The sequence below is a fragment of the Thamnophis sirtalis genome, unplaced genomic scaffold, assembly GCF_051295495.1.
Source record: "Thamnophis sirtalis isolate CommonGarterSnake01/CBP01778 unplaced genomic scaffold, rThaSir2_p1.2 scaffold_1, whole genome shotgun sequence".
Taxonomy (NCBI): domain Eukaryota; kingdom Metazoa; phylum Chordata; class Lepidosauria; order Squamata; family Natricidae; genus Thamnophis; species Thamnophis sirtalis.
In genome coordinates this window covers 168553536-168677328 of record NW_028261381.1, presented here as the reverse complement: position 1 = coordinate 168677328, position 123793 = coordinate 168553536, and the positions used below count along the sequence as shown (strand labels likewise).

The following is a 123793-nucleotide window of genomic DNA, read 5'->3' as shown; positions in this document are numbered from 1 at the left end:
TTTAATTAAATAAATACATTTACTCTAGCATCCTGACTGATTGGTGCTTCCAGGAAGCCGGAAAAAATAAGAACCCATCCATGCTGCTGATTTATAGATAATGTATTCAATACTAAGTTGCATCTGAAATATGGAAGAGGTACCTTTGCTAAGATAAAAAACACAAGCATTCTTCTGGATACTATCTCTACCCAACCATGGTAATTAAAGGGAAAAGACAAACCAGGACCAGACCAAGAAATGTTGCTGTTTGTTGTTTTACTGATTTCAGGTGTGGCTAGGTAGAAATAGTGTCCAGGTATTTGTCTCCATAAGCTTTACACATTTATTCAGCTGAATAAAGATGGCCCCTCAAAGCAAGAGGAAACCCTGAACACATTTTGATACTCATATTTACCATATTTTCAGACTATAAGATGCACTCCCCCCTCATGGTTGGAAATGTCTGTGCATCTCAAAGAGCAAATGTTGCTGAAGTCCCACCCACCTGCTGGCCCCACCCGCCAGCCTCTGCCTCCCAGCAATTTGCCTCCTTGCAGAAAACAGCAAACAGTCTAGTTAGCTTCAGCACAGCCTGAATTAGCACAAGCAGCTGATTGGCAGTTGGATCTGCCTCCCAGAATACCACTTATCAGCTGTTCTAGGCTGCGGGGATTGCCGCCGCCCATCGCCACTGCCATGTATTGCTGCCTCCACACACCCCATTTTTGGCCTTCACGCACTCCGTTTTCAGGCAGTGGGGATAGGTGGTGGCGGCTATCTTGTTTTCCTCCCCTAAAGATATGTGCGTCTTAGAGTCTAGAGTGTCTTAATAGTCCGAAAAATATGGTACGTGTTTGCTACATTGTCCAGTTCTCCACCCAGAAGCACTGGCACACCCCACCCAGAAAAGCTGGCACACTCCAGATAAGATAAAGAAGTTCAGAAATAGTCATCCACCTCCCCTGGAGGTTTTCCAAGGACACTGAGTATCATCTCAGGGACATTGGGTGTTTCCATGACCTTGAAGGCCTGCAGAGGCAATGATGACATCGGATTTCTCCCTCAAGACTGTCAATAGAAACATTAGATTCCTGGTCAACATTGGTATGGCTATGGCTCACGCAGACATGCACATCTCTATAAACGAAAGCCAACTGGACTGGCAATTGCCTTTAAACAGGCACTAGGACATCATTCTCCAACTATCTGAGGGCAATTGTTAGGCCATTTGATCTGTTCTTTCAAAAACTTTTTTTTTGCTTCTTATTCCACCTATTATGTCTGATGACTGAGGTGACCTGACTTTTCTTCATGATGATGTAGCCCTGGCCCAGCCATATTCAAAGGCAATATATCAAGCAACAGTTCGTGTTTTGTCCAGAACAAGAGTAACAGTTGCTTTTGTGGCTAACTTGTAAGCTTTGCAGGATATCTGTTTATTGTTGGAAGATGTGTGAGATACCAGACAGATTGGGCAGTTTTTACAGGTGAAAATTAAATCAGTGGCTATCATGATTATTTATAAAAAAGCTTGTCTATGGACAAGAGCAAGATAATGAGGATGCATAACACACATGGTAATTTCTTCCATAATTTGGTTAATGGCTTCACTACTAACTGGCTACTAAATGTTGGAGCACATCAGCTTTCCCCAATTTTTCTTAGGAAAGAATTAGGATGATGAAAGATCTTTCCTAGTGTGTAGGACAATTCCATTATTTTCAAACAGTCTTACTTAATTACTTAATTACTAGGCCTTATGGGAGCTAGTAATTTGGAGAGCACCAGATTGGGGAAGATTCTCTTTGTTTTCATTTCAGTGGATACACCACAATCTCAAGCAGGCTATCAGTGAGCTAAGCCTTGCCTTGCCTTCAAGGAACATGGATTACAGCAAGTCCTGAACCCAACCTTCTGTTCAAGTAACAACATCTCAAAGACTGTGAGTCACAAGTCTCAGTGAGAACTTCATGTGGAAACTTGTGAACAGCTGAGTAATTAGTGCTCCAAATAAACTGCCCCTTCACATTTCCAACTGCAAGTTTCAAGGATGCCCTTTAGATGAACAAGACATGATATCCAAAGTGATCCCACCAACATTCATCTCCTATTTCTGTTGACCTAATTAAAATAATCCGCCTTGCGCCAGATAATTAGTTTCTAAAAAAGGCTGTCAATATTAGATAGCCGATTGCTAGCAAGTTGAGGATGCTGTCTGCTCTACTTTTCCAAATGTCCTTTCAATACTTAAAACTTTAGCCTTCTATTACTAGTGATAATGAAACGACAGTGAAAGTGAAGGTAAAGCAAGGAAAGGTCGTGTCACTTTAGATCCAAGGTAAATCCAAGATGTCATGACACTCTCAGAATTTTTATCTGATCATACTTTTGAAAGCTGTAATACCTACAATTTCTCATTGTAGTTGCTAGAATGGCTAGTCTGCCAGAAGAACCAATGTTCAAAGATACTTTCTTCAAGAGATGCTCAGCAGCCTGCCTGCTGAATCTCTGCTTAAAGCATATCTTCTTTCCAATCTGCCTTTGCTTGGAGATGGTAGATGATTCTGCTCTATTTCTGCATTAGGTACCATTAGCTCCCTCGGTTATTCCCAAAACAGAATGTGCTTTCAGAGAAGAGTGCCTGATGCACTCCTGGAAAAATCACTGGTCTGAGTTACTCACTGCCAGTCACCAAATGGACAATTTTACTGCTTTTCAATATCTGGTTTAACTGGCTCAGTTCTTGGAACAAAATCACTGCTTCAAAAAAAGAGATTATTTTTGCATATGTAAAGGCATCACTGTTTCTTCCATTTCAGAGGTTTGCTGCAAATCAGTGATTCATAAATAACTATGAAAAGTGGCTTTTTCAAAGGGCGGATCATTCTTATACATTCTAAAATGAAATCTCAGTTGCAAGAACAGTTGCTAGTTTTAATTAGTCAAGAGTTCTGGAAAGCAATCATTACAATGGCAGAGTGTCCTGTGGACCAATGTAATTCTTGAAGTTTAGCAATAGAAATGGCTTATTTCTTTTCATTTATACAACAATGGAAAATACAGTCCCATCTTTAAAACAAATGGTTGGTCTAGTGTGTACAGAAAATGTTGTTCACAAACATCCTGTAATCCATACGTAATACTTCTCAGTTTTGAATAGCTATACTAATTTTAAGAATTAGAAATGAGGTATTTATAATTTGCAAAATGGAAGTGGCATTCTCCTACAGTGATATGAAAATATGGGAAACAATATGGAGGAAGAATGAGGCTTGATAAAAACTTTTTTTCAAAAGATTTATTTTTCAGAACATTCTGAAACTGGCAGGAAGAAAATGGTGATCCATGAAGAAATCGAACAACACTTAAAAGAAAAAAAGAGAGAGAAAAGGTATTTCTTTACCAACTAGTTTGTGGGATCAAAAAAGTGTTGAACTCCTTCTCTTGGAGCAATCTTGTATTTCATGGTCTTTATCAGGAATTTTGATTTCATCCATCACCAGACAATTTGAAGAATCACAGATTTTAGTGGAGTTAATGCTTGGCTTCATATTTATACTGCAATCTATTTTAGAGGAAGACATCAATGGGCTTGATTTGCCAGTGGAGATAGTAATTGTTTTTGAGGATGAGCTTGTCTGAGTAAGGTCTACTTGCTCCAGACTCATTTCTGGACTTGCTGATTCATCTGCTGATATTTTAGATATAGAGACCCAGGGCAGAGAGATATGGCCTTTGTAAATATTCCAAGAAAGCAAAAGGAAGAAAAGAAGGGCAACGGTGGACCCCACAACTATTAGTATAAACAACAAACTTTGGATTCTTCTGGATGGCGGCTGCCTTGGGTTCTCTGTCTCTGGGCCTGCCAAAGGTTTGCTTTTTGGACCTGCTATTTCAGAACACAACTGGTTTGACAAGTCACACTTAGGGCCGTAGAAAGTTTTCTCTGGCTGGGGCTGAAGGAAATAGATATCGACTGTTACACGAAATGTTCGCCCATTGACTTTTTCAACAGACTGACATTCATAAAGCCCAGTATCAGCAACGGTTACATTAAAGACAACCAGTCCTTTTGTATGGATGAGATATTTAGCCTCTTCTTCCAGCAAGCGGCTCTTGTTAAACATCCAGAGGAGGTTGGCTGTGTTGGACAAAGGTTCACAGTTAAGATGAGGGCTGCTGCCAAGGGTGACAGGGTACCTTCTGATTTTCTTTTCTGAAAAGCAAGAAGGCTTGGTGGTCAGTTTATAGCTTCCTGCCTCATGCGAGGAACTATGCCAACCTTCTTCAATGTCTGTACTAAATGCTCATCATACAATCTGTATCATCATTAATGAAGGGGACATAATATATTGATGTTTTAGATTAGATAATACAGTAAAAAGATACTGCTAAATTATGTTTATGATCCTGCAGAGAGGTATCCCATATGAAGCATCTCCTTACAAGTAAATGCATTTAATTTTATGTAGCACTTGTCAGAGAAAGAATAAAAGAAGTTCTAGCTACCATTTCCCTCTGTATTATGTGCTTTGAAAGCACTGTTTAAAATGTGTTGCATGGTGCTTTGGGTTTTTTAAAAAATTAATGTGTTTTCAGCTTTTTAATATTCGCAATCTGATACCAGCTTCTCTCGGTGACAACAGTACCAGGGATTTTGCTATAAGTCAATGTGCTGATTCTGCTGATGCTCACTCTCGTGTAGGAATTCCCTGGGTTCAGCCCAAGGTTAAAAATGAAGAAGCAGTACTTCAGAGAAAATGATTCCAAAAGGAAAAAGGAGCACGCTTGTCCCTATCTTCAATCGACCCCCCTTCCAAAGTAAATTTATATTCAAAAACAGTGTGCCTTTTTAATCAAATAATATTAAGCTTAGAGAAACAGCATTTTAAACCCACACACATACAAATTGCAAGACTTTCAGTGTGTATCTCTGGGAAAATTGCAGTCATCCTCTGCTGGATTCAAAAGGAGATGAAAGCACTTAGACATGCAGGCAACAACCCTCCCGAGCTTTTCAGTGAATTACTATCCTATATTCAGACCTACCATGGTTGTCTGTACTGCTGTTTTTAACAATGGATAAATGGTTTGATTAGAAGGACTTCCAGTTCCACTGTGTGCTATGAAATTATTGGGATAGGATGGCATAGTGCTCATGAGTGACAAGATAGAAAAATGTAGTTATGATCTTTAAGTTGGAAAGAATTCAGGTCCAATTAAACAGTTCCATGGGTCTGTAGAGAAACATTTATCCATATCTGCACAATAGGGAGAGGGCAAACAGGCCATTATTGTAGTTACTATGGAGAAATACCATATTTGGAGAAGAGAGATTTTGCTGTTACACACCCACCTCTGACATTACTGTTGCCAGGCAAAGTCAAATAGCAAGGTGATCCCAATGCATTAGCATAACTGCAGATCTGCTGTGGCTTGTGTGTGTGCCTGCACATATTCAAGTTATATGAGAATTGGAATGGATATAAACCTGTTGGTTGGGCCCAAAAACACCTTTGTGGATATCCACACTAGCAGCATATCGGCGAAGAGAAAAGGAGGCAAAGACATAGCAGGAATTATTGGGAAATCATCAAGAGAAATTTGAGATGAAATCAAGAGAGCAACTAATAGCAGAGGGATATAGTTTTGCCACTTATAGTTATCAGAAAGATTCACAATGGATAAAAAGGGTTAAGGTAGAGCAAAGTAACATGAAGTTTGAAGTACAATTGTGCACTTACATGATGCAATTACATGTGCATCATACACATGTAATTGCTAAAAAGTATAAATTTTTATTGGAATTTGAAACAGGAAGAACATATTAAAGACTGTATGATGAAGTTGGCTAAGAATTCTGGTTATAACATACAGATGGATCGATGGCAAAAGGGTTGAAATTTACATTATGCTATGACCTTAAAGAGAATGTTTATAAATTAATATACTGTTGGTACATTACACTGACAAATTAACTAAGATGTATAAAGGTATTTCAAATGTATGTTGGAAATGTGAACAACAAAAAGAGACATTCTATCATTCTGGTGTTCATTTAAAAAACTAAAAAAATGATGCTTGTAATCATGGAAGATTATTTCAATATACGCTTATTGCAGCGAGATTATTATATGAACAAAGATGAAAGATTCAACAATATTCACTATGGAGGAATGGTTTGTGAAATTGACAGATCTTGGAGAAATGGATAAATTAACATCTTTAATTAGAGAAAAGACAATATCTACATTTATTGGTGACTGGACACACAATTATGGTGTAAAAATGAAAAAATGAATGTATGATTTTGAAGATTAGACAGGACATTAGAAAAAGAAGAGAATAATGATATAACTAGAAAGAGTTTAAAATACAATTATAACTGCTATGAAGAATATCAGAAGTTTGTATCCTTTTCTTTCTTTTTTATTTTTATTTTATTTTAATGCATTTTTGGCTTTGGCTTTGATTTCTTCTTCTTTTCTTCCTTATTTTATATTGGTTTGCATTAATGTTTTTTTTAAATTTTTAATAAAAATTACAAATAAAAATATGCAAATGATTCCATCTCTTACGCCCTTAAATATATTCACAACACATTTGTTGCATCAGATCACAGTCTGAATACTTGCTTATATCAGAGGCTTTTTTTCTCTTTAAAGTCAGATTACTAGCTTTTCTGTTTCTCCTCTACATTTCATTATTTTAAATTTATATTATAAAAAAAAATATAGGCTGTCCTCATTTATCAACCCCAATTGAGACTATCAACGTGGTTATTCAGCAAAGTTTTTTTTATTTTAGTTTTATTAAACATTTATAGGCCGCCCTTTTCCCTGAGGGGACTCAGGGCGGCTTACAATAATGGGGGAGGGGAGTGCAGGACAAAACACAAAAAGAAAATGTGAGTAAAAATAATTAGCGGTAAAAACACAACATTCATTCAACATTCGGGAGGGGCGAGAGTAAAGTCTTATCCCCAGGCCTGACGGGATAGCCAGATCTTGAGAGCTGTGCGGAAGGCCTGGACGGTGGTGAGGGTGCGGATCTCCACGGGGAGATTGTTCCATAGCGTCGGAGCTGCAACTGAGAAGGCTCTCCTCCGCGTAGTCACCAGTCGGCACTGACTGGCGGATGGAATTCGGAGGAGGCCTACTCTATGCGATCTGATGGGACGGAGGGAGGTAATTGGCAGAAGGCGGTCTCTCAAATAGCCAGATCCACTAAAGTGATTGCAAAGTGAAACCGCGACTATGCTTACGATCTTACAGCTTTTCATTTTTTTACAGAATTGCGAAGATTGTAGATGCAAGGATTGGACAAAATTACTCAGTTATTGTTATAACTGAAAGTTGCTAAATGAGGCAGTTGTTAAACAAGGACTACATGTAATTAAAAGTTTAATTCACCTAATGTTGTCTAAAGAACTTTTCTCTTGCCAATTAATGACATATGACAATCCTTTCTTTTAGTTGCACTCCCAATCTCTTTGTAAAATTTAGAATATTCTGTATTTTTTCTTCAAGCTCATTATATGGCATCCTGACAATGGTTGAATGTACACAGATATATTAAAAAATTGGATAGAGGGCATCTTGATAATATGCCATCTAATGCAAAAAGCATTAGATAGCTGAGTCTGAGAGTGATCAATTTAAATTTTTCACTGTATAATGATATTACATTATAGACATCATTAAAAATTTAAATGGTAGCTTCCAGATCAGCACGGACTAGAGTACTAATAAAGTATTTTTTTAAGGGTAAGCAGGCATGGCATTTGTCAGCAGTGGATCCTATTTAGACACTAAAGGCCCAGAAACTGTCCAAGATTATGGAACTACTACCAATGTGTCCTTTAGCTTTGGGTAAAATTGGTTTAAAGAATGAAATTACCTATACTGCAAAAGAAAGAAATCTGCCCTAAGCAATTGAATTTTGAGTAAATGAGGATGGATTATAGCACCTAAACTTGGAATACTTGTATAGTGCAATTTATCTTATTATATCAACAATTTTATAACTAAACAATAATTGCTGTTTAGAAAATATATGTTGCCTTATTTTTAAAAAAATTCCCCTACCTACTTCAGGACACCTGTTGATATCACCATTCCTGATGCTCTGGATTAGATCTCTTGATAAAAGAAGAAAGAAAGATGACTACTTTATAAAGATATTCAAAAACATCCAAAGTAGACAGAAAACATCCCTTAAAAATCTACTTTCAGCCTTGAAATGCAGAGAAGGAAGTCTGAGAATAGCAGCAATCAGAAACTCTCCTACAAAGAGAAGCTAAGAAGAATTTGCTTCAATGGCATAAACTAGAAAAAAGATGCGATATACTACTTGCATCTGTGGACACTTCTCTGTTTCACCTTACACCTATCCTAGCTTTTCCACTCAGCAACCAATGCCCATCCCATTTCCTTGGCATTTCCTTCTTTCTGCAACTGAAAAGCTACCTTACTGCCTCAAACTCACATACTGGGTTTCAATGTTGAAGCCTCATCATAAACACCAGGTAGGATAACGATTTTGATCCCTCCTCACTGGACAATTGGATAACGAGGGTGGTCACAGCTAGTGCATGCTTGCAATGGCTGCAACAGGGATAACCATGGATACCACCCATGCAACTTTGTCTAAAGGTGATTAATCACTCAACTCAATTATAATTGAGTGTTGATTTGGTGGTGACCAAGGCATAATTAACAGTGAATAAAACTTCCTGACTCAGGAAAACCTGTGCTATACCAGATGGATCTGTGCAAAGACTCTCCTAGCTAGAGCTTCTGTTTTTCTTAAGGATGAGCTGTGAATCTAGGAGAACTCAGATATTACAAACTAGCTCTACATAGGAAAGTATAAATTCAGATATTTTTTTTGGGGGGGGGAGATGAAATATCTCGGGTTTCCCTCTTCAGCATTCATTGTCATCTAAAAAAATAAACTTGTAGTTCCCCTATTCAACATTCTCTCCTACAATAAAACTTTAAAAGGCCTCTTCAGAGAAAAAAAATTGGGATTCAACAGAAACACCACTTCAACTGAAAAAGATGTTAGAATCCTCAGTAGTACAAAGACTGGCTAAAGATTCATCTCCTCTCCATTGCAAGTAGCTCCTCAGTTATCAGCTAGGGAAAAATTACCTACAGGGAGCTATCTTCACTGCTTCCTGAAGGAACACGAACAAGTTCACCAAAAATAGAGGCAGCAAAAACAGACAATGCTGGGCAGTGTCTTTGATTTGTTTTATTCTGTTGCAAGCTGATTCAGACAAAGCTTCAAAGCAAACAAAAGATTAAAAATGTAGAGCAATAATGTACACACTTTAAAATCTGAATCAAGTCTCATTACTTGTTCCATTGATTATATTACTCACTGTGAATGCCCAAGGTGTTTAGCCAGGAGGATACAATTGTGAAGAGAGAGGGACCATGCACAGTAGGGATCCCTTGCCAAGATACAATCAAAGCATTGTTTATACCAGCTGCAAATTGCAACAGGGAGCTGTACTAGCTGGGAAGGAGAACTGGCATACAACAGGCCCTGGAAAGACAGCACTAAACAGTTAACTTTTTCCCTAAATGATATTAAAAACCATTCAAATAGATAGATCCAAAAGTAGACAATGGAATGAAACAGAAGGAAGGGGTATCATGCTGAATAGACCAGGACAATGCTGTACCTTTAGAGAAGCTAGTTTGAGTATCTGTACAGGTTCTGCTGATGGGAACAGCTGTATTTCTTCCAAAATAATAATTTCTCCATGGTGATTGAGAGTTTTATGCAAATAACCCTTATCTATATAAAATAAAACATACAGTTAAACCTTACTTGTTTTATATTTTATAGATGTATTAGAAACACATAACCCAAATTGTATTTCTTTAATATCAGAGCTTAGTTATTTTGTCTGGCTAGTCAATAAATTGGGATAAATCAAACGGGGACAAACTTGTAATTACTGAAATAGCAAAATTCAAACATTCAGGTTGCTCAGATCCTCATAAGAGTATACATAGACGTTAACCCTGCAAGGTATAGTAGTCCAGACAACAAGCACAAAGGTCAGATTGACAAAATAATGTAAGACTGACATTTCCCCCATCCTTCCTTTTTTAGTCTCTGGAAAACTAGAGAGCAGCAGACTAGAACAGTGGTCCCCAACCCCCGGTCCGCGGACCGGTGCCGGGCCGTGGAGTACCTGGCACCGGGCCGCGCAGCGGCCGGGGGCCATGATCGCTGCAGCGGCCGGGGGACATGATCGCTGCAGCGCAAAGGCTCCTGGGCCGTCGCGAACAACGCTTCCCCACCCCTGCGCGCGCTCAGCGGGCCACGGTAAAATTATCAAAGGCTGACTGGTCCGCGGCGATAAAAAGGTTGGGGACCACTGGACTAGAACACCATCTCCATTTCCATGGGCTACCATTTACATGCTGGTTGTCTGTTGCTCTCGTTCCTGTCTCCCGAGGTCATTCCCACATACCATTACAATAGAATCTACTGGAAAATATATTATGGGGAGCAAAAGCTTGATCTATATTTTCTATAAGATATATCACTAAAAAACCAAAAATATGTTATGAGTATGATGTGCTAGTATAGAAGTGGACTAGAGCTGTTATTTGCTTCTCCTTGCTTTAAAACACTCAAAAATGCACCTATCTTGAAAACTGACAAGACAGCATTTAAAACAAATATGTACTATGGAAGCAGCATAGTAAGTGCTTTACCTGTCCCTAGGAAAAAGATATCATATGTGACATTATCCAAGTCAGTGGCTTGGCTTATTATGAGTTGTGTGTACTTGGTACCCCTTTTCAGGAAGACAGGCTGAAGACCAACTGAGTTCACAATACTGTCCATCAAAGGGTGGTCTCGGGCAAACTGGAGGACTTTGTCTGGCAAGTCAAGTGAAGAGGTATACCCCAAGTGTAGAGCAGAAACATCGGCACACTGTAAAATATTGAACAAGTGAGTTAATCAGCTATTACTATTTACCAAGAGGAGATATAGATAAGCAGTTATGTAAGAACTTGATAGCTTAACACATGGTACAGTCTGGGTTCAGTTGAGTTAAATTCAATTATCCAATATAAATTGTAAATTCTTAAATATTTAAAACTGTTTTGTGCTATAATGTCATTCCTCTCAAAGAGTTTTACCCTATACATACTTTGTAAGATTTCTGCTATAGTTTTGATTAAGAAATGGCAGAGTCAAATAAAAAGTACAATAAATCTTCTGACAGCAGCAGCTGTTACTTAAATATGTTAGCCTGCAGGGTGTGAAAAATATTTTGAATTTGAGTTCTAATTCAAAACTCCTTGTCTTGAGACCAAACCATATTCATACTCAACAAGGAAATGCCTATTCAACAGGAAAAATTGAGACTTACAGCCCCAGGGCGAGGAATTGGGACATCTCCCCTGTACATCACCCATTTCATATGAGAATTTTCTAAAGCAACAGGACCTTTGAAGCTTCCTTTCAGAAAATTATCTTGAATAGTCTCCATCTGGAATGCACAAACAGCTGAGATATCCAACTTTCCCCTTAAATAAAACACAAAATAGAATTCTGCAACGGACAGCTTTTTTGAAAGTGGGAAATAATATATTCTAATGCAAAAATGTGGCAAACATTTTCTGGCCCCAATGGAATAATGTGACCATGCTGAAGTTAAAACTGGCCTTTGGTTCCACTTGATATATATTGCCCCAAATGTATCAAAAATAACTGGTATTATCCTTACAGTTAGAAGTATTGCTGCATGTAGAAAAGTGTGGCTAAGCCTGATAACATAGATACTTCAATTTACCGAACTACGAGTAGCAGAGGTCAGTATCTATGGGCCTATCTGGTAAGAACTCATGAAAGATTGCCACTTGAATGTAAGAGGAATAAATGGTAAAGAACATAAAGGAATTGTGTGTTTTTGGTTTCTTAGCTTAAGAAAGCAAACAGTTTGCAAACATCTCTCCATTTTAAAAAATGGTAAATCACTTACTTGATGGCCATACTATTAATCAATCAAATGTTATGACAATATTTAATATGATCAAAGACCTATATCTGTGAACAGCCTGGTCCTTCAGATCTTCCAACCTATTGCTGTTGTAATTAAATCCATTATCTTGCTGCCTGGCCATTCTCCAGTCTGCAAGTATAAACTCAGTGTACACAGTGGTATATTTTGCTCATTCTCCCAGGACCATCCCATTCCTGCCATAGTAAGACAAATTAGCAGGATTTGTGGGAGAAATCATAGAATGGTATGCTTATTTCTTGCTACTTTTGTAAGACCCACCACCCTCATTGAGGCTTAGTATAATGTATCAATCTGGGAACTATGACTTATTTAGTAAGCAAGAATTCAAAATATAACTTTGAACATGTATAACAATCTTGAGATCACTAAAACTTGAATTAAATCATTTATCAATCAGTATTCCCTAACAATATTAGGAAATTAATGCCACAAAAATATTCTCAGCAGAACAATATGGTGGCCATAAGATGATAAAGCAGTTTTTTAAAAAAATTTGGGACCATTGGACTGGTTTAGCTGCTGCAGTAAATTTCCCAGTTAAAGCCTCCTGAATGTTTTATAAGAGTTCACAAGTCTGAGTGATTTTGACCTTCTATTCTTCATGCCAGAGTATAGTGCAAAAATAATTGAATCATTTACCATAACCTGAATCTGTATTTGCCAGTGATTATAGATCTCACCTTAAACTATGTGGTTACCAATATACTTTCAATATACCTGCCCTTTGTGGTTAATTTTAAGAGGAAGATTGATAATATATTGAGATATTATGGAGAAGAACTCTTACCATTGCTGGGTAAAAATCCCATAAATTATGGTTTTCTGCCAGTTTGAATTCTTGACTACGAAGACATCCTGAAGGATATTAAATTGAAATTGCAGTTCAGGAATAGAACAGAGAAGGGTAGATTTTAAAAATGAGGTCCATCTTTTTTTTAATGTTCGCTTTCCACCAAGATCACCCTAGAGAAGGGAAAAATCAAATCCTGTTACAAAACTACTTAGCAAAATGTTCCAAAATGCTATACTTGTATTATTTCATCACTTTATGAAAATAAATCAAGCAGCTTGATAAAAACCACTGAAAAATGTGTGTGATAGATCCAGAAGATGCACCAAAGGAACCATGGACAGAGAAAATAATAAACACAACAGAAAATATTCATAATTGATTTGGAACTGAAATGTCTTGATATTTAATTCACTAAATACTAAACCTGTACAAGGCTCACAAACCTGTACAAAGGACTTATTTAGTGGTGATACGGGTGGCAAAATCTGCTCATTTTTCCGCCCTTATTGCGTCCGCAGAATCTCGCCCGGCCGCTCTGTTTAGGATAACCCACTCCCTCCTGAAGGAGAGGGATGCGAGTGAACCCTTACAGGGAAGAGCTGAGGAATTTGTTCAGTTTCTGTCGGACAAAGTCGCTCAGATTCAGACGGACCTGGACTCCACTTGGACAGTGCCAGCAGAGATGCCGAGGGAGAGCCTTGATCAATCTTTGTGGAGTGAGTTCCAGCCTGCCACTCCTGAGGAAGTGGACAAGGCCATGGGAGCGATGAGTGCCGCCACTTGTCTACTGGACCCGTGTCCCTCCTGGCTGGTTTCGACCAGCAGGGAGGTGACGCGAGGCTGGATCCAGAGGATTGTAAACACCTCTCTTTGGGAGGGGTCTTTCCCGCAACCTTTGAAGGAAGCGGTGGTGAGACCCCTCCTCAAGAAGCCTGCTCTGGACCAGCTGTTTTTAAAAACTACCGTCCAGTCTCCAACCTCCCATTTCTTGGGAAGGTTGTTGAGAAGGTGGTGGCCTCTCAACTCCGACGGACCTTGGATGAAGCGGATTATCTAGATCCCTTTCAGTCTGGTTTCAGGCCTGGTTACTGCACCGAAACCGCTTTGGTCGCACTGACCGATGATCTCTGGTGAACCAGGGATAGAGGACATTCCTCTATCCTGGTGCTTCTTGACCTCTCAGCGGCCTTCGATACCATCGACCATGGTATCCTTCTGCGGCGGCTGGAAGAGGTGGGAGTGGGAGGCACCGTTTTACGATGGTTCTCCTCTTACCTCTCTGGCAGGTCACAGACGGTGTTGGTCGGAGGACAGAGGTCGACCCCTAGGCCCCTTGAATATGGGGTGCCACAGGGTTCGGTCCTGTCCCCCCTTCTATTTAACATCTACATGAAACCGCTGGGTGAGATCATTCGTCAGTACGGGATTAAATACCATCAGTATGCGGACGATACCCAGTTGTATCTGTCCGCCCCGTACCAACTCAGTGAAGCGGTGGAAGTAATGTACCAGTGCCTGGAAGCTGTCAGGGTCTGGATGGGAATGAACAAGCTGGCGCTCAATGCTGACAAGACTGAGTGGCTTTGGATGTTGCCCCTCAAAGACAGTCCAGATATTCCACCTTTAAACCTGGGGGGTGAAATCTTACACCCCTCAGAGAAGGACCGCAACTTGGGTGTTCTTCTGGATCCGCAGCTGACACTAGAACACCATTTGTCAGCTGTGACCAGGGGAGCTTTTGCCCAGGTTCGCCTGGTGCACCAGTTGCGGCCCTATCTGGACCAGGAGGTACTCCAAATGGTCACTCATGCCCTCGTCACCTCAAGACTCGACTACTGTAACACGCTGTACATGGGGCTGCCCTTGAAAAGTGTTCAGAGACTACAATTGGTCCAGAATGCAGCCGCGCAAGTGATACTGGGTACTGGATACTAGATACACCCATGTTACACCTATCCTCCGTGAGCTGCACTGGCTCCCTATTGGTCTCCGAACACGCTTCAAGGTGCTGGTTATTACCTTTAAAGCCCTACATGGCCTAGGACCTGGATATCTCCGTGACCGCCTCCTGCTACATACCTCCCAGCGCCCAATAAGATCGCACAGGGTGGGCCTTCTCCAGATGCCGTCGACTACACAATGTCGTCTGGCGGCTCCTCAGGGGAGAGCCTTCTCTGTAGCTGCCCCGGCCCTATGGAACGATCTACCCCCTGAGATCCGGACCCTCCCTACTCTCTCGGCCTTCCAAAAGTCTGTTAAGACCTGGCTGTTCCAGCAGGCCTAGGGCTGCTGATCTCTGATTGAGCTTCAGCCCCATTAACATCGAGTGTATGTTGTTTCCTTTTTTAATTCACTGTTTTGTATTTTAACTTTTTTAGTATTTGTTTTTAAACTGTTTTTATGTAAGCCGCCTGGAGTCCTCTGGGATTGGGCGGCATACAAATCTATTAAAACTAAACTAAACTAAACTAAACTAACTCACTTCACTTCAGAAAATGAAACTTCCCTTTCTTTAAACCCACTTCTAGGAGCTGGTATGCCATGTCAAAGTAGTAGCCTTCAGCAACCTTTTATGCATATCTGCATTTGCAGAGACAAATTGTTAGCCAAAGCAAAAAGGCCTCCCTGGTGCTTCATTTGGTGCAGGTTTTAGGAGTTTTCTCAATTCTGATCTCAATTCTGTATTGAGGCATTATTCCACCTTTTGAATTAAGCTTGGTGAAACAAAGGAACAACACTTCCACAGCCTTACTAAGCCTTTTTCAGGACTGGGACATCTTGAGTAGGGAAACATTATGCATATGTAAGATCTATAGAATTTTAAGTTCTCTTGATGGTTAACTATCTGAGAGCTAGCTGCCTGTCTTCCTTCTTCTTAATACAGTAGCAAAAAGGAAAAATTGTGTTCTCAAGACCAAGTCAAAATAAAGGTCTCTCTTCCTTAAAGAGATGAACTACAATTTCTTTCTCCTAATTCTGTTTTCTCAATGAAAATATGAACTATTTCCTATCATCCCAATAACTCCACTGATTCCATTTTTCACAGTCTAATAGAGAAGCAAATGAGGAATTCAAACACGCACTTTGCAGAGTTGAGCTACTCGTGATACCCGAAGTTTATCGTAGAACTCAAACTCAGTAGCAGTTTCCGTGAAGAACACATAAATTCTGTCAGAGTCAGAGACTGCTTCATTCTCCTGTATGAGTTCCATATGAATAAAAGTGGGTTCTGGAACACATAAAAATAAGCAAGACTGTAAAGAAAATCCAGCAGATTTTAGAATTTTTGTTGTTGTAATCTGTAGTTTTAGCTAAAGACGGAAGAATGCGAAGAAGCTGTTGCTATTCCATTTTTCTCTTTAAAATAATCAAAATGTCCAGTAAAATATGGGTAGTAATGATTTTATGAATTCAAAAGTTGTAATTTAAGTCTTCAAAAAACATACTGTAATAGTCAAATACATCAAAGTTCAACAGCCTAACACCTAGCTCCTGCATTGGCCAAATATGGCTTTGATTTCCACTTTCCTAGAAATATTTTTTACGTTTTTCCTTATAATGTATCAAATAGCACCCCATTTGGCCTGATTGCTTTTTCCTTCCCATCACTCACCTCTTTATGTACAGTTGGGTGTCTTTATTTAAATCAATACAGAATTTATCAGTAAAGTATAAATTTTCAGCAGATACTGAAACTTGCATGAGTTAAAATGAGGACATGAATTACCTCATGGTGATATTTTAAATCCTGTCCTTTGAGCATAGTTGCTTGAGTCTGTCCATTTTCCAATTTTACTTCTTAAAAATTAGGGCACAGCAAAAATTAACACAGATTAACATAAGGCACCCGGCTATAACATGAAAGATTAATCTTTTATAAGAAGGATAATGTGTTATTACCCAAATTAAATGAGAGCAATTTTGCCCTTTTTAAAATAAAAGAACTGTTTATAGAAACTAATTAAATCGCCTTGCATCTTGTTTCTGTTATTATGTCACAAAAAGAATACGGAATCCTGCTGGCAAGTAAAACTGGTGAAAAATAAGCCTGTCAGTGGATTAAAGAACTTTATTTATGGATTAATTATCTGATTTTGAAGCACTTAATTAAATGAAATAAGTTTACAAATTATAAACTATCAGTGATGGAATCCTTGGGAGAACCTTGATATCATGCTAGAAAGTTATAATTAAATTTAATAAACAAGTATGTCATTTTTCCTAAGAGTAAACGACAAAGACTTGGTGCTACTCTTTTGACAGTTTAGTTTAGGACAGTCAACAAAGCAATTTATATTTCAGATACTATGAAAGAAAATCAGATAGTTTTGATAGGATTTAAAATGCATTAGGGATAATTGAGAGGAGAACTGAGGAAGGAATTCGAGGCAAGGCAGAGAAGAAATGGTGTAAAGTCAGTCCTGGGCTAGAAAGAACTTGAAGGAAAGTCAGGTAGGAATTGAGAATTTAAGTACTATGGAACTAAGTTTAAAAAGGGCTAATAAGAAATGTCCCTGAAGAAATATTATTGTGCTAAAGATCTGGAGAACTATATGTTAGGGAAGATAATCAATATCAAAGATATAAGTAAAAGGTATATCTAAAGGAAACAGGCCAAACCTGGCAGTTTTCCAAAAAGCAAGAATCTAGCAAAGCAAAAAGTGATGGACAAATTATTTCACTAAACATGACAAGAATATTTATGGAAAAAGACTCAACAAAAAGAAACAGAATTACCTTGTAGGGGAGATGGGTGGCATAGAAATTTAATAAATAAATAATAAATTAAATAAGTAAGTAAATAATAAAAATTTGCAAGCAGATAAGATCCCCATGTCTGGAAGTAACTCTTTCACTACTGAAGAAGAGCAAAAAACATCAACAAGTAGGTCTGAGCAGTAAAATGTAATTGTATTGAAGCCTTCCAGAGCAGAGGTGGCTTTCAGCAGATTCTGACCAGTTCTGGAGAACTGGTAGTGGGAATTTTGAGTAGTTCGGAGAATCATTAAATACCACCTCTGACTGGCCCCGCTCCCATCTATTCTCTGCCTCCCGAGTCCCAGCTGATCTAGAGGAAATGGGGATTTGGCAGTAACTTTCCTCTGGAGTGGGGAGGGAATGGAGATTTTACAGTATCCCTCCCCTGCCAAACTCACAAAGTCACACCACAGCCACCAAGCCAGACACAGCTATTCTTTGAAGAGGAGCTGTTCAGATTTCCACTATATCTACTTCTGACCATTAGTCTTAATATTTCTACCTGCTCTCTCTCGACCTCCATGTTTTTCCCACCAAGTCCCCACCTTCTAGGCTGAGTCACTCAGACCTATACCCACATTTATTCACTTGTTCATCCATGGCACTCCGCAAGGTCCCAAAGTCATTCTAGTCCCTCATGGGTCGTCATCACTCTGTCAGCTCCTTTTGCCTTAGAGCTCAGCAGCAACAGCTCATGACCTGAGGAAATCTTACAGTACTCAAGCCCCCCAACCTTCCCACAAGTGTGCAGAGGATTTAAAGTCCCAGAGCAGTACATCAATAGAAAATATCAGGCCGTAGTATAGATGAGGGACCTGTGAACTTGAAACTTGAACAAGAGTCAACAACATGGGCCACTCTCCCAGGCCCAAAAGCAATCAATTTTACTGCCCAAGCCACATGTCCAAGGAGGTGGCAAAGAGTACACACTGCCCCAGAATCTGAGACAGTATTGGGCCTTGCCTGATTACATTTTGTTACCTCGCCACCCCAGCACCTTGCTTTGCCAGTCTTGCTCATCTTGCCCCTGGTATTTGACCTATTTGAACATTACCCCTGGTATGTGACCCATGACAGCTTGTCTGTCAGCACTTCAAGCCTCAAACTTCTTTGCAGCCTTTCTGGTCCCTTGCAACCCTTTGCAATAGAATAGAATAGAATTATTTATTGGCCAAGTGTGATTGGACACACAAGGAATTTGTCTTTGGTGTCTAAGCTCTCAGTGTACATAAAAAGACAAGATACATTCATCAAGAATCATAGCTTCAAAACCTATGTCAAAACTCAGTTGGTTCTGTCCTACTCTGGACAACTGTATTTACAATATATATCCCATGGTACTACTGGCTCCACTGACTCCACTGGTGCTACCAATGTTGTTGAGTCCAGTGCACACAAGTCCAGAGATCCCAAATGCTCTTATAGCTCCTAATCAAAGTCTCAGATGCCTCCATCTCCAGTCTAGAGTTATAGGTATACTGGTTTCCGGCAAACTATTTTTTACTTTAAGAACCTCATATGGTTCCTGCAGCCCTGCCCATTATTATTATTATTATTATTATTCAATTGTATCACAGCGGCCAGTTGTTTCGCCGGATTTGGCGTTGGTTACTAGTCGGGCCCCACCCAGGGGCCTAGGACGTTGTAACGTATTTTCGTAATATGCGTGCAGATCCAAGCAGTGCGGCTTTTTGCATTTGACTGATGGTGATTTTGTCAATTTTTAACTGTTTTAAATGTAATTCCAGTGCTTTTGGAATAGCACCCAGTGTGCCAATTACCACTGGAATTACCACTGCTGGTTTGTGCCATAGTCGTTGAATTTCAATTTTTAAGTCCTGGTATTTTGCGATTTTTTCATGTTCCTTTTCAGCGACCCTGCTATCACCTGGTATTGCGATGTCTATGATTGTGACCTTATTTTTCTCAACCAATGTGATGTCTGGTGTATTATGCGCCAGTATTTTGTCTGTTTGTATGCAAAAATCCCACAAGATCTTGACCATCTGATTTTCGGTGACTTTTTCAGGCTGATGTTCCCACCAGTTTGTTGCTGTTTTAATATTATAATTTTTGCACAAATTCCAATGGATCATTTGTGCTACTGAATTGTGCCGCACTTTATAATCAGTCTGCGTGATTTTTTTTACAGCAGCTGAGGATGTGATCAACAGTTTCATCAGCTTCTTTGCAAAGTCTGCAATTGGCATCATCAGAGGATTTTTCGATTTTGGCCTTAATGGCATTTGTGCGGATAGCTTGTTCTTGCGCAGTCAGGATTAGTGACTCTGTTTCTTTCTTTAATGTACCTGTTGTTAACCATAACCAAGTTTGTTCACTGTCCACTTTATCTTTTATTTTTTCCAGAAATTGGCCATGCAGTGCTTTGCTCTGCCAACTCTCCATTCTTGATTTTATCACATCTTTTCTGTATTCTTGTTTTGTCTGTTGGGCCTTCAGTAGATTTTTGTTCTTTACTTCGATTAATAGATCTTCTTGACTTTCTTTTAAATAATCAGCCAGTGCATGTTTTTCTTCTTCAACTGTTTGCTTCACTTGTAATAATCCTCTGCCACCTGATTTTCGGGGCAGGTACAGTCTATCAGTATCACCACGTGGATGTAAACTGTAGTGCATTGTCATTAGTTTCCTGGTTTTTCAGTCCAAAATGTCCAAATCAGCTTGTGTCCAGTTAACTATACTAGCTGTGTATCTTATAACTGGTATTGCCCAGGTATTTATTTATTATTTTCTGTGAGCCGCCCTGAGTCCCCTCAGGGAAAAGGGCGGCCTACAAATAAAATCAATTCAATTCAATTCAATTCAATTCAATTCAATTTATGGCCTTGATTGTATTTCCACCATTCAATTTAGATTTCAAAATTTTCCTAACTCTGTTATTGTTGTTGTTGTTGTTATTGCTGCTGCTGCTGCTGTTGTTGTTGTTGTTGTTATTATTATTATTATTAAGGAAAATATACAATTGTATCACAGCGGCCAGTTGTTTCGCCGGATTTGGCATTGGTTACTAGTCGGGCCCCACCCAGGGGCCTAGGACGTCGTAACGTATTTTCTTAATATGCGTGCAGATCCAAGCAGTGCGGCTTTTTGCATTTGACTGATGGTGATTTTGTCAATTTTTAACTGTTTTAAATGTAATTCCAGTGCTTTTGGAATAGCACCCAGTGTGCCAATTACCACTGGAATTACCACTGCTGGTTTGTGCCATAGTCGTTGAATTTCGATTTTTAAGTCCTGGTATCTTGCGATTTTTTCATGTTCCTTCTCGGCGACCCTGCTATCACCTGGTATTGCGATGTCTATGATTGTGACCTTATTTTTCTCAACCAGTGTGATGTCTGGTGTATTATGCGCCAGTATTTTGTCGGTTTGTATACGGAAATCCCACAAGATCTTGACCATCTGATTTTCGGTGACTTTTTCAGGCTGATGTTCCCACCAGTTTGTTGCTGTTTTAATATTATAATTTTTGCACAAATTCCAATGGATCATTTGTGCTACTGAATTGTGCCGCAATTTATAATCAGTCTGCGCGATTTTTTTACAGCAGCTGAGTATGTGATCAACAGTTTCATCAGCTTCTTTGCAAAGTCTGCATTTGGCATCATCAGAGGATTTTTCGATTTTGGCCTTAATGGCATTTGTGCGGATAGCTTGTTCTTGCGCAGCCAGGATTAGTGACTCTGTTTCTTTCTTTAATGTACCTGTTGTTAACCATAACCAAGTTTGTTCACTGTCCACTTTATCTTTTATTTTTTCCAGAAATTGGCCATGCAGTGCTTTGTTCTGCCAACTCTCCATTCTTGATTTTATCACATCTTTTCTGTATTCTTGTTTCGTCTGTTGGGCCTTCAGTAGATTTTTGTTCTTTACTTCGATTAATAGATGTTCTTGACTTTCTTTTAAATAATCAGCCAGTGCATGTTTTTCTTCTTCAACTGTTTGCTTCACTTGTAATAATCTTCTGCCACCTGATTTTCGGGGCAGGTACAGTCTATCAGTATCACCACGTGGATGTAAACTGTAGTGCATTGTCATTAGTTTCCTGGTTTTTCGGTCCAAAAGGTCCAAATCAGCTTGTGTCCAGTATTATTATTATTATTATTATTATTATTATTATTATTATTATTATTATTATTATTATTATTATTATGTTAATCTTTGGTGAGATTCACAGTCTTTGGGGCTGGTTGGTAGCTCAACAGCTCGAGTCCTAACCAAGGACCTAGGAACTGTTAAGGTAACGTCGGAGGATATAAGCTGCTCCAAGTAGGGTGGTTTTTTGTAGAGTCAGAATGTTCAAGTCAGGTAAATTTAGAATTTCCAAATAGCGAGGTAGCCCTTTAGGTATTGCTGCAAGGGCTCCAATTACAATTGGGACAATACATGATTATTTATTTTTATTTTTATTATTATTTTGAATAAATATTAAAAACATTGGACATAGAACGACCTTTCTGGTATTGTCATTTCCATGCATATTTTAACAGAACAACAAATACAGTTTCTACTTATTGTACATAGCTACATTAATCTTAACACATCCCTTATCCTCCTTTATATATTTATCTATGTATTATCCAGTTCCAATTTTACAATCCTCAAATATTCTGTTCTGACTCCTTTTCCTCATTTCCAACCATTGATACATTTAGTTCCAAATTTCATAATATTCTGTCTTGTCTCTATTTTTGATTTCCAGTGTCAGTCTGTCCATTTCTGCACAGATCAAAATTTTCTTTATTGTCTCTTTTTTGGTGGGGGCATCTCTGTTTTTCCAATTTTGTGCATATACCAATCTTGCTGCAGTTATCACAGCATTAAATATCTCACCCCTTTACTATATTTTTCTTTTAATATTCCTAATAGTTCTGGATTTAAATCAACCTTTTGATCTAATATCTCTTCCAACCATGTCCTTATCTGATGCCAAAATTTTTTGGCTTTTGTACATAACCTCCACATATGATAAAAAGATCCTAAAGGCAAGTTACATTTCCAACACTGCGGAGATTGATTCTTATTCATTTTTGCTAACCTCGTGGGAGGAAGATGCCACCTATAAAACATTTTGTACAAATTTTCTTTATACAAAGTGGCTATTGTTAGTTTTCTATTTCTTTCCCATAGATCTTGCCATTTGTCCAGTTTGATGTTATAACCAAAGTTCTTGTCCCACGTTACCATAGTTTCCTTCACTTGTTCTTCTGCCCTTCTATATATATATAGAACAGGGACATGCAGTCAGGGGAGGCAAAGCCTCACCACTGTCATCATGAAAAGAAAAAAAATGTAAAAGGCTGAGCTAGTTGCTGCCAGAGTCACAGTGGATGACTCTGCGTAGTGCTTAACTGTTTAAAAAAACGTCTTTAAAAAGTGCCCTCTATAGGAGGAGGCGGGAGAATGAGGTGCCTCTTCTAGTCTGACTTTATGATCACTGGAGCAGAGCTAAGCAAGGGTTAAAAGCTGAAATATTCCTGATGTAATGAGGCACGTCGTTCTCCTGCCTCCTCCTGTAGAGGGCACTTTTTTAGAGGCTTTTTTAAACAGTTAAGCAGAGTCATTCACACGGTGACTCTGGCAGCAACTAGCTCAGCCTGATCTCAGCTCTTGCCTTTTTCCTTTTACATTTTTTTTCTTTTCATGATGGCAGGCAAGAGCAGAGTTGAAATCCTCTCTGAAACAGCTGGAAAAGGTATGTGTGTGGGTCGGAGGAAGGGGGAGGAATTCAAACTTCATCCTCAAGTGTAGATCCCTCCCCAAGTGTAGTTTGATTGCATGCAGAGCTACGTTGCCTTTTCATACATGCACACACACACACACACACACACAGAGAGAGAGAGAGACACACACACCCCTGGATAAAAGTATATAAGCACAGCTTCACTGATTACAAGTTTGAAAAGGCAATGTGGCTCCACCTGCAATCAAAGGCTCGGATCGGAAGGCAGCAGGGGAATAGGGGGGGTGTATGGCAGAGGAGCTGCTTTCAAGCCATTGGAAAATATATCCAATCCAACTTCTGTGTTTGTGTTTGTTTGAGATTGAGTGAGTGAGAGAGGGATCCAACTTCTGTGTGTGTGTGTCTGTCTGTCTGTCTGTCTGTCTGTCTGAGAGAGGGGGAGGGTGGGATAGAGGGAGGAAGAAGGGGGAGGGAGAAGAAAAAGAATGAAAGAAAACTTTTTCGCAAAGGAGAAAAAAAATGTTGTCGCTTTAAATCGGAACTGAGCATGTGGAATTCTGGGAGTTAAAGTTCACAAGTCTAAAAAAAATTGAAACCCCTGTGTCAGTGCCTCACCAGCCATAAACCTCACCGCACGTCACTGATATAGAACTATATAGAGAACTACAAGATATTCTAGGGCAAACACTAATTGAGGTATTTAATGTAGTATTAAGAGAAGCAAAGACATCAGCTTCGTGGGTGGAGGCAAACATCGCACCGATTCCAAATACTGATTTGACATTAATTAAAAATTACAGGCCCAAATCATTGCTAAATTTGGACTATAAAATATTCATGGCAATAATGGCCAAAAGATTAAAGAGGTTTCTTAATGAATTTATTCACGTTGACCAAAATGGTTTCTTACCAAAAAGACAAATAAGAAATAATATGAGGACAATATTGGATGTATTGGAATATTATGAAGTGCATAGTGAAGTACAAGTGGCATTGATATTTCTTTTTTTTTTTTTTAAATATATTTTATTCAATTTTCACATTCCATTTGCAATCATTTATATACAGGGTATTCACTATAAGAAAAGAAAAAAAAAAGAAAAGAAAAAGGGAATAAAACGAACAAATAAAAAGGAAACACAACTCATCATTCACAACCCCACCTAACCCTTCCATCCTCCATACACCCCATCTACCCCCTCCAACTTTCCTTTCTCCCTCTAACACTCCCCTCCTACTTCCCTTTCCCCTCAAACCTTCCTTCTCCCCTTACTCCCCAGACACCCTCCTTACATTCCCCTTACTCCTTACATTCCCCTTACTCCTTCCTTACTCCTCCCTCTTCCTTCCCTCTACCTCCCTCCTTGGTGTATGCCTTTATTCGAGTGTTGTTTGATCTGATAAAGGTAAAATGAACCAAGGAAAAAAAAAAGGGAAAAAAAAAAAAAAAAAGAACCACCGTATATAAATACATTCTTGTTCTTATTAAGGCTATGTTAACACCCCCCCACCCCACCCCCCCACAAATCCCCATCCCTAATCCTCCCGACTTCCCAGGGCCCACACCTGGCGCTACCTTCTGTCTAAAATATCTTGTGTACATATGGATTAAAAAATAAAATAAAAAGTAAAAAAATAATATATCAAAAAAAAAAAACAGAGAAAGAAAAAAGGGGAAAAAAGAAAAAAGAAAAGGAAAAAAAAAAGGGAAACCACTCTTTGTGTTGATCTCAGCCCCCCATCTTTATCTATGTTTAAATAGTATAAATCATTCTATCTATATTTTATTCTCGTCTCTTACTTCTTTGCTATTTACCCCAACCTTCTGTAGGTTCTCCCGTTCCTCTTCCTAAACCTTATGATCCCTTCCGATAAAATTTAAGCAACATGGTTCATGCCATATATTCAAATATAACTTTACAGACAAATAATCAAACTTTCCCTTCTGGTAAAATTTTACACAGGATGAATGATCTTTCTTTACCCCCTTTTCAAACAGTAAATCTAAATAATCTAGCCAAGCTTCCCCTTCTTAGTAAAATTAAGCAGCGTAAATCAGATATTACTTTACACAGAAATCAATTTCTATCTTAAGATAATTCCAACCAACTTCCTCTTCTAATAGGATTTAAATAACGTAATTCATTCCACTTGCGTTTTACCCTTTTCCCTTACTTGTCTGAAGTTTTTCCCTTCAAGTAAAAGTTAAATAGCATGGGTCATTCCACATATTCGAATACTTTCAGCAAGAGTCAGTTAACCTTCTATTTTAAAATAGTCCCTTCTAACAAAGTTTAAACAACATAAATCATTCAGCATTCTTTTTACACATTATCTTAAAATAATCCCAACCGACTTTCTGTTCTAATAAGCTTTAAACAACATAAGTTTTACCCTCATCCCTTGCTTGTCTAATGTTTACCTCAAATAACGTAGTTCATTCCACATGCATTTTACCCTCATCCCTTACTTGTCTGATATTTACCACTATCAAATTTATACTAGCATTTGTTTAAAATGTAATTCAGAGCAATTTCAACCAACTTTCCCTTGATATAAAAATTAAATAACATGGATCATTCCACATATTCAAATAATACTTTCAGCAAGAATCAGTTATCCTTCTATTTTAAAGTAGTCCCTTCTAACAAAGTTTAAACACCCTAAATCATTCCGCATTCTTTTTACACTTATCTTAAGATAATCCCAACCGGCTTTCTGTTCTGATAAACTTTAAACAACGTAAATTTTACCCTCATCCCTTGCTTATCTGATGTTTACCACTATCAAATTTATGCTAACGTTAATTTAAAATCTAGCTCAAAGTAGTTTCACCCAGCTTTCCCTTCTGATAAAAATTAGTCCGCTTTTTCTACCGGGGAGAGGTCTCAAACCCCCATTCAGTCCTCAAGCATTTTGAGATGTCTAAATTCTCGATCTCCGTTTTTCTACTTCTCCGAGGAAGGAGGGGCTACCCCCTCCATCTTGCAACCACATGGCCAGCCGCTCGGCTTCTCCTTCCGCTTGTCTCTCCACTCTTCCAAACGCGTCAGGAAGTCCCGCCTTCAGAATCCTACAATAGAAATCTTGAGCCTCCGAAACAGAGTTAAGACGAAATCTTTGATTCTCAAATGTAACCGTGATACCGGCAGGGGCCTCCCATCTGTATCGAATCTGTTGGCTCCTAAGCTCCTTAGTTAAAAAGGCGTAATCCCTTCTTGCTTTCAGCATCTGAGAAGGAATATCTTTAAAAACAATCAGGTCTTGGCCGTCAACTCGGAGACTGTTATTATGAAACTTTTGCACAATCGCATTTCTAGATTCTTTTGTAGAGAAATGTATAATTATGTCCCTCGGGAGCTGTCGCTGTTCCGCTATCAATGAGTTCTGGCGATAGATTTTCCGAATCTGCCAATCAAAGTTAAGTCCCGGGCTTCCCAGCGCATGGCTGAAGGCTTCAGCAAAGGTCTGTTTCAAATTCTCTTGCTCCTTTTCACGGAATCCTCTGACTCTTATCGCAGATGCCTTCCTATTAAAATTTACCATCATAAGCTGTTTCTCATTGTCTCTAATTTTCTGTTGTAAAATTTCAATATTGGTAGTCAAATTAAAGTTAGCCTTCTCCAGACTTTCCAATTTGTTCTCTATTTCAGCAGAGTAATCTGACAGGGCAGACACAGCTGCAAACGTATTCGCCTTCATTTGATTAACTTTAGATTTTAAATCATCATATAATTCCAATACAAATTCCCTGATTTCTTTCTTAAAAGCGTTAAGCATTTTAAGGAGATATTCCTGTGTTAAAAGTTCCCCAGCAGAAGGCACAGGAGACAAAGGCTGTGTTTCCAATGAAGATTCTTTAAATTCTTTTGTAGCAAGACGCTTCTTTGACTTGGGTGGCATAATAAATAAGCAAGTAAGCAGAGCTTCGCTCCCCTCTATTTCCAAAGAAGAAAAATTTATTTTGTTAAGGAGCAGTCTGCAGGAAGATAACACCGGCTAAGTACATCAATCATCCACGGAGAAAAATCGCCATTTTGAGGTCTATTTAGACAAAGAAGTCTCTAAGACGAATGGTGCTGGTATTTACGATAGTAATGAAAACATAAATCTCACAGGGGTGGGACCCGCCCGTATCAATTCTAGCTTGAAAAAACTTTGTCTTGTCCTGGGGGGGGCTAGCCTGTCTGGGGCTGCCAAAAAAAAAAAGGCAGCTGAGAAGAAATGGCTGGAGATAAAAGCTCCGCTTCGGCCGGATCTAATCTCTTTCCACAGCCATAAAAGAAAAAAGGCTGTGGCTTACGATTAGATCCTAACCTACGGGGCTATCCTCCCTGCCCCTTTTTTAGCCAAAAAGGGGTGCTATCTATGATCTTATTTAGATATACAGACCAGATCTCTGAGGAGCTCGGTGGAGCCCTCCTCGGCAACAGGCCACGCCCCCCGGCGTGGCATTGATATTTCTGAATGTGCAAAAGGCTTTTGATAATGTCAGTTGGGATTTTACATTAAATACCTCAATACCTCAATTAGTGTTTGTCCTAGAGTTTCTTGTAGTTCTCTGTATAGTTCTGATGGCCCATTGGGACCTGGCAATTTATTATTTTTCTGTTTTTACATTGCCTCTATTAATTCTGACATTCTTATTATCTTTGTTCAGCATGTATCTTCTGACACTTTGGATAATTCAGTTTTTATAAAACATTGTAGTACTTTTTCTTCAATATCACATTCATCATCCTTGAATAGTTTCTTGTAGAAATCATGAATTATATTTTTCTTCTCTTCATTTTGAAAGAACATATTTCCCTCCTCATTTTGCAGTTCGTTACTCCACCTTCTTTCTTTCTGTTTTCTTAATTTGTATGATAGCCATCTCCCCAGTTTATTTGCGTTTTCGAAAAAGTTTTGGTTGCTCCATTTTATTTGTTGTGCTCAATCTTCCTTCTCGAGAATGTTCAATTTATGTTTAGTTAGGGCTGTTTGTTGGGATCCTTTTGTAATCCAACCTCTAATTTCTTGAGTCCTCTTCCAAACTGTTCTGTCATTGTTTCTTTTTTAAATTTTCTTTTGCCATGTAAGCAATCACGATGCCTCTCATATAGGTCTTTGGAGTGTCCCAAAGATTTTGTAAATCTGCGTCTTCTTTTTTATTTTCCTAGAAGAACAAGCACTTTTGTTCTTTCATCCTTGATATAAATTCTTCGTGTTTTATGATTGATCTTTTTAAAGTCCAACTCATCGCTTTCCTTTGTCCCCTTAATCTTATTTTAACTGGGTTATGGTCTGCTCAGAGGTTGGTATCTATTTCCACTTCTTCCACTTCTAGTTTTGTCGATATCCAAACCATATCAATTCTGGACCATAATTTGTGTCTGCTCGAATAATATGTGTACTGATTTTCCCCTTGGTTTCTCTCTCTCCAACTATCCTGAATATTCAACTCCTCTACCATTTTAAAAAACGTTTTAGGTAGTGTTCTTCTATTTCCTTTTCTTACTTTGCTACTTTTGTAATCTAACTCTCTATTGACTATTGCATTGAAGTCCTTCATAATACAAATATTACCTTCTATTTTCCCGATAATATTATGCAATTTCCTATAAAATTGTTCTTGTCTCTCATTTGGGATGTAAATTCCTACTAATACGACTCGCTTTTGATTTAATATTACTTCTACAATGAAGATTCTACCCTCATTATATTTATAGATTTGCTTAGCCGGGATCTTCTCATTGATATGTAACACTACCCCTCACTTTTTGTATTGTGTTAGCGATGCAAACATACTTCCCAATTTGGGGTAGGCTAATAATTGTTCATGTTTTTTTATGTGCATCTCCTGCACCACTATTATATCCAAATTCATTTTACTAAGTTTGTTGAATTTTTTTTCCTTGGGGGGGGGGGAGTTCAATCTATTGATATTCAAGGATAGGATCTTAATTTCTTCCTGCATTTCTCTACCTGTATCTAGGTCTTATCGCCCTTGTAGATCTAGTTTCTCTTATTTCTTTTAAGTCTTCCCTCATCATTTCCCATTATTCCTCCTTTCCCACTTTCCATCTCTCTGGTTAGCAGTTCTTTCTCTTCTATGACCGATGGTCTTGGACCTCCTTCTTCTCTTGCTTCTCTCTCCTCTATTTCATCCTCACTGCCAAAGTTCTGTTTATAGAGTTCCTCCGCTTTGTCTATAGTGTCTACTCTGAAACTTTTTTCTTGCCATGAATGCCTCCATCTACAGTCTAGAGTTATAGCTATACTGGTTTCCGATCAACTGTTTTTGACTTTAAGAACCTCATATGGTTCTTGCAGCCCTGCCTTCTCCAAGTACAACTGATTTATCTGATACATTCATTTCAGAGGGAAACATTACGGATTCTCACTGCACAAGTTACATCAAGCAAACTTGAGAAAGATGAATTTTAGTGATAGTTCCTATTTTATAAGAAAGTCCTATCTCCCCACCCACAACATATTGATAACTACCTTCAGTCTATTTTAAGGAGGAGTTGAGATGTAATATTCTGAATGTATTTAAGATTTATTTATTTACAAGACTTACCTATAACCACCCATTTTAAAAAAATCTGGTAAGCTACATAAACAAACAAAAAAGCCAATAAAACCAAAATATGGTGCCTGAACTATCCTTCTCTAATGCACCCAATGAAACCATGGCCACGTTCTAACCTCACCCTATCCCAAAGCTTGATAACTTAATGTAAATTGGCACAATTTAATAATCACGGACCATCATTTGATATTTTACTTTGTTTTTATGTATTGTATATAGATTTGTGTTGTTATTGGCTGTAAAATACCATGCCTCTGGATTCTGGTGATATATCAATATCAGAAATCAATAAATAAAATACTCTGGGTATATTCTAGGGTGTTCTGAGTAAGATTTATAGAGCAATTAGCCAACTTGTGGACCAAGAATGAATGGGGATGGAAGCAGCTCCATTATTTTAATATTTTCTAAAACAGCCCTTACTTCAAAGCTCTCCAACTAAAATCTGCAACAATTCTATTATACAGCTGTTTTTGTCTAAAGACTAGGTTATAATTTTGTAATATTGTCTTGGGATACATTTATCCCTGATAAAATCAGAAAAAAGAATTGTTTCAATAAAAAAATTACTTACTTATTAAGCTACTACTGTAACTCCAGAATGTTCCTTATAATGTTATTTTCTCATCAAGCAATTTTGTCCTATGCTGACAAGTTTAATTGTATGTTAAAAATCTGGTTTGAATCAATTGGTTTCAAAATTTATTTGGCAGGGAAGAAAACCAAGAATAAAACTCAAGGCTATGCAAGACACTAAGGAAAAAGGAGGATTTGGCGTACCAGATTGGGAACTTTATTATACTGCGGCCACTCTAACATGGTTAAAAGAATAGATAATGTTGAGAAATAAAAGATTACTCAAATTGGAAGGTCATGACCTCCAAGCAGGATGGCATGCCTTTGCTATGAAAAAGGATCTGCACACAAATATTTCAATAGACACTACATCAGACAGTCCCTGTTATTAATATGGAACAAAATTAAACACAACCACTATACCAAAACACCCATTTGGCTATCTACGATGGAAGCATACATGCACCCAAATTTAATTAATATGCAAAATATAGTTACATATAAAGAGTTATTGAAAAGACAGGGGGAGATCAAAACTAGATTAGAATTGGCATCACAAGGGGGGCAAGTAGAATGGTGGTCCTACTTACAAATACAATCAAGGTTTGCACAGGATAGGAAGAAGAAAGGTATTGCCAAAGATTACACAATATTAGAGAAACTTTTGATACAGACAGAAAACAGGCTGATCAAAGTGTTGTATAGATTTTTGTTGGAATATAAACTAGAGGAGGAACATGTCAAAGAAACTATGGTCGCCTGGGTGAAAAATTTCAGTTATAATGTGGAATTGGCTAAGTGGGAAAAACTTTGGATACTTAATCAGAAACCAACAATGGCTATGGCATATAAAGAAAATCTTTATAAGATGTTCTACAGATGGCATCTCCCCCTAGCACGGCTCTCCAAAATGTTTAAAAATCTGGCCCCAAATTGTTGGAAGTGTAAAAAAACATCATGCACTTTTTATCATATGTGGTAGACGTGCAATGAGGCAAAAATTATTGGAAAATGATTCAATCATGGTTAGAACAAATCTTGTTTAAACCAGAAATTTTTCTCCTAGGTATAATACCGGAGGGGTTTAAGAAAGATACACTTTATCTAATTATACATATACTATCTGTGGCATGCATAACTTATGCATAATAATGGAAAAAAGAAAATACACCATCAGAGCTAGATATGATCAGAAAAGTGTTGGCCTGTGCGGAAGCAGATAGGCACATCCTTGAACTTAAAAATAAAGGGGAATCAGAATATTTTGAAGTCTGGAACAGATTTTATGATTGGTATAAAACAAGGTGACAAGTCTGGAACAAATGTATATATTGTGATTGGACAGAAGGATAGACAATATATTAAATAGGCTAATAGTTAATGGTTGAGACTAGCTGTATATAATGTGAATGTATAGTCACTTCGACTTCATGGTACTGCATTGTTTTAAATGTAAAAATAATAAAAATATATTTTAAAAAATTGGTTTGTGACAATCTGTGACACAGGCAGTTGAGATCACAGACTAACTTGCAAAAAAGCCCCATTGTACACCATTTTCTTCATTAATTTTGTACAAAATGTCTTACCATTAAGCCATGATGCTTTATATTCTGTCCTTAAAGGATTCCTGAAACTCCGCAGTATAATTGGCTCTGTACCCAAGAAGTTATTTGAAGTGGCTGTATAAAGTGCACCATCTGAGACAAAGCAAATAAAAAGATGTATCTTTTTAGCCCTGCCACAATTTGCAGGAGGAGATGAGTATATTGTGTATGCTATAGCTCAAGGATAAATATAGAAGCAAAAGCATAAAAGACACAAGTTTGAGCCATGTCAAATCTCATATCTGGGTCACTACTACAAATGACATCTTCAGAATGTAATAACATGCATGCAGGTTATGGAAAGGTCCATGATCATCATCAACAATATGATGTTGGACTGGCACTGGGGTCTCACAACTGCTTTTCCTTTAAAATAAAAATAGAAATAGATTAAATATGGTTGTTTAGCATGTAAGTAGCCTAACATTAGTTTGAGTTACAACAATTCTCCACAGAATGATGAACCATGCACAACAATTAAATCTGCTTAATCTTATTTTAATTTAGCAAGTTGAATAAATGTTGCTATAATTCATGGCAAGACATAAAGGAAGTAGAAAAGGAAAACCATGGATAAAGGTTGATATGTGGTATCAAAAACAGAATAGGAATATCATTATAAAATCTACATATCATTAGAAAAACTACACTTTTGTAAGGCAGATCAGGATTATGAGCATTCAATTGCCAGGAACTGAATCTGACTCAATGGTATATAAGCAACCAATACATAATAAATAATATGAACACAAAAAGACATCCTTGCATTAAAAAAGCCATTATTGCAAGTCCAACAGCATAACTTTCATCATCTTAATATGAAAATGTCAACATTGAGGTCTGGCAAAGTCAGTCCCTCCTATTCTATACCAACATCTGTTCCGCCTCACTCGAGCTTACTATTTCTCCTTCTTGCTACTGCTATCTGTTCAACTGTGCTTGAAGGTGACTTGTCACTGACAGGAGCAAGAAAAATGGACTGAAGTCAGAGAATGGAGACAGCTACAATAATGAAGACTATATGGAATTACAATGGAGGTGGGAGGATAGAGTTGAGGGCATTTTGCTTAAAAGCTATGTATAGCCCTTAGCTGAGACTGACACTTTGACTGTTGTCAGCAATTTAGCTTCCATTGCAAACATATGGCTGACAGAATGAAGCAGTGGTCAAACATATCAGCAAATTCCAAAAATAGAAGCAAACAAGCAGCTAAGTTTAAAAGGCTACATTGATTGTCCAATGACAAAAGAAAATGGTTTGAAAAGAGTCTTTGTGTAAAATACCAGCTTCTTCTTTTTTAAAAAAAATTACTTTTTAACCAAAAAGCTGTTGCTTGCAGAATAGGGTAACATTCTTCCCCCCCACTATGACCTTGTACTTAGTTTGAAATCTACAGTATACAGAAAAGAACAAAGGATGTAAGGAGACAAAGTTGAAAAAGAATAAATATGTCATTAGAGTCTTTCAAAAAAATAATAATCCTACATCAGCCAACTATTGAGGAAGAGCTGATATACTGTAAAGGCAGATTGCATATGCAATTAGTTTCCTGATAGCTTTTTCAAACCAGTCTTTTATTCAAAGACTGATAAGCAACATCACATCTGAAATATATTCACTCTAATTTGAGTAATCCGTGCTTGACAACCATGACTAAATGAAAAAGATATCAAGACATTTTGCAGGGCAAGGAGAAAACTTACCAACCATTAAAGAGGCATAACTCAGAGTTGGTTCATATGGACATCTTCCTCTGCTTTCTGTAGCTCTTGTATACAACTTTAATTTCATATTGTCAATTACCTATTTTAAATAATTTCCAGAGAGCAGATGTATTAGTGACAATGTTCATACTTCTTGCTAAATCACAGTTTCCTTATCCATTAAAAGGTAAAGATCCCTTGACTCCATTCAGCTTCCCAGCAGAGCATGAATCTGGATGACTGAAACAGTGCTTTATATGAAACAAAAACTAAGAAGGTTCTATTGAGAAAAAATCTCAAGACTGGAAACCAAAGTCTAGGATGTTCTCCATATTCTGATACTATAAAAATTCTGGTTATCAAAGGGTTGGGTGGAAAAATATAAGTGTCCTAAAGATCAACTGACAGTAGTCCATTTGCCATTTCCGCTAGCTGTCTATTCTAATTTTGCTGCTGATTGGAGTTGTGAAAAAAATCAATTCCTTTGAATCCATGTCCACCCACCTGAGTCAGATTTCTGTTAAATGTCGAGACCCAATATGCTCTATACTAGAACAGAAAGTGAGAATCTGATAATAAAAAAAAGAATAGAAGCCTTACTCATCAGACAATATAACTTAAAGTCTCCTTTGTAAGATTCAGGAGCTAGCTTTGATTATCCTAACATATAATGGCCTGAACAGAGACTGGAAACTAGACAACAATGCTTCATTGTCTAGTTTCTTATCTCAGACAACTAGATTGTATGGGATTCAAAAAAAATGTTACTATAGGATTCCAAAGCATTCCCAAGGCTATGTCATTTTTCATGTGCAATGTACTTCCTATCTTCATATACCAGAGGTTACAATAATGCATTGGAAAACCCATAAAGGTGTTCATATGAAAAGCAAAGGTTAGCCACCCCTGAAGGGAAGTATTTATCAGTATGAAACCAGAATAAGCTTTTGGAAGTATTCTCACTTCTCAAAATTATCTCACTATATACCATCATGAGTCCCTATTGGGTGGCCGGAGATTATAAGGTCATGACTCTTGGCATGCAGAACCTAATAATCCTTTCCAATGTTCGTTTTCTGTTTATCTGATGAAATATGTAGGCAAATGTATACAAATATTTCAAATGTATGATGAAAACATAATTGTAAAGAATGAACATGTCATCTTTGGTGGACTTGTAATAAAACAAAGTAATATTTGGGCCAGATTTATATTTTAATGCAGGGATTTCTTAAAATAAATATAATATTGAAGCTAGAGAGTTTCCTTTTAGGATTACTGGTCAAAGAACTTGTGGTTGTAAATGGAGAGCTACCTGTACTTGCTTTTACAAACTATTGAGATGTGTATTCTACATTACTTATTTCTAGAATTTGTACACTATTTTGTAGCTCCCCCTGTGACTCAGAAAGTAGCTTAAGAAAAATACTGTGAGTAAACAAGAAATTTATTTGTTTCCGTAAGTAAAAGACATAGTGCAATAATTCAAAAAAATATGCCATGAACATACCATGTAACGACAAGCTGGATGAAATGCATTTGTGCCACATATATATAAATTTGTTGCATTTATTTTATGCATAATAAGTATATAATTGTTGCATTCTGCCTGAAAAATATACACAAATGATTAACTTCAGAAGAATTACAGTTATATTCTCAACCTTATAAAACTATTCTGATGTTGAATGTAAGCAGAGACCGGCATTGTAAGATCCCTGGGCAGAAGAACAATGCTTGTCTTCTAGAGAGAACACAGGGTACACTTTTCCAACAAATGCACTGATAAATGGTGCAGTTAAGTAATTTTGGGACACTGGATGAGCAGGAAAATTCTTTACATGATAATGTGTTTTAATTTCTCTCTTCAAAATATATTAAATCACTTCTAATGTAATTTAGACCCTTTTACTAATTCTAGGGAGCAATAAATGTATTTTCTCCAAAGTCTGCCTTGATAAATACTTCCCCTTCAAAGCATATATTAAGCCCTTGCTATTTTACTATTTATAAATTGATTTGGCTTGATTCCAATTCTGGACATGCTGGCCTTTCCCTGAAAAAGCAGGTCCATGACTTAAAGGTTCTGCTAGAATTGCAGCTACTGCTGAAGCAGCAGATGGAGATAATAGCCATAACTATCTTATTCTGGCACTCCCTTCAGGTGCAAGGTGGTCTAGGTTTCTATCAAGTAGTGAGAAGTTAGAATGATGTAGAAATGTTGTAATAAATCAATAACATATAACCATCCTTCTTCCTATACAAGACAATTCAGAGTTTTCCCAATGTTTCCTATATTTCTGTTCAAAAATGTGTTTTTGGAAGAGTTCACAAAGCAGTTTGCAGTGAAGCACAAATAGATGCGTACAGGTAGTCAACTTATGACCAAAATTTATGATAATAAGTGAGAAATTTGTTAAGTGAGATTTGTTACAACTTTTCTTGCCACATTTGTTAAGTGAATCACTGCAGTTGTTAAATTAGTAACCTGGTTGTTAAGTGAATGTGACTTCCCCATTCACTTTACTTGTCAGAAGGTTGCAAAATATTCTCATGTGATCCTGGGATACTACAGTCACCATAAATATGAACCAATTGTCAAGCATTGGAATGTAAATCATGTAACCATGGGGATACTGCAAAGGTCATAAGTGTGGAAAATGGTCATAAGTCACTTTTTTCAGTGCTGTTGTAACTTGGAGCAGTCACTAAACTAACTGTTGTAAATCAAGGACTACTTGTACTTAAAGGGGATCTAAAAATGTGATGATATTCTATTTAATAGTTAATGGTCAGGATAGTCTCCAGACCATGCATATTACTACTTGGATTTGGAGATGGATGGAAAGAAAAAGTTCATAATTCAGTGTATTTGCATTAACAGCCTTAGCTGTTAAAGAGAGTAGTTGAGGGAAAGAAATCCTAACAAAAAAAAAAAAAGCCAACCCAGTTCTAGGCTGCATAAACAGAGGGATAGAATCAAGATCATTTGAAGTATTAATACCACTTTATAAGGCCTTGGTAAGGCCACACTTGGAATACTGCATTCAGTTATGGTCACCACGATGTAGAAAAGATGTGGAGACTCTAGAAAGAGTGCAGAGAAGAGCAACATAGAGGATTAGGGGACTGGAGACTAAAACATATGAAGAACGGTTGCAGGAACCGGGTATGTCTAGTTTAATAGAAAGAAGGACTAGGGGAGACATGATAGCAGTGTTCCAATATCTCAGAGGCTGCCACAAAGAAGAGGGAGTCAAACTATTTTCCAAAGCACCTGAGGGTAGAACAAGAAGCAATGGGTGGAAACTAATCAAGGAGAGAAGCAACTTAGAACTGAGGAGAATTTTCCTGACAGTTAGAACAATTAATCAGTGGAACAGCTTGCCTCCAGAAGTTGTGAATAGCAATAGCAGTTAGACTTATATACTGCTTCATAGGGCTTTCAGCCCTCTCTAAGCAGTTTACAGAGTCAGCATATGCCCCAACACTGGAAGTCTTTAAGATGTTGGATATCCATTTGTCTGAAACAGTATAGGGTTTCCTGCTAGGCAGGGGGTTGGACTAGAAGACCTCCAAGGTCCCTTCCAACTCTACTATTGTATTGTATTATATTTCTCCTAATGAAACAAGGGGATGCGTTTGGGAAAGGTAGTTTGAAGAACAGAACCCCAGCTCAGTAATAGAGCAAAGGGTATACATCAGGGGTGTCAAACTCATGACGACATGTTTTCATCACATGATGTATCGTAAATTTTCCCCTTTGCTAAAAGGGGGTGGGGGTGGCCAGAGCATGACGTATCTGGCCTGTGGGCTATGAGTTTGACATCCCTGGTATACATGAATCAAGTTCTGTTTCTAGCTGTAGTATTCTCATTCAAAGGACTATATGAAAGAAGCCTAAAGAAGAGAAACTTTAGAGAGTTCCCATTGCTAGAACAGAGTTCAGAAATACCATTTAGACTGTCAAGTCCAAAATGTGGCTCTGTGATAATTAAATTAAAACATCTTAGACCAATGACAGTTAAGTTTCTACTGTAACATTTCCAGTGAAAGAGAACCACTGCTTCTGTCGGTAATTGGTCTCACTGCTGAAAGCTTTTGCTCTTAGGAAGTATTTAATTAACTTATTATAAGACTTATGCAGCCTCCTATCTATCATAACCCTTGGCAGCTCACAAAATAACAAAAAACACAACAACTGTCAAACCACAACAAAAGCTCCCTGCACCCATTTCCCCTCCACACAAATACCATACTCACATTCAGCTGTATTCAGCTGCAATTTCACACTATCCCAATGCTTATGGGAAGAACCAGCTTTTCAAGGCCTTATGAAAGGCTTAGAAGACTTACATTTTCTTATGACTACACATTCTTGATTCCTTTGTTTTCTTTCACAAAACATAGCTTCTGGTGCTATGATAATCCCTGTTAGAATTCTAGAGGTTGACGCAACATTTAAGTTAATGCCATTTTCAATGCAGGAATCCAAATTTCAAACACTATTTAATCTAGTGTTGTAGGAAACTGATGAATTTATTACAATTACATCTTGTCGTTTTCAGCAAATCTTGGCAGGATCACTTAATATGTTTAAAACCATATGTTTAATTAGTTAAAAAAGGAAGTTTGACGGTCAAGCTTCCAATGTTTATATGGGTCTAGTCAGAAGTGAAACATTTTGGTGATGTGATGCGTTAGAAAGTCATTTATCCCCAAATTAACAATGTTGAAGCTATTCTTCAATTGACTCCAAAAAGGAAATCTAGAAATGGTTGGGAACAGTTGATTTAGACCAGTTTTTTTAATCACAATTTGTGTGAAGTTCAAATCCCAGATTTTTTTCAGCCATTTTAAAATAGCTGAGGTTGAAAAACACTGGTTTAAACTGTCCATTCCTATCTTCTCAAATGGTCCCACGTTACTGAAGACATTCAAAAATACTAGTAATAGTCAAATACTACTTCAGTAATTGAAGAGCATGTTTTATCAAGCCCCAATGTTTTAAAAAATCCTATTTTTATAGCGCTTTGTAAAGAAATGATAACTAGTGATAGTATTTGACCAAGAATAAAGAAGATTGGATGCTACCATAAGAAACCAACCTCAGCCATGGAGCATAAATGTTTAGTTACCAGTAAAGGAGAAGTAAACCCCAATCAAGAAACTGCCAGAGAGCAAACAGTAAACAGCCCAAGCAAAAAAATCTCTAAGACCACCCCCACCAATGCTCACAGGGTAAGTCACCAGAATATAAACTGACAGCACACAATACTCCTTACTAGCGCTGATGATGTCACCTAGTTTGGATAACGAAACGTCTGCAAGAAAACAAGCAAGCTCAAAGAGCACCAAGGACCCTACATTTTTAGATACAGTACTAAGTGGACAATACAATCTCTTCATTATTAGCTGTTAGTCAAGCCCATCTATTAACCACTACTGAAATGGCACACTAACCCCCACACAACCAAACACTGTTCTTTAATACTGCAATCCAATCAGTTCACTGTTGTTGAAGACAGATTATTTGTCTTGAATTCAAAGAGCATGTATAGCAGACAAAACTAATAGAATATACAAGACTATCAAACAGTCTTATACATTCACTTTCAAAAAAAAGGAGGAACTCCAAACTTCCTCTAACCTAATCCAATCTAATGAAAAAATTGCTCCAAGACTTCAGACACCAACTTCAGTTCATATCTCTTTCTCCTGAGATAACTAGTCTCCAGTAGTCCATAACACAAGAGTATCTGAGAACTAAGAAGAGGGTAATGATGTACAGAGGGAGCACTTGTTTTCTTTTCAGAACTGTAAAATAAGTTTTGAAAGAAACATTCAGCCTTTCCCCCAATGAGGACTATTTAGGGAAGAGAACTACTGGCCTGCAGAAATTAGTCTTTATCTTAAGGCCCAACTTATCAGTCAGGGATAGAAGGGTTGATAACTACCATGTTTCCCCTGAAATAAGCACTTGGCCTTATTCTCAGGAGGTCTCATTATTTTTGAGGTGCAGGAGGCGGCTAGAGTGGTCACCTCATGGCTGCTGCTGTGTTGCAATATTTTTGGGGAGGGTTTATTTTCAGGGGAGGGCTTATTTTAGCGCATGCGTTCAAAAGCCCAATTAAACTTATTATTTGAAGATTCTAAGAAGCCTTGTGTTTTGGGAGGACAACTGTCAAATTTCAAGATTAACAGCTGACTGCAGAAAATTACATCTCAAATAGGAGCTAGAGTTTTCAAAAATTATAGAAAACTTTTAGTTAGATGGGCTCATTGGAAATTCCAGAAACTGAAGATTAGAAATTTCCTGTCAAAGACCACCAGGGATGAGGAAATTGTCTTCAATATGGATATTTTCTTTTATTTAAAGCTATAGATTTAAAGTAGTACTGAAGTGTCAAATAGACAGTTATGCCTTCTAAGGAAATGGAGGTTAAAATAAAATGTACCCCAAGCAGGACATACTATTTGATGTATGGTCTGACCAAGAAAGAATAAAGTAAAATTTTTAATTTTCATGATTTGGAAGCTACATTTTTATTAATGAAATCCAAAGATTTGTCTGCCTTCTTTGCAACTCTGATTTATTATCTGACCTACAATTTGGGTGTGTGTGTGTGTCACATTCCTTTTGGATTTTCTTTGTTATTAAACATTATCAGATCAGATCTTCATGGGGTCCTACTGACTTATACATGGAGTCTGAGTGAACTAATGACACCAATATTTGGTACCTGTTTCATTGACCTTTCTTAATTGATTGAATTTAAATAATTATTTAGTAATTCTATTCCCACTCTGCTGCCTATTTCCAATAGATGTTTTTGGGATAATTATTCTGGTTCTTTTTCCTTGTGTTACACATTTAGAATCATAGGGCTGGAAAGGACCTTGGAGATCTTCTATCATAGTCCAACCCCCTGTCCAAGGCAGGAGTTCCTATACCATCGTGTTCAAATGGTTGCCCAATATTTTCTTGGAAACCTCCAATAATTGAGCACCACAACTGCAGAAGGCAAGCTGTTCCACTGATTCTTTAAATTCAGTTTTATTTTATTCCCTGGGTTATACTGAATCTGCAAGAAACCATTGGGGAAAATTGGCAGGGAAAATAACCTAACCTGTTATCAATACACATGAGATCCATCTCTCCTTTTTAGTTATGCAGATGACAGACACAGTAGACCATTTAATGAATTGTCACCTGAATAAGGAATAAGTTAAGGACTATCGAGCCACTGTCAACTCTTAGTGACCACACAGATGGATTTTTCGCAAGATGATGTGTCTTTCATGTTTTCCAACAGTGTATCCTTTACCATTATAACTGTATCTATCCAGCTTACTGCTTTCCTTCTACCTTTCCCAATGTTAAAGTCTTTTTCAGAGAGATAGATCTTTGCATAATGTGTTTGAAGTAGGATAATTTGAGTGGACAATTCTAGGTTGATTTGTTCAATTAATCATTTGTTTGTTTTCTTGAAGATTCTAAGGAATCTTCTTCAACATCAAATCTCAAAGGAATCAATCTTTTTTTCCACTTCTTTAAAGTATAACTTTCATTTGCATAATATTTTACAGTGAATACCACTGCTTTCACTATTTTGAGTCTATGTTTTCTAGAGATGGTTGTGACTCACATCAATTAAGTGGTTCTTGGTTTCACTATTGTCAATATAAGCATAGATAATGAACTGGAGTGTCTTTTATCAGTTTAAAATGACATATTAGCACTGAATCTGTCTAGATAGGGATAGCCTTACATCAATTATAATTTATCTAATAAATGGATGGGTAATAACAGGTATTAGTTGATATGATCATGGCATGCCAGTGCTTCATTGGTCTTAATATAGCATATCCTCTTCAGAAAAATATAGTATGTCTAGTACATTCATTGCTGTACGTATAACCAATGCCAGACTAAGACATTTCTATTCTTCCAAGAAAGCTAGAGTTTAATAATTTGATTTTGAAAGATAATTTCTTCAATATTTTGAATTCCAGATTTGTAATTTTTTTCTTATGCTTTTATTTTTTACTATTTTAGTCGTTTAAGTAAAATTAAAAAACACAACTGATTTGCCTGTTTTGGAACTACATTAACAAAAGAAAAAAAAAGAAAGGGGTGATGAAAAGAAAATTAAAAGTAAAATAAATTAGCAAAGCTGGACATGTATTGATCAGACAGAAAAGTTAATAATATAAGGAGGGCAAACAGATCTACTTATGTTATTTGTATTTAACAAATTTGTCCTGCATTCTGAAATTAACCTTTCCTTCTTTTTTCATGAAAGCATTAGTTCATGAGCTGCAAACAATAAGACATCTCAATTAGTGACACACATAAAGAGATGTTGTGTCTTTTCATTTTCACATTATATATTTGGTAATGAATTTTCTTCGGACATGTTCTATTTCAAGATGCAGCATAAAATAGGATTTAAAATAAATAAAATAGGAGTTAAAATCATATTGATTCTTATTATGACTTCATTATAAAAAAGTGATATTTTATTTATATATTACATTTATATATAGCAATACAGTTAGAGAAATGCACCAAAGATTAGCCAATGATGCTTTACATTTGCTGGATGAAGTTGGGTATGCAATGCAAAAAGTCGTACAATTTGTGGTTCTGATCTGTTCCCACATAAAGTTTCTAAATAAACAATTTTTCTAAAACTTACAAGACTGCTGAAGGCAGATTCCTTTATATATTGGCCAATCACAGATACTAGTTTGACAGATTGGACTGTCAAACACAGGAAATCAGGAGTCCAGACAGTTTAAATTAACACAGGTTTGTTGCAAGCTTAAACTTTCTACAAGAATCTGAATTACTAACAGTTGAAGCAAATTGGCGAGAGATAAGAATCAATGGAATTCAAGGTCGGCTAGACTTGGGTGCAAAGGGATTTGAAACTGATGATGCATTTGACCCCTCCCTTGGGCTCAAATCTGGTCATCACTTACAAGGACTATTCCCATCAAATCCCCCACTATTTTATTAGCGTTCCCAAATAATTTCTGTTTGAGGTTTCAGGTTTCTTCTCAGTAAATGAAATTGTTAAAATCAATTTAACCCTAGAGTATCCAAAATAAATTGAAGTGAAACCATTTTTAAAAAATTCTATGCACAATACTTTGAAATATATTGTGCATAGAATTTTTAAAAATAGTTTTACTTCAATTTATTCTGTGTGGAATAGTTTGAAATGTTTTACTTCAATTCATTCTGTGTGGATTCTTTTTTTAAATTGTCTTAGACTATTTAAAAAAAGATTCTATCCAAATACAAAATACCAGCTGCAGTTATTCACTTAAGAACTGTGGCAAGAAAGGTGGTATAGTGACCAAAGTTACAATGGCATTGAAAAAAGTGACTGATGACCATTTTTCACACTTAGCGACCATTTTCACACTTAGCGATCGTTGCAGCATCCTCATGGTCATGCGATCAACATTTTGATGTTTGGCAACGGATTCGTATTTATGATGGTTTCAGTGTCCTTGGGTCATATAATCACCTTTTGACAAAGTCAAATGGAGAAACCAGATTCACTTATGTTACTAACTTATCAGCTGCAGTTATTCACTTACGAACTGTGGCAAGAAAGGTGGTATAGTGACCAAAGTTACAATGGCATTGAAAAAAGTGACTGATTACCATTTTTCACACTTAGCTACCATTTTCACACTTAGCAACCGTTGCAGAATCCTCATGGTCACGTGATCAAAATTTTGATGTTTGGCAACAGTTACAATTTATATTTGTAAATTGTAGTTATGTTGAAATAAAAAATATATTACAATACTATTTTTGCGTTGTATGAAAAATTTTGTTGCTCCGTATACATTTTTTAATCAAGCCCCGACCCCCGGTCAAAGGTGTCCCTCTTTACCAATCTGAAAATCTGGTCACCTTAACCACACTCTATCCCAGAATCAATTTAATATTTACACCAAAGCACACCTTGCTTTTTCCTTTGCGAAGACATTGAAGCTTACTATCCTCTGAAGCAAACCAGGATACCTAGGAATCAAAACAGGCAAATGAACATATTAAAATCTTCTATAAATGTGCTGAGCCAATGTTATTGCTTCTAGCCAGTTCCTTCAGTTAGGCATACCCTATGGTATATAGGATGATTAATACATAAAATCCAAGTATTAAGATTTTAGGGCCAGGATATCAGGCCCAATGATCTTAGACTAGAAATGGCTGGAATGAGTATTTTTCTGAGGCAAACCATTTTTTTAATCTATGGTAGTTTTATCTCTCAGCTGTGCCTCTCTGCTCCAATTTCTGTATCAGCCTCTAGTTCTCTTTCTGACAATTGCCAAGAGATGGGAAAGGGGAAAAACAATATCCTATAAACCCAGGAGGGGTGGAGTCTCATGTGGCCATGCTTTTTTCCCCAGTAGTAGTACTGTAGGAGTTCCAGGAGCTCGGGAGATGCATATTGGCAATTGGCAAGAGCCGAGGTGGCGCAGTGGTTAAATGCAGCACTGCAGGCTACTGCTAGATCAGCAGGTCAGCGGTTCAAATCTCACCGGCTCAGGGTTGACTCAGCCTTCCATCCTTCCGAGGTGGGTAAAATGAGGACCCAGATTGTTGGGGGCAATATGCTGACTCTCTGTAAACCGCTTAGAGAGGGCTGAAAGCCCTATGAAGCGGTATATACGTCTACTGCTATTATTGCTATTGCTATTGGCAAGAACAAATAGGTAAGATTATCTTTTTCTGCCTGCTCCTTCATTCCCCCTCAATGAGAGACGGTAGGAGATTTTTGCCAGAAGCCTGAGATAGTAATTTGCAAATAATGAAGGGCCTTAGGTCGAAACCATTTAAAATCAAAACTAAGGAACCAAGCCAAAATCAATAGAAATATAATGCCCAACAAAACAGTTCACCTCTAATTTCCTGTTTGGGCAGAGACAGCTTCATTTTCTGGTATTTTAGCAATAAATGACCAAATAGCAAATGAAACCTTGACAATTACTGCCAGTAAGAGCAGTCATTAGGCTAGATAATCTAGTTAAAAAATAACTTCTCTGTCAGTTACTGAGATGAGCTACATGGTGCTAATTGCATTTTAGAACAGAAATTATAGTGGCAGGGATCAGCCAATGGAAGCAAAAAGAAATGCAAAAAATAGTTTTGATTTTTTTTTGGTGGTTCGCCAGCATTGAATCAGGCTGTGATTATTATAATATAGTCTGTTTGCCAGTCTCTATACTTTCCATGAGTGAGAGATGGCTCTCGTTCACATTGTCTCAGAACCAGATTACTCCTGTTCTTCCCTCTACTAATAAAGATTTTTGATCTTCTCAAAATGAAGAGAAGTCCTTACAGAAGTCGATGAAGAGAAACTAAGAAAGAGTAAGGTTTTTAATCTCCCCAAAAACCTCTGAATAATGTGTGAAAGCCCAAAGAATTGGAACTCAAAGTAACTGAAGCAGAGAAACATATGCTTCAGGTAGAAACACTTAGCCGGGAATAGAATGGATATTCTAAATTCCTGTTTGAAGTGTTGTGCTTAAAGAAAAGTCCTTTGTATCTCTATACAAATTTGAATATTATGTCATTCTTTGTTGGTGAAATGGCAAATCTCTTGTACTTTGCAATACTATTTAGAACTCTCTTCCTTACAAAAAAATTTTTTGGGGGGGGAGTTCCTGCTATAGTAGGGGTGTCAAACTCAAGGTCCAGGGGGTCGGATCCGGCCCACAGGGTGCTTAGATCTGGCCCGCGGGGCCACTGGAAACAATGAAGGTTTAGCTCATGGGGCCTGGCTCACAGGCAGCCCTCCCAAGCTCTGTTTTCAGAGGGTTGCAGAAGGCCGTCACAGCTGAAAATGGAGCTTGGGAGCCTGTTTTCGTTGGAAGAACATTCAGGCCCCCATAGGGCCCCCTGACACAAGTGATGTTGTGCTGGCTATGGCAACCCTGGCCACACACACACACTCCAGCCCTCCCCCCACTGTATCAAACACAATCCTGACATGGCCCTCAATGAAACAGAGTTTGAAATCCCTGCTCTACAGCAATTTATCTTCATCAGCAACAATGCTTATATTTTAATATCTGAAATAACTTTTAGACATTTTTAAAAGTTTTGATTTCCAGTGAGATTGAAGTATTTCCCAGTGATATTAAAAAATCTCCCATCAATCTTGCATGTCCCATCTCTTTGCTTCTTGAATAGAAGCGGTATTATTGTAATTACTTCCAAAAACTTTTAATTACACAAAGTTCAGCACAGGATATGACAGCTCGTTGGCTCTCTCACAAACAGCAGGTTTAGTGGAAAGATGCCAGGAAACTGTTCAATAGAACACAGGTGATAATAGGAACTATCAAAGCAGGAAGTACGACCAGGTATGAATGTTCAGGTTGCGGATCTCCAGTCAGTAACCTAATATCATCAGCTTGGTGCACTTGTGTTGCATCAAGAAGTATGAAATACAGATTGGGAGGAGCCAACGTCGCGACGACACATCGCACGGACCCGACAGTCCGGGTCCGTCGATGAAACTTTTGTCCTTGGACAGTCCGGTAGGACCTAAACCGTCCCAAAGAGACAGTGACAGGGAAGCCAAAGCCTTGCTGGTCACAGGGACATCGCAAAGTCCCTGTTTGACCCAAGGGTAGTGCTTCCAATTGAAGACAAACAGGCAGCCCCTGGGCTGGCATAGTCGGAGACGGCTCCTGAAGGAAGAGACGAAGCAAAAGCGTTCCATCTAGTAAGTTTTTTTTTTCTTTTCTTACTTTCAGAAGATCCGTGTTAAGAAACTTTTTTTCTTAAAAAAAAAAAACTAGTCCTCAAAGTAAGAATAAAGCGGCGAATTTGACACTTATTGGACTGCTACTAGAAGATTTCCTGCTCTAGTTAGTAACGATGTTTTGTGGATTGAAGTAATTGCAACATTTCCTGTCTCCCTGCTTGTAGTCTATGGACTGATCTTTTTTTTTCTATTTTTACCTTTTTACTACCCTAGTTAACTATAATAATAATAGATATGTTAAAGAGAGGAAATGTTAGATGTCCTACTAATTGACTTTTTTTTTCTTAGAATATGTTATAAAGATATGGCTGATTGACTGGAACTGTGGGAAGGGAAAAAAATGCCAGCAGGTGGCTGTGTTTTTGAAATCTTAACTAAATCCCGACTAGAATGAATATATGAGGGTGTTTGTTGTTTTTAAATTGTTTTCTTTATCGTTATGTGTTTTTTCTTATATTTTTTGTAAGCCGCCCTGAGTCCTTCGGGATTGGGCGGCATATAAAAATATTTAATAAATAATAAATAAATAAATAAAAATTGTGGTATGGTGGTAGTAAAATATATAAATTTTTAACATATACAATTTAAACTGAATGGAATATATGTGATTGTGGATAGAATGCACGAAATGTACTTGTGACCAATGGATACGCTTTCTACAAGATGTAATGAAAGATGATGTTTTTCTTTTTGTGTTTTTTTTGTAATAAAACTAATAAAATTTTAAAAAAAGAAGTATGAAATACTGAGTTTTCAACCCAACAATATCAGACTAAATGTCTCATTTGGCTTAAATATTTAGTGGGAAGGCTGGTGTGGAGTGACAGGTGCCAGTCAAGTCCCTTATCCTACTCCCCCACCCTGGAATAGGCCGGGCCTCTTTCAGTCAATATTCCTTTTCAGGATAAAAACCATGGGAGGCACATTTATCTTCTTCTTCTTGTTGCCCCATGATGCACTGTTTCATCAGGCAAGAGTTTTATAGTATACTAGATTCATATTTTCAAGAGGTTCCACTTCTCAGTGACTGAGGATATGCTTTGCACTTTTTAAAATTACACTTTGCTAAAGCTTTCCTACCAATGGGATTAGGAAAGAAAGGTCTCTGATATTACAGGGAATTTCTGTTGGTTAGAGTAGGCACTACCAAATTATTGAAAGTAAACAAAAGTTTTCAGGAGAAAGATACATGAGAATTTTAGAATACTTACTCTGGATATTTCTTTAGAAATGTCATTTAAGTCAAAAACAAGGATATAATCTTTGACTCCAGCATATAAAATATTTGTTTCTTCACTCAGTAAAAGAGTAGAAAAATTGGACAGTCCTTGCTTTTCAAATACCTTTATATTTTCAGCTTTAAAAAAAAAGAAAGGAATGCTTTAAATCTTTGGTGTTGTTAAATATGATCCTGAATACAATCAAATCTTTACGTGGCTTAAAAAAACTGGTTTCTAGTTTCAGTTTCCACATACAGTGGAACCTCTGGTCATAACCGTATTCCGTTCCAGGACTTCGGTTGCAACCTGATTTGGTCATGTCTGGAAATGAGACTGCACATGCACGTACAAAAAAAATGGAACGGAAGGGGAAATTTCCATGGCTGTGTTTAATCATCACCCGAGAATGTGTTTGCGACCAGAGTTGAATATTTTGTGGATTTTTTGGTCAGCACCTGATTTGGTCGTAGTCAGAAGCGTTTGTGACCCGAGGTTCCACTGTATGGACTTCCTTCACAGGCACTTTTAAATGGAAAACTGGCTTATAAATGTACAAAAAGAAAATTGATATCATATACTTTAATTACTGGTATTTTATTGGCCAAATCTCAAAGTTTTGCATAAAAATATAATCTTGAAAGAAGTTCAGCCTTCCTAGTGAGGAAAGTTGGATAAGTCTTTTTATAAAGTTTCAGGAGCTCTTGATATATGCATTATATTATAGTTGGCTCAAAAATCAGTCTAGCCCAGATTTTGATAGGGATAAACCAGATATTTTTGAAAATTCACAAGCTATACATTAATGCAAGATAACTATTCAATTTTTATTTATCGTAAAGAGGCTGCCCTATATGGTTATATTTGGACAAAGCAATTCCACTGAATTTCAATAGCTAATACATAGGAGATGAGAGCCATATTTAATAAGAAATTGTCCTGTTGGACACATATTTCTGTACAGTTTTTAATAATAGATTCAACAAGATGCTTACACTGGTATTTCACTGTTTTTCTTGGTATGATGTTTAGAAGATTGCTTGAATCCTGCTGAATTATTCCACAAAGCATTAGTAGACAAAAAGCAGCTGTAGCGCCCATGGATTTCAACTAGATTGTTGCATTCTATGCACTGAGTTCATGGAATTTCACAGTCCAAAACAGAAACAAACACAGGAACAGTCACTAGTTTGCTCTACAATATTAATTTAAATGTTAAAGTTTTATTTGTTGATCAACTCCTTTATTGGAGGGAGGGAGGGAGGGAGGGAGGGAGGGAAGGGAGGAATCTACTATTTCTAAATTCTAATTCCCAATTCCAACTCATTATCTTTCAGGATTTTACTTTCTCCACCTGAAAATGAATAAATACCCATTTTCTAGAGTAAACCACTCCAAATTCTCTGCCAGTGAACTCTTCCTTCTTCTACTGGTATCTCCAGGCAATTCTACTCTCCTCTCAATTTTTCATATCAGAAAATACACTTCAAATTGGAGGCACTGTGATACCATATTTTCCTCCACTCTGGACACTTCGCAGATATATGGTATAGGACTACCTACTAAAATCATCCTCAGCCAGTATTCAATTACTAACATATATATATTGCTTTCAATTTTTTAACTTTTATATTTATCTTTTTACTGTCTGTAAACCCACCCACCCACCACCCACCTTATAAGTGAGAGAAGCAGCATATAAATTTAATTTAAACATTCCTGTGATATCATGTTCTTAGAGGGATAATAACACTCCCTGAATTGGCACTTGTATTCTTATTTTCTCTTCTTCCTCCACCCTTCCTCTCACTGAATGTCTATGGAGATTCTCACTCCTCCAGGTCATGGTTGTCCCAAAGATGCTTTTTTAAGAGGCAACTGGACGTTCTGTTTTTTGTCTTGTTTTTAAGAAGTTTGGCTTCTCATCCAAGAAGCTTCTTCAGCTCTGACTGGATCCTTCCATTCCCCCCATCCAATCGCCTCTTGAAAAAACACTTTTGGGATTTCCTCTCACCCTTTTCTCTATACTGACCTTAAGTCCTCTCAGACTTCACCCTCCACCTAACTCTCTTCTTTTCCCCTTGTAAGGTCCCCCACCAGTGATTCCTAAATTCACAGTCATTTTACCTACCCAGACTGTATTACTATTCTTCTTCTCTTCCTTCCTAGTTATGACTATAAATAACCATGTTGCTTGTATCTTTAAAATTTATATTGTTTTGCTTCCTAGTATAATTTGATTGCTTATTAGTAACCTATGACTATCACTAAGTGTTGTATCTTATGATTCTTGATGAATGTATTCTATTTTATTTTTCTTTATGTTCAGAGAGCATATACACCAAAGAGATATTCTTTGTGTGTCCAATCACACTTGGCCAATTCTATTCTATATCCTATCCTATCCAGACTTCACTCTCTACCTAACTCTTCTTTTCCCCTGCTAAGGTTCCCCACCAGCCATTCCTTAATTCACCCACCCTCCTATTCCACTTTCCCCGTTTTTCTCCTCTCAGCTTCCTTCCCAAATAGTCTTTTATGACAGGCTTCTCAGGTCAAAAAGCAGCCACGCCTCACAACGTGGATCCCGCCATAATTAACCAAGTCAACGCTCCCTCATACCCTCTAAATGCTTAATGAAATGGGGGACGATTTTTTTGTTATCCCGCCGTTATTACTTTTTAAGTAACTCAAGACGGCAAACGTTCCTCATACTCCTTTCTCCTATTTCCCTCACTGTGGGGCTAGTTGGGCTGACAAGAGAGCGACTGGGCGAAAGTCACCCACCAAGTTTTCATGCTTTTAAGACATCTCCTCTTCATATCCATATGCATCTCAGAGGACACGCACACACAGGCACTTATTTCTTCCCCCTGTCAGAAGCCAATCTCTCAGCCTTCCTCTCCCCGGTTATAGCAACCCCAGAGAACCCCCGCATTTATTTCGCCCCGTCAGGCGCTAACTTTCCCTCAGCGTTCTTCCGCCCGCTCGCTCGCGCAGCGCCCCCACCTCGAAAGAGACCGTTGAGTTTAAATACCTCCGCACGCCCCGCCCCTTTATCTTAGCCACGCCCAGCCAGCGTCCTGTCGGCGTAGGGGAGAAAGGGGGTCTCCCGAAAAACACGTGACCTTCATCCTCTGGGCAATCGAGCCTTTGACTTTATTTTCTTCACGAAGTGGGAACGAGAGTTTTGTTCAAACAGTCACAGTCACAGAGGGACCTTGGAGGTCTTCTAGTCCAGTGGTCTCCAACCTTGGCAACTTTAAGACTTGTGGACTTCAACTCCCAGAGATCCTCAGCCAGCTTTGCTGGCTGAGGAACTCTGGGAGTTGAAGTCCACAGGTCTTAAAGTTGCCAAGGTTGGAGACCACTGTGAATCTAGTCCAACCCCCTGCTCAAACAGGAGACTTTCTACCATTTCAAACAAGCGGCTGTCCAACCCTCTCTCTGTTGCTGTTTAACGACCGCCAGGAGTTTTGAAACCCGGGTCAGGTGGCCCTAACCCATAAAATAACCTAGTTGGCGACTATGAGGAAGTAATAAGTAATGATTTTTTAAAATAATAATAATAACTGGGTTATTTTATTTGAGTGCCCCATTGATGGAGGCTTTTAAAAAGAGGCTGGACGGCCACCTGTCCGAATAGAATAGAATTCTTTATTAGCCAAGTGTGATTGGGCACACAAGGAATTTATCTTTAGTGCATATGCCTCAGTGTATATAAAGAAAAAATAAAATAGAATATATGTATTAAGAACCATAAGATACAACACTTAGTGATAGTCATAGGTTACTAATAAGCGATCAAATTATACTGGGAAACAAAACAATATAAATTTTAAAGATACAAGCAGCATGGTTATAACTAGGAAGGATGAGAAGAATAGTAGTAATACAGCCTTAGTACATAATGACAAATTAGTTATTAAGCAGAGTGATGGCATTCGGGGAAAAACTGTCCTTGTGTCTAGTTGTTCTGGTGTGCACTGATGTGGCGTGTGTGTAGTTCAGTGAAATGGTAGAGAGTCTCCTGCTTGAGCAGGGAGTTGGACTTGAAGACCTCCAAGATCCCTTCTGTGATTTTGTTCATATTCAATAATTGTCAACAGTTCAAAGGCATCCTGCGAGAGATGCTGCAACCAAATGGAAGAAAACCCCTACTGTCCTTTGGGTTCAGTTGTGCAGGTAGTAAAGAATGTGTAGGAATCAATTTATTATTATTTTTAAAAAGAATCATGATTATTTTGGCATAACTCTTGAAATTATATTGTAGAGTACCCAAATGTATTTTCCAGTGCTTCTGGATTAATGGGTAAGATCTGTAAACGCTTGCCTGAAATTTTCCTCTTTTCATTGTTCAGAATGGCATAAATACTGCAGGGTTTTTATTGTATATATAAATTATATCAAAAAGGGAAAAATTATGGAGGGGAAAGAATTCCCTGAGCAAATATTTAAGGAATGTAGGGTTGATAATATTTGCAAAAGGAAATGATGGTGATAATAAGTAAATACACAACTGCAAGTTTGGCATTGTCTCTCTTCAGTTATTTTGGAAAAAGAAACCCTTTGCTGAAACAGACTAAAACTAGATTAAATATCATAGTGTCTTTAGCTTCTAGGTCTTATGTAAAAGACAGTTGTGCCATGGGAAGTACTTTGTTGTTGTGGGCTTCTCTCCAGCAATGTTGCTTCTCAAAGAGCAGGCGGCACATAATCTGTCTGTCTGTCTGTCTGTGTAGCAGTATTAACTCTGGAACGCCTCGAGGAATTTCAACGAACCTGGTACACAGGTGACTTACTCTCTGGAAAAAAAATACTGTGGGAGTAGACACCTCTAATAACCCTTGGGGTGTGTGTTATGTTAAGATACACCCTGTTGTGCCTTAAAATGGCTTCTACTGTACTGCTGTAAAATGGCTTTACAGTGGTGGAGTTGCCATGGTAACGGCTTCACAGTACTCCACAAGGGGGTTCCCTCTAATAAGGGGGAAAATCCAACATTAGAAATTACGTGTGGTCTGGACATTCTTCCCCCTAAATACCCACCAACACCAGGTTATCAGCTAGTCACGAATATATTTTGAGATCTTTGGGCAAATATGCTATTAATGGGGAAAAGCCTTTGGGATTTGTATATTCTTCAGTTTTGAACTGAGGTAAAACAATGTTCTGTAAAGTTCTTTGATGAAGGATATCCAGTTCTCTTGCTTCCCCAAGGTTGAACAAAAGGCCTGTGGGATGATTGAACTATTAAGCTCAAGGAATATTAAAAACACGTGTGGTTGTCAGGTTGAGAGCCTTTCCTCGACACACTTTGGGTTCACTCAGTTCAGTGGTGGGTTGCAGACAGTATGCCCCAGTACTGGCGTACCGGAGCCTGCCCGGAGCACTGGATACTGTTCCGTTATGGTGCTCCGGAGGGCCCACCTGCCTGCCTGAACTCCTTACCGGTCTTTTAAGTCTTCAGTGCTTCTGCCCACGTGGCGCTAAGACACATGCACATGTTGTGCGCGCGCTGCATGTGTCCATGTGGACGCCGCCGGGGCCGTTCCAACCGTACCGGGTGGAACGGAATTCGGAACCCACCACTGACTCAGTTGCACCCACAAATGTACTGGTTGGCCCACAAACTTTGGCAACAAGATTGTCATAATTTAGACATTTCAAAATAGAATCAGTGAAATCACAGCAATGATAGACTAGTTGAACAGTATCTCATCTCTGAATTTCATTTGTTGGGGAACATGAATGGGATGCTGTGCTTATTTGTCCGACTTATATCTTAGCTTTATTTCGATTAACACAAAATCCGGCATATACAGTAGTGCTTCTTGTATTTTCCCTACAACCACTGCCCTGTGAGATGAGTTGGGCTAGAAGAGTGATGGTTCTCAGGGAAAGTATAGAACTAAATGGACCTTTATTATATAGCAGTAGCACTTAAGACTTATATACTACTCCATAAGAGCTTTACAGCACTCTATAGACAGCTTACAATGTTATCATATCGCCCCCAACATCTGGATTTTCATTTTATTGACCTTGGAAGGATGGAAGGTTGAATTAACCTCAAGCCCATCGCGATCAAACTCCAGGCTGTGGGCAGAGTTAGCTTGCAATACTGCATTCTAACCACTGCACCACAAGAGCTCATTACATTTCAACTGCGTTTTGAGGAATTCAGATTCATGTCTCGTTGGACTGCATAGATTGGGCTTTTTGAGGTGAACAACCAAGGCCAGAGTGATGGTTCATCCACATATAATACCTTCTTCTGAGTGTATACAAGTCAAGCAATTATTGATTTTCAACTGTCTGGATATTTGAAAAAGCATCAGCTCTTTGGATTTGAAATGTTTGTTACTTGTCTTTGGTCAAAATATGGTAATATTTATAGAGTCCATCTTGCTCCTATTGATTGAACCCACACAGGTATCTGCCCCTCTTACGCAAAAGAACCCATTGACAGGAAACATTCATTTATTCATTCACTCATTCCCCACCTTTATTATTTTTACAAATAACTGCAGGCTGTGAACATATCCAATACTTCTTCCTCTCCTTCCCCCGCCCCCATGTTCTGAGTTTCCATAGCAGAAGTAACTGAAAGATGTAGAAAGTGAAATCAGTTTTGCAAAATTGTCCACTGACCTGCAAGCGGTTCTGAGGCAGATGAGGAAGATATGCAGGATAGTCCTTAGAACCCACAATTCTAAGACTTACTGTTGTATGTGATAAGCAAGTTCCAGTATTAATCCAGGCAACTCTTAAGGTCCAATATATATATATATATATATTAGCCTAGCTGATAAAGTAGGACAGCCTGTGGCTTAGTGGCTAACATAACTGCCTAATATGTAATACAGCACAGGTTCAAATCCCAGTAAGGGTACGGCTAGCTGATGAGAGCTAAATAGCTTGAAATAGATCTATACTAGTCTCCCTTTATTTATTTACCAGCACAAATGCCACACACACAAACACACACACACACACACACACCTCTCTCTTGGAAAGGTAATTTTGTTCAGAAGATCAAGAAACTAAAGTCAATAATTAAGGGATTTGTTCCACTTTAAATAATCAGAAAAAGGCAGTTGGGTAAAAGAAAGTGGCAATTTCTGTCTTATTTCTTTGATTGGAAGCGCATTGGTTCTAAAACATTGTGTACCTGTACCTCTAGCAACATGCTGCAGTCAGTTCTCATGTGTATCAGATGGCACATATAATGCAGTAGAAGTGCTGGATATTCTGAATTTAAAACACACAAGTGAACACTCTGTTCCAAGGTGACTCCGATTAAGCACATAAATCTTACCTTGTCTCAGCAGGCCTTTCTTAATCTAGGAGAGCAGTATTTCACAGAAAGGCCCAAAACAAGAACATAAAGGCAGTGGTCAGGATAGGAATGTATAACATTTCCATGCTTCTGCTATACGTGCTTGTTTTTACTCTTACAACCCTATTAATCTATATATAGAATAACAGAGTTGGAAGGGATCTTGGAGGTCTTCTAGTCCAACCCCCTGCTTACGCAGGAAACCCTACACCACTTCAGACAAATGGTTATCCAACACCTTCTTAAAAACTTCCAGTGTTGGGGCATTCACAACTTCTGGAGGCAAGTGGTTCCATTGGTTAATTTTTGTAACTGTCAGGAAATTTCTCCTTAGTTCTAAGTTGCTTCTCTCCTTGATTAGTTTCCACCCATTGCTTCTTGTCCTGCCCTCAGGTCCTTTGGAGAATAGACTTGACTCCTCTTCTTTGTGGCAGCCCCTGAAATATTGGAAGACTGCTATCATGTCTCCCCTGGTCCTTCTTTTCATTAAAGTAGACATGCCCAGTTCCTGCAACTGTTCTTCATGTTTCAGCCTCCAGTCCCCTAATCATCTTTGTTGCTCTTCTCTGCACTCTAGAAAGAGTCTCAACATTTTTTTTTATATCGTGGCCACCAAAACTGGATGCAGTATTCCAAGTGTGGCCTTATTAAAGCCTTATAAAGTGGTATTAACATTTCACATGATCTTGATTCTATCCCTGTTTATGCAGCCGAGGATTGTGTTGGCTTTTTTGGCAGCCACTGGGTCATATTTAAATGGTTGTCCACTAGGACTCAAAGATCCCTCTCACAGTTAATACTAGTGAGCGAAGTATCACATATACTTTACCTGTGCATATATGGTCATCATGTTGCAAGAGAAACAAACCAAGCTCCAAGTTCAGATGATCCCCTAAGTCACCTTGAGCCACTTAACATGCTAGTTACCTCCCAAAGACCCATTAGATCACACAGATTAGGCCTCCTCCGGGTTCCGTCTACTAGCCAATGTCATCTGGCCACGACCCGGGGGAGGGCCTTCTCTGTGGCGGCTCCGGCCCTTTGGAACGAGCTCCCCGCAGAGATTCGGACCCTCACCTCTCTCCAGGCCTTCCGAAAAGCCGTTAAAACCTGGCTGTGTCGGCAGGCTTGGGGTCGATGAGTTCCCTTCCCCTCTCGAATCGTGTGGCTGTTGGTTGTTTTTATATGCCCTGTACTTTTGTGTAGTTTTTGTGTTTCCCTTCCCCTCCTTGGGTTTGTGCGCCGCCCTGAGTCCCGCTGGGAATAGGGCGGCATATAAATAAAATGAAACTCGAAAACTCGAAACTAGTTGTATGAGAGATGAATATGCTTAACCACGGTTAGGATTAACCCAGTTGACACCGAGTCACAAATTAACCACCCAGATAACGTAGCGCGTTACTGAGTTTAAGGACCGAGCTGTTCAGGTTATTCACTGCACCCCCAGCCCACTAGACACAATTAGAGCGGCCTCTGGCAGCAGCAGTGATATACGGGTGTACCATGTATGTTTACAAATCTAGTCCTCCAGTGTCATTAATTACTGCACTTAATCATCTGCCTCCTATGCATGGCATTTCTAAGATTGGTTGTGCAAACCGGTTCTCTGAGAAACTTTATGAACTAATCCATCAAAGTAATAAATGTGAGTTTTTTTGAGGAAAGCCACACGAGTGTGAACTACTCAATCTATTTGTTTAGCTACTGTCAATATTAATAGAGCACGTGCTAAGTTCTGAAATAGATATCCAGAAAGAAAGAAAAACTGCAGGATTATATTCCTTCTCTGGTAGAAGGATCTGAGGCATGCTCTTCAAAGACATCCTTAGTACCACACAAGGTCAGATTGGTTTCGTCTAAGAAAACCCACCAGATTCATTTCTTTGCTGCTCTGTCTTCTTAAACAGTAAATGCAACCCACTTTCCACCCCCAAACATACTTTCCCTTCATAAGAAAAGCACTTATTTGCAGTAGGTGTCCCACATTTGTAGAATAAATCAAGAGGCAAGAATGGAAACAAAGCTGTTTTTTTTCTACTGTATTTATTTTTTATTGTAGACCTTGATAAAAAGATTACATGCCATTAAGATAGTTTGAAAAGAAATGTTAAGATCAATCGTTGGCTAACAATTTGCTATTCATTACTGGTCAATACTGATAAGTTTCACAAGAAGAAAGGGAAAAAAATATCTGACTGAGGACTTCAAAAACGCAACATTCCAAACCAAAATTGACACAGAAGAGAGATACACCCTAGTGACGGGAGTGAAAAAGGTTCTTGGATGCTTCTGATCTTCGTATCAGAGAGCCTGGAAAACTAGAATAATAGAAAAGGTAGTGAACTGACACAGATCGAAACTGGATTTTTTTTTAAAACCGTTTTTATTTTTTTGCAAATGCATTCAAGTGTTTTGCTGGTGGATGTTGCCTGCTAAAAAGCAGGTTTGAAAACAAAAAAACAAACAAAAAAACAACAACCACGAAGCTTTGCAAGAAACCCAAATATCCAACATAGGATCGATTGAAAAGGAACACTTTAAAAGCACCAGTGCTGCTGTTGCATCATTTTTGTCCCATATCAAATCTTCATACCAAGGAAGACTGATTAGAAGTGCAATAATCTGGGAAGGTTGGAGGTAAATGCTATCCTCCTTGTTGTCACCCCAAGTAAGAGAGTTCATATTTTAAGATGTTCAAGCGTTCATTATATACTCAGGCAGCTCTGAAGCGAGCTGAAATCAGCAGGGTCAACCTCCATCAAAACTGAGTTCAAAGAAACCATCACTTCCTCTGTCTGGAGATTTATAAAGCCTTCTTCAGTTGATGCCTCCACCCCCCCCCACCCCCCAAGAAATGACAGCTCAGTTTTGGCCCACAAAGGGCACAGAAAAACTGGATTGAGAAAGTGCCCTCCCCCCCGAGTGTAAATTCATCTCAATGGTGTCAAATTCTGAAGTTGAGAGAGAAAATGCTTCTAAGCAACTTGGAAGAATAGGAAAGTTGACCATTAAACAAAACATTGATGGTTTAACCCAATAGAAGTTGCACATCTATAGAGTATTTCAAGCTTCCAGATCAAACTGGTTGTTTTGATAGCAGGCAAACATAGGCAATGATCTGCTAGGTACAGGGAAGAGAAACCAACAGCCCTAAAAATAAAGAGCTAGAACAGAAAAAAGATATCAGGATGGTGTCTAGGCTTCAAGGCAGTGTCCATTTGCTAGGATTGGATCCCAAAAGCCTGAAGGATGGGAATTACTTAGAATTCTTCAAGAATTCAAATGTACTTGCAAATCTTTTGATTCAAGCAATGAAGCATCTGGTTTGTATCAATGGCTTCTGAACATCTTAGAAAGTGATGGAACAGGTCATTAGTTGCTGGCTAGCATGATCTTCAAAGCTTTTATTCTGCGCCATGATTTTATTTGGCATTTCCTGGAGCTCTAAAGTTTGTCTCAAGAAACAGCTAGGAGAATACCAAACAAGGTGCTGCAGTATATGCTATCACAAGTTTTTTTAAAAAAATGAAAACAAGTGTGGGGAATCATGCATATTTCAAACCCCACCCCAAAATGGAATGTGGTGGGAAAAGAAACTCCATGGCTGTGAGAATTGAAATACGAGAAAAAAAAAGGTAATACCAACAAGATGAAGACATCTTCTGGAGACAATCATAGAAAAACTGAAAGACTGGACAAATTTGATGGCAAACATGCTACCTGGAACTTCAGATAATATGAATTAAGAGGTATGATTAATCTGCAAGAATTCTAAATTCAAATAAGGATGCTGTGGATAATCAGTTTTTAAGTTGGATTTTACACATAAAGAGTCTTTACGGTACAAGATGTTATTTGATTAACGTAAGTCTTTGTCATATTTATGGCTGCTTTGGTAGACTTAAGGAAAAAAGAGATGTTATCTTGAGGAGGTACAATTGCACCTTCAACAAACTGTAATCATATTTATTTAACAGGATATAAAATAGGCATGCAAATTCCAAACAGCTTTATCTCCTACAAAGAAGCTTCCTGAGAATATCCAGGCACCATCATGGAAATTAAAAAAAGACAATCTAAGCATGTGAACAAAAGACATTCAGGCTGGCTTAAATACTGCACATATTTGGGAAGGAGGCCTGAGAGACATTGTTGGTAAAAGTTCCCAAAACAAGTTCACGAAATTTATGCTAAGATAAATGGTTTGGTCTGTTGCAGAATTTTTCATTAGCAACTTCCCGGACCCCAGAATTGATGAAAATAGGCAGAATTTGCCAAATGTAATATATACTCCCAGAGGCGATGCATGCCAGGAGTTCATATTAAAAATTGTAAAATTGTCATGTTGACCTTAAAGAAAAAAAAATGAGGAATTTCACCTATTCAGACCAGGTTTAATCCAGTCTACCTTGTTCAAAATACATATTGTGGGCTTCTCCTATTACCGTATTTTTCGTAGTATAAGATGCACCAAGATTTTGAAGAGGCTATTTTTTTGCAAAGGTTTTTGCATTCTGCAGACCTCCCCAAAACAGCCCATTTTTTGCAAAAACTGGCCTTTTTTGTCAAAAAAGGGCATGCATAGCCTTTAGGCAGCTTATAGAGTACTGCTGGGGACTGGAGGGGGGGGAGGGCAAACATGAGCAAAAATATGGCCCATTTTTCGCTCATTTTTGCCTTCCCCAGTCCCTAGGAGCACTCTGGAAGCCTCCTAAAGGCTATGCCCAGCCATTTTTGCAAAGGGGGCGGGGTTTTGGGAGACCAAAGATGCTGTATTCAGTATATAAGACACCCCCAGATTTTCACCCTCTTTTTTGAGGGAAAAAGGTGCATCTTATACTCCGAAAAATATGGTAGGTCCCAACAAGAAGTATTGGCCAAAACTCCTGACCATAACTTACCCCACATGGACATTAGCTAGGTTGATTGAGGTTGCTAGGAATTACAGCTTCAAACATTGGAAGGGGATTTGACTGTGGAGATTGTTATAAATGGCTGCTAAGGCATAGATGACTTTTGATTAAAAGGAGGACTGCTCCTGTTTCTGAAGACCAGGTATCTTCTCTTAGGATACTAAAGGTAAAGATACAGGTTCCTCTCGCACATATGTGCTTGTTGTTCCCAACTCTAGGGGGCGCTGCTCATCTCTGTTTCAAAGCTGAAGAGCCAGCACTGTCGAAAGATGTCTCCGTGGTCATGTGACCGACATGACTAAACACCGAAGGCACACGGAATGCTGTTACCTTCCCACCAAAGGTGGTTCCTATTTGCATTTTTACATGCTTTCGAACTACTAGGTTGGCAGAAGCTGGGGCAAGTAACGGGATCTCACTCCATTACACGGCACTAGGGATTCGAACCGTGGAACTTTCTGATCGACAAGCTCAGCATCTTAGCCACTGAGCCACCGCGTCCCTCTTAGGATACTGGAGATGTTTAATTTGACAGCTTTTTTGCATGCTGGGAGGGAACCGGGAAAGATCCAAAATTGAAATCAATTTCTGGCAATACCGAACAGCAATAAAGGCATCCTAGCCATCAGAATATAATATCAGTAATGTCACTCTGGATTTTCAATAAAGAACCAACAATGTGAACAAGAGAGAATCTCTGTGGATTCTTTTTTTTTTTTTTTACTCTTGCAACAATTTAAAATGAAAACGACTGGCTCCATTTTGCACACCTACCTATTTATTGGCTCTTTTCATATAGTACATCTGGATCATTCTCTGACGGAACGTAGCAAAGGTATCCTCTTTGTTCTTCCCTGCAACACCCAAGCCCTCCCCTGCCGAGGTAGAGCCCCTATAGGAGGCAAAAAAAAAATAAAATTAAATTAAAGTAAATATGGAGATATCTCAATTTCTTACTGTCAGCTCCAATGACAATGTGCAGGATGAACTGGAGGTGGGGGGAGGGGGGGAAGGAACTTAGTTGCAAAGCTTTCAAAAAGATAATCAAATTTGACGACGTTGATCTGTGAGTTATTGGGTGCCTTAAATCAGCTGCGGTGTAAATTTCAGAGGCTTGCAAAAAGTACCTGATCGCCTTCCCAAAGGAACTAAGCTTGCTATGGTTATTCAGAAGACCTGTTGGGGGGCATGAACTTTCACTAGTTAAGCAGTATCCCAGATTGCTAATGTGTAATACTTTGGTTCTCAGAAAAATAATCTCCTGTCCTGCTCTTTCACCCAAGGAGCGGAGCGACGTGAATTAAGATTCTTAAGGAAGGTTTAGCAAAAAGAAGCTAGAGAATCCTCCAGTAAATTTCATGATCAAACAGGGATTAGAAGCTCTTCCTGAGGTCTAAACCAACCGCGTATCTGCTACCAAGCAAACAGAAGAGATCCGTTCTTACAAAAAAAGGAGGAGATGCCACGAAAGCCGGGAAAAGTAATGGCTTTCCCAGCTTGTTTCTATGGGGGTCACTCAGTGGAATCAAAGGTCTTCTACCATTGAAAATAAAATAACTCAAAAGATGTAGTCATCTCTAACAATGATTAGCAGTATGCTCTCTTCATTTGCCTTTTATTCTTCCGGCTTCTCCAAGAAGAGCAGCAAACGCTCTGTTAAGTCTCTGGTGCAAAGTGATTCGCTGAATGCCTGTTTTTATGAAGCAGTATGAACCTCAGAAATATCCACAACCTCAGATATGCAGATGATACCACTCTCGTGACAGAAAGTGAAGAGGAGCTAAAGAGCTTCTTGATGCGGGTGAAGGACGAGAGTGCAAAAGTTGGCTTGAAACTCAACATAAAGAAAACTAAGATCGTAGCATCCAGCCCTCTCAATTTCTGGCAAATAGTTGGGGAAGAAATGGGGGTAGCGATAGATTTTATTTTCCTGGGCTCCGAGATCACCGCAGATGAGGACTGCAGCCAAGAAATTAGAAGATGCTTGCTCCTGGGGAGGAAAGCTATGGCAAATCTAGACAGCATACTAAAAACCCTGCCAACAAAAGTGCGTATAGTCAAGGCTATGATTTTCCCAGTTGCAATGTATGGATGTGAAAGGTGGACTGTAAGGAAGGCTGAGCACCAAAGAATGGAGGCCTTTGAATTATGGTGCTGGAGAAGACTCCTGCAAATCCCTAGGACTGCAAGGGGATCAAACCGGTCAGTCCTGAAGGAGATCAACACTGACTGCTCTTTAGAAGGCCAGATCCTGAAGAGGAAACTCAAATACTTTGGCCACCTAATGAGAAGGAAGGATTCACTGGATAAGAGCTTGATGCTGGGAAAGATTGAGGGCAAAAGAAGAAAGGGACGCCAGAGAATGAGGTAGTTGGATGGACTCACTGAAGCAGTCAGCATGAGCTTAAATGGACTCCAAAGGATGATGGAGGACAGGAAGGCCTGGAGAAATGTTATCCCTGAGGTCATGATGGGTTGAACACAACTTCGCAACTAACAAATGAGTAAAATCAATTTGGAATAGAAGCAGAGAGTGATGCCTTTTTTTAAAAAACTGCCCTGTATAAACTATAAAGAAGGAGAAGAGAAGACCAAAGTAAAATTGGTTGAGATATAAATGTTATATAAAAGGGTTTCCTCAATATCCTTGAGATTAACTTTTCTCTTAGAACAATATTTCCAAATGTGTAGATCATGGTGAAAGAAACAGCGAACTTGTAAAAGATTCGAGTGTTTTATATCAATTATCCTGATATGGAAAAATCATTTGGCTCTGTCATCAAATATAAATCAACCATTTATCTAATAAGGCACCTTCCAACAGGGGGAGCCTATTATAGCTGACAGGAAGTGGGCAGAAAGATGTAGGCGTTGTATTTTCATTAAGAATTCCCAGTGGCATCTTCTGCGCCAAATGTAGAGACTTTAGCAATCCAGAGATATTGTTTAATTATACACTGCCCAATTCCCTCTGTTCCAAAATATGATATAGGTAGTCCTCGACTTACAACAGTTCATTTAGTGACTGTTCGAAGTTACGACTGCACTGGAAAAAGTGACATGACCCTTTTTCACACTTAGGACCACTGCAGCATCCCCAAGGTCCTGTGATTTACATTCAGATGTTTGACAATTGCTTCACATTTACGACGGTTGTGTGTCCCGGAGCCATGTGATCCCCTTTTGCGACCTTCTGACAAGCGGAGTCAATGGGGAAGCCAGATTCACTTCACCACTGTGCTACTAATTTAAGAACTGCGGTGATTCACTTAACAAATGTGCTGAGTGCTATAAAGCCCTGGGATTCTGACCTGTGTCTTACGCATGGTTGGCGGTTGTATAAAGGATCAGTTCACATGGAAGCTGCCTTGATATTTAAGGGACTCGCAGAGTAGGACGACGAAATAGAAAAGCTCAGGCACATGATCTGCCCTTCAGAACGATGGAACAATCGTAGCCCACTTTTTGAGAAACAACTGTGTCAAATTTCATATGGGAAGAGGTAAGCACTGCACAAATCAAAGTGTTGTGGCCGCCACTGAGCTGGCAGCGAACTCGGACGATGTGGAGGTTGGGGAGGAATGTGGGCCAGTCCTGGAGTCTGTGGAAGGTTCGGATGGATGCTCTGCGTGGGAAGCAGAGATAGAGCCAGGGCCATCCAACAGCTGGGGCCTATTACAGATGCACGTATACGCAGAGCTGTCAGGAGAGGAGAACAACTGAGGAACAGGAACTGACTGGGGATGAAAGGCACACGTGGACACTGAATGGTCCCTCCCTGGCTGGGGAATAAATAGAAGCAAAAAGGAAGTGGTGATTGCAGGAGACAACAGTTCGGAAGATTTGTTATTGTGGTTCCTGCCTCAGAGACGGCTTGTCAGGAATTAATGTACAGCTTTGAGACTGGAAGCTCTCAGCGTGGCAATTATCCAAGGAACCGATAAGGTCTGCTACTGCAATTAACCCTTGGAAGGATTATTGCCTGGACTTTTCTGTGTGTGAATGCCATGAATTCACAGTAGCTAAATAAAGAGGGTTTTTTGGTTCTGCTAAGGGTGGATCAGAACACAAAGAGAGATTTCAGATGAACTAATTCTTATCATTATGAGCCTTCTGGTGAGATAGACGATCCGCTGCCTATAGACTGTTCTTCCACTCAGCTCTATCTCCATCCTTGATTCAGTCCAAGGAGATGGGAAATGAACACTTGGAAGCCCCTGATTGATTAGAGCCAAATTCATAACCACCGGTAAAGAGAGCGCGAGAATAAGAAATGGCTCGATCTGGTTTGAATGGGAAAAAACAAAAAGCCAGAGCAGCATAGGAAGATCTGGAATACTTCCAAACCATCTTGAGCAAAGCTGCTCGAAAAAGATGCACTGAAGTAGGTCAGCATCCTAAGGAACAGAAAAAGTGCAGTTGATTCCTTGTGCCATCCTGAGACCACAGCTGCAATGCTGTCCATTTTTTCCTAGACCCCCCCCTAGTGACGAAGAACATGAAAACTGGCGTCATTTAACTAGTGGCTGAGGATCTCTGCTCTAACTTACAATATCGAAATTAATAAAACATTTGCCAATATTTGGGTGGTGGTAATGAATGCGTTGTGGGATCAAATGTCCCAAAGGTGCTTTTTTCAAGAGGCAGCTGGGCTTTTTGGGTTTTCTTTGAAGATGTTTCGCGTTTCATTCAAGAAGCTTCTTCCATTCTAACGAATCCCTCCTTCCATTTTCTCCTCAGGAGCCAAGGTGGCGCAGTGGTTAAATGCAGCACTGCAGGCTACTGCTAGATCAGCAGGTCAGCGGTTCAAATCTCACCGGCTCAGGGTTGACTCAGCCTTCCATCCTTCCGAGGTGGGTAAAATGAGGACCCAGATTGTTGGGGGCAATATGCTGACTCTCTGTAAACCGCTTAGAGAGGCCTGAAAGCCCTATGAAGCGGTATATAAGTCTACTGCTATTGCTATTGCTATTGCTCCTTCCAAATCCTTCCGTTTCCCCACCATCCAGTCAGAGCTTAAGAAGCTTCTTGGATGAGAAGCGAAACGTCTTCAAAGAAAAACAAAGAAAGTCCAGTTGCCTCCTGAAAAAGCACCTTTGGGACAACGGTGACCTGGATGACTGAATATCTCCTTAGACTTGGGATCAAATGGCAACTCAGATGAAAGCAAAGGTATCCAGACTTAAAGCTATTGTGTTCTGTGCCTTGGGGATAATGGTAAATTGGAAAAGGTTCAGCCAGCAGCTATTACTCTTCCTGACTCTTACGTGCTGGAAGATTGCGAAGGTAGGAGACAAAAGGGAAATACAAATAAATGGGAAAATTTTGCCATGGAACAAAACAACCCAACTCCTCTGTCTAGTGCTCAATTATCGCATCATATCATACAATAGCAATACTTTCTTTTACAGAGATTATTCTAGAAGGCACTGAACCCTCTTCCGCTGTTAGCACAAAAAGGAAGACTGTAGGGAAGAGTCAGACATGGTTCAGAAAGTTTTGTCAGTGATCTTGGTGCTGAGGGATCTTGGGGTTACTGTAATCTGAGGGACAGAGTTTGTAAACAACTAGTTTCTGACAACACGCACTGCCTCTTCTGTAGAATATGAGAAAACAGGGAAGGAGATGAATTAAATCTAGCAACGTTGTGCATTCAGAATAGATTACTGCAGTATGGGTGGCTGGGGAATTCTGGGAGTTGAAGTCAACAAGTCTTAAAGTTGTTAAGATTGGAGATGCCCTACTCTACTGTACAGCTGCGGATGCCCTGTTGAACCTACTCAAGTACCACATACCATTACAGGTAGTCCTCAAATTACAACAATTCGTTTAGTGACCGTTCAAGTATTTCACAGTTAAGACTGTTACTGCACCCCCAAAGTCAGTGATCAACATTCAGACACTGGGCAACTGACTCATATTTGTGACGGTTGCAGCATGATTCCCCTTTTGCAAACTTCTGACAAGGAAAGTCAGCGAGGAAGCCTGATTCACTTAACAACAGTGTTCCTAACTTAACAATTGCAGCAATTCACGTAAGTGTGGCAAGAAGGGTTGTAAAATTCACTTAACAAATGTCTCGCTTAACAGCAGCAATTGTGGACCTCAGTCGAGGACTACCTGTACATCCTTAATTCATCCAGCCCAATAATGTCCTGACAGGCTGACAGCAGTTTTTTGGATGTCTTTTCAACCACTCTGATTTTTTTTAAACTGGAATGTAAGAATTCAGACCTGTGTGTGGAAAGCAGAGGCAATCTATGAATGCTCTGATGAGCTTGTGGTCACCTACTTTGTATGGAAAGTCCCTATCTCAATCCTTAGCATTTCCAGAAATGAACTGTAAAGGCCCTGATTAGGAGAAAGCAAGATTTACAGATGTTTAATCACTAGTTGTCCCTGGGTTCTAAATTCAGGCCAAGATTACACCAGAAATTACAGAAATCAAGAGTCCATCATCATCGGGAGGGATACAGGACCTCTCATCTTTCCAATAAACAACTAGGTTAGCTGACCCAATGCTCTAATGTGCCATAAGGCAATTATTTATATTTCAGTTACAAATTCTTGCTATAAAACGGGAAGCTACTGTGGGCTGATATTAAGACTTTGTATGTTGTGAGCAGAAACTACACGGCTCAGGATTAAATTACTATTTTCAAAAGGATTGAAGGTAGGAAGATACTTCTTTCTCAATACCTACCTCAATACCTTCTCAATACCTTTGCCCGTATGACATTGCCGAAAACCGGCCTGTGCATGCACACTGGCCAGCTGGGTGTCAGGCACACATGCGTGCTAGAACCCAGAAGTTTGGCTTTTCCGGAGCGCAGCACCGACGAGCGCACATGCGACCCTTCTGTGTGACCTTTTTGGCACTTGGTGCCGAAAAGATTCGCCATCACTGATCTATAAATTAAAGTTCAGGTCTGTGCTTATGAACTCACGGTCTATGGCCAGGTATGTGAGAGAAATGGCAATAGAACCAGCTATCTGAGTAGGGAGGGAGGGAGTGGCTTGCCCAGGCTAATGACTGAGAAAATGATAAAAACCATCCTGGCACACAAGCAAAATCTCTGGAGAATAGATCAAGGTGGCTAGAAGCCACTGTGGAGCTGAAGGGTCCGGAAGAATCAGAGTCAGATTGCCAAGGATTTATAGATCTTGTTCACAAGGTTAGAAATATATGAGAGCCCTCAGCAGTTAGCATTCATTAGAAGTACATAGATAGCTTGGGAAGGGGGCTCTGGGAGATGGTGGATGTGGTAGATAGGTAAGAATAGGGGTCCTGAATATACTTAGAAAGTGGGAGGTCTTCAGTGCTCTTCGAGCTTCCTTGTTTTCTTACAGACATTACATTACCCAGCTAAGCGACATCATCAGTGATAGAAAGGAGCGAGGTTTGCTTCCATGATATATACTAGTGGCTTGCCCTGTCAGTGTCGGTGGGAGTGGTCTTAAGTGTTTCCTTATTAGGAAATAGATTTCATATATACTAATTTATGTGTCAAAGGTGAGATTGACTGGACAGCAGGAGTGTTTGATGTCCAGCTAGACCTGGAGGAATGCCCCGTACATAGGGGTGGACACTGGCAAGAGGTGCATATGGCAAGGATAGGTAGTAAAATGGGTTCATATTTGCTCTCTGGAAGTGAAATAAATGGGAGTCAGGTTGAAGCAGAGAAGGTACAGCAGTGGCACTGAGTAAGTTAATGCAGAAGAAGGAGAACCTCCACACCAGTGCAGGTCCTTCTAGGCCAGCTGCTTCAGTCCTGGGTGGCTGAATAGTCAATAGTTCCTTGTCTCAAGCTGCTGCCAATTATCATCAGGCCTGTGTGGAATAAGACTTGACATGGAGTTAGATGAATGCACAAATCTGGCACATATTATTGAGATTTAGTTTGGGCACTGTGGGAGCCCTGTTGGACATCGATCCTTTTGGGTTTCAGTAGCGCAGCAGCCGTGATGTACAGCTTGGGAAGGAAGGGTGGACATTACTGTACGCAAAACCATTGCAGTTACTGGGAAATGCGGCCCTGGAGGCAGGCTGTTGCAGATGCCTGTGCATAAAATTAAAAATATCAGCTGGGATACGGTGTCACCACGGGCTCGTCTGAAGTACGGTGGCCCTGACATACATAAGTGGGCACACGCTGGACCCGGTGACTTTGCCGATGTTGACTGACATCCTGGTCACTACTATTGTAGAGTACTGCATGCTCAGGGTGTGGCTACCTTTGAAGACAAAGTGCTGATCGTTATCCATAAAGCCCTCTCTGATGCAACATGGGGATGTGTCAGGAGCTACCTTATCAAACATGATTCTGCCCATCCAACTTGATCATCCAGGACAGTGATGCCGAAAAGGGAGCGCACATGCATGCTCATCTGGGATGCGACCCGGAAGAGGAGCTGCCCAGGGGGCATGCGTGTGCCGGAAAATGCACTTCCGGTTTCTGGCGGGGGCATGTGTGCTGGCCAGCTAGACTTCCGGTTAATGGCTGGGGCAAATGCTCGTGCCAGAAAACGGAAGACCAGTTCTTCCAGTTTCCGGCACTGCCGCAAGCATGCGGGCCAGCTGATCATCGTGCGCGCATGCGGGCCAGAAACCCAGAAGAGGAACGGGCGACGCCACGCATGACAGGAGACTGGGCTCCGCATGCCACTTTGGGCACTCGTGCCATCGGTTCACCACCACGGATCTAGGAGAAATCTGCTGAGGGTGCTACCCCAAGTGTGGTATGAGGCTACATGAATAAGAACCTGAATATTTAACGGGTCTAGCTTTTCTATGTAAACTCTGTTCATTCAGCAAGACCAACCTGGAGGGCTTGCTGCAAAGTCCTGACCCCCAGGTAATCTTGAGAGCAGGGATCCTGAGAGCACCTCTTCCCAGGATCTTATCCCCTCTGAAGTAGACTACTCAAGGAGAGAAAAGTAATACCTTCCCCTGCTAGCATTTTGGAGGTCTACTAAAACTAGATTTTCTGGAGGTCCTTTAGGGTGTGGATGGTCTTCTGAGCATACAGATAATAAATATAGCTCCAAGGTTTGGTGGAGATACCTTGTGAAGTTGATTGGGATGCATTTACTTTTATCATTGTTGTATTTGTGGCCTTGCTTTTTTTTTAAACTGAACTGTTGGATGTTCATTTCTCAGAGTCTTAAAGATTGGCGCAATAGGCACACAGAAATAAATAGGATGGTCTGATGGCAGATATTTTCAGCAATAGCTTCCATACTGCGCAACACACCTCTGTAAGACATATTTGTCCTAAACCCTCATTCCAGAAGGCCATAAGGACTTATTCCAATATATAATTATTGGCCTTTAATAAAATTGAAGATGGCCACTGGCTTAGCGGAATAAGTGTTTTACTAGAAGCAGGATTTTTATTTTCTCCTGTGATTGGGGCGATGTGCAAATATATAAAATAAAGAAACAAGTAAATAAATAATCTTATTTTACATTCAAAGAGCTGTGATTCAGGCAAAATAGACTCTGGCCTATCCTTCTACAGGCACACAAAACAAGCATTTTTGCCGTTGTTATTTTATGTTGGGTTTTATAGTTTAAAATGCTGTTAGAGCCACCCAGAGTAGATCAGAAGATGGGAAGTGATATAAATATTGTAAGTAAGTAAGTAAGTAAGTAAGTAAGTAAGTAAGTAAGTAAGTAAGTAAGTAAATATTTTCTGAGCTGAAATAAATCAATCCCTTTGGAACATTCTTGATGTTACACTGTATAGAACAGGGGTCGGCAACCTTAAACACTCAAAGACCCACAAAGATCCTAACCGAAAGCCCTATCAAATATGGAGGCAATTGGTGACAGGGAGCTGCAGCAGAGGGCTCCAGAGCTGCAAGTTGCTGATCCCTGGTATAGAACAAGGATGCAAAATAAATCTTTGTTTTCTCCTTTTTTGAACTAGGCTACACAAATAGACCCCTGAATTAAGACAATCAAAATTCCCTTTATCCTGAGCTTGGGAGAGAAACTCCAAAGAAGCTTGGAATTTGCTGCATCTTGAGTTTACAAAAGCTATTTAAGAAGCAACGAATGTAAAAGCTTAGAATTAATACTAGGGAATAAGTGGAAACTGTACACTTGGAAAACAGTCTAATCCAAATGCGTGAGTGCTTAAATGCGTCTCTTGCCCCCTTTATACATACACGTCGACGGGTTCCTGGATGCCTTTGCCATGTAACCCAAGGCCACGCCCTTCTTGCCAACCCATTCTTTGAAGTATTTGGAAGCCAATGTTCTTCTCATTTAGTTTCTTATTATAGAATTCCAAGTCCTTTGTTTTCTGTTGCTGACAAATAAAAATAAGATTCAACAGAAGGGAACATAAAAGGAGATGTTAAACACAACCATAAGCAGAGATCTCCCATCTTTGGGAAAGGGGGAAATTGGGACATTTTAAAACCATATGACAGATGGCGAGACAAAATGGCTGATATGATCTTTACATAATCATCAAATGGGCCACCAATGGATGTGGTCCACCCTAAAACATAAACTTACCTAAAGATAAATCTGGAATGATGCTGTCTTTACATCGTTTTCCTTTAGCCTCCCTAGAAACTCACTGTAAAGGTACTCCTCAACTTACGACCAGTCACTTAGCGACCATTCAAATTTACAACTGATCTCTCCAGGGCTACTTATGACCTGGATTCAAAGTTTTGATGGCCCGTCCCTTATGATCATGTGATCACATTTTTGGCGCTCAGCAACAGGCCTGAATTTACAGCCACATGCAAAAGACTTGTGGTCCTCTTACCATGATTGACAATGGGTGTTTTTTTTTTGTTTTTTGTTTGCTGCAAACCAATGTTTACTTTTGATGTCCGGCTGATAGGTGGACTTCTGGGAGTTGGAAGTCCACCTATCTGAAAGTTGCTAAGATTGAGAAAAGCTAAGGGTCCCAGAAATCCTATCCCAAAGAATTGTGTAGAAATGTTTTCCTCCCTTGCGCATTTAAATAGCTCGTGTTTCCTTTGTAAGGAATTTAAACCCAGACATTAGTGCTTTATTTTGCTGATGTTGAAATGTATACTTTTCTTGACCAGGAACTGGCAAAGTGCTGTTTCTGTGCCTCATTTATCAAGGCAAATTGATCAATGAAGTGATCAATGAAAGATCACTAAGAAACTACCTCCCAGGGCTTATGTATCCTGTTTTGCTGAAAATAAGCCCTCCCCAAAAATATTGCAACACAGCAGCAGCCATGAGGTGACCACGCTCGCCGCCTCCTGCACCTCAAAAATAATAAGACCCAAAATAAGGCCAAGTGCTTATTTCGGGGGGGGGGGTCAAAAGAAAACAAGGCCCTGTCTTATTTTGGGGGAAACACGGTAACTAGGAAGAAAGACATTGTGAACTGAAGCTAAACTGGCTCCTTCCATCTCTAGGGATTTTGCTTCACCCACCATCCCTTGTCAGGCAGAAGACACAGCTGCTACTACTAATGTTGACGTGGGGCTGGGAAGTTGATCTGCGATTACAGGAAGCTTTAACTATTCCATGCCAGGGAAACTGCAGGGACACACAAGTACAGGCAGTCCTTGACTTGCGACCGCAATTGAGCCCAAAAGGCCTGTTGTAAGCGAGGACATTTGTTAAATGGGTTTTGCCCCATTTTACGACCTTTCTTGCCACAGTTGTCAAGGGAATCACCGCAGTTGATAAGTTAGTTACCCGGCTGTTAAGTCAATCTGGCTTCTCCACTGATTTTGCTGGTCAGAAGGTCGCAAAAGGGGGACGCAGCAACGGTCGTAAGTATGTATGAACCAGTTGGCAAGCATCTGAATTTTGATCACAGGATCAGAGGGACGCTGCAAAAGTCATAACTATGAAAAACGAGGGTGCTGTGTGATAAGTTGTAAGTGCAAGGACTGGTTGCAAGTCATTTTTTTCATTGCCATTGTAACAGCATTGTGATACAAATAAATGGATTCGCATACGTTAATGGATTCTTAAGTGATGAGTTGGCGTGTCTCATTTAATGGCTGTTCTGATTAGCCAAAGAAATTCTGGTTCCAACTGCAGTCATAAGTCAAGGACTACTTGTATACGAACACATTCCAGCATGCAAATTCTAATTTGTGATCCAATACGGCACTGTGTAGACCAGGGGTGTCCAAACTTGGGAACTTTAAGACTTGTGGACTTCAACTCCCAGAATTCTGTTGCCAGTTGGCTGGGGAATTCTGGGAGTTGAAGTCCACAAGTCTTAAAGTTCCCACGTTTGGACACCCCTGGTGTAGACAGTTGGACTTAAATAAAAGCACAGGTAACAGAGTAGAAACGAAAGTTAAAAAGAAGAATTCTCACCCAATCTTTACGGCATATTCTGTTTTGCATTACTTGGGAGAAAAGTTGTGACATAAAAATCCCAGTCTTAAAAGAGAATCATTTTTGCCTCACCTTTTTATTTTTATACGCAGGATAGCCACGAGGTCGGTCATAAGAGATACGCACCGGATCATGTACTAAAAAGCAAAATTAGAGACCAAATCAATTCTAGGTCAAATAATTATTGTCATGTAATTGCACTTTGGGGTTTTACAGCAGGAATCCATATAGATCAGTACTACTGTGTCCAGAGATTGTTCTGACCGGGGCTTCCCAAGAACATGAAGCAAACTCCTTGTCCTGACGAAAACCCCTTTTTATTAATTTGCTGTGAATTCTGCTCATTCACATCCAGCAAAGTCTTTCAAGGGAGGATTTAAACTCACAGACCTTCTCTGGCTTGGAGAGTTGCCAGGCCGATATCTGCAAAACTTGGCCAGGAGTCTCAGAGTCACGAATCAATTAAACAAACTAATTGCCTCCTGCAAACTTCCCTCCCCTTTTGCTCCTCTTTTATTTCCTCTGGTAGGGGCCATTCATCGTCCACCTGTGGCCTTACTCCCAAGTCGACCCCTGTTCTTTGGTTGTTCCCTTCCTCTGGCAACTCTGTGCATGCACACACTGGGAACAGGCTCCAGCCATTCATCTGCCTCACTGATGTCTGACTCTGAAGGCAGCTGATAACTAGCATACGGCTCTGGCCCCCTCTCTGCCTCCGACACAGAGCGCTCATCAGAGCCTTCCCTAGACTCCAGGACTGGCCCATGTTCCTCCCCAACCTCCTCACTGTCCGAATCTACTGCCAGCTCTGTTGGCCGCTGGCGGGCCACAACAGCAGGAAACAGTTCTCCCTTGTCTCCAGCATCAGAGGCGGATGGCCTCCAAAGAAGGTATATTAGATTAGCCATAGGAAGTGCTGAAGCACTGGATGTCTCAATTTACAATGTAATTGGGGATCCTGTTTTTCATAACTGAAATATAATTCTGCTTTCAGGAACCCTAGGAAGAGGATGGAAGGGGGAGGAGGGGGAAGTTCCCGTCTCAGAAATCTGCTCGCTCAGGTTTCGTATTTGATATCTGCATTCCTTGGACAGGGAAGGGGAGGTTACTGTGGTTATCTGCAAGACTCTGTTGGCCTTAAGCTGTGCTACCCTGCGGAAGAGGCAGTTGAGTGGGCAGCAGAGTGGCATCCCTGCCAGGACTCCTCAATCCAATGGCTGAGATGGCGGAGAACTTCAAACAACCCAGAAAAATGACTGCCACAGCCATCAGAAATTTAACTCAGCCGAGAGTAACACATCTGAGATCACTTACTACAAGGGTGTCAAACTTGATTTCATTGAGAGCCATATCAAGATTGTGTTTGACTTCGGGGAAGGGGCGGGTGGGCGTGGTGCGGGCGTGGCCATCTCAAGGTCATTCATGTCACAGGCACTTGTGGTGGCCAAGTGCTAAGGCAGGACTTCCCTCAGACCCTCCCTCACGCTCATTATAATTGCCCTTCCTTCTTCCTTCTTCCAATGTCGGCTGGCAACCACAAGGAGGAGGGCCTTCTCAGTAGCGGCCCCGACCCTTTGGAACGAGCTCCCCGTAGAGATTCGTACCCTCTCCACCGTCCAGGCCTTCCGCACAGCCTTGAAGAACTGGCTCGCCCGTCAGGCCTGGGGATAAGGACCACTACCCCGCCCGAATGTTGTATGCATGTTGCGTATTATTTTATTATGTGTTGTTGTCGTAGTATTGTATTGTATTGTATTCCCCTCTCCCTGGTTTCTGTGAGCCGCGCTGAGTCCCCCCAGGGAAAAGGGTGGCCTACAAATAAAATCAATTCCAATTCCAATTCCAATTCTTTTTCCTTCCCTCTTCCTTCCTTCCTCCCCCTTTCCTTATTTTTCCTTCCTTGTGCTCTTCCAATCTTCCCTTCTTTTCCTCTGCCTTTCCTCTTTTTCCTTTCTCCTTTCCTGTCCCTTCTTGCATGCTTAAATGCAAAAGGGGAAACATTTCTCCTTTTTTGTTTTGAGTTTGTTTTGATAGCCCTGTCATACACACATGACCCTCCCGAGTTCCATTTTCACTGGCGGAGGCACCGTGGGCCGGTCCTTTGCCGTTTCCAGGGCCAGACCTAAGGACCCCGCTTTGAGTTTGACACCCCTAGACTTACTAGATCTATTTTTCTTCTTGGGGCAGAGGCCACATGATCTGAAAGGGTAGCACGTACTTAGTCTGAGGTGGCTTATATGCAATGTGGACTCCAATAAAGGAGAAAACAGCTAGTCCTCGACTTACGACCACAGCTGAGCCCAACCTTTCTCTTGCTAACCAAAACATTTGTTAAGTGGGTTTTGCCCCATTTTATGACTTTTCTTGCCACAGTTGTTAAATGGATCGCTGCAATTGTTAGCATAGGAACAGAGTGGTTACATGGCTCTGACTTCCCCACTGACTTTGCTTGTCAGAAGGTCGCAAAAGGAGATCAGATGACCCCCTGGGACATTGCAACCGTCATAAATATGAGTCAGCTGCCAAGTGTCTTGAATTTCGATCATGTGATCATGGAGATGCTGCAACAGTTGTTAAGTGTGAAAAGCAGTCATGAGTCAGTTTTTTTAAAATGCCGCTGTAACTTTGAACGGTCACTAAAGGAACTGTTGTAAGTCGAGGACTACCTGTATTTGTAGTTCAGGGTTGGAACGAGGGGCCATTGGTGCTCTCAGAGCTTGGTTGTTTTCTTGCAGGCGTTTCATTACCCAAACTAGCGTCCAATACCAGGGAAATCAGGAAATCTGGGCAGTTTCAAATGTGTATTAAGATTTATTGTGAGCTTAAGAATCTGAACTACTAACGGTCAAGGAAAATTAGAGGGAGAACAGGAAGGAATGCAAGGTGGGCTGAATTTGGCTCTCTCGTGGGTGCAAAGGGACTCATGACTGATGACACTTTTGACCCGTCGCTTGGGCTCAACCCGGTCATCTCCTATAATAAGGATGGCGAACCTGTGGCACACATGCAACAGGTGGCACGCAGAGCCCTCTCTGTGGGCACTCCAGCCATCGCCCGAGCCCAACTCCACCGTGCATGCCTCCCACCGGTCAGCTAATGTTCAGATCTCTGCTGTGCATGCGTAGGGGTGGGGTAGTGCATGCGGGGACGCGTGTGCACATGCATGGGGAGGGGCGCATGCACAGGGGGCACTTGGATTGCATTTTGGGACCTCGCACTGTGCCTCCACGCCCTGTTTTTGCTTCCAGGTTGGTGCAGGAGGCCTGGCACGCCCCATTATGGGCCTAGAAAGCGTCCTGCACCAACCTGGAAGCCAAAAATGGGCGAGGGGGGGGCAGGGCACATCTGTGGGATGGAGAGCATGGGGGGAAGGGTCGTGAACGCATTGCATTATGGGTGGAGGCGCACTTTCAGCACTTGACGACAAAAAGGTTAGCCCTCACTGTCCTATAACCAGGTTACAGCACTAGCACTGATGATGCCACCTAGTTTGGGTAGTGAAATGTCTGCAAGGAAACAACCAGGCTCAGAGAGCAACTGAGAGCAGCCCTTCAACGTGGGCTTCCTGGTGCTACGTCAGCTAAGGTTTTGCAATCATCACAAAATCAATATAATCAACACATACCCCTCAAGTAAGGCTGGATCCACATATTACCAGATTGGCTTAATGGCTACATTTACATGACATGTTGATGATTTTTTAAATGCAGCATTTAAACATATTTTTTTCCGTTCGCTAGTTTTGCAAATCCAGCCTGTTTGGACCGTTGGGTGAATTTAACTGATTGTGTTGACCCAGAGCATGAGTTTGTTCAATTAACTGTGTTGTGCAAAACCTGTCTGAACATAGCACAAAATCACTCAGAACTGCCAACTGCAATTAACTGCACCATTTGCTAGCTGTTTTCCAATGCTTCTGACACCTGTCTGATCTTCAACAAGAGAGATGGAGGCTACGTGCAGCTCTGCAAGACATACATGGAAAAATATGTTTTATCAGCACTGAGGATTAAAGAGAAGGGCACATTTTAGTGCAGAACCGAACAAATGAATCAACAAGTAATACGCTGTTAGAAACCTCACTGTGCAAATTACCTGCCTATTGCACCCATGTCGTAATTAGGAATTCAGTAAGAATTTTCCTCATTCTTCGGCTTGACACCAGCACAGATTGGTACGTTCGCAATGAAATTAGAAAAAATGTAGCTTATGATTTAAAAGAAACTGGGTTTACACACTGAGTAAGCCACAAAACTGGTACCTAAGGCCCAAGTCATTCACAAGGCACCCGTATAAGAGAATATTTGTAGCCCAGGGTTGAATAGTGGCATCCTGAATGATTGCTGAGCTTGACTGTTTTGTTTCAGACGTTTCATTACCCAACTAGGCAACATTGTTGGTGCTAGCAAACTACCCCCACAACTTCCTAGTGTTGCAGCCCGCCAGTAGAGCTGGCAGCAGAGTCAGACAGTAAGGAGGTTGGGGAGGAATATGGACCAGTCCTGTAGGCTGGGGAAGGCTCGGATGAGGGCTCTGCATCAGAGGCAGAGATGAGGCCAAGGCTGTCTGACAGTTCCCAGCTGCCTTCGGAGCTAGGCAGCAGTGAGGCAGTGGAACAGCTGGAGCCAGTGTGTGCATGTGCAGAGCTGCCAGAAAAAAAGAACAGCTAAGAAATCAGGGTGGACTTGGGAGTAAAGCCACAGGTAGATGGTGAATGGCCCCTCCCATAGGAAATAAAAGAGGAGTGAACCTTTGCAGTATATAATTTGTTCGTTCGTTCGTTTCAGGAGTGTGAGGATCTGTGGGTGAATCTCAGAGACTCTGTGCCAAGTCTTTCCCTGCATAGCACCTCATTTGGAAAATATTTACATGGTAGCTTTCCAAGATAGATTAGGTCTGTGGTCATAAATTCACCTTTGAAAGACTATTGACCACGCCTTTGCTGAATGTGAATGAGAGGAAATCACATTCTTCTAATAAAAGGGGTTTTGTCGGGACCAGGAATCTGCTTCATGCCTTTTGGGGAAGCCTAGGTCAGAACACCTAGCACTGGTCATTTTATCTAGCTAATGTCAGGGTTCCAAGTAATAACCCCAGCTGGATAATGACACGTCTGTATGAACCGAGCTCAGAAACCCCACCAAGGACCTCACATGTTTTGCACAATATAGGAGCAAGGTCGAAGACACATAGCCTACACAAAACACTTCCCCAGCTCACCTGTTGGTTCATCTATGAGACACACTCTCTTTGATGCTGGGATCAAGCCCACTTTCAGGGATTTGCTACTCATTCTCTTGCGGCCAAAGTGCGCGGGTGCCTGTGCCAGTGGCTCTGAAAGGCCACTCGCGGCTGTGCTGCTGGTCTGTCCTTCTTCTTCAGCCGACTTTGAATGCTCCCCTTGCATAAGCTCCTCTTCCAACATGGCTTCTTCTGGCTCCTCGGTTGGCCCTCTATCTTCCTCCTCTTCATCTCCCTCTTCAGCTTCCATTTCAGCTTGGGGAGCTTCTTCCTCCTCGTCCTCTTCCTCGTCTTCCTCGTCCTCCTCCAGGTTTCCCCATTCGCTTTCCTTTGGTTCAGACCTTTCATGGAAACCATCACCAGATTCCTTCTCATCACCAAAGCTGATAGAGGGGCATAATTCACGGACTTTCATGCGATAAAACTTGAAGGCAGAACTCTCTGGATCCTGCAGAAATCTGTTGGGTGGTGGTGGTGTTAGAACAGCGTTATTTATTATTACTAGTTCATTTCACTTTTCCTCCAAAAAAACCTGAATGACCCGGGGGGGGGGGGTGTGATGGGTTAGACAAAGCAACCTTCTTCCTCATAGAATTTTCTTCTTAAAAGAACTCTAAGTTAGGTTAGATAAAGCATGTGCCAAATCTGGACTTTGAGGCCCTCGATTCCAATCTGCAGCACCCAGATGGGGTGAAAACCATGCAGCCAAATTTCAGCAAATGGTCTACTGCAAGCTCTTGCCATGTCTACACCAAATTATACAATACATTACAATAGCAGAGTTGGAAGGGACCTTGGAGGTCTTCTAGTCCAACCCCCTGCCTAAGCAGGAAACCCTATACCATTTCAGACAAATGGCTATCCAACATCTTCTTAAAGACTTCCAGTGTTTATGATCAGCTTATGATCAGTTTACTGATCAGCTTGGCTAAGAATTGTTACAGTCTCCTCCCTTGAGTAACTTATGACCCGACAGTTTAAAAATGGATGCCCTCACATCAAAGAGAATTGTATTTAGCAATAGCAATAGCACTTAAGACTTATATACATAGCTTCGTAGTGCATTTACAACTTTCTCTAAGTGGTTTACAGAGTCAGCCTATTGCCCCCAACAATCTGGGCCCTCATTTTACCCACCTTGGAAGGATGGAAGGCTGAGTCAATCTTGAGCCGGTGAGATTTGACCTGCAGCTAGCAGTCAGCTGAAATACCCTGCAGTACTGCACTCTAACCCCTGTGCCATCTCAGCTCTAACTTATTACTTTTGTCTGACAGATAGGGAGCAGAGGTGGCACAGGGGTTATAATGCAGGATTGCAGACTAACTCTGCCCACTGCCAGCAGTTCCATTCTCACCAGCTCAAGCTCGACCCAGCCTTCTATCATCCTTTTGAGGTTGGTAAAAAGGGGACCCAGATTGGTGGGGCCAATATGCTGACTCTGTAAACCGCTTAGAGAGGGCTGTGAAGCACTGTGAAGTGGTATGTAAGTCTAAGTGCTATTGCTATAGTGTGGCGGCAATACAACTGATCAGCAAATTAAACCCCACCTGTACGTTGATCAAATAAGAAATGATCCTAAGCAAACAAGTTGCTTTCCACCTCAGTTCCCCCCTCCCAGTCTGAAAAAAATGAGACAGCTGTCAATCGTTTTGCAAGTGCCTTGCAAGGATTTCCAAAATATAGCAAGTACCTCAGGATTCTCTAAACCAGGGGTTTCCAACCTTGGCAACTTGAAGATTTGTGGACTTCAATTCCCAGAATTGAAGGTGGCACAGTAGTTAAATGCACCACTGCAGGCTACTTCAGCTGACTGCAGTTCTGCAGTTCAAATCTCACCGGCTCAGGGTTGACTCAGCCCTCCATCCTTCGAAGGTGGGTAAAATGAGGACCCGGATTGTTGTTGGGGGCAATATGCTGACTCTGTAAACCGCTTAGACAGGGCTGAAAGCCCTATGAAGCGGTATATAAGTCTAACTGCTATTGCTATTGCTAAGGTTGGAGACCCCTGCTCTAAACTATTATTGAATCATTTCAAAATATTTCTCTTATCCATTTGCACTTTTCATTGACAAGCAAAACTGGGGGGGGGGGGAGAGAAGAGAAGGAATAAACAACAAAGCACTCACAACAGGTCTGGATTATCGGCACTGTTATCAATGCTGAACTGCTCGATTTCCGGCCCAACTTCAGCAACAAATTCAGCCAGCTTCTGAGCGGTTACCATGACTTTAGGGTCCACTGAAAGGCAAGAGAAAGAAACCATTCAGGAAAGGGTTGTTGTTTTTTTGCAAGGAAACAGTACATGTAGAGGCACTGTCAATACAGTCTTATTTTGAATGCCAGCGAAAGGCAACATGAATAAATCCCATTCAAATGTTTTTAATCATTACTCCCCGATATAAAAAATGCCAAAGAATGAGCTTGGGAAAATCTGCATGTAGAACCTTTGCTGTATAAGGATCATATATGCTAAATACAAGTAGCTGGATACCTGTGCTTCGCTATGAAGCCATGTGATTGGGCCAGCCTGCAGGCCAGATGAGTCACAAGCTGGCCATGCCCATATAAGGCAACTGGCAGTTGGAACAGAGTTCCTTTCAGGTGGGGAGAGGGAGTAGAATGTCTAACTCCTTAGCATCGGAGCATGTTAATTACTGTATAAGAAATGCTAATGATCTGGTGATTATTTCAAAAAATCCTTTCTTAGTGAGCACCTAGAAGCCAAGAGGAACATATGTGATAACTTTCAAGTTTGTAGGCTTTATGGTTCTGGAGATTTCTTGATGTAGCGTGAGTGACATTACATACATATACATACATACACACAAACACACAAACACACACACACACACACACACAGGAAAAATTGGAACACCCCACCAGAGGAGGTTGTAATTTGAAAAATTTTAGACTGTGCCAAAATGGTTAGATTAACCTTCAAAATTAAATATGAAGAAGACACAGAATATTATATGATTTTGAATAAATTCCATGAATGGGCAGAAGCGAGAGATAGGAATTAGAGAAAAGTAAGATCATAAATCTTAGCTCTGAAAATAGGAATGTATATAAACATAATTACAATAATCAACCACACTGTAAATATTTTAATGTAAGAAGAAACTTAGCTAAAAGCTTTTTGGTTATATTATTACTTTTTGTTACTATATCATTATTATTGTTATTAGCTTGTATGTCAATGTGTAACACTTTTCATTTTCAGTCTTCTTTATTTATAATTGGTATATACCCTGACAATAAACTGTTTTTCAAAAAAGTGTTTTTGAATAAAATTTATTTTTTTTAAAAAGAACCTTTGCACAGAGTCAGCCATGACTCTTCCTTCATCAGGAGATTGTCCTCTATTATGCACTAGGTGCAAGGTATTGGGAGAGGGGAAAAATCTTTCTTGGCGGCTCAGTGGCTTCCCATATTCACAATATGTGGAGAAATAGGATTCAAATGGTACAAGAATTATGTAAATGTAAATTTCTAAAGAACAGATTAACAATTATGTTGAGATGATTGAGAATGGGAGCCAATTAGAATCTAATGGTTCTAAAAAAAATGTTATGCTAAGTGCACAGCTGCACCAGAAAACGTGGACTGCATTTCTAACAGACACCAAGCTGTGAAGGGGGTTGGTATGCAGTAGCACTGTAGTCTATTTATCACCCAATCAGTCAAACCGTAATCTTAACTACAATCTATTACTATGGCTACCATACCTTCAGCATGTTTTGGCACATCACTCAAACCCTGGTCTAATGTCTGATTGCTTACTGCAGCCAGATGTGTTTGGGACAAAAAAAAGGCAAAAAGCTGAGCTAGTTGAACAGTAACAGAGCAAAAGCTCATCTGCAATTGCGATCTCTACTCCTGCTCTTTTTTGCATCTTCTGTGGGCATGCAGTGGGTTAATCGCAATTATGAAAGTGGAGGAGATTCATCTGTCACTCACTCTATGCCTGGCAACTTCAGCCTGACTGGTTTTGTCTCAATTTCTTCAAGTTGGAAGGAAAAAAAATATGGAGGTACATAACACAATTGTCCTCGACTTATGACTGTAAGTGAGCCTGGAATTATTGTTGTAAATCATTGCAGTTGTTAAGCATTTCACCATGTGACCAGACCTGGTTTTACAACATCGTTTGTGGCAGTCATTAAGGGAATCCATCTTACCCAATGGATTTTTGTGCTGGAAGCTGCCAGTAAACCAGCAAAAAATAGGGGGAAAAAAGTCAGGTGATCACGGGATGCTGCAAAGGTGAGCCAGCTGCCAAGCCCTCAAAACGTGGTCACATGACTGCAACATGAAATCAGGTTGTTAATAGCTTTTGGGGGGAGGGGGAATGACCATTTTCACTTTGAATAGTCACTAATTGACCGGTCACAAGTGAAGGACTATCTGACAGTTCCTGACAGTTAGAACAATTAATCAGTGGAACGACTTGCCTCCAGAAGTTGTGAATGCCCCAACAGAGTTTTTAAGAAGATGTTGGATAGCCATTTGTCTGAAGTGGTGTAAGGTTTCCTGCCTAAGCAGGGGGTTGGACTAGAAGACCTCCAAGGTCCCTTCCAACTCTGTTTATTTTATTCTATCTGTTTACTAGAAGAAAATGTGGGCATAACAGGATCATCTGAAGCAGAGTCAGCTATTCTCTTGAGCACATTTAATCCTGAAAGAAGCTTCGTGACATGGAACAAGTGAGCAAACTCACTGCAAAGTGGCTCAACTGACAGCAGCAGAAAGTGTGAAAATTAATTAGACAATATGACATTAACATTCCTACTTCAAATGAAGGGTGGAGTAACGAATTAAGACATGTTCTGTATAATTGGTTTTGAAGATATAATACTGTGTTTCCCTGAAAATAAGACAGGGTCTTATTTTCGTTTGACCCCCCCCCCCCGAAATAAGCGCTTGGCCTTATTTTCAGGGAGGTTTTATTATTTTTGAAGTGCAGGGGACAATGAGCGTGGTCACCACATGGCTGCTGCTGTGTTGCAATATTTTCGGGGAGGGCTTATTTTAGCGAATGCGCTCAAAAGTCCATTTGGGCTTATTATCCGGGGAGGCCTTATTTCCGGGGAAACAGGGTATTATTTGTGGATGACCAGTTGACAGGAAAAAAAGGTACAGAATGCTGGCGGGCCTTTAGCCACTGCCTTCACTGGTATTTGGCCAGGTAGGCCAGGTTCAGACCTGGCCTACCTGGTGATAGCAATAGCAGTTAGACTTATATACCGCTTCATAGGGCTTTCAGCCCTCTCTAAGCGGTTTACAGAGTCAGCATATTGCCCCCAACAACAATCCGGGTCCTCATTTTACCCACCTCGGAAGGATGGAAGGCTGAGTCAACCCTGAGCCGGTGAGATTTGAACAGCTGAACTGCTGAACTGCAGTCAGCTGAAGTAGCCTGCAGTGCTGCATTTAACCACTGCGCCACCTCGGCTCTGTGATCTGAAAACATTCTTAGTAACTTAAGAACACCGGCAGTTTCACTCTTACATTTAGTACTTCTGGATACTCAACCTTGCTCTTGTGGGTCCCTATTGATTTAAAACACCCTTCTCCCCGCTCCCCCCAAATGAGAAACATTTGGGGTAGTATAATGGAGCGTTAATGGGTTTTGAACATTGTGGATTTTTAATATTGGAGTCACCTATGTGGGAGTTGGGTGGCCATATGAAATTGTTTAATAAATAATAAATAAATCTTGGCTGGCTGGGGGAAGTCTGGGATTTGAAGGTCGCATATCTACAAGTGGCCAACGGTTGAGAAACGCCGGCTGAAATGGTTTGTGGAGTTTCCTAAGAGCATTGCTCCGCTTTGGCTTCACTTACCGTCAGGGAACTGGCTCATCAAAGACGGGGAATTGTCAGAAAGCCTCAGCGAGTCCGTGTTCCTTGAGGCTTCCTCTAGGGACAGCGTCTCTGCCTGGTCACCGTTGGATTGGTCACTCTTGGGACTGGACATGGGTGTGCCAGTTGCCGGCTGTTTCAGCACTGACCCGGCAGATAAGAGCGTCTGGGTCCCAGTGGTGGATCTCTTGGCTCTTCTGGCCCTCGCAGCCCTTTGCAGGATCCCTGGCCTTCTCCTCTGAAAGAGCCTCTTCTTGATCCTTGCTACTTTCCTCCTGTACAAAAGAATCCTCACAGCTTCGGAGATTGGCTCCTCGGAGGTCTTCTTGTCTTTGGTTTCTTCCTTGGCGGTGGACATCAGCCTCTCCGTCTCATCCAGCTTCAGCTTATAATATTTGTATTCAAGGCTTTCCTCCTCCAGGAGAAACCTGGATTATGAGGGGATGGGAAAATAATCAAATAAAGCTGCAAGCTCTTTTCCAAACCCCCCCCCCCCAATTCTTTGGCCTCTCCTTTCTGACCCCTTCCCCTTCTGTTGCAAACCCTTTCCCTCCTTGCTCTCTGCTGTTCCTGCTTCCCCCACTTGTATACAAAAAGAACACTCTCGCCTGTCCTCCAAAGGCTCATCTAGCAATAGCCCTTAGACTTATATACTGCTTTATGCTGCTTTACAGCCCCCTCTAAGCGGTTTATAGAGTCAGCCTATTGCCCCCAACAATCTGGCTCCTCATTTCACCCACCTCGGAAGGATGGAAGGCTGAGTCAACCTCGAACCTGGTGAGATTCAAACTGCTGGCAGTCAACAGTGAGTTAATTTGCAATACTGCATTCTAACCACTGTGCCACCATGGTTTTTTCATCTAAGCCAGGGGTGTCAAACTCAAGGCGTGTGGGCTGGATCCATGGGGCCGGACTGAAAACAACAAAGACCGGCTTGCAGCCCTCTACCATTGAAAATGGGGTGCAGGGGCGGAAGGAAGGAAGGAAGGAGGGTAGGAAGAAGGAAGATTATAATGAGAGTGAAGGAGGGTTCCTCAGCCATGGCCACTCCCCAGCCCTCTGAGATCAAACACAACCCTGATGCAGCCCTCAATGAAATTGAGTTTGACACCCCTGATCTAAGGGGAGGGCCCTCATAATGAAGCATGGATTCCTGGCTATCTCAAAACTGTGGAGTCCTTGGTGCTCTCTGAGCTGGATTGTTTTCTTACAGATGTTTTATAACTAACTAGGTAACACCAACAGCTACCTAGCACAAAAGTAGCTGAGATACCATGAGAACAAATCGGTTCTATCTAAAGCCTACAGGGAGTGTCCCATTCTTTGCAAGGCACATGGGTATGAATAAAACCTATTTTGCGGTAGCCCCTGTTTTATGGAGCTCCCTCTCCTTGGAGAGATCAGTGGCTCCAATTCTTCTTACGTTTCAAAAACAGTATGTCACAATTCTAGTCAGAATTTGTAACTTCTCCAAGGAGAAATTTGCCACTTGAGACAGAGAACAACTACTAGGATCTGTAGACACATCAACTAACCTTCCCCAAGATGACACTTTGTTTTAGAAATCACCCTTGGTGAGCAGGGACTTCATCTCCCTGAAGCCGGTTTCCTTAACAGTGCAGGCAGCACCCAGAGTAAGACTACTAGACTTAAGAAGAGAAACAACCTATGCGCAACATGCTAACCCATACTGTGTAAAAAGCCACCAGTTGTGGCTTAGCATTTGGCTGAATTCAGGTGACTAGTGAGCAGCCATTAATCCTTCAAAAAATGCTATCAGATGCAGACAGGGCCACAAAGCAGTGTTCATTCTTCAACAATGACTTCATTGTTCCCAAACTGCAGCATTTTCATTGGACGACTAAAAAAATTACTGTTTCTCAACCCTTGGCCAACTCTTAAGATTTATGTACTTCACATTCTATAATTCCCCAGTCAGCAAGTTGAAAACCATGGTTCTAGCTCTATTTATTTGTTTATTTAAGCATACGCACATATCAGCGGGTTCCTGAATAGAACAGGATACCTTAAACCAGCCATTTATTTTCTAACTTACCTTGTAGAATAGTATTTCTCAACCGTGTCAACTTGAAGATGTGTGGACTTCAACTCCCAGAATTCCCCAGCCAGCAAATGCTGGCTGGGGAATTCTGGGAGTTGAAGTCCACACATCTTCAAGTTGACACGGTTGAGAAACACTGTTGTAGAATATCACATAGACATGATAAAACAGGAGCTAGACATTGCCTCCAAGCACTTTGAAGGGTCCAAACATAAGAAACAAGCAAGATAAATACCAATACTCCGGGTTGTGTTTCAGTTCGGCCTTCTCTTTCCCTGTTAACATGCCAGAGGCCATCGTGTTCACTAGCTTTTCAATCGTCTCAACGACTTTCCTATCAGCACGCTGTGGGGCTATGCAAACAAAAAAACAAGTTTCAAACAAAGGGGGGGGGAGAAAGAAGTAGTCACAATAACGATTTAAAATGGCAATTTGACGTCTTCCTGCTAATAAAATGTACTCATTGCGATTATCAACAGTAAGTGAGCAAGACTGTTTTTATGTATTCCATTTAATTCTGTATCATAAGAATGTGTGGGTTATGAGTGCGCAGAAGAGTTTGACTTTGTGTCACAGGTCATAGCTTCAATATATATAATGCTTACCATTTGTACTTAAAGGTAAAGGTTCCCCTCACACATGCCTGCTAGTCATTCCGGACTCTAGGGGGCAGTGCTCATCTCCCTTTCAAAGCCAAAGAGCCAGCGCTGTACGAAGACATCTCCGTGGTCATGTGGCCGGCATGACTAAATGCCGAAGGCGCAAGGAACGCTATTTTACCTTCCCACCAAAGGTGGCCCCTATTTTTCTACTTGCATTTTTTACATCCTTTCGAACTACTAGGTTGGCAGAAGCTGGGACAAGTAACGGGAGCTCACTCCGTTACACGGTACGAGGGATTAGAAACTGCCAACGTTTACGATCGACAAGCTCAGCATCTTAGCCATGGAGCCACTGTCCTCACTTACTCACAGAGACTCAAAAAACCTTACTTAGAATGTTCCCTGACTAATCTTTTTAGTCTTTAAAAAAAAAAAAAAGCTATTTATACATTCTTCAGTACAGACTCCTGGATAGCAAAGTATTACATTTAGCAAGCAAGTTAAGAGAAATCTCCATGTAATTGTATTTTGAACTGCCCCCCTCTTGCGGGGGGGGGGGGATATTCCTTAACAATATGCTCATTTTGTCACATCATTTTCTAGATGTCCCCTCATGTTTACTCAGCTGACCTATTTCCCAGTACACAGTGGTAGTATATTTCTGAGGTTTCCTGAGATGATCTGAGTTTTAATTTCCACTCATTCCGAGATAGGCTTTGTTCCTCAACCTAGTGTATTTCACAGAGATAAAATGAAAAGCAGGACATCGTTCCTAATTGCTCATATACTAAAAAGATCTCCATACGCTTAATTTTAAGTGTGATTTACGTGACATTCCACTCACCCTGAGCTGGAGGACTGGCAGCTGGTCTCTTTAACTGCATCTTGCAGCCACTTTTCTCCAACCAACTTTGCAAGGTTTCTATATATTCTTTCCCAAACAAGGCAGAGGTATCAAAATTGGGAAATAAGGTAGGAGGAGGGGCCGAATCCTGGACGCTGAGGGCCTCCAGGATTTTTTCCTGCCTGAAAGCAGAGGCCAGAGCGAAGGTTTGCCCCAGGAGGGCCAAGGATTTTCGGCACAGGGACATCGTCGTCTGAAAAGCGGTGGCCATCTTCCCTGAGTTACTGAAGCTGTTAGTTTTGATTCTGAGCTCATAGGCATTGCAGGCCATCAGCAGAGGCGTAGTACTCCTGAGCAGGTAGTCCTGGAGCCGCATCATATACCGGTCGAAAGGCTTAATGACCTCAAAGAAACAATTCTTTGTCACCATCACCCTTTTCTCCAACAGCAGATTCAGAAACTGGCTGTCCACTTTAGGGGTTCTCAGAGCCGGGTGCTGCAGCATCTTGACGCTGTTCATACAGAAATCTTGGTGCTCGGTTTTCAGCAAGCACTTAAATGACGCCAGCATTTTGGCGCAGGTCTCCGTCTCCAATGTGAAGAGCAAACGGAAAAGTTCAGAATACTCCGGGTCTCTCTTAATTTCATTGAACCCAGCCCATTTGATGATTTCAACCCCAAAATTTGCAAAAATATCTGAAGAATCTAGAAGTTCCAAGTCTGGCTCTTTGATCCGGGCGTACCCTGTAGGTTTCAGAGTTGCCTCTGGCAGTAGTAGTCCCTTTGGAGAGGCCAGGGCCGGCCTTTGGCTTTGTTGGAGGTGAGGGGAAGGTATCATTCTCAGCTTGCTGAGACCCAGAGGATTTAACAGAAGATCATCTGCTGGGGACAAAGCTTTAGTGGCCCATTTCTTGAGATGAGCAGCCAACTCTTCCTTACTTCTGACCAGGCCTCCAGTGGCCATCCCACGTTTCCCTTGGAGACCTCTTCCCCTCCCAGCATTCAAAGCGGAGCTGAATTCTCCGGCAGTCTCGAGACTCTGCTCCAGATCATAACTCTGACTATATGCAGTCCTGTAATTCTCTTCCAGAAGCCGTGCTGATCTGAAGTCGCCCAACAGCTCTGACGAATCGTAGTCCGTCTCGCGGCGCCTGGAAGGATCTTGAATAGCAGTGTGGCTATACTTCCGTTCCCGTGAGGCAGCGTTGTCATAGTCCCGATCTCGGGAAGATGGGCCAGCAAAATCTCTTTCCACGGCAGAGGAATTTCCATAGTCTTGTTCGTATGAAGATAGCTGGCTGAAGTCCTGATTCCCTGAAGAGAGTTTGGTGCTGCTTTTGGAAAAGTAATCCTTCTCCTCTGGGACATGGCTGCTGGACCTATAGGAAGGCAGCGAATATTCGCTTCTAGTGTCTTTCCTCCAGTCACTCCGCATGAACTTCCCACCGTCTTGAAATTTTTCCTCCACCTCGTCGTACTGGGTACGTGTGACTGGCCGCGAGTGAACTGCATGAAGAAACAAAAGACAGCCGCTGTTCACAGAGGGACTTAATACAACCACCCTATTTGGAAGAGTTGAAAAAGGATGAGCCACCACATCATGCAACTCTGCATTCTACTGGAACATTAAATATTACCCAAAGAAAGTAAAACCACCTGTTTAGTAAATCAGGATAAGGTAAAGGTTCCCCTCGCACATACGTGCTAGTCATTCCCAACTCTAGGGGGCAGTGCTCATCTCCGTTTCAAAGCCAAAGAGCCAGCGCTATCCGACATGACTAAACACCAAAGGTGCATGAAACGCTATTACCTTCGCACCAAAGGTGGTTCCTATTTTTCTGCTTGCATTTTTTACGTGATTTTGAACTGCTAGGTTGGCAGAAGCTGAGACAAGTAATGGGAGCTCACTCTGTTACGCGGCGCTAGAGATTCGAACCGCCAAATTGCCAACCTTTCTGATTGACAAGCTCAGCGTCTTAGCCACTGAGCCACTGCATCGCTTAAATCAGGATACTTTATGACTAAGCATAAATGTCTGCTCAGATCTATGTCTTCCATAACAGCTGTGGGTGGCTGAAATTGAACATCATTTGTTGTTTTCACTTTCACACATTTCACCAATGAGCCTTTCTGACCAATGGAAAGAGTTATTACATCAAAGTCTCACTGAATTCCATACAGTTACCTGGAGTCACATTCAATTCCTGGGAACCTCAGGGACTATTCCATATAAATTTACTGGCAAAAATATGTGACTTTGTTTGTCACTACTTAAGCTGCCACCTGCTGAAGTCACTGCCTAAATTATCCTTAACTGGTTCCTTGTCTGCTTCTAAATTCTGTGCAAATGTTGGTTTTCTCTCAATGCCTTTCATCACCTCTTCCTCTTTCATACCGTCTAAGAGCAGTGTTTCTCAACCATGGCAACTTTAAGATGCATGGACTTCAACTCCCAAAATTCCCCAGCCAGCATACTGGACCATTCTAGGAGTTGAAATCCACATCTTAAAAGGTTACATTGGTCTAGACTGATTCCCAGTTGTCTAGTTCCATCATCTCATGTTCCCCAAAGTTCTTATATATTAATTTTTTATGCTACCCATCTCCACTACAAGGTGACTCTGGGAGGCTTACAAGTGATAAAACAAGTAAAAATATAATTAAAGTATTAAAACATTAGCAACTACACAGATTAAAATATTATTAAAAACTATACTAAAACTGAAACTAAGGAGCTAAGAGACTGACGGGAACGGGGAAGAGGTCTTCTTACCCACCTTCTTATCCACCTCGGTGCTGTGCGACCCTTGAGGGTCCCAGTCTAACCAACAAAGCTGGTTTTAATACCCTTCTGGAAAGCAAAAAGGAAGGGGGCAGTTCTCACCTCCACTAGTAGGCTGCTCTGCAGGGATGGGGTTCTTATAGGGGTGGTTTGTCAATGCTTTTTTCCTTGAGTGATTTTTAAAAAAAATTCCTATCGAGCCCCATTCTAGCGCTAACCAAGCCCAAGTGCCTTCTCTGATATCTTTTGCATCTGAAATTGCCTCCAAAATACCTCCACGCAATACTTCCCTTACTTCTCAAAATGCATGCTTTCTAAAGAAAAATGTAGGCATGTTTCCCAAATACAAAATAAACCCCAAAACACAACAGATTAGGCCTGTGATGGCGAACCTGTGGCACGCGTGCCAGAGGTGGCACACAGAGCTCTCTCCGTGGGCACCCGCACCATTGCCAGCTACTCTTCTGGTTTCCAGTGCGCTGGTCTTCGTGTGTGCTGGAGCACCAGAAACCCGAAGATCAGCATGCACGCTGGTCAGCTGGTCTTTGCGCATGCTGGAGCGCTGGAAACCCAAAGACCAACTGACCAGTGCTCATGTGCGCCCCGGAAACCTGAAGACTGGTGTATGCGCAGCGGCCACCTGGTTTTCAGGTTCCCGGCGCTCCAGCCTGCACACGCATGTGTATTCCTGTTTGGCCACTCGGTTCCGAAAAGGTTCGCCATCAATGGATTAGGCTATTGCACACATGCTTCCATCTCCGCCTTCTTGTTGTTTCCATGAATGTCTATAAACAGTCTATAAGCCTCTTGAGGTAAGTATCTTTGGAATTTATATTTTCTTGGAGGGGGGGGATTACTTAAAATTAATTAAAATAGGAAACACACTGAGGAAGAGGGTTTTTTAAAAATTATTTTACAGCAGGCTATGTGGAATGGCTTCAAAGGGAGATAACAGATGAAAAGACAGTTCCTTCTTCACAATCCTGATTCAACTTTGGAAACTGACAGCTGGTTTGAAGTTATTTTGTACATATACAACAGCTAAGCAGAGTTTCAGGAAGATTTTTTTTTAAAAAAGGGCAAAAGAACAGCAAGGAAAAGCCACAATCTGAGTTGAGATTGAGTTGCATCTCCAAGACCAATGTAAGTAAGCATCACTATCACATGACAGTGAAACAGTGCTATGTAAAAAATGTAAAAGCAGCAACACTTCATAAGTTTAAAAAAAACACTAATTTCCATTGCTACTGGGGAATAATCATTTCACAAAGCCTTGAAGACATGGTTTTGTCAACAAGGGACATGGGAGTGCGGTGGAGCCAGTGCAGCGGCTGTGCTGATTGTCTTGGTGAATGAGATTATGGCTGTATTATGTAGTTACTATCTTGAATACATTTATAGTTCTTAAATTGTTGACTTTTTTGTTTTTACATTTAGAATACAATACAATACAATACCAGAGTTGAAAGGGACATTGGAGGTCTTCTAGTCCAACCCCCTGCCTAGGCAGGAAACCCTATACTGTTCCAGACAAATGGCTATCCAACATCTTCTTAAAGACTTCCAGTGTTGGGGCATTCAGAACTTCTGGAGGCAAGCTGTTCCACTGATTAATTGTTCTAACTGTCAGGAAATTTCTCCTCAGTTCTCAGTTGCTTCTCTCCTTGATTAGTTTCCACCCATTGCTTCTTGTTCTACCCTCAGGTGCCTTGGAAAATAGTTTGATTCCCTCTTCTTTGTGGCAACCCCTGAGATATTGGAAGACTGCTATCATGTCTCCCCTAGTCCTTCTTTTCATTAAATTAGACATACCCAGTTCCTGCAACCGTTCTTCATATGTTTTAATCTCCAGTCCCCTAATCATCTTTGTTGCTCTTCTCTGCACTCTTTCTAGAGTCTCCACATCTTTTCTACATTGTGGCGACCAAAACTGAATGCAGTATTCCAAGTGTGGCCTTACCAAGGCATTATAAAGTGGTATTAACACTTCACGTGATCTGGATTCTATCCCTCTGTTTATGCAGCCTAGAACTGTGTTGGCTTTTTTGGCAGCTGCTGCACACGGCTGGCTTATATTTAAATGGTTGTCCACTAGGACTCCAATATCCCTTTCACAGTTACTATTGTTGAACAAGGTGCCACCTATACTGTACCTGTGCATTTCGTTTTTGTTGCCTAAATGTAGAACCTTACTCTTTTCACCATTGAATTTCATTTTATTAGATAGTGCCCAATGTTCAAGTTTGTCAAGACCCTTCTGTATCTTTAGCTTATCTTCTGGAGTGTTGGCTATTCCTGCCAGCTTGGTGTCATCTGCAAATTTGATGAGTTCTCCATTTATTCCCTCATCCAAATCATTCATGAAGATGTTGAAAAGTACTGGGCCTAAAACAGAGCCTTGGGGTACTCCTGATTCAACTTTGGAAACTGTCAGCCTCTACTTTGCTGCTGCTTCGGCTGCCATTGAAACGGGGAGGGGGGGCATGGTATTTGGGAGGGGAATACTAATTGTGCTGGAGAAAGATTCTGGAGTTTCTGCTGCCTGTCTTACTGCGTATGCGGAGGAGGTTTCCCGCCAAGGCCAACGGCACCGACATTCCATCTCGATGATGCCTTTCGAAGTTATCTCACACTTGACACTTGTGAGAATTATGATTGGACTGTAACTGGGATGCCAAGGGGAGGGGAATGGGTTATTCTATATATCATTTGCTTTCGCGCCTAAATAATCAGTTTCCGCTTTGCTACGCTTCTAATCATTTATAATTAGTAAAAGTACACTTGATTTCTATCAATGGAGTCTCGTGGTTTTCTTCCCTAATTATTCAATGGAGGAGTGCTGACAGAAACTGAAGCTTCAATAGCTTGAAGCTATTTTGTACTAAGCAGAGTTTCAGGAAGTTTTTTTTTTTAAAAAAGGGCAAAAGAACAGCAAGGAAAAGCCAAAGGAAAAGCCACAATCTGAGTTTGTTTTGTTTATCTTTCTCTCATACACACAATTCTCTCTCTCCCTCTTTCTCTTTCTGTTTGTGTGCGAGTAAGATGGACAGCTTGAATAAATAATGTGCCTATGAAAATGTACAACCAGGAGAAGAGCATGATCACACTTTTACTCAAAGTCTCAAATACGCAGCAATAGTTGATTCTATAAAGATTGGAAAGGTCTACTTCCAATCCTATAAGTCAAAGAACTCTATCAAAGAACTCCAACTATCAGGACTCAGAAGAAGAGCCTTCTCTGCTGCAATGCTCACCCCTTGGAATATCTTACATCTAAGGCAGGGGTGTCAAACTCAAGGCCACGGGGGGTGGATCCGGCCCATGGGGTGCTTAGATCTGGCCTGCGGAGCCTCCCTGGAAACAGCAAAGGACCGACCTGTGGTGCTTCTGACAGCGAAACCACATGCGGCCCTCCCGAGCTCTGTTTTCACTGGCAGAGGGTTGCAGGAGGCCAAGGCAGTCAAAAACGGAGCTCGGCTGACCTGTGCGGAAGCAGGTAGGCTCACTCTTGAACTTAAAAATAAAGGGGAATCAGAATATTTTGAAGTCTGGAACAGATTTTATGATTGGTATAAGACAAGGTGACAAGACTGGAACAAACTGTATATATTGTGATGGGACAGACGGATAGACAATGTCTTAAGTAGGCTAATAGTTAATGGTTGAGACTAGCTGTATATAATGTGAATGTATGGTCACTTCGACTTCACGGTACTGCATTGTTTTAAATGTAAAAACAATAAAAATATTTTTTTTTTAAAAACGGAGCTTGGGAGCCCCCTTTCACTGACAAGCGCTCAGGCTGCCCCAGGTGGTGATGTCAAGCTGGCTACACCCACCCTGGCCACATCCACCCTGACCACACCCACACCAGCTCTCTGAGGTCAAACACAACCCTGATGCGGCTCTCAATAAAATCAAGTTTGATACCCCTGCTCTAAGGTAAAACCTGCCCCCCACCCTCCAATCCTTCCACAAGAGCCTAAAAGACTTGGCTCTGCCAGTTGGCCTGGAGACCAGATGAAGGAATTCTATACTAGAGGTGGCTGATAAACTGATGGCAGACTCCCCCTCCCTCCCCCTTGTGCTCTGCTCGCCACCTGCCCATCTTTTTTGGCTATCGTATCGATGTATTCTAATTGTGTTCCTTTTTCATTATTTATTTTATGGTTCTATTATATTACTTTGGTTCTGTTTCTAACTCCTTTTATTTTCTTCCTTTTTATTATAGTAAGCCGCCTAGAGCAGTCCCACAAGGAGTTAAGCGGTAAATAAATTTAGCAAATAAATAATTTGTACAATCATTGCTACCTCTAAGTTGATGAAGCGCCTCATCGATTGGATCACTTCGGTCCAGATATCGTTTTGCCTTGGCCTGCATGATTGCATCGAAAGACTCCCGTGTCAACCGCTGGGAGGCCATCTTGACTCTGGAACTAAAAGTGAGGAAACTTAAGAATATGCATTCGCCAGTGACATCTCTTTATCTTATAGCTTTCACAAAAGACAGCTCTAAGTAAGATTTCTAAATCATCAATCATTCAAGGCCAGCATCAGGCTTGGAAGCCATTTTTTACAGTGGGCCTCAAGCTGCCACATATTCTACTACTGTGGGAAACTGTGAGAGGGGATTGTCTGGGGCATGAGCGCTGTGTAGTCAAAATGAGATTCTTTCTCAGAAAGTCAAGGTCATCTGGCCTCGGGATCTGGAGGAGCCATACGCTGGGAGGAATCTCTCTGTGGGACAGTGACTTATTGGACCATGTGAGGACATGTGGGTGCTGGTGCTTTCAACTGCGTGCAGAAAACCTGGAAGCTCTCAAGATTCGGGTTTTCCCAGATGTGTCCAGTTGAAAGTTCAAGACCCTGCCCCAGCACCCACATGTCTTCACATGGTCCAATCAGTCACTGCCCCACAAAGAGATTTCTCCCAGCAGTCGGCCCTTCCAGATACCGTTGACTGTCTGAGAAAGAATGCCATTTTGACTACACAGCTCTCATACCTCATACAATCCCCCCTCCCAGTTTTCCACAGTAGTAAAATATATGACAGGCTTGTGGCCAGCTGTAAAAGATGGCTTCCAAGCTTGACATCCAGACTTGCTTAAATTCAGCAGAGCTGTTCTTTTATGTGGGAAGAATCAACCACCTGGAATAAAAAGTAAGAGTTGTAGGAACTCTGGTTTACACTGAATAAACTAGTTTGCTTAGAGCACTATCGAAATTCAGTAATATTGCTCTTGACTGCATCAAGATCATTAGAGGAAGAAAACATGTAGAAAGGCATTTAATTTCCCCCCAAAATCCCAATGCAACCAAATTAATTATTTTCTGACAAGGGTGAAATATATATATATATATATATGTATGTATGTATGTAGGTCTGTAGTTATTCGGGTTTTCTCCCGCGTAAAATTGGAGATGTCTTGGCGACGTTTCGACAAAGTCTCATTCGTCATCTTCAGGCGTGGTGCTTCCAGGAGCAATGTGAGATCTCGGCTGTTTCTTCCTTTTAACTGCCAGTGGGGGTTTGAACTGATTGGGTGGGAGCTTGGCTGTGTCCTGATTGGGTGGAGGTGTGTCCTGATTGGGCGGAGGTGTGTCCTGATTGGGTGGGGGTTTGTGTTTCATGTAAGGATAGGAGGGGTTTAAAGAGGCTAATTGTGCTTTTGCAGTCTGGCTTCTGGTCCTTGGTCGTGCCTCCTCATCAGTGTGGGTTTTTGTCTGCTTTCTTTGTGGATGTTTGGTGGTGATATCCTGTGTGGCTCTTGTGAGTGTGGGCCTGGTGTCATTCATCATGTTAGGGACTCGTTTATCAATAAGGGCAGGCTTCCAAATGGCTGGCAGGCGGGAGGTATCGTCCCGCCTGTTCATGCTGTGTGGGCCTTTTTCTATCTCAAATATATATTTGTTTTCTGAGGTTTTTGCGGGTGTTAGTATGTAGGTCTTTGGTTGTTCGGGTTTTCTCCCGCGTAAAATTGGAAGTGACACTTCCAATTTTACGCGGGAGAAAACCCGAACAACCAAAGACCTACACACACACACACACATTTACATATACATATTTGGGCATACCGCGGGTTGTAACTCAAAATAGATACCTATCACCCTGGCTTAGCTGATAAGGAGTCGAACTCTGTGGCTTAATGGTTAACACATCTGCCTAAGATGCAATACAGCACAGGTTCGAATCCCAGTAAGGGTATGGCTAGCTGATGAGAGCTAAATAGCTTGAAATAGATCTATACTAGTCTCCCTTTATTTATTTATCAGCACAAATACAACATATATGTATGTATGTATGTATGTATGTATGTTTGTTCATATTCCTGACAGAATTGGTTCTGTGTGAAGCCTCAGTTTGTAACCTATCTCGATCATGCTAAATATAATGTCACTGTCCATGATCGATGATGCCATTATATTTAGCATGATCAAGGTGGGTTACAAACTGAGGCTTCTCACAAAACCAATTCTGTCAGGACCATAGCACTACAGGATATTAAACAAGCGTATAAATTCCCCAGAAATCCAAAATAAAATAATAAGCAAGTGATGAGGGTTATATACGGGTACATCCAAACGATGCTCGGTTGGAGGGGAGAAGCATCTGCAATGTAATAGAAAGCTTTCTTTAAAAAGCCATATCCTTAAACATTTCCCACTCAAATAGTGAGGGGGAAAGCATTGGCGGGCACTGAGAAGAACCACAAAGCCAGACAAATGTTAAATATAGGTAGTCCTCAGCTTACAACCACAATTAAGGCCAAAATTTCTGTTGTTAAGTAGACATTTGTTAAGTGAGAGTTCTGCCCGATTTTACAACCTTTCTCGCTACCGTTAAGTGAATCACTGCAATTGATAGTTAGCAAACCGGTTGTTAAGTGACTCCGGCTTCCCCACTTACTTTGCTTGTGAGAAGATCGCAAAAGGGGAATCACATGGCCACAGCAACGGTCATAAATATGAACCAGTTGCCAAGCATCACATTTTGATCTCTCAATCCCTGAGGATGCTGCAAAGGTGGTCCTATTTTCCAGTGCCCTTGTAGCTTCAAACATTCACTAAACGAACAGCTGCAAGACGAGGATTCCCTGTGTATGCTAATTTTCTGCAACCTTTAAGAACAATCAAATTCCCTACAAATAGACCCTAACTTATATACACACACACACGTATGTGTGTATATGTATGTGTGTGTGTATATACAAACACACACACACACCACACACACACACATATGCTGGTCTTGTATTCGGGTCTTTTCCCGTGTAAGATTGAGATTGTCTTGGCAACGTTTTGGCAAGGTCTCACTCGCCATCTTCAGGCTGGGTTTTGGGCTTAAACCTTTACGTACATACATACATATCCTTCCAAACTAGGCAATGAATGAAGGACTTGTAAAAGAGCATTTTCTGAAAAAATCCTCCCAAAAGCAGAGAGAGAAGCAGAAGGCCAGGCTGAGTTTTTGTTTTTAATTTTTCTTGGTTGGTTAGATCATCCTTTAGAAGAAGATATCTATATTTCCTCATCCTTCCAATAAGAAGAAGAAACAAACAACATCTTGCCAGTAGAGCAAAAAGGCAACAAAAGAAGGAGCAGGGGCACAAAAGATCAGCTCCTAATTGATAAAATGATATTAGAAAATTGTAAGAACAGAAAAATGAACTTGGATATGGTCTGGATTGATTACAAAAAGGCATTTGACTCACTGCCACATAGTTGGATCATAAAATGCTTAGAAACAACTGGCATTAGCAAAAATATTACATCCTTTACTGAAAAGGCGATGAAACAATGGAGAACTGAGTTGGCAGTAGGGAATGAGATCTATGGAATGGTTAATATCAAGCGAGGAATTTTCCAGGGTGATTCACTTTCACCTCTTCTCTTCATCATCGCAATGATCCCACTATCAGTAATCTTAAAAAAAAAAATGAAATTAGGCTACCAAACAGCCAAAGAAGCTGAAAAAATTTAGCATTTACTATATATGGATGATTTGAAACTCTATGGAAAGTCAGAAATAGAAATCCAATCATTGACAAACACAGTCCGAGTATTCAGCACCGATATTTCAATGCAGTTTGGCATGGAAAAATGCGCCAATGTATCCATAAAAAGGGGCAAAATCACTGCATGTGAGGGAATTGAAATGCCCAATGGCCAACTAATTAAATGCAACGAAAATAAAGCATACAAATACTTAGACATTCTGCAGTTGGATAACATCAAGCATGGAGAAGTAAAAACTATTGTCAGGCGAGAGTACAACAGAGTTAGGAAAATTTTGAAATCTAAATTGAATGGTGGAAATACAATCAAGGCCATAAATACCTGGGCAATACCAGTTACATTTACATTTAAAACAGTTAAAAATTGACAAAATCACCATCAGTCAAATGCAAAAAGCCACACTGCTTGGATCTGCACGCATATTACGAAAGTACGTTACGATGTCCTAGGCCCCTGGGTGGGGCCCAACTAGTAACCAATGCCAAATCCGGCGAAACAACTGGCTGCTGTGATACAATTGTGATTTTGTCAATTTTTAACTGTTTTAAATGTAATTCCAGTGCTTTTGGAATAGCACCCAGTATGCCAATTACCACTGGAATTACCACTGCTGGTTTGTGCCATAGTCGTTGAACTTCGATTTTTAAGTCCTGGTATTTTGCGATTTTTTCATGTTCCTTCTCGGCGACCCTGCTATTACCTGGTATTGCGATGTCTATGATTGTGACCTTATTTTTCTCAACCAGTGTGATGTCTGGTGTATTATGCGCCAGTATTTTGTCCGTTTGTATACAGAAATCCCACAAGATCTTGACCATCTGATTTTCGGTGACTTTTTCAGGCTGATGTTCCCACCAGTTTGTTGCTGTTTTAATATTATAATTTTTGCACAAATTCCAATGGATCATTTGTGCTACTGAATTGTGCCGCAATTTATAATCAGTCTGCGCGATTTTTTTTACAGCAGCTGAGTATGTGATCAACAGTTTCATCAGCTTCTTTGCAATGTCTGCATTTGGCATCATCAGAGGATTTTTCGATTTTTGCCTTAATGGCATTTGTGCGGATAGCTTATTCTTTCGCAGCCAGGATTAGTGACTCTGTTTCTTTCTTTAATGTACCTGTTGTTAACCATAACCAAGTTTGTTCACTGTCCACTTTATCTTTTATTTTTTCCAGAAATTGGCCATGCAGTGCTTTGTTCTGCCAACTCTCCATTCTTGATTTACCACTTCTTTTCTGTATTCTTGTTTCGTCTGTTGGGCCTTCAGTAGATTTTTGTTCTTTACTTCGATTAATAGATGTTCTTGACTTTCTTTTAAATAATCAGCCAGTGCATGTTTTTCTTCTTCAACTGTTTGCTTCACTTGTAATAATCCTCTGCCACCTGATTTTCGGGGCAGGTACAGTCTATCAGTATCACCACGTGGATGTAAACTGTAGTGCATTGTCATTAGTTTCCTGGTTTTTCGGTCCAAAATGTCCAAATCAGCTTGTAAAACCACCCTACTTGGAACAGCTTATATCCTCCGACCTTACCTTAACAGTTCCTAAGTCCTTGGTTAGGACTGGAGCTGTTGAGCTACCAACCAGCCCCAAAGTCTGTGAACCTCACCAAAGATTAGCCACATAATAATAATAAAGTTATTATTTTAAGAAGATACTTGGTTGATACCTAAGATGCTGGTAGCAACCCGTATCAACCACTAGCACCAGTCAATGGTATTTGTGACACATCTTTAAATGTTTAGTTGATCGAGTTTCATGAATAAAAGAAATAATAATAATAATTTTTCCTTATTGCCAGTGCACAACCTATGCACAATGAAATTGGTTGAGCTCCCTCAGTGTAATCCCCCAATACAACTCACAGTGAAGACAAAAAAGGAGGGGGGGAAATATCCCTAATCCAATATAAAAATAACCCTAATGAAATATAAATGCCTCGGCTTTTTACAATTTAGAATAGCAGAGTTGGAAGGGACCTTGGAGGTCTTCTAGTCCAACCCCCTGCCTAGGCAGGAAACCCTATACCATTTCAGATAATGACTATCCAAAGACTTCCAGTGTTGGGGCATTCACAACTTCTGGAGGCAAGCTGATTAATTGTTCTAACTGTCGGGAAATTTTTCCTTAGTTCTAGGTTGCTTCTCTCCTTGATTAGTTTCCACCCATTGCTTCTTGTTCTACGCTCAGGTCCTTTGAAGAATAGTTTGACTCCCTCTTCTTTGTGGCAACCCCTGAGATATTGGAAGACTGCTATCCTGTCTCCCCTAATCCACCTTTTCATTAAACTAGACATACCCAGTTCCTGCAACCGTTCTTCTTCAAGGCTTCTTGGAAAGGGGGAGGGGGGAAAAATAAGGCCTTTTATCCCATTTCCTCCCCGCTCTTCCCCAAATGCTTCGATTTCGGCTGCTGCTTTGCCGCCCCCCCCCCCGCCCCCCGGCTTACCAAGCGGCGGGGAAGAAGAGAAGCCGCCTCGTCAATCTCTAAAGCATAAAGCAACCTCCATTAACCAGCGGCTGGTTTTTTCTGCGCACGCGCCGAGCGCTTCTCTACCCTCTCGGCGGCCAGGCCGCACGCACCGGAGCTTCTTCCCTGCGGCGTCCGATTTGCACTTTCTGTTTTGCACGCGAAGAAAGCATCGATCAAGGTTTGGTCTAACTCGCCCGGCCCTTTTTCTTTCTTTCTTTAAATAAAAATCCCGTCTTCAATTCAGACGTGACTTGGTGCGCACGCGCGACAAGACAAACTCGTTAAGGGATATGACGTCACGCTATCCAATAACGCTTGCGCAAAAGGCGTCTCGAGCGAGTCACCGCTTTGCGCATGCGCCAAGCACCCACCGGAGGAAAATTTTGCTCCGAGAAATTTCGTGGGTGGGAGAAATAAGATAATCTTTCAAAATAATATCAACTCATCTTCCTCAACCCGTTTTAAAAAAAATGGAGCCGATGTTTTTCAGCGAACAAACAATTATTTCGTCAGTTTAACAACATATCCCATCATATCTGATTTGCAAAAATTCGGACAAACACTAGATGGCAGCAAAGAGATAAGAGATGCTCGCTGCCACTTAAAGTTTCGCCGGGTTTTTTTTTCCTTTTTCTTTTTGCACTTCAGCTCTGAGAGGCTTCCATTAACGTCCGTCCTACCTTCCTTTAAAACCCCTGTGGTGGTGGTGGGAAACGTGCTGGCGTACGTACGCATGCGTGGTTCAAATTCCCCTTTCCCTGCGCTGCCATTGGCGAAGTCGCTTTTTTCCCCCTTGCATCACGTGGCCTACATTGTACGGTGGCGAGCTGCGGCCAAAAAAGAAGAACGCGGCGCCGCAGTTGCTGCTCTTTTTTTCTTTTCATTGTTTTTGCGCACCGCCGGCTTTTGGGTTTTCTGGCAGCAGCGCCGGGCTTGCCGCGAGCGAGGACGAGGGTCGGAGCAGGTAAGCGAGGGTGGAGGGAGGAGGATCCCCCTTTTTTGGGCGGGGGGTCCCTTTGCTATTCCTCCGCCAGGACCCTAAAGAGAAGGAATACCATACGTTTGCAGGCGTGCTTGGGCAGGGTTCTTTATTCTAGTAGGGATGGTTAGAAAGCCACAGGATTAACGTCCAAGGGGAGGAAAGGATGGGATGATGCTGTTTTTGCATGCCCTGGGAGGCGATTTTCCATTTTCTGTGTTATTTCACTTCTTCTTCTTTTTCCCTACCAGCTTCCAGGGCTGCTGACCTTGAGGTACCGTATCACATATATACAGTACAGGTAGTCCTCGACTTACGACCACAATGGAGCACATCCACCACACCCCAAATTCATGTTGCTTGTTGTTGTTAGTTGCGAAGTTGTGTTTGATTCATTGCGACTCCATGGACAACCAGGCCTTCCTGTCCTCTGCCATCCTCTGGGGTCCATTTAAGCTCATGCCTGCTGCTTCAGTGACTCCATCCAGCCACCTCATTCTCTGTTGTCCCCTTCTTCTTTTGCCCTCAATCCTTCCCAGCATGAGGCTCTTCTCCAGTGAGTCCTTCCTTCTTCATTAGATGGCCAAAGTATTTGAGTTTCATCTTCAGGATCTGGCCTTCTAAAGAGCAGTCAGGGTTGATCTCCTCTAGGACTGACCAGTTTGATCGCCTTGCAGTCCAAGGGACTCGCAGGCGTCTTCTCCAGCACCAGAGTTTAAAGGCCTCCATTCTTTGGCGCTCAGCCTTCCTTATGGTCCAACCTTCACAGCCATCCATTGCAACTGGGAAAACCACAGCCTTGACTATACACACTTTTGTTGTCAGGGTGATGTCTCTGCTTTTTAGTATGCTGTCTAGATTTGCCATAGCTTTCCTGCCCAAGAGCAAGCGTCTTTTAATTTCCTGGCTACAGTCCCCATCTGTGGTGATCTTGGAGCCCAGGAAAATAAAATCTGCATTAGATAAATGGAAGTAGATAAAATCTACCTCCATTTCTTCCCCATCTATTTGCCAGGAATTGAAAGGGCTGGATGCCATGATCTTAATTTTCTTAATGTTGAGTTTCAAGCCACCTTTTGCACTCTCCTCCTCTACCCACATCAAGAGGCTCTTTCCTTCCTCTTCAGTTCATGTTGCTTAAAAGTGAGAAATTGGTTGAGTTTTGCCTCATTTTGCGACATTTCTTGTCCTGCTTGTTACGTGAATCACTGCAGTTGTTGAGTTAGAAATGTGGTTGTTAAGTGAATCTGGCTTCCCCATTGACTAGGTCGCAAAAAGGGATGATGTGACACCTCCCTCCCCAGGTCATTGCAACCATCATTAACCATTGTCAAGCATCCAAATGCTAAATCACGTCACTGTGGGGAGGTTGCAACGGTTATAAGTGTGAAAAATGGTCATGAGTCACTTTTTGCAATGCTGTTGTAACTTTGAATGGTCACTAAATGAACTGTAAGTCGAAGGTTACCTGTACATCCCTTTTTATGTTTGAAATCCTAATTCTGCTCCTTCCCATTCCTCCTTATCTTCCCTAACAACCTCAAGAGTCTTCTCTGTTTTGAACCCTCAGCTGAGTCTTAAAGGGGTGGGTGGGGATTGTAGTGTATGTAAACTTCATCATTTGATTCTTGTAAGTCTGTATGGTCAAGGATTAATCAGCCTTGTATGTGAGATTCCTGACAGCTAGCAGTACAATGAAAATAAATCATGGTTAGTTCACCAATGCAAAATTGGATTAGAAAAAAAAAACACTACAGCTATTTAGAAAAATCATGGAGAGAACCTGTGTTGTTAGCTAAAAGACCATACCAACTTGATGGCCCATGATTAGTTTAGGTTTAAAATTTCTTTGGAGGCGATACAAATCTAAATTCTAACAAACAGAAGACCACAAACTTTTATTGCTTAGTAATTATCTTTGGAATCAAATCTTCACTCAGAAAAGTCTTATTTGATAGGAAGGGTCTCCATAGCAATATTAGAAGATGTGATGCTTGCTTTCTGCTAGCAATGCATTACAGAAAAACATTTGCCTGAAAAAGATTACAGAAAAAGATGAACAGCTGGGATGTGTATTTTTGCAGTTTCCCCAGCCATTCTTGCATTTTGTTGTATTTTAAATATTGCAAGGAGCCACATTGGTTTCATTTAATAAACAGAGGGTAATATTTCAAATATGTTGCCCCCATTATTGCAAAGTAGGTATTTTTATGACATTATGACATTCCATAGCATATCTCCAGTTCTAAAGGCTCCCTTTCCCCAACACTCTGCAACAGTCTTTTCTGGAGCTGCAGTCAGTGAGAAGTAAGGTGAACCTGGGCTGATTTGCAAAGCCACAAGATCCAACGTAATACTTATTTTTTAGAATATGTGCTTTTTCATGTTACATTTACTTAATAGCAGAATAACAGAATTGGAAGGGATCTTGAAGGTATTCTAGCCTAACTTCCTGCTCAGGTAGGAAACCGTATTCCATTTCAGAGAAAGGGTCATATAATCTCTTCTTAAAAACTGTATAAAATAAATATCCAGTACACAATGAAGGAGAACTGAGTGCGAACACAACAAGAGCAATTTAAAAAAGTACTGTCAGGGTGGTATATTGATAGTTTGTCATTTAGCTACTATATTCTAATGGATGACCGTGTCTTTCTGAGCCTGTCAGTTGAGCACAGTGAATTTCAGAAGCATTTAATTCCATTCAGGAAGGTGGTTCCCAAATATTTATAAGCAGCTTAATTTACCTGGGTCATCTTTGCAAATAGATAAATGTGGATTGCTATGATCTGTAAAAAAAATAAGCATATATCTTTGGAGCAAATGTCTTATGAGGATTACGGTCTAGCTTATCAGATGCCTGAAATGTCTTGCTATAGGGGTGTGTGTGTGAATGGAAAGTAGAATCATAAAAAGTGAAGTCAGAGAAATGAAATGCGGTAAGGCAGATGATAATAGCTACATTATTAATAGTGGCTATTTGCAAAGGCAGGCGATGGTGGTAATGCTTACATCCTTGTGGGAGGAGATTGTTGTCTGTAGTATTTCCCATCGCTGATAGCAAGAATGCTTCAAAGAATAAAATATGTAATATTGGTTTCTGCGGTATGTGACTGCTCTTCCTTAAAGCATGTATATGCAACAAAATCAGGACAGAAGTCCTTAATTCACAGTATCCATAAATGAAATGCAAATCCAGAAAATGCATGGGGGGGGGTGGTACAGCAAAATTGGAAGCTATTATTGCAAACCATAAAGGACTCGTTTGGTATTTCTTCAGCATCACAGCAAGCAGTATACATTTGAACATCATCCTATTGGATGGATTCCAATTTTTCATTGTAATCCGTAGTATAAACGAATGCCTTTCATTGATTAAGAGCCGAGGTGGCGCAGTGGTTAAATGCAGCACTGCAGGCTACTTCAGCTGACTGCAGTTCTGCAGTTCGGCTGTTCAAATCTCACCGGCTCAGGGTTGACTCAGCCTTCCATCCTTCCGAGGTGGGTAAAATGAGGACCCGGATTGTTGTTGGGGGCAATATGCTGACTCTGTAAACCGCTTAGAGAGGGCTGAAGCGGTATATGAAGCGGTATATAAGTCTAACTGCTATTGCTATTGCTATTGATTGCGTTTAAATCAGGGTTTGTACTGGAATACAGATCATTTAGCGATGCTAGCATGGTCAAGGTTAAGCTATTATTGGGGAGGAAATTTCCAAGATGGTTGTTTTCGCAGGGATAGCCTCCTTGGGCATTCTGCCAAACCACCTTTGGCACAGCTTAGCCTGTTTCTTGCACCTTCTTCTTTTGGGGAGAGGGGGGGGGGAGGCAATTCTGGAGAAAAGCATCTGTGTTTCCGCAAAAGAAAATCCATTCCCTGTTGCCAGAGGTCAGCCTTGAAATTACAGAGGTGCTTTGCTTCTCCTTGCAACAGCTGAGACCAGTGTTCTCTCAAGCATGAGCCTCTGTTCAAATGAAAGATCGGCTGCTCTGGGCTTTCTCCTTCTCAGCCTTTTTTTCCCAGCTGGCAGCTATTAAAGTGCAGCAAACAGAGAAGGTGAGGAACTGGGACTATCTATTCCCAAACTGTTTCCTTTCTAGCTTTTCGTTCTATTATTTAACTTTCAGAAGTGTTTACTTTATATTTCTCTGTCTCCGCCCCCTTTTTACTGCTCTCTTATCTCCCTCCCCACATTGAAAACCAGTGAATAGAGCCTTATTTTTTTTTATTGATCATATGCTGGGCCTTCGCTGATTCCGGAACTGTCTTCTTCAAGTAGAATCGGACTATCCCCGTGATGGTAAACCAATAGCACGCTTGCCCGAAGTGGCACACGAGCCATGTCGCCTGGCACGAACGACGTTGCCCGTTCCTTTTCCGTGTTTCTGGCGTGCATGCACACGCAACGGTCAGTTGGCCCTCGTGCGTGCGGCAGTGCTGGAAACCGGAAGAGCTGGTCTCCTTTTTCTGGCGTGAGCATGTGTTCCGGCCAGCTAATTGGTGCGTGCGCATGCGCAGCAGTAACTGGAAGGCTTGATGGCCACACACATATGCGCTCTGGAAACCGGAAGTTCATTTTCCGGTGTGCACATGCCCCCTGGGCAGCTCCTCTGCCTATCTCCGTGATGATGAACCTATGGCTGGGATGGCGAACCTATGGCACACGTGCCACAGGTGGCACACGGAGCCATTTGTCAGAGCACGTGAGGCGTTGCCCTGTCAGCTGGCCAGCGCGCATGTGCTGAGTTCATCCTTTTTTCAAGCCATTTTTTGCCCTCCCCAGACTCCAGAAGCTTTATAGGAGCCTGGGGAAGGTGAAAACAGCTCCCCCACAGGGGGCCCTCCAGAGGCTTCAGGAGCTTCCCTGAAGCCTCCGGAGCGGCCCTACTGGCAAACCGGAAGTTCAGGGACGTGCCGATTTAAGCCCTCCAGAGCCTTCAGGGGCCTTCCGGAGGCTTTCCTGAAGGCTCTGGAGGACTAAAAGCGGCCCTATAAGCAAACCGGAAGTACTTCCGGTTTGCTCGTAAGGTCCTTTTTTGCCCTCCGGAGGCTTCAGGGAAGTTTTTGAAGCCTCCGGAGGGCCTCGGGGGTGGGGGGGCTGGGGAGGGCAAAAAAAGCATGCAAAAAATGGGTCATGCATGCATGTGCGCTGGGGGGGGTTGCGCATTGCATTATGGGTGCAGCACGCCGGCGCATGACCACCTGCACTCCCCCCCGCTTATGGTACGCAAGCCAAAAAAGGTTCGCCATCACTGACCTATGGCACGTGTGCCCGAAGTGGCACATGAGCCATGTTGCAAGCTTAGAGAGTATCAAGGACCTCTGCTATGTTCCCTTCTGTTGCTCCCAACAGCTGAGCTATGAACCTGTATCTGGATTTCTGTTACTCTAGAGTTGCTAATACCTGCAATAAATATGTTCTGACTTCTAAAAAGTCTGCAAAATAGGGTCATTGCCTTAACTTGTGAGGAATTCCACTTTTTCATTATGATTTGTATGAAAATAAGGTTTGTTTTCTTCCTGCAGCATTGCATGGCCTTGAATTTTTGGCTTTTGGGAGAGAGGGGAGTAACTTTATCCATACTTCTCTTCTCATACTTTCCTGGCTTTATATATATAAAAACGGTGCAGTGTGGGTGTGTTCCAGCATAACTCTGGAATGCCTCGAGCAATTTCAACCAAACTTGGTACACAGATGACTTAATCTCTGGAAACAAATACTGTGGGGGTAAGACACCCCTAATGCCACGCGGTGTGTGTGTTCTTTATAAGATACATCTTGTTGTGCCTCTAAATGGATTCTACCGTACTGCCGTAAAATGACTTCTACTGTACAGCGCAGTGAGTTGCCATGGTAACGGCTTCACTGTACTCCACAAGAGGGCGCCCTCTGGTAAGGGAGAAAATCCAACATTAGAAATTACATTTGGTCCGGGATTATTTTTGAGGACAAATGTATGCATTAGGTTAAATAAATGCCCAGGCGACGCCGGGTTATCAGCTAGTTTACTTTATTATGCCAGGTTTCCTTTTCCTTTTATTAAAATTCCTTTTCCTTCTATATAAAATACCTAGCTAAATTTCTTGTCTGCAGGCCAACATGGCAGCCAAGTGGATTTCCCAAGAGACATTTGATGATGTGGTACAGGAAAATATCGTTGAGTTTGGAATGGATCCAGAAGAGGCAGTGAATGAAGCCATCCAGCAGTTTGAATCTCAAGGTATGGTATGAAGGGATGGGAATATTCACCTACATGAAATGTCATCTTTTTTAGACATCAGCACCTGTGCCAGCAGTCACTTGGGTTCCCAAGAAAATTGGCAATCGGGAAAAAATTCCCCAATATGAAAATGATCTGAATTTTCTTCTAAAAATAAGTATTGTTAAAACAGTCTCAGTATATCAAAATGCTACTGTATGAATACAGTACAGCCATTCCCCAAAATGCTGGAATAATTTGAGCACCATCTTATAAAAGTCATTTGCATTGCCCGTATTACTAATTGATAATACCAAATATCTTAATTGTCAAGAAGTTCCTCAATAAACTTTTTTTTGGTGGACAAGTTTTCCTAATTTTTTGCAAAAAAAAGGGCTTTTGCCCATCATGGTCAGTCTTCAGTACAGCTTTTATCAGATTGGCATGTTGGCTGGCCCTAAAGCAGTGTTTTTCAACCTTTTTTGTGCAAAGGCACACTTTTTTTCATGAAAAAAATCACGAGGCACACCACCATTAGAAAATGTTAAAAAAAATTAACTCTGTGCCTATATTGACTATATATAAAGTAATTTTCCCACGGCACACCTTACACTATGTCACGGCACACTAGTGTGCTGCGGCACAGTGGTTGAAAAACACTGCCCTAAAGGACCTAAAATCCAATGCATTTAGAGGGGAATGGCTCTGTAAATACTCAGACTGATTCTGATTCATCATTTTTATCTCTCCTTTAGGCGTAGATTTAAGTAATATAGTAAAGGCGGTACCCAGTCCCGCTTCAGAGAATGGTCAAGAGCAGAAGCACATGATTTTGCAGGTGAGTGAGATGATGCTCTTCAGGAAAGGGCTAAGGATTGCCCATCAGATCCCACACATAGATGTCATTAGCTCACCTTCCTATTTTCACATAGATCAGGTAGCTCTAGAGCAGTGGCCTTGTCGTTGCATGCTGAAAGTGTGTGTGTGTGTGTGCGTGCGTGTGACAGCACCCATAAAGGAATGCGTGTGCGACACACACCCCCGTGCACCCCGCCCTCCCGCCTTCCCTGTGCATGCATACCGCACATACACACACTTCACACCCTGTTTTGGGCCTAGCAGGCCTCCCTGAAGCCTCCTGGGACCAAAAACAGGCTGTGGGGAAAGGCGCACCACCTACGCCCTGTTTTGGGCCTAGCAGGCCTCCCTGAAGCCTCTTGGGACCAAAAACAGGCCGTGGAGGAAGGCGCACTACCTACGCCCTGTTTTGGGCCTAGCAGGCCTCCCTGAAGCCTCCTGGGACCAAAAACAGGCCGTGGGGGAAGGCGCATCACCTAGGCCCTGTTTTGGGCCTAGCAGGCCTCCCTGAAGCCTCCTGGGACCAAAAACAGGCTGTGGGGAAAGGCGCACCACCTATGCCCTGTTTTGGGCCTAGCAGGCCTCCCTGAAGCCTCCTGGGACCAAAAACAGGCCGTGGAGGAAGGCGCACCACCTACGCCCTGTTTTGGGCCTAGCAGGCCTCCCTGAAGCCTCCTGGGACCAAAAACAGGCCGTGGGGAAAGGCGCATCATCTAGGCCCTGTTTTGGGCCTAGCAGGCCTCCCTGAAGCCTCCTGGGACCAAAAACAGGCTGTGGGGAAAGGCGCACCACCTACGCCCTGTTTTGGGCCTAACAGGCTTCCATAAAGCTTCCTGGGACCAAAAACAGGCCGTGGAGGAAGGCGCACCACCTACGCCCTGTTTTGGGCCTAGCAGGCCTCCCTGAAGCCTCCTGGGACCAAAAACAGGCCGTGGGGGAAGGTGCATCATCTAGGCCCTGTTTTGGGCCTAGCAGGCCTCCCTGAAGCCTCCTGGGGCCAAAAACAGGCCGTGGGGAAAGGTGCATCATCTAGGCCCTGTTTTGGGCCTAGCAGGCCTCCCTGAAGCCTCCTGGGACCAAAAACAGGCCGTGGGGAAAGGTGCATCATCTAGGCCCTGTTTTGGGCCTAGCAGGCCTCCCTGAAGCCTCCTGGGGCCAAAAACAGGCCGTGGGGAAAGGTGCATCATCTAGGCCCTGTTTTGGGCCTAGCAGGCCTCCCTGAAGCCTCCTGGGGCCAAAAACAGGCCGTGGGGAAAGGTGCATCATCTAGGCCCTGTTTTGGGCCTAGCAGGCCTCCCTGAAGCCTCCTGGGACCAAACATGCCCACAGGGGGGCATGCTGCACCACCACCCCGCGCTCCCCCCACATGCGCTCATGACCCCCCCTGCATGTGCACGCGTCTCTCGCATGCTCCCCGCGCATTTTTGCATCTCCCGCAACCCACCCCCCCACCACCACCCCCGCAAATGCACAGCAGAGATCCGAAAATCAGCTGGCTTGTGGGAGACGTGTGCATGCACGGTGGAGCAGAGCTGGGATGATAGCTCATGTGCCCGCAGAGAGGGCTCTGTGTGCCACCTGTGGCACGCCTGCCATAGGTTCGCCATCATGGCGCTAGGGACTATAAACATAGCACTGTGGACACAGGTTTCCCTTCATTTATTGCTTGCTCATTGGAAGCTAAATGCCTGTGGAGATTCTCAGTCATCCAGGTCATGGTTGTCCCAAAGGTGCTTTTTTCAAGAGGAGAACTGGACTTTCTGGGAAAGAAACCAGAGAGTCCAGTTGCCTCTTGAAAAAAGCATCTTTGGGACTCATTAGAAGCTGGATCTTGGTATATAAATTGCCTTAAAATGTAGTAGCTCCCTGAGTTAGCCGCCTTTAACCTGATATTGTATTATGTTGCTTATATATTTATTAAAAGTCACAAGTACCTTTTTTTCAGAGAGACCTCATAAGGTTGTTTGCATAAGATTTAAGCAATAATACCTAAGAGGTTTTTTTTTTTAAATGGCAAATAATGGAATATTTTAAAAGCTGCTTTAGAAATCCTAGGGTGTAAAGAAGAACAGAGGAGCATGGTAGTTAGAAAGCATGCAAAACATGGAGAGAAAAGATGCAAATGAACAGAAGGGACTGAAGCCATCTGTGCATCCTCTAATTCTGGAAAGGACTTTAGATGAGGTTTTCCCCCCCGAATGACTGCAGAATCAAAGAGGAGGAGGATGCAGTGCAGAGAATAAGATGAGATTCCACTCTCTCTCTCCTCCCTCCCCCCTTTGTGCTTCTATAGATATTGGACTGTCTCCAGAAAGCCGTCATCGATGCGGATTCGAGCAAGGTGGATGAATCTTTGGTGAACTTCGCCAGGCAGTGCAGGCAGGAGTTGTCGGTCCGTTACCTGGCTGCCCAGAAAGGTGCCTACCCTGCGGTCCTTGCTGCTTGTCGGCTGGCATCGGAAGAGCGCTGCTCTCTTTTAAAAGCCCTCCAAGCCCTCTCCGCCCTCCTGGATGGCCAGCCTGACCTCCTCGATGTGCCTGGGCAGGAGCTGTTGCTGCGAGTGCTGCAGGAGAGCCGAGATGACGCTGACCTCACTTTGGCTGGCGTCCGTTGCGTCCGATACGCTTGCCTGAAACATGAGCAGAACCGCCAGGATCTTGTGAAAGGGGGCATCCTTGCCCTACTGTCCGAAGCTATAGTCCGGCACGGGGACCGGGCAGACGTGGTCCGGGAGGCCTGTTCAGGGCTCCGCATCATGACCTTTGATGATGACATCCGGGTGCCCTTTGGCCATGCCCATGACCATGCCAAGATGATTGTGGTTGAGCATAACGGCTTGGGAATCCTGATAGAGGCAGCCAAAGGTAAAAACATTCCCTGTTCACATGTTCTCTCTCTCCTCCCTCCCCCTCTTTCTCTCTCTCTCTCTTTCTTTCTTTATGCTCCAGGACAAGGACGTCAATTGCATGATACAGGCCCACTATTTCTCTTTCTGTATGACTTATTTCCCCCACCCTTAATGTTCTGACCAAGGCTTCCCAAGAGCATGAAGCAAACTCCTGGTCCCGACAAAAACCCCTTTTATTAACTGACTGTGAATTCTGCTCATTCACATCCAGCAAAGTCTTTCAAGGGAGGATTTACCGTCATAGACCTTATCTGGCTTGGAGAGCTGCAGAACGTGGCAAGGAGCCTCAGAGAGTCATTAACCAATTAAATGAATGAATTGTCTCCTGCAAGCTCCACTCCCCTTTCGCTCCTCTTTTATTTCCTCTGGGAGGAGCCATTCATCGTCCACCTGTGGCCTTACTCCCAAGTCGACCCCTGTTCTTTAGCTCTTCCCTTCATCTGGCAACTCTGCGCATGCGCACACTGGGAACAGGCTCCAGCTGTTCGTCTGCCTCACTGATGTCTGAATTTGAAGGCATCTGGTAACTGTCAGACGGCCCTGGCCCCCTCTCTGCCTCCGACACAGAGCCCTCATCAGAGCCTTCCCCAGACTCCAGGACTGGCCCCAACCTCCTCACTGTCGGAATCTGCTGCCAGCTCTTCACTTAAATTGCTATAATCTCCAGTTGTTGTGGGAGGAGAAGTGAGGAGGCTGGAAAGTTAAGAGCCCTTGCAGAGATGCAGACCTGAACCCCACCCCACCCCACACTCCTGAAGCCTTTATCTGGCTGCCCCCAAGAGAAGGCAGTCAGTCCAGCTAGATTCTTGTTCAATTGTTAAAATAGGTTAGCACCTAAAATAGGTGATCATCCTATATCATTAAGACATTAAACTGCTTTTTGCAAGTTGCTGAGGGGAGAAAGACACTCCCCCACTGTTTCCCCGAAAATAAGACACCTCTGGATAATAAGTCCAATAGGGCTTTGGAGTCTATGTGTGAATATAACACCACCACCACCCCCGAAAATATTGTAACACAGCAGCAGCCATGAGGTGACCACGCTCTCCGCCTCCTGCACCTCAAAAATAATAAGACCTCCCCGGAAATAAGGCCAAGCGCTTATTTCGGGGGGGGGTGTTAAAAGAAAATAAGACCCTGTCTTATTTTCGGAGAAACACGGTATTATATTAATTTATTTGATTCTTTTTATTAGTTTTATTGCCTTGAGTCTGAATAGGTAGCAATATAAATTCAATAAATAAATACCATTTCCCATTGCTTTACAGCCCTTTCTAAGCAGTTTACAGAGTCAGCCTATTGCCCCCAACAATCTGGGTCCCCATTTGACCCACCTCGGAAGGATGGGAGGCTGAGTCGAGAGTCGAATTGCCAGCAGCCGGCAGTCAGCAGAAGTAGCCTGAAGTACTGCATTCAGATCACTGTACCACCCCAATTCTAGCTTTAGCTTCTGTCTCCATATTGTTTGACCCCACCGTTTATTCATATCATTTCTTTTTAATGATACCACTTGGTTTCACGCAGCGAACACCATGGATGCTAAAAAAGCAGGGTTTTTATTTGTATTTGTTAATGAGCCCTTCGGGGACCCGGATTCTGAAGCCCTTCTCATGCACCGTGCTTTATTGTCACTTCTGTGGTATTGGGACAGCTAAGTCCTCAACGTATGACTGTTCACTCAGTGACTGTGCAGCATTCTGAGCTATTTAGTGACCTGGATTTGAAGTTCGGATGGTCATGACTTTCTCCCCTTTGCAGTCCGTGACTGACCATTGGGCCCTTGGCAACACAACCGCATTTATGGCTGTTGGCAACATCCCCTGCGATCCTGTGAGCATACGTGACAACAGTTTTGCCAATAACTAGCATTTACTTGTGTTTTTTGGCAAAACCTTCCCCAGGGTGAAAACTGTTGGTTTGCTTAACAACTGCAGGATTTGCTTAATGACCACCACTTTGCAACCGTCCACATTTGCTTAAGAACAACTGCAAGAAACATTCTAAACCTGACTGGTCACTTGTCCAGCTCTTTTTATAAAACAGCCACAACTTAAACCACGATGGACATGCTCCATTGTTATCATAAGTTTGAGGGCCTCCCTGTATTACAACAGGCAACCGTACTGATGCTTTGTCTTTTTCTCTCTCTCCTGCTCAGCCTTCACTGATGACTGCAGTGTTTTGAGTGAAATCTGTGCCACTCTGGCACGCTTGTCTGTTCGGAATGAATTTTGCCAGGAGATCATGGACCTCGGAGGCTTAAACTTCATAGTGGCACTGTTGGCAGACTGCATTGACCACCAGGTACTCAGATAGCAATAGCAATAGCAATTAGACTTATATACCGCTTCATAGGGCTTTCAGCCCTCTTTACAGAGTCAGCATATCGCCCCCAACAATAATCCGGGTCCTCATTTTACCCACCTCGGAAGGATGGAAGGCTGAGTCAACCCTGAGCCGGTGAGATTTGAACAGCTGAACTGCAGAACTGCAGTCAGCTGAAGTAGCCTGCAGTGCTGCATTTAACCATTGCGCCACCTCGGCTCTCTTAAATGGCAATAAATACCATGACTGCAACAGATTATTTCATTTCTTTAGCTTAGTATAGTGAACACTATTGGTCAGTGTTGTGGCCCAGCAGGAGCCGTTGGAGCTGCCACCAGACTCCGACAGTGAGGGGCCCGATGAGTCGGCTCTGGAGGAGGTGGAGGACCCTGGACAGGGTTCCGATTCCGAGCAGGGCACAGAGAGGCTGGTTGGCCACCAGGAGGCACCTGAGCCTTGGACCAGTGGGGAGGAGACAAGGGAGAGTGAGCCGGATGCCAGTAGTGAGTTGTTCCTGGATGCACGGCACCAAAGAGCTAATAGGCGTCAGGAACAGTTGCGCAGTTACAGGAGGTAATTGCACTCAGCTGGTGGTCATTAGGCTCCTCTCCAGACTATAAAAAGACTACTTGTGCACACTCCCCTCTTGTAGAAGTCAACGCAGGAACGAATGTCGGAGAACATTGTTATGAGCTTGGCAGGCTGGATTGCTGCCAAGCCTTATCTGTGTTTATTGCTGCCCAATCTTGTTTGTGCCGGTTTGCTGCCAAGGACCTGTCTGTCTGTTAATTAAATGCCGTAACTTATCTTTGGCTCGGAGTGTGTGTTGGTGTGGGACTAGGGGGGTCAGAACAGGTCAGTATAGTAGTTATTCATGTCTTCAAACAGAGGAGGATCCTTCATACCCCGTGTTGCTTAATAAACTCTGCTTACGGTTCAGGAACAAGCAATGTCGTATTTCTCAGGGCTCTTTAACTGTCAGCTATCACCCCCTTCAGCAAGGCTGAAGCTACTTAGATCAGTGGCCACCAATCGGTGGTCTGTGGATCTCTGGTGGTCCGTGAGAAAATGTTGGTGGTCTGCAAAAAAATTGTTTGCATTTTTTATATTGCACTAAATTAGGAGTCCTCAAACTACGGCCCCTGGGCCGGATACGTGCAATGGACATTTGTGTTGCTGCAGAACTTTGGGGTCTTTTTGTGTGGGTCGAAAGGGGGCAGAAATTCCCCCTTGGGTCTGCTTCAGCCTCCTGGTGCGGGGCTTTGGGCAAAGGCTGGAGGGAAGTGCTGCTGGTGGCGAAGAGTCGGAGGGCCTTGTTCCAGTGGGACTGCATTATGGTCTGGAACTGACTGACCATCTCAGCCTGCTGAGTCTCCAGGCGCCAGTACTTGGCCTTGCACTCCCACAGGTCTTCCCTCTGCTTGGAAAGCCTATGTTCGTAGTCCTCAGTGAGATGCTTCTGCTGAGTTTCCTTCTCGGTCAAATCCAATTTGAACTGAGCCATTTGTTTTGCCAACTCTTTCTTGTGGTTGCTGCTTAGCTCCAGCAACTGCTTCCTACTGGGGCCCTAAGGAGCCCAGACAGGCAGGCAGGCGAGGAGTGGCTGGGAGGGGAGGGGCGAGTAGAGGCTGTCGAGGTGCTCCTCGATGAGTGACATCGAGTTGGCCACACCCACCCAGTGACATGACCACCTAGCCACGCCCACTCAGCTGGTCATTAGGCAGATCATATTAATGGTCTGCAGGATTTAAAGTTATGAATTTAGTTGTCCTTGAGGTCCAAAAGGTTGGTGACCCCAACTTAGATAAGTTCACGAGAAAAGCCATGAATCAAGAATGAATAATGCATACTGAACAAAATTTTGCCATAACCAAAAGGATATAATAGCAATAGCGATAATAGCAATAACAGTAGACTTATATACCACTTCATAGGGCTTTCAGCCCTCTCTAAGCGGTTTACAGAGTCAGCATATTGCCCCCAACAACAATCCGGGTCCTCATTTTACCCACCTCGGAAGGATGGAAGGCTGAGTCAACCCTTAGCCGGTGAGATTTGAACCGCTGAACTGCTGATCTAGCAGTCAGCCTGCAGTGCTGCATTTAACCACCGCGCCACCTTGGCTCATATTAGCAACTGTAGTTAATCCCAAAGGTGCTTTTTCAAAAGGCAACTGGACTTTCTTGTTTTTCATTGAAAATGTTTCATTCAAGAAGCTTGTTCACTTCTGAAGAACAGAACTAAAGAAGCTTCTTGGATGAGAAGCAAAACATCTTCAGTGAAAAACAAAGAAAGTCCAGTTGCCTTTTGAAAAAACACCTTTGGGACAACCACGATCTGGATGACTGGGAATCTCCGTAGACAACTGTAGTCAGTCCAGAGCAAGTTCATTTTAAAGAGAATAGGCTCAAGCTTTGGTGCGTTTACCTTTTCATTTTGCCCTACCTACAGGGCAATTTGACTAGCTGGCTAGTTTCCATCCAGTGGTGGGTTCCTGCCAGTTCTAACCTCTTCTATAGAAGAGGTTCCACAAATCTACCATGCCGTTTAGAACCGGTTCCAGCTCCCTCCCCCCGCCAGTTCGCACCACGCTTGCCCCACCCACCGCCCACTGATTGGCTAGCTCACCAATTGCCCCACCTGCCTCTAAGAGTCCTATCTAAACCTTAAAGTCTTAAAGCTGTCAAGTTTGAACACCCCTGGGTTTTTTTCCCTAAAGGGTTAGGGTGCAAGGGTCTTGTAACTTGACAGCTTTAAGACTTGCACGCTTCAATGCCAGAGTTCCTGAGCCAACATGACTGGAGGAAGAATTCTGGGAGTTGAAGTCCACAAATCTTAAAGCTGTCACGTTTGATCATCCCTGGGGGGGTTTTTCCCTAAAGGGTTAGGGTGCAAGGGTCTTGTAACTTTACAGCTTTAAGACTTGCACACTTCAATGCCAGAGTTCCTGAGCCAACATTTTGGTTGCTAAGCAAGAGCGTTGTTAAGTGAGTTTCACCACATTTTACAAGTTGGCCATGCCCACCCAGTCACATGACTGACAAGCCACTCCCACTCAGTCACATAGCTGGCAAGCCACTCCTACCCGGTCACATGGCCGGCAAGCCACTCCCATAAAGCAGGCCACACCTACAGAAGAAGTTCTAAAAAAATTTGAAACCCACCACTGTTTCCATCCCTTCATTTTTGAAATGATCCAACTTGTCTTAATTGATCAATTGGCTCTGCCTTTCTTTCTGTCTGTTTTGGAAGTGTCAAGGGTGCTGTTTAATAAGGTTTTGATTGTGGGAAAGAAGGTATCTTAAAATAGTTAGAGCCTGTTTCAAGGCTTGCATCCGTGATGGTGGCACGCAAAGCCCTCTCTGTGGGCACGCGAGCCATCGTCCCAGCTCAGCTCCACCCACATGCAAGTACACGCTTCCTGCCGGCGGGCTGATTTTCAGGTCTCTGCCACACATGCAGGAGATGTGGGTGCATATGTGGGGGGGGGAGGTCACACACATTTGTGGGGGCGTGGGAGCAGCGCATTCCCCCTGCCCCCTGTTTTTGGTCACAGAAGGCTTCAGGGAGGCCTGCTAGGCCCAAAACAGGCCATGGGATGGGGGGGGGCATGCGCAGATGTGCGGAGGGGGGTCGTGCTTTTGGCACACAAGGACAAAAGGGTTAGCTATTACTGGCTTACATTATACTTTCAGTGTGTCTCCCACCGCAGAATACCAAGACAAGGGTCGCCCATTTGGAAGTGTCTGCAACAAGAGAATTTGTAAGCCCATGAAAGGGCCCAGTGGAAACTGATACCTTTTGACATTCAGAGTCAAGCGATTGGATTCCTAGAACACTTGAATCCCGCAGTAGCAATCCTGGTCTCACGTGTCTTAAGAACATGGAGGCCCACTGTGTATTGATTTCGAAATGGTCTCTCTGCGCATGAAAAATGAGCGTGCATCCCTCATTGCAGCGAGACCCTCCTTTTTTTCATTGTCACTGGAAGGCTGGAGGCCAAATTTTCCGCTCAGTTATTTGGGACGGGTGGGATGAAAAAGTACAAAATGGAGGCTTTAGGTCTTGAAGAATGATGTCACCCATATCCAAGGGTGGTACTGAAAAATGTTAGCAACCAGTTCTCTGCCCGGTTGCTGGGTGGGCGTGGCCTACTCTGCCTCTGCACCATGATGGGAGGGGGGCGTTTTCACCCTCTCCAGGCTTTGGAAGCTCTCCTGGAGCCTCCGGGAGAGCAAAAACAGCCTTCCCCGGGCTCCGTTTTCGGATTTCCGGTACTTCCGTGAGGCTCGTTTTTCATCCTCCCCAGGCTCCGGAGGCTTTCCTCGAATCTCCCTGAGGTGAAAATGGCCTCCCCTCGGCTCTGGAGGCCAGACACGGGCCCGTTTTCAAACTTCGGGGAGGCCCTCCCATAGCCTCCAGGCGAGCCCTGCACTTACCTGGCATGATGAATGGGCCGCGTTGAGACTCCTGGTTGGGGAGGAGTGGGGTGGGAGGGGCCAGCCAATCCTTGCAACTACTGGTTCGGTGAACCAGATGTCAAATTAACACCCAGTTCGCCCAAACTGGTGCAAACCAGCTGAATCCAACCCCTGCCCATATCGCTATATAAAATATGCCAGGAATTGTGGACAGACATTGATCAACCCCATCTGGAAAAGTTTTTTGGAGCATTTAACGGTACCATTTTTACTCCTAATTTTGCCAAAGGGGAACAATGAATATTGGCCGAGGTTACCTCTGGTATAAAAGTCTTTTAAGGGCAGGGAGTCCTCAGGTGTATCCCACAAATTGCACATCTCTCTTTGCATGAACAGAAATAATTTATAGATAGCTTTTTCAGTGGTACTAATAAAAGACTATCCATATTCTTGATTGTTCTACTGAGTTTTCACTTTTATCAGAGACTGATGGTGGAGAGAAGGATATTGCTATAGCTTTTATCTGTTCCAAATCTCTAACTCTTTCAGTTCATTTTTTTTAAAAACTCCCATGCGTATGCTGGGTTCCTTAAGGACTCTTTCTCATTCTGTTTACAAATTGTAGGAACTGGTGAAACAGGTGCTCAGTGCTATCCGGGCCATTGCAGGCAATGATGATGTCAAAGATGCCATTGTCAATGCAGGAGGGACTGATCTCATTATTTTGGCCATGAGTCGCCATCTTGGCAACCCACAGGTAGGTTGAGAACATGGGAGTGCTTATACCCAGAGAAAGTAGCTCTGTTTCAGGTGGTCTAATTAGCTACTCCTAGATCTGTTCCCTTACTTGACATCTCTGCTATTGTTGGTAGGAGACTTGGCTTGCATACATCCGAACTAGACTGTGTCATATAATATATGTGGGTATATGCCATATTTTTCAGAGTATAAGATGCATCTTTTTCCCTCAAAAAAGAGGGTGAAAATCTGGGTGCATCTTATACACTGAATACAGCATTTTTGGCCTCCTGAAACCCCGCCCCCTTCACCAAAATGGCCATGCATAGCCTTTAGGAAGCTTCCAGAGTGTTCCTAGGGACTGGGGAGGGCAAAAGTGAGCAAAAAACAGACTGATTTTTGCCTCCAGGAGCACTCTACAAGCCTCCTAAAGGAAAACCAAACTCCTTCTAAACCAAAAAAAGGGCCATTTTTGGGAGGTCTGCAGAGTGCAAAACCTTTTTTTAAAATTTGCCTCTTCAAAATCTTGGTGCATCTTATTATAGTCCGAAAAATACAGCACATAATTTTGTATTTATTTTGTCATGTTTATATAGTGTATATTGGAGGTGGAGACCCTTTGAAAGTGGTATGCAATGAAATTTCATTTTAATGTATGCCGATTATTTCTTTCAAAGTGACAATCATTCATTCATTCAAAATTCAGTTTCATCCAAAGTGACAATAAAGTTATTATTCTATACTATTCTATTCCATCCCATTCCATTCCATTCTACTCTACTCTCTACACTCTACTCTACTCTATTGCCATCAAGTCCATCTGTTGAACAACTTAACAGGAACAACTCAGAAGTTCTGGGAGTTAAAAGTCCACAAATCATAAAAGGGCCGTAGTTCCCCCCCCCACCCATGGTTAGACCATCCCAGCTTGCTTCTGTCCATGGTTTAAAAGGTCCTGGCTTAAGACGTGTGTGAGCTCAGACATTGAATGTTTCAGCATTTGAAAGCTGCGTAGGATTTTGCTAACAGCTCTTACTGCTCCTTGCCGCCAGGTGTGTGAACAGAGTTGCGCAGCATTGTGTATGCTAGCGTTGCGCAAGCCAGAGAACTGTCGAGTCATCATGGAAGGCGGGGGAGCCTTGGCAGCTCTGCAGGCTATGAAGACGCACCCCGGGGAAGTTGCCGTGCAGGTGATGTCATTATTCCCGTACCACAGCTGCTGTCATGCTTTTCAGCTAGTCCCTTTAGATAGGTAGATAGGTAAGTAGATAGATAGATAGATAGATAGATAGATAGATAGATAGATAGATAGATAGATAGATAGATAGATGATAGATAGATAGATAGATAGATAGATGATAGATAGATAGATAGATAGATAGATAGATAGATAGATAGAAAGATAGATAGATAGATAGATAGATAGATAGATAGATAGATAGATAGATAGATAGATGATAGATAGATAGATAGATAGATAGATGATAGATAGATAGAGAGAGAGAGACAGACAGACAGACAGACAGACAGACATTTTTCTTTTCTTTTTTCTCTTTACTTCCCCCCCCCCTTTCTCCCTTTGAAAACTGGGAGGTCACAAGTTCCAGTCCCACCTTAAACATGAAAATCAGCTGAGTGAGTTTCCCCCAATGCCTTTCATGGGGGAAAACAGGAAGGCAGCTTCCACCAAAAATATCTACGAGGAAAAAGGTCAGAGACGGTTGCCATAGCTACAGATCGGTTCTATAACATGATTTTTCTGTTTTGCAAAAGGAACCCTCCCTGTGGGTGCACGCGGAGGGGTCTCTCTGTCTATCATTCATTTATTAGAAATTAAGAATCCGTCTATCCGTCGTAGGTCATCCCTGGAAATAAAAAAGAAAAAATAACTCCTTTGACTTTATAGTTTTAACAGGGAAATCTTTATTCTATCCTGGTGCTTTAGCCAGGAGACCAAACTGGCTTTCTAAAAATAAAGTTTGTAATAGACCCGTGATGGCGAATCTATGACATGTGTGCCAAAGGTGGCACGCGGAGCCATATTTGCCAGCCCGGCAGCCCTCAGTTCCAACACGTACTGATTTTCGGCTTTCTGGAGGCCGAGGGGGGCGGGGGGACTGTTTTCACCCTCCCTAGAGAGGGCAAAAAACAGACCCAATGGCCAACTGGAAGTTAGGAAACGAACTTCCGGTTGGGCCGTTTTTTTGCCCTCCTCAGGCTCCGGAGGCTTTCCCGAAGCTTGGGGAGGGCGAAAAACGGCCCAATGGGAAAACTGGAAGTTTGCAACGTTTCCCGGGGGGGGGGGGGGGGAAGGTTAGCCATCACTGTTGTTAGACATGGATGACTGACTGTCTTATCCGTGTATGACTTGGACTGTTTGATGGACTCTGATACCTCTATTTCCACGAAAGTAAAAGCTTATTTAAACTGCAGTGTCTCTGTATGCTGGTTTGTGTGTTCTCCAACACAACTCTCATGACGCTCCTCTGAATGTACTCGCTCTCCCAACGGGGAGCTTACCTAACAACAGTTACAGACTCTATTAGTTCTGGATGATCACATCTGTCTTCCTCCTCCTTCCTTTTCTCTCCAGAAGCAAGCGTGCATGCTGATTCGCAACTTGGTCTCCCATACTCAGGACTTCTCCCAGCCCATCCTGGAGATGGGAGCCGAGGACTTGATCATCGAAGCCCGAACAGCCCATCGGGACTGTGATGACGTGGCCAAAGCTGCCTTGAGGGACCTGGGCTGCAAGGTGGAGCTGCGGGAACTCTGGACCGGCCAAAAAGGAAGCCTGGCACGTTGAAGTCTCATCCCACCCACCCACCCACCCTCCATTGGGCAGCACCTGTGGATGCGGAGTAGGAGAGGGAAGCAAAGCTTGGAATAAATCCAGACTGAGCAGTTGAGAGGGAGAAGAGTGTCTTGATGCCTCTGGAGTTGGATAGGACTTAGTTGCTGCAGCAGGAGGCCCCTTGCTCCACACTCTCTTGCGTTCAGCTTCTTGGCCCAGGCTCCCTTTCCGCTGTGCTTTGTTGGCAGTGCCTATGAAGCGGCCCTCCTCTCAAAAACAAACAGGGCGGCAGTGCTGTGCCAACGATGCCGCCACGCAACCAGGCTCGCCGCGCTCTAAAGGAAGGGAGACGCCTGCGGTGCGTGTACAAATCTGTACAAATTGCCTCAAAAAGATTTTAGCAACAAAAGAGAGGGTGGAAGAGCAGGTGGTGGGACCCACGTTTTCTCAATGTCTCTGAATACTTCCCTCTCCTGCCTGGCAGGTTTCTCTTACTCAACTAGGCCTTTGTTACTATGACAACCGTTAAGCTTAACAGCTTCCTGGTGTAATGCTTCCATTGGTTTGAATGTGTGCTGCCTGAAGTCCTGAACTACTCTTTGTCCTCAGCCATTCCAGTTGTTTCCGTGTGCCATCATGGTATTCAACCAATGCATGCTGCCTGTTTTATTTTTCTCTTTAATTCAGGGGTGTCCAAACGGGGGAACTTTGAAGACTTGTGGACTTCAACTCCCAGAATTCCCCAGCCAGGCTGGGGAATTCTGGGAGTTGAAGTCCACAAGTCTTCAAAGTTCCCACGTTTGGACACCCCTGCTTTAATTGTTCCCTCCCTAGCCTCAATGTTTTTGTTTTTTTTAATAATAGTAAAAGTGTCACCTGATTAGGGGCAAAAGAGAGGTTTGAATAGTGTGGGATCTTAGCATTGTATGCTTCATAAATATCTGTACTCCTTTTGAATATGTATTTAAATCAAGTTTCTAGCCCACCAGGGCTGTGGTTAGTATGCACTCCAGAGGTGGTATTCAGCCAGTTCTGCCAGGTTCTGGAGAACCGGTAGCGGAAATTTTGAATAGTTCGGAGAACTGGCAAATAGGCTGGCCCCGCCCCCACTGCCTCCCAGCTGATCTTCTTTTGCTGCCCTGAACAGGAGAATGGAGCTGGGAAGCAGGTTAGTGGGTTGGGGAGGGATTTTGCCGTATCCTTCCCCTGCCACGCCCACAAAGCCACACCCAGAGAGCCGGTAGTAAAAAAAAATTGAATCCCACCACTGGCACTGCACTCTTTTCCCTTTTCTGTCTTCCTCTCCCTGTGATTATTAAAATCCAAGATGGATTAGTTCTCCAAAATGGGATTGTTTAAATAAACCAGTGTAATTTATGAAAATGGAAATGTTTCAACTCTTCCTTGACGTAGTTTGGGTTTTGCCTGTGCAAAAATTGCGAGATACCTTATATAATAGCAATAGCAATAGCAGTAGACTTATATACCGCTTCATAGGCCTTTCAGCCCTCTCTAAGCGGTTTACAGAGAGTCAGCCTATTGCCCCCAACAATCTGGGTCCTCATTTTACCCACCTCGTAAGGATGGAAGGCTGAGTCAACCCTGAGCCGGTGAGATTTGAACTGCTGAACTGCTGATCTAGCAGTAGCCTGCAGTGCTGCATTTAACCACTGCGCCACCTTGGCTCTATAAAAATGTACACAACCCTTATCTGTAGCCAGGTTGCTTCTGTTGTGACCTAGCTTTGTTTTTGTTTTTTTGATTTCTTTTGCTCATAAACCAGAGTGATACCCTGTACATATTCTTTATTCTGGACATTATTTAACCAGATAGATGGGTGAAATGATGGTTGCAGCCTAAAGTTGCAAACTCCCAACAGTGATTTCCTAGGTCAGTGATGGCTAACCTTTCTGTCCTCGCGTGCCAAAAGCGTGACAGTGTGAGCACGCGCGCCCACACCCATAATGCAAAGCGCGTGCAACACACACGCCCCTGCATGCCCCTCCCCCTGCGCATGTGCCTCCCGCGCCCCATTTTGGGCCTAGCAGGCCTCCACCAAGCCTCCTGGGACCAAAAACAGGGCACGGGGGTGGCATGCATGGCAGAGATCCAAAAATCAGCTGGCCAGTGGAAGGCATGCGCACATGCACAGCTGAGCTGGGCAATGGCTCACGTGCCCGCAGAAGGCTCCGCATGCCACCTGTGGCACGCATGCCATAGGTTTGCCATCACAGTCCTAGGTTCTCAAGTAAAGTCTTCCCTGTTGCCTGTTCTCTGATCC

The 123793-nt window shown here is 41.7% G+C and overlaps 3 protein-coding genes across 5 annotated transcripts; 1 reads left to right on the top strand and 2 right to left on the bottom strand.

Moving 5' to 3' along the window:
* Positions 1-3282: 3282 nt before the first annotated feature.
* LOC106544811 (semaphorin-4E-like) lies at positions 3283-50753 on the bottom strand. Its single transcript, XM_087703251.1, has 15 exons — positions 50570-50753; positions 48778-48914; positions 47777-47922; positions 43751-43810; positions 35273-35371; positions 33763-33862; positions 32041-32151; positions 15920-16065; positions 12831-12898; positions 11390-11546; positions 10725-10947; positions 9677-9792; positions 9371-9537; positions 8070-8122; positions 3283-4198 (listed from the first exon to the last, which is right to left on the bottom strand). The coding sequence occupies exons 2-15, from the start codon at positions 48881-48883 to the stop codon at positions 3402-3404; spliced, it is 2349 nt and encodes a 782-aa protein (XP_087559377.1). The 5' UTR covers positions 48884-48914; positions 50570-50753; the 3' UTR covers positions 3283-3401.
* A 6398-nt stretch (positions 50754-57151) lies between these two features.
* On the bottom strand, positions 57152-100978 carry SUGP2 (SURP and G-patch domain containing 2). Of its 2 annotated transcripts, none has more exons than XM_087703244.1 (11): positions 100265-100978; positions 94106-94230; positions 87013-88518; positions 85802-85919; positions 83487-83932; positions 79767-79878; positions 77619-78097; positions 72471-72535; positions 70211-70353; positions 60812-60929; positions 57152-57442 (listed from the first exon to the last, which is right to left on the bottom strand). In XM_087703244.1, exons 2-10 carry the CDS (start codon positions 94215-94217, stop codon positions 60812-60814), a joined length of 3099 nt encoding a protein of 1032 aa, XP_087559370.1. In that variant the 5' UTR covers positions 94218-94230; positions 100265-100978; the 3' UTR covers positions 57152-57442. The 2 variants fall into 2 exon arrangements, with proteins under 2 accessions (XP_087559370.1, XP_087559371.1); XM_087703245.1 differs by having other exon boundaries at positions 70211-70347.
* Positions 100979-101180: 202 nt separating this feature from the next.
* Positions 101181-122259, top strand: ARMC6 (armadillo repeat containing 6). 2 transcript variants are annotated; one of them, XM_087703242.1, is made up of 9 exons: positions 101192-101252; positions 101519-101541; positions 107363-107489; positions 108224-108306; positions 110620-111190; positions 113393-113538; positions 118606-118737; positions 119771-119908; positions 121312-122259. In XM_087703242.1, exons 3-9 carry the CDS (start codon positions 107369-107371, stop codon positions 121522-121524), a joined length of 1404 nt encoding a protein of 467 aa, XP_087559368.1. In that variant the 5' UTR covers positions 101192-101252; positions 101519-101541; positions 107363-107368; the 3' UTR covers positions 121525-122259. The 2 variants fall into 2 exon arrangements, with proteins under 2 accessions (XP_087559369.1, XP_087559368.1); XM_087703243.1 differs by lacking the exon at positions 101519-101541 and having other exon boundaries at positions 101181-101252.
* The last annotated feature ends 1534 nt before the right edge of the window (positions 122260-123793 follow it).

Bases quoted from the DNA above. Each gene is read 5' to 3' on its own strand.
- SUGP2 (XM_087703244.1), bottom strand. From the start codon at position 94,217: ATGGCCTCCCAGCGGTTGACACGGGAGTCTTTCGATGCAATCATGCAG. The intron at 72,536-77,618 runs GTGAGCTGGGGA...TTTGCTTTTTAG, and splicing joins TCTCATAGATGAACCAACAG to TACATGATCCGGTGCGTATC. The intron at 70,354-72,470 runs GTGAGGCAAAAA...TTTATTTGTCAG, and splicing joins CTGCGTATAAAAATAAAAAG to CAACAGAAAACAAAGGACTT.
- LOC106544811 (XM_087703251.1), bottom strand. From the start codon at position 48,883: ATGGGCGCTACAGCTGCTTTTTGTCTACTAATGCTTTGTGGAATAATT. The intron at 35,372-43,750 runs GTGTGCTTTGGT...TATATTTTTCAG, and splicing joins TTCGCAAAGGAAAAAGCAAG to GCAGAATGCAACAATTATAT. The intron at 8,123-9,370 runs GTGAGTAATATA...TCTTTTATCAAG, and splicing joins AAACACCTTGGGCATTCACA to AGATCTAATCCAGAGCATCA.
- ARMC6 (XM_087703243.1), top strand. From the start codon at position 107,369: ATGGCAGCCAAGTGGATTTCCCAAGAGACATTTGATGATGTGGTACAG. The intron at 113,539-118,605 runs GTACTCAGATAG...TACAAATTGTAG, and splicing joins CAGACTGCATTGACCACCAG to GAACTGGTGAAACAGGTGCT. The intron at 118,738-119,770 runs GTAGGTTGAGAA...CCTTGCCGCCAG, and splicing joins GCCATCTTGGCAACCCACAG to GTGTGTGAACAGAGTTGCGC.